This window comes from Tyto alba, unplaced genomic scaffold (genome assembly GCF_018691265.1).
Source record: "Tyto alba isolate M040663 unplaced genomic scaffold, T.alba_DEE_v4.0 Super-Scaffold_45, whole genome shotgun sequence".
Classification (NCBI taxonomy): Eukaryota; Metazoa; Chordata; class Aves; order Strigiformes; family Tytonidae; genus Tyto; species Tyto alba.
The window spans coordinates 1,207,469-1,345,993 of record NW_024881321.1 but is presented as its reverse complement, the minus strand read 5'-3'; the positions used below and the strand labels follow the sequence as shown (position 1 = coordinate 1,345,993).

Here is a 138,525-nt window from a genome sequence, read left to right as displayed (position 1 = left end):
CTGGCTTTGTTTCATTTAAGGTACTTTAATGTAGTTTGTATATTATATATCTCTGTATATCTATAATTTGTTTTATATGGTGTAGGGTGCTTCAGTTTAAATGAAAAATGATTCCTAGGTAATCAGTTCAAAACAATGTCTTCTCTTACCGTATCTTCAGGGAACAACTTTCCTCTTTGGTGTTTAATCTTTTGCATTAAATCTCCATCATCACAATATTCCATCACTATATACAGATGTCCATCAGCTAAATTTTAGGTAATTTAAGAATAATTAGTGATTTCATTAGCAGGGCAAGTATATTATTGCTACTATAAAGGTCTGATTACATGTTATATATTATAATATGCTATAACAAAATATAATAAACAAATTATAATAATATAAAATGTATTACAATAAACATGTGTTTTGTTTATAACATGTACTATAAACAAACACAAAAATTAATCTTGATCACTCAGGAGTATGCAATTTCAAACAAAATAAAGATACTCTAAGTTTTTATATTTACCTTCAAATGACTCTTTATAGGCAACGATATTTGGATGTTTCATTTTAGCCAAAAGAACTGCTTCCTTCCTAGAGTTCTCTACATCAGATGAAGACTGAAAATGTAATTACACTTACATAAATGTCACATTAAAGGATTTTCATATATACCCATGATGCACCCTGCTTTCCAAAAGGAAAATATTTTTAAGAATTGTTCTTCCGCTATTTTAAAAAGTCATTAGAAACTTGAAAACCCCATCATTTTTTAATCTATGGTTTATTACTAGTTGAAGACTTCTTTGGGTTTTGGGGTGGGTTGGTTTGTTGTTTTGTTTTGTATTTTAGAGAATATTGTCCTACTTCAGTTAATGATTTTTTTTTTTTTTTTCTATTTTAACAATGCAGAACTATATAATAAAGCAACACACACCGACTTTGGAACAGCTGACAGTCTACACTGCATGAACTTGGTATAAAGCCAAGTGCCCAGGTATTAAGTGAGCTTCAGCCTCAATGAAGCCAGTGCCTCCCATTTTGTGACTTTTTGGTTAGTTAAGTGCAGAGAAGTTAACCTGAATAACATTATCAGCAATAATATGAGGCTAATTTCCTCATTAGGTATTGCAGATGAAATCTGTCTTCTATTGAAATCAATGGGAATCCAGCCAAGGGCATCAGGAGAACAGGGGTTTCATTCTAAGTGTCTTCCTATGTGCTACTCTTCCCAAAATTTAACCAGGCACTTTCTGAAACAGATCAGATTTTGCTACTTTACTTATTAACAACATTGACTCAGACATAGTTATATAGTAGCCACACCATGCAACTGCCTAATACACGAAAATCTCAGCAAAAGTGTTCAGCATTTCAAAAATACATCCAGAACTAGGTTTTTTTTAAAAATCTTTGTTAAGCAGTGGGTGAGGTAATGTACATGTCACGCTTACCATAGGAAGTCTTATCTCCTTCATTGCATACTTCTGGTCACTGATTCTATGATGAACTAGGAGAGCTCTGCCAAATGATCCCTCTCCTAGTACTCTCAACACTTTGTATTCTTCCATTCTTTGTAAGTCTAGGTCCAACACTTCTCTTCAAACACTGTCTTTCACAGGATGATCTTCTAAACTTTGTCATGACCTCGATTCATTTTTTTTAATTTTTTTGTTAATATAATCTGCATGAGAAAAAAAAAAAAAAAAGCAAAATGGTGAGAATGACTGATAATTGTGGGTACCTACAACTGTCCAGCATTACCACAAATACAATTCCAACCATTGTTACTGTTTGACGAAAATGAGGCCTTCAGAAAGTTCAACCAAAGTATCATACGGTATATCTCTGCATTTTTAAATTTTGACTGCTAAAGCTCTTTAAAAATGTAAATTATACACCTGCAACTTATTAACATCTTTTTGTTACCTGCATTCTGCAAGTGGTTTCATAATGCTCCTAACAAAGCTTCGTAATCTAACTTCGTAACAAAACTCACAGGCACAATAATAAAAACAAGCAGCTTCAAGCTTCCAGTGACAGTTCTCACCTAAAACAGCATGAGCAGCATCAAAATTGAAAAAGTTACTGGTGTTCATGCACAAAAACCTCAACGACTGGCAGATTTAGAACAGAATAGTTCCGTTGGATGGGATGTACAATGATCGTCTAGTCCAACTGCCTGACCACTTCCCAGCTGACCAAAAGTTAAAGCATGTTGTTAAGGGCCTTGTCTAAATGTGTCTTGAAACAGACAGGTGTAGGGCATTGACCACCTCTCTAGGAAGACGGTTTCAGTGTTTAGCCACCCTCTCAGTAAAGAAATACTTCCTAATGTCCAGTCTAAACCAACTCTGATGCAGCTTTGAACCATTCCCACACATCCTATCACTGGATTTACAGACTACGTGCTTTCTTCAAAACGTTGGTACTTCTAAGTTGGTTATCCACGATTCATACAACATTTTATGTGCGCACTGTTCTAATGGGCCGATGAGTTGTTTTCAGAAGGGAACTCGGGGCTTGTCCCTGATAAAACGCCGAATTACTCAGAGGCTGAAAAAGAAACGCGTTGATTAACTGAAAACCGAAGGCACCTAAGTGATGACCGAGGACGGTGTTTTTCAGGGGAACGGGCACACTCGAGGTGCGCTTCACGTTAACAGTAGTCACACCCGGTAGCTGTGTGTCCCTTACCCTGGGGAGGGGACGCTGAAGCCCCTCAGGCCCCGCTTGGGCCCTGACGGCGGAGGCGGTCGGTACTCACCTCAGCGAGCCGCGCAAACCGCCGGGGCCTCCACCCGGCGCCCGAGGAAAGGCCGCGGGCAGGCCCGGCGCTCCCGCCCAGGCGGGCCGGGCTGGGCGGAGGGAGCAGCCCCGGAGGGCGGGCGGGAGCGGGGGGGGCGCTGGTCCCGCCCCGCCCGGGCTCTGAGGGAGCGCTGCGCGCGGCGATGGCGGCCCGACCTTTGGTGGAGCCTTTCCCACTTCTGTTCCTCACACCGCGCTAACGGGGCTTGTACCCGGTATTCATTAACAATAAACAGCTCTCCGCGGCTTGCCCAGCACCTCAGTAGGAGTCCTGTGAGTACGTCAAGGGTCTCTTTAGACTTTACTTTGCACAGAAGGCAGAGTACAAGTCCCTGTTAACAGTTTCACCTTTGGTTGCCCTAGTGTTGCGAGACTCATTTGTGCAGAACTTAAGTTTAGCTGAACTCCAAATGCTCAGGTGAGGTTTAAGTTACAGTTCATGTGAACTCCGCATACTGAGGAGATGGAAACAGCTTCTGATGAAGGTAAAAAAATTTCACAATGTTCTGCTCTGGGAGTTCACTTCCAAGAACAGACTGAAATCATTTTCAGAATCCCAGACTCAAGCCTATAGTCATGTCCTACAAGTAGTTTCCAGCCTAAAACCCATAAATAAAGAACAAATACAACTCAGGTGATTAGTTTAATAAGTATACCATATTACAGACTAATGCAAACCAATATTAGAATACTCACATAGTGTATTAGACTACATAGTAATTAGTATATCAGACCTCACCTTGATCATGAATAATCCCAGCAGCTAAAGGCATTAAACAGATTATTTTGTTGAAATAATCTGTAATAATGGATACAACAGTTTAAACTTAGTGTACACTTTACTAGCTGGTTTCAGTTTTACAAACTAAATGTTGCTGTAGTAAACATTGTCCTATTAGAATGCCTACGTTATTTTCATTTCTTAAAACTAGATTGTTCACTTCTAAAGAATTTATAGGAATCATAACATGAAAGCAGTAGATATTAGCAATATACAATGAAATTGTTACATGAAGTGCTAAACCTAGTCCTTAATTCAATATTTAAGGAATCATATTTAACATGAAGACAACTGATGTTTCTAAGTACTAAAACCAGACCAGATTTACCACAATTTTGAAGAGGCAGGAACTTATAGATTCAAAGTTTAGTGACTCAGGCAGTCAAACCATTTATGCAAGTTTTAAATAGTTCTTCTCTCAAAGCTGCTAAAAACAAACACCCCCCGAACTTAATGGTCCAATCTTTAACCCCCGTGTAGCATTAATGGATAATTTTTACTCTTCTACTTCAGCATTTGTTTCTCTGAGCTCATTGCTCTCCTTGTGGATAAGCGTAGTGTCTTTTGATTCCAACTCTTCCAGCTGTTCAAATGTAGAGACACATGGATTTTGATCTTTAACAGTATCCAACAACTTGCATGTCTTCTCCCGAATACGTTGAGAATATCGCAAAGGGGTTAAAGTTTTCAGGTCTTTAGTACTGGAGTCATTTGCCTCATGGTACATCTTCACACTTAGGAAGAGAAGAAAAATAACTAAACACAGGCATACCGTCATACAAATTACCTCTGTAGCATCTAGCAGAAACAGCAAGTCATGATTCTTGTTCAACTCCTTGATTCCCATAGCTTAAGGAAACAGGCCCTTTCCCATTCATACCATTAAAAGCAGATGTACAACCCTTTTCTTGGGCAAAATATTTTAGTCTGGAGAACCTCCTGAGGAGCTTCCAAAGAAAAATTCCCCCCTATTTTATCAGGGGGAAACTGTTCTTCCTGCTATGAGGGATAGGACAGCTGCCAGTAGTTCAGCTTCATTAGATGCCAAAGCTGAGCACAACTTTCCTATGTCTATCTTAGAAGAAACCTTGTAACAAAAAGAGTTTAAATGTTATCTGTTTTTTTCCTGAGATTACTACCGAGATTTTTGCCTCAAGATACAATTAAGATAGCCTTTAGAACAGTTACATCTCATTCACTTCATGTCCTATGACATACAACCACATCTACATTTGAAAAAGGGAAAGTCTGCAGACACCTACTTTCTCTTTACCTAGCTCAGTGCAGAACTGCCACTGCTATGCAGGCTCTGGGAAGGGATTCTAAATCTGGAATTAATGTCTCTGCCAAAGAGGTTTGATTACTCTGTAGTGAGGCATTCAAAAAGCAAAGCAGTTTGAGTAAATGTAGAAGTGTATTTAAAAACACTTCCTTCTGAAGGAATGGGAAGCAATCCTACAAAACCAAGATCTTGAGAGCTTTTAACTAGGTGTTCATAAGGGCAGTGCCTCCCTGTTTCAACAGGACACCAACATTACCGTTACCCCAGACACTGCAAACTTTCCATTGTTACCTGAAATAATCCTACCTTTCCAAACATGGTGTGGTAGATAGATCGTGTCTCATTAAATAAGAAGTGTCATTCTCCTTCGCAGGAGAATTAACTTCTTGGGCTATATCTTTCACCCCATCCTCATTCTGCTCTGGTGTTTTACGTTTTTTTTTCTTTTTTTTACGTTCCTTAGTCTTCTGGTTTTTGTTCTTTTTTGGCAAGATCTCTTCTCTTGGTTTCAAGTTTAAATCCATTTCTTCTTTTGCGATCAATTCACTGCTAATCTCTGCCTCCTTGTCATCACACTCTGCTTTTTGGTCATCATCAGACCTGAGATCCTCGAGGGCCTCCTGAACCTGCTCTACAGATGGATTTGGTTCCTTGTTGACTTCCACTACGTCACTTAAATGAGCTTCTATCACAGTTGTCCCTAAAATTGAAATATTGAAGAAAGTACAGCTGTAATTAGTTACAACTAAGTTAATGCATTAGAGAGATTTCTGAAATCTTAAAGCTTTACATGGAGAATGGAAGTGAAGTATGTATTGAGTCCAAGCCACAGCAATTTAAGTTACTAGTAAATAATTTTAGTCACCTTCAAGAACCTGCAACTTGAAAACTCAGGCTAAGTACATCCTGAAAAGTCATTCTCCTCCTTCCCAAGTGCAGCAGCTCTGAACAGGTATTTTAGTCAGTTTCTGGGGTCCAACACTTGTCAGGTTACTTTACATTGAACAGGAATGTACATGGCTACCTTGCTTCCAAAATTGGATATTTACCAACTTTAATTGACACTATTCTGTAACACAACTAGGCATCTGCTAGTGAAGGAGTTTGTGTCAGAAGCAACTGATTTTTAGCTCACGAGAATTTATTTACTCTTTGATTATCAGGCTAAAATAGCTGGACAACATTGCTTTCTTAGAGTTTAAGTAGAAAGTTGGAATATGAAAGCATCTCCACTACTCATTTTAACATGCCCACAACTGAAAAGGATTAGTTTAGTCAAGGTTGTTTTCAAAGACAATTGAGTACAAAATGATCACAGAAGTTTCCATGAAATAGAATTCAATATAGGCACAAATAGTTTAAACAGTTAGCTTTGTGTTGCCTGTCAAGTCAGACATTTAACTAGAACAGATTGCTCGGACTTACCATGCCCAGACTTAAAAAGGCTTTCAGTATTTTTCATAATATCTATTAGTGTGTGTCGTAGCTCATCTTTAGGCTGGAAAAAAGTTGTATTGTTTTAGAAAAACAATTCCAAAATTAGTTGTAATTATATAACTAATAATATACAGCTTATTTCATATAAGTTAAAGCAGTACAGATCACATGATGCTTATGCTATAAACCCTTTATTTAATGCTGTTCAGACATAAATCAGAACATAAATGGACCCTGTATTTCTGTATTTGGTGCACTAAGGCTGTATTTGGTGCCCTGAAATACTGTTGCTGTTAAAGCACAGGAATTAAGTCCATCAATAAATGTAAAATTAAGTTCTGTTTTGGGTTTCTAGTCATATTAGAAGTCTCAGTCCTTAATTTCTCCCAGGCAGAACATCATATGCTCTTTTGATGATCCTAAACCTTTTATCTTGAATGTAATAAGTATCTACAGAAGTTACAGAGCAAGCCAAATCCAATGTTTTTATATTCAAGTAGGTCACATGGCTCTCCTTCTACTATAAAGGGACTTATTAAAATCAGAAACATGGTATATAACATACAATTACTTTCATGTCTTTATATTTGTTAATCTCAAACTTCAAGACAAGCTGCTCACCATTGCTCCTGCCAAAACAGCCTCTTCATAGACAGCAATAATCTTTTCAAGAGGGCCCATCTGTTCAAGACGAATACAACAGATCCAATATTTTGCAAGCTTTTTAGCCCCGGGAATGTTCTGTGTCAGGTCTTCCAGCATGGCACGTACTTCATTGCCTCGACATCCCTAAAGTTAACACAAGAACAAAGATTTAAATGCAGTGAACATTTTGAAGTGCTGGTTTTGAACTGGAAAGTAAGCCTGAAAGGTGGAGATGGCAAGTATTTCCATGTCTGAACTATGAACTTGAACAGAACTGTCATTCACCTGTTCTTCCAAATGAAAATTAATTATTTATACAGTATTGTAAGTAGAAGGGATAGTAGAATGCACAGACTTTTTCAGAACTATTTAAACTAGACTTTTTCAGAAGGCCAGGCAAGTTTCTGCAACTACCAAATTGGTTTAGATTAACTACTCCATAGCAACTTTCATTACCTTATAGCTTTTCTACTTTATTATTGTTACCATTATCGCCTAAACTTATTGGGCAGTTTGGCAAGTTAGTGAAGCTTAAGTGAGAACTAATTTCTTCAGGTGTTGACAAAAAGCTATAATATTGTTTAACTTGGGGAGCAATTAATCCCCTGCACCTGCTTCACAGGTCCAGCACACCTGTAGGACTTGCACGTTGTAGGGAGCTATATGATTAGAACTTGGTAGGCAAGGGATTGAGTACCTGTTCTGTTAACTGCAGGCATTCTGTGAGAGTCTTGTTGACCTTTTCGCTATGGAATACATGCTCTGAAGAATCACCAGAAGACAATTCTCTTTCTTCACTTTTAGACTGGGGTCCCAGAAGCACAGATATAGGAGGTCTCTTCATTATTTTTCCTCTAGATGCCCTCCATTCATCCAGGCGAGCTCTGCATTTAAGAATATTATTAGATACCTAGAACAGCTATCACTTCAGCTGTTGGGTCAGGACACTCTAATCTCTCAATTTCCAGCAGCAACAAGAAACTTAGCCTACAGACTTTTTTTTTTTTTTTAAGAGAAGGTTAAAAAAATCCTTAAGATTTATTTGTATGCGTCACCTCTTTCATCATCACATTTCAAATGATAAAACCAGAAACCATCTCTAAAGATACAAAGTATGGAAAGCAGGCCAGAACAACCCTATCACAGCTTTTAAAATCTGAAACTGATGATGCATAAGTGTAATTCAGTCTTCATCTATCTTTCATTTCAACACCATCCCCCCCTTAGACAACCAATTTTTAGGAAATGTGACTTTCTACAAGGAGCTCTACCAAGAATACTAAATAGCTTTTAGATTATGAATCTTCATCCCATCTAAGCTGCATTCACCAAACTGAAAAATACATCATTGACAAGTGATCTCCTTCAGTCCATAAACATGCTCACTTTTATATACACCCTACATCAGTCTTTTTTTTTTTTTAAAGCAGTAGCATGCACATGCAATCCAGTTACAGCATTATCTGTCATGCTTAAGGCTGTCAACACTTACCCTAAAAAGCAGCGAGCTTGAGCAATATACATATTTGATTTATAACCACACCGGACAAGTTGTAAGCATGAAGAGCTGCTGCAATTAGTACTGAGAAAGCAGGGTTCAGAACAAGCCTACAGTTTTAGTCTGCTGCCCTTGGGCATCAAGTGCAAACACCCAGTTCTCTTATTTCTCAGTGCATCTACAGCAAGAAATAGATATTCTTAGAAAGAAAGTCAAAGTACCTCCCAAGATCAAGCTACAACAGTAATTCAGTTACCTTCTCTCTTCTGCCGACACTTTTGTCAGAATAAATTTTCTGTTGCCATTAGTTTTAGAATCCTGTCCTGACTTTACACCAGGAACAACAGAAATTGGTTTTGCTGAAGCTTCTGGTCCTGCATCTTCATAAAAATCTGTGCATTTCTTCACTCTTGGTACTCCCCGGTCAGAATTGTTAGAAGCAGCCTTCAGTGGCTGTGGTCCCCTTCTACCAATCCTCTTTGGGATTACTTGCTTTGGTGCTACAGCAGATGTCAGCTGCCGTTTCTTCAGATGGGACTGTGGGTTAACAGCAGCTTTGTCAGATGGTTTGCTCTGGAATGGGAGAACCTTATCTGGATTTACAGAATCAGCATTGTTTGTGACTTTGATGGTCTTCAGAACTACATTGCAGTTGCTCGCAGATAACGAACTTGCTGCTGGTTTGGTGGCAGAAGGAAGAAGCTTCTTGTCTGGCAAAGAACTATTTTCCCCCTCACTTTTCGGTGCTTTTCGGAAGGAGTTTATCTTGGATTGGATAACTTTTCCACGATATGTACCAAGCACTGGTTTCTTTGGTAGGCCAATACCTGAATTTTGCTTATCTGCAATCAACTGCTTCTCTCTTATGCTTTTTGTTTTCAAGAAGGACCTGCTAATTGACACATGCTGAGATTTTATTTCTGTACCATAATCCTTGGAAGCACAATCTTCAGGATTGTCGTTTGTCCCTGATATGGAATTTGTCAGTGTGATTGTGGCAGAGTTTAAAACAATATTTTTTTCTGAGGTTCTGCTTGATTGATCCCATGACAGTTTATTTTCTTTATTTTCCTGAAATCAAAAATATAGCCACGGAGATGTTAAAAGTACCTTCATGCTGCATGTTACTTGTTTCCAAAGCAGCTTTCACGCATTTACAGGACTAAAGTGATTAACAGTAGTAGATACTTTAAAAGTAAAAGTGGCATTTAAAGTAGTGTATATATACCGAGTAGAATATTTGTCAACTATTATGGCAGAATTCACATTAAACAATCCTTATTTGATTTTTTTTTTTTTAAACTATGTCCTGGAAGTAAGAAGGTCTAACCAGAGGGCTACACTCTTTTTAAGGAAAGAAAACTCTCAAAGCAGCTGCTGGCTCTTCTATGCCAAATCACCTCCGTAGAAGAGTCATAAAGTAGAAACTTGCTTTAGGATATATAGTCAAAAGCAGCAGTATCTCAGTTTGCACACCCCATCACTTAATGGTAGTACCATTCTTTCACTTAGTGCAGATAGCTTACCTACATAAGGTAATAAGTAAAGCCTTTAATTAGGGCACTGGGATACGTTACCAGAAGAGGGAGACTTTTTCTTACTAATGAGCTGTAGAATGCTTTAGTTAAGAATAGACGTGCACATTTTACATGGGCTTACTTCTCCATGAAACTCTCTAGCATATGTTCTCAGCACAATCCTAGCCCAGAGGCCATGAGAAGCAGGACCTAGCCTTTTCCTCCAAAGAAGATGCTCTACAGCAACTAATCCAGCATTGTCCAAGCAGCAGCTTATGGAAGAGTGAAAGATCCAAAGGTGGGGGAAAACAAAACAAAACACAAACCAATAAAAAACCCCACACACCAAAAAAACCAACCAAACATAAATGATACATGGAAGTCTGCAAAAGCTGATACTCTTCTCCTTTATGGAAAATGCCCTTGAACTGTAAGAAAACTACACCACATCTTATTTCCTGGTCTGTCATTCAGGCTTAGAAGTTACAGTTGATCAAGCTGATAACTAGAGCTTCTTAAGTATGAGGGCTGTTTTTTCAGGAAGCTATGTAGTTTAACTCAACTTTAAAAATCACATGATATATTAACACAGACCAAAATATGTCCCTTCAAGAAATTCCTAAAACAACTTTGTTCCCATTTTTGGAATTTTTTTCCGACAACACTCCGTTTTGAAGTTTTAAAGGTTTTACTGTCGTCCTCAAATAACACCAAGTGTCTCAAATCTTTGAGAACTCAAACTCAAAACTATCTACACATGAACACAGGTTTTGTGTCTAATTCCCTGCCTTAGCCCCCATCACTTTTCCCCCAAGAATAGGTCTGGAGAAGAATCTGTATTTTGCAATTTTTAATCAGCACAAAGATGTACACCTTAATTCTGGAAACTGACAGAAAATGATATAGGGAAAACATTCCCTTGAACTCTGATTAGGTATTAGCATCTGTTACTGAGTACATTCAATTTGCCAGCATCACAACTGAAAACCACACTCATTCAGCAGCTACTTTTGTTAGTTTTTTGGGTTTTTTTTTTCCCAAGTAACAGAGTACAATAGAAGAATTATCTACTTGGACAGAAGACCTTGCACACATTGTAAATAACCTTCCTGAAGACTTAAAATATATTCAGAAAGTTCTGAGAGTCTCACAAAAAAAGTTGTTAAAATTTAATCATTATTTCAGCAATAATGATATCCTCTTTAACACCCTCTCTAGTCAGGTACAAACTGAATATTAATATGATGCGTTACATACAGTAATGCGACAGCTCTCCAAAGAGCATAAGATAAACAGTCACTGAATAAAGTTTTAACCAAGTACACCTCTGCACGTATAAATTTTCTCACACTCTGGAAGTCATAACACTTGAATACAGTTTAAGTGAGTGGAATATTGCTGCCACAGAAACAGAGTGTCATTAGTATTTGAATATGAGTCAAAAACTTACCATTTCTGGCTTTGGAGATGTCGAGAGCTGCATTTTGGTTTGCAGATTATTGCTAGTTGCTCTCCTAGTTCTGCTACTGCTTAGAAAAAAAACAAGACATCTTAAATTACCCTGCAACACAACAAAGGAATGTATTTTTAGAGTAAGTTCATATGGTTCAGATGGCAGTCTGCAGGCTGAATTCACACTGAACCATTTCTGTTCAGTTTGCACTCTTCCCCCAGAAAAAATAAATGGCTAAGCGACCGCTAAGCAGAGCCCAGACTGCAAAACGTGCCTTTTCACACCATGAAGAGCTGCCTAACAGAGGGGAAGAGAAGACTTTATTTACTGCAGGTGTGATTTTCATGTCTAAGGATGAGCACCAATCTGTCTGGTCTGATGCATCTACTACAGAAGGTCAAGTTTTTAAATGCTGCAGTGGAGGGGGAAGGAAGAGAAGCACAAGGAGTTGAAGCTCAGCTACTGCAATCAGAGGCCAGGCTGTCTGAGGCGAGTCTGAACAAGGACACATAGTTCCTACCACACTGTCAGGTTCCAAAACCTGTAGTCAGGCATCAGAGCTGGCATCAAACTACCCAGTGAGTAACAAAACCACCAAGACCAGTATTGCCTCCTAGCAACTATGAAAATGTACTGACAGCTCAGAAGGAAAATATCTCAGTTTGAAGTTACAAATCCAAATTCTTCCTCAAATGCTTCCTGATGCGTTATATGAAACATGGCACTATTACACATGGCTGAAAATTAACATTTCAGTTAGCAACTGATATCTTTGCATCAGATGATCTTCTGGAAGCCAGCCAAGTTGAAAATGAAGGTACATTAGTGAAAAGATAATTAGTGACTTTGAAATGCTGCAGAAGGCATCCTGTGTATGCTATCAGCTCCACATCACCTATGTTAGAGAATACATGTTAAGGAAACTGATCAGAAGTTATAGAAACATATAATCATTCAAGCTGAAAAAGACCTTTAAAAATATAGTCCAACCATAAACCTAACACTGCCAAGTCCATCACTAAATCATGTCCCTAAGTGCCACATCCACACTTTTTTTAATTACCTCCAGGAGTGGTGACTAAGTCACATCCCTGAGCAGCCTGTTCCAGTGCTTCATAACCCTTTCAGTGAAGAAATTTTTGCTAATATCCAGTCTAAACCTCCCCTAGCACAACTTGAGGCCATTTCCTCTCATCCTATCACTAGTTACTTAGGTAAAGAGGCAGACACCCAACTCACTAGAACCTCTTTTCATGTGGTCAGTGTGGAACAGAGATAGCTTCACAAAAGGGAAATATCTGCAAAATAAAAGCATTAGTTTTACCCACATAAGTGATGGCTCTAACTGTATTAACTGAAGACTATGAAAAGCCATGGAATTTAATAGCCAGAAAAGAAACTGAAAGCAAGGAAAAGTAAAGTAGATCAAATGCTAAATTAAGAGAATTGCTACAATGAAAGTAGTTGGCATTGATTTTCTAACAAGATAGATTTCTACAACATGAAAGCACTTACCTTTTCCTGCTACACAGAGCACATCTTTGACAGATTATATTTCTCCTTGTCATTTATGTGTGTTTTATATTCAAATGTCATGGTTCAGTTAGACTAGTATTACCAAGTAGTTCCGTGCTATAGAACATGGACCACGCCACGCCACCTCAAATATACAAAATGTCAAGCAAGACTTCCCATTTAGATGGGAACAAGTTTCAGACTGAAATTTACCATTTGTAAAAACATTGCTACACCATGAACTAACATTAGACCCAGGACCTTCTGCACTCCTTCATACCACTGTCTTCTCTAGAGAAACTTCTGTTGCTTATTAGGAGGTCTTACACTAAATCTCCAGACTTTAGACAACAATAGGAAGATTTAAATACAGATCAATAAAAAGAAGCACTACTAATTGGTGATAAGTGCCCACATTCTGTTTACAGAACATTATGCCTACCTGCTGGCCATCACACAGGCTGGGTTTTGCTACAGTATATTTGCTTTTATCAGAAATTAGTGAATTTGTAACTATAAAAACACAATGAAGCTCAATCAGGTGGGATGTGAGCACTTGCATCATTGCCCGATTAGAAAGAGGAAGGAAGAAAGTTGTTTGCAGAAGGAAGGTTAGAGGCAAACAGCAAAGTGGCATCTGAAATAAGAGCTCTGCCACAAAGGTATCCTGTCCTGTCTCAGCCTCTAGAGGAACAAATAACTTACTTCATGAATTGCATCTATTATGCATTTCGTTAAAAACTTTTAGTATTTGGTGACAATAAAAGGACTTCAGGAAATCCATGTGGTTACCAGTCTCGTTGCATGGGCTTGCTTTTTGGTTGAGGTTTTCTGCACGAACTGCTATTTGCATCTTTCCCGCCAACCATAGGCCTTTCTAAAGGACTGTAAGCCATAGCAGAAACATTACCTGATCAATGCCTGGTTTTCTTGAATGGGCACATCAGAAAAAGTCTTTTTTCTTGATAGATATTCTTCAACTTTTTGTCGTCTTTGTTCTAGTGGGTTTAAAAAAAGACATTATATTTTCAGTTAAAATAGTAATGCCAAGTTTTGTCTCTTAAAAAAAAGGAAATACAATTTAAAAAGCATCAAGACATTATGAAACAGACACTGGGGATTAAGAAAGCCATTAGTTTAATATTAATATTTTATAATGTCTTAGACATTCTCTCATTTATTGAGAAAGGCTATATTCAAGGGACAGTTGAATACAATTTCACACCTATACAAGATGGCTGGTTTGATGCATTAGGCTAAAAGAAACACGATTTTGTGATGGGAAGAAGTCAGGTCCACTCTTTTGGGTGCCTGTCCAGTATTTCACACACTTACTGTTGGTTCAGCAAGCACATTTTCCACTTGTGACACTAGTAAGATAAGTATAGCACATGTGAAAAACACCACGCACCTGAACCCAACTGACCATCTGCACTATCATTTACTTTTCTTCTGTTGTCATCTGCACAAGTGTTGAAGCAACGAGTGTGCTACTAACAGCACAAAATGATCCTGAAAAGGTCTTAAGCCAGCTGTCACTGTCTTAATACAGAAAGTCATTCCAGAAGATTATACTATTTCCCATGTTTTCAGTGGTTAGCTGCACACCAGACTTGTGTCCTTCATAGGACAATATTGTTGATCTTTTTCAGAGACCTTTCCTTATTCCTGTAGGGAGCTAGTGACCTTGGCTTGATGGAAGCAGCTGGAATAAGATGGTCCTGCCACACAAAGCAAGCTCAAGCATCCACACAACCAGTCTATACAGTTAAGACTCCAAATCTTACAACTGTTTCATGTGCAGTGGGATGTGAGAGCAAGAAGTTAAAGCACAATTGTTGACTCAGAACGATTCCTCAATGGCATCCAGGAACTCATGGCACTGCACCATCTTCCAGCACAGACAGGCTCATTCAGCAGTGGAAGTCTTCAATGAACTCACATACAAAACCTAACTCCTGCCCCTCCTAGGCAGGCATAAATCCCTTTTTGAATCTCTTTGCACAGGCTCTTTATCTTTCATATTTTGTCTTGCCCATTGTTCTTGAGTCACACTTCAGAAATCTCTGCAAGGTCCATCAACATGTTCCCTCAACGCTGAGGTATTCCTGTATTACTGAAGTCCAGGCTGTAGAAATTGCTAAAACATTACTGCTTTTGAGGACCTGAACGTTAACCCTTAAAAGAATTATGTACTTGATCGCACACACTCCACGGTAAGAAGTAGTCATGCCACAGGACAGGGTGATTACCCACCGAACCACCTCCTAGTATGGGAGAGATGGAAAAGGCAAGTTCTTTCTCGCACACTGGCACACCAAAGCCTGGAACACACAGCCAGCAAAGCAGGTCGAGACTTAGGCTTGCTGCAACACTGCGTTTCATTTAAGATATAGTGCTTTTTTAGCACAGCTGCCCAAGCCCACGCTGAAGGAAGCTTGAGAGGCAGTGTACGTCACCGGCCTCTGAAGGGGTGTGCACCAGCTAGTACGTCGGACATGTACCTGCCAAGAGATGCTGCACAGCAGCAAGCTCAGCATGCACCCTAGAGCTTTCCAGGCGCCTTCTGCTTCAGAAACTCAGGTCTCACCAGCCCCAAACTGCACGGTCCCACGGGAGCAGTTCAGCTCGTTCAACTTTAGAGAGACCAAACCGGTCGGAAAGCAAAAAACAGAGCAGTGCGGGTCTAGATCAGAGTATCTGCTTGTTTCGACAGGATCATCTCGAATTAAGGCGTGCCCTTTATCACGAAGGGAGGCCTTCACTCCGGAAGCCCTGCCCGGGGGTGAGGGGAGAGCGCCGGCCCCAGCCCCGCGAGGGGAGGGCGAACTCCCGCAGGCCGGCTCGCACCGGTCAGAAGCCGCAAGGCCTCGGTAAAGCGCTGCTGCCGAGGCCTGACCGGCCTCCCACCCCGCCTGAGGCTCCTGCCCCTCATCTCCCGCTTCCCGAGGGGAGCGACCAGCCCCCGCGCCCCCGCTCCCTTACCCGCCGCGCCAACGACAGCCAGACCCAACGGCCAGCGCCTCGGGAAGCGATTCAGCCCCTCCGGGCTTTGCCCCTCGGTTGCCCCCGCCGCTGCCTTACCTCGGCACGCCGGCCCGGACCGGCGGCCGGCCGGGAGCTGAACTGAGGGACGCGCCGCCATGGCCGCTCGCGGGGCGGAAACGGGGGGGGGGGGGGGGGGGGGGGCGGGGGCCGTTTGAATCACCCGCCGCACGGCGCCGCCGCGATTGGCCCGGCCGCGCGGCTTGAACTGGCCAATGGCGAGCGGGGGGCGGGGCCGGCTGCGCCCGGTGCACAGGCCGGGCCGGCAGGGGGCGCGCGTTGCGGAGGGACGGGAGGCGGCGGCGGGAAGATGGCGGCCGGTCCTCGGGCCGTCGCTAGGGGGCGCTGCGGCCTGCTCGCCCGGCGGGCCGCGGGTGGGGAGCGGCGGCGGCGGCGGTGAGGGAGGCGGGGAAGAAGGGACGGGGCTGCCCGCCCGCCATGGACCGGTTTGCGTGGACCAGCGGGCTGCTGGAGCTGGGGGAGACGCTGGTGGTCCAGCAGCGCGGCGTGCGCCTCTGCGACGGGGAGGAGAAGGTGACGGGAGCGGCCCTGCGCCGGGGCTGGCGGCGCGGCCGGGCCCGGGGGCCCGGGGCCGGAGCGGGGCCGGGGGAAGGGCCCGTCCGTGGGCCCCGCGGCTGGGGACGTGACTGTGGGCGGTATCGGGCGAGGTGGGCCGAGAGGAGGGTCGTGGAGGGGCCTGGGCTGCGGGCGGAGCGTCGATGTGAGGTGCGGGAGGACGAGCGCGTTTTGCTCCGGCGGGGTTTGGCTGTGCGAGGAGACGGGCAGGGAGGAGGAGGAGGAGGAGATTCAGGCTCCGTGGGGCCGGGAAAGGCCGGGAGCGGCGTGTGCCGCTCGGAGGGAGGGGTGGGATCCCCACGGGGCCCGTGGAGCTGGTGTCACGGTCGTGAAGCTTGCTGTCCGCTGCCTGGGCTGCCGCGGCCTGCACAGCAGCTCTTCGGCTCTGATGCTGTGCGCAGGGCACGCCGTACAGTTCACCCTTGAGTCATCTGGGTAGCTGTGAAATGCTCTTTCGCTCTCGTCCTGAAGGGTGCTCTCGGGCCCTCTCATCTGAGCCTACTCAATTACTGGTTTCCATCACGGCTGGAATAGCTCTTGAGCTCTCCTACTTCCTCCCCACCAGAGTAGGTGCACACCCTAATAAAAAGCTGTAAAAACGTGCCTCCAGTTTTACAAGTAGGAAGCAATTTGCTAACAGAGATCTTTCCAAATACTGATGGCTGTCTGATAAAGAAATTTTCAGCGATAAAATGGACAGAAGTAATAGTTCTATGTGATAGCCTGCAAGAGTTCTGACTGTACGTAGCATCTTCTTATTAGGTTGCTTTGTTTTTTTGCGTAACTTTTAGTTTCTTGTCAGCAAATAGTGTTCCAAAGCCAATAGCTCTGTTTAAAACATATTTAGGGATGCTTGTATATCTTACATAACATATGGAGGGAGGATCCTTCAGGATTTCCTGGAGGAAGGTTTATACAGTTGAAAAAGGAAGTTTGTATATATCCATCTGATCCTTTCATACTAATTTTCTCCATTGTTTCCTAAACTTCGTTTATTGTGTTTTCTGAAAAAGAGAGTGTTCTCAAAATACCGGCTTGTTAAATTTGGTTGCTATGTTGTGGTAATGTGTAATGTTTCCAAGACCAGTACTTATGCAACTTAGTGGTTAAATTTGTGACTGATCTGTTTTATTTTTCCTGTTTAGGTGAAATTTGATAGTGGAGTATTATTTCTTAGCACACACAGACTAATCTGGAGGGATCAGAAGAATCATGTAAGTCCCACTTTGGCCTCTTATATGTCATTCAATTGTAAATTCCATAATAAAAACCAGGTAGCTTGCAGTGAAAAGGCGGCACACAGATTTTTCTTCCCTTTGTATCTGTTTTGTCTTACAAGTTCAGTCCATTTTTTCGCTCACAATGAAAAGAAAATTATGTACAAGTAATGTTTTCTCATCCAAATTCTGCTTTAATAAGTGATCGTGCAGAGATGATGAGGGATGGGAATGAGTTATATAATTTTTCCTCTTCTATGCCACAAAAACAGAGGAGAAAAGAGTCTGGTATCATGCACTAAAAACTGTTGGTTTTGAGACTGAAGTTGAATGTGTGAGGCAAATCATAATGTGAATTCTTCTCTCATGCTCCTTGTCTAGGGAGACCTTTTCTTCCTCATTGTGTTTTCAAGTCCAAGTTCTCCTGTCATCTTCTCCTAGCATATAGTCCCAGACCATGATTTGATCATAGAGTGTGTTTGGTGGCAGTATTATTTCGTACAAACTTCATGTTCTTGTGCTGAACCACCCCTTCAATAAGCCAAAACATTGGTCTGTACTGCTATGGAGAATTAACTCCGAGGCTACGTGGCAGTGTCGGAACCACAGTGTGATACTGCTGCTGAAAGCTTTGTGTCATCAAGCCACAGCCTGAGATTGCAGGCTAGAAATGGGTGGGAAAGACTGCAAAAACATATAAAGCTCTAAGCACAGGCTGTGACAGGGTACACGCTTTCCAGCTGCAAATGGAGGAGAAGTCCTCCTCAGAACCGGCTTGGAATGTGCTCGTTTTGGACACAGTCTTTTAGAAATTTAGCCCTGGAAGCCAAAGTTTACAACATGTTCAGATGACAACTTTTCAAAGGCCTACTGTATTCCACTGGACTAGTTTTGTGCAAAGATAGCTGAAGCACCTCTGGCATCCAAAGGCCATTCCCTACCAAATACCATATCCTTGCTCCAAACCAGGAAGCCACCAAGAGCCTTCTAAGGTCACCAAGGATGGTCTTAATTTGGCAAAGCAATATATTTTTTTCCTTAGGGATTGTTTGCAGGAACAGCAGAACTATTTTTAGTACAAATTTTTCAGAATGTTTTGAGAGCTGGTGCCCAGGATGGAGTTACTGTTAAACAAGTCAGTGGTTGATTGTCCAGACCATGAGCTATTATGTAGAAATTAACTTTTTTTTTGGCACAGTCAGTGTGAGATAATTTATTTATGCTAAAATGTCTGGGTTAATCACTTCTTATTTCTTCATCAGCACCTCTTTTTGAGAGGTTGGCACGTACTGCTCCTTATCTCTCTTGGACTTTTCGCTTGCTTGGAGTAACATTAAGCATTATGGCTTCAGCCAGTCTTACAGCTGTCCATATCCCTATTCTGTCCTTCCCAACAAAAGGGTGACTTTTGTCTCTTTTCCCCAACTTATCCCCTTGCTAGGCCCCGTGGTTTTTTGTACTCTTCCAAGATCACTGAATTTGCTAAATCAGTAGAGAAGAACCTTGGAGAATAAGAAAAATAGTCTTATTTTAACAAATTAATTTAACTCAGCAAAGATTCTGATAAGCTCCAGGCTTGATTAACAGAAGGGACAGAAACATGTGGCCAGGAGATTGGCAAAAATTACCCAGTTCTTATCAGGGGAATATGAATATAAATGACTTTGTTAGTGTGGTAATTAAAGCTGATGTGTTTTCAAGCTCTGAGGACTGAAACATGGGAAGCATGGTGCCCTTTTATTTTCATGGTGAGTTGTTGGCTAAGCTCAGCTGCGATACAACATCAGCCTTACAAAGCTTACCTAGCTTACCTAGAACAAACTTGTAGAGAGAGTCCCCTTTTATCGTGTCAGCAAACTTTAGTAATGAATGGGGCACTTGTCATTAGCAAACCTTTTTACAAAAAGAGGCAGCTGTGTTTTATAGCTGCTGTTGTTACATACCAGCTGCAGTTGAATAGTGCAGAAAATACAGTGATTTCCACAGGAAGAAAAATACGTAATTCTTTTAAGTTTGTTACATAGCTAGGTTTGAACAACATCTTAAATCGTAAAATCATGCATAATGTGAGCACGAGACATTAGAAAAAGATATCCAAATAAACTCACAACATTTTAAACACACGTTTCTTTTCGTATCCCTTCCTATTGCTTCTCTCACCAGGAAGGGGTGATTCTAAGTCCTTGTGTTTACAATAAGTTCATCACTTTCTAGCTGTGAACTAAATGAATCAATCATTTTGACAGTGTGCATATCTATATGTAGTTGGACTCTTGTCATTTTCAAAAAAAATTTTTTAACAGAAGTATCATTTTTCCTGTATTTAAAGTGTCTAGAGCTATGTGGGCGTTTTGTAAACATGAACTGTTCTATGTAACAGCTGTAGAATCTGGAGCCATAGAAGAATCTGGATAGCTTGTAATAAGAATTTTTAGTACAGGAAGTACAACCTGTGTTTTTTCCTAATAAGATGTTTACTCATTGGTTGGAGTTCTGCGTATATACTTCCCTAATCTCCAATTTAATGAGCATTTAATTGTTCCATGCAAAGAGGAAAAATTTTGGTAGTAGAGCTTGAGAGGGCCCAGTAACAGTGTTGGTTGTAACCTGGTGTTAGGCACGCCCTTAGGGCAGCTGGAAGGAAGAGGTCCGAAGAGAAAATGTAACCTGGGTCAGTCACCAAGCTGTTGTGCAGAAGATGGTGTTCGCCAAAGGATGTTCACCGAGACGAGATCAGGCGCCTAATTAGATGCTTTGAATCACTCCCTTGAGCATTTTCTGTCTTAGATGCATAGAGAAAGACTTTAGCCAGGGTAGGTTAGTCTCCCACAGATGGATACAGTCACGTTTCTTGCTCTGCTTTGTTTTGCCTAAAGCACAGACCACTGAACGTATGTTGAGATGCATCCACTGCTGGATTAAGTTCTTGGGTGTGGGATAGATGGAGAAATTCCTGTCTCACTCAGAGGATAGTCTAGTTTTTTAGACATTCAACACTTAAAAGACTGATGCTTTTGGTTGTTGTTTTAGCTCCCAAAGTAACATCACTGCAACAATGTTAAGAACCTATGAGCATTGTGCACCTACAGGGATAAACTGCAGTAGTGTGGAAATTTTAGTATTTAAATTTTGAACTTGGATACTAAAAATTTGCTAAATTCCCGAGTCCTCCTGTAAATCTAGCTTGAAGTGTCTAAAGTTGACATACTGATTAAGTTTGGTTTTTTGATAATCTAGAACTCAGCTTCAACTTTATATTAAATTTTCTATTTATATTTCTCTTTAATAGATTGTTTCAATTGTTACCATCATATTTCATATGGAATTCCTGGGGGAGCACCTGTAGAAATCTGTACTGTTTGTGAAATGGAGAAGGAGAACGCTTGGTTTTAGAGAATGAACAGTCAGGATATGGCTTTAATTTGTGTTTGCATTGATTATTCCAGGAGTGCTGCATTGCTATACCTCTGTCTCAGATCGTCTTTATTGAAGAGCAAGCAGCCGGGATAGGAAAAAGGTAAGGTGATAGTTGTTGTCTTTTTCAAACGGGTGGTTTGCCCGTGCACGTTATGTGAGGTACCCAAGATGAGATATTAATTCATGGTAGGTTCGATTTGCAATCCAAGTTTCCAGACTGACAGCCAGAAGGACCTGCTTTCCTCACTTGAGGTCAAATGCGTAAGAGAATCATGACAAAGCAGGATTTGATGGGATTTATTAAATAACTGTCTTGTTACAAGTGTGTGTTCTAGTTTGCCATTTTCACTCGATTAGTCATAGATTACACCAGTGATTCTGCTAGATCTAAATTTGAAAGCTAATTTTAGTCTTCAGTGCCACAGAACTGGTTGGGGATAGAAACCGTGCCAGATCCCGTATTTATATCTCTTTTCATGACCATATGATTGATTTTGAGCATGGAAATGCTGGCGATGGTTAGAACGAACTCAGGTGTTTCACTCACTTAAGAACAGATTCAGTATGGTATGTGTGTACAGAGGTTTCACAAGAAAAAGAGAAAAAAATACTAAGTGGAGAAATATATAGGTAGTTGACATCTGCTTGCAGCCTGCAGTCAGATGGGTAGAGTAATATGCTGGGGGTATCCAGCAGAAATCTGGTAATTCACTAATGCTTGAGAAATCAAGTAAATAAGGACCCATGAAAAAAGTATCGGTAAAGTGAAAGGGGAATGGCAGACGTAGAGCCATGCTGTGATAGCAGTCTGTTACATTCCTAAAATAATGCTATCTCAAGGCTTGTTTTGGTGGCAGGTGTCATTTTAAACTGTTATTTCCATGCATGTTACCTTTGAATGTTGGTTTTGGCCAGATTGACATGCGGTGTTTGCAAGTGACGTACACAAGTGGGATAGGTTAAACAGAATATTGAGACCTTTTGTTTTCCTGTGACAAAGATGGTGTATTTTGGCAGTAGTTATTGAAAGTCAGAAGCCAAATCAAACGACTGCTTGAATATTCGTTTTTATCTTAATTAGAAGATTTTTCAGAAATTATTGCTTGAAAAGTTAAAGTTTGTTAAGTGTATTTCTTAAGAATTGATGGCGGGTACAGTTTAAATTTGTGAGATGTTACTGTTTTAGATTTTATAGTAGTTTTTATGCAAGATCCACTATAATACTGAGTAGAAAACCTTGAATGGTGATGCACTGCACAAACGTAAAGCATTATTTGATGTACTTTAGCTCTTATGTGAGATAAAGTTAACAGAGGTTTTGATTAAATGGTTAACTTTGGTTGTAGAAATAATGATTTTATATATTACTGAAAGCTGCGTCTTCTTCTCTTTCCTTCAACTTTTTCTTAGTGCCAAAATAGTAGCTCATCTTCATCCTGCTTCTTCAAACAAAGAGCCTGGTCCATTCCAAAGCAGCAAATATTCCTACATCAAGCTTTCTTTCAAAGAGCATGGGCAGATCGAGGTAAGTTCTGTACCACGCAAGCCCAGCACATCAGATCTTTGCACGTGTGTTTCTCCTCCTGCTGCGTTCGTGATAATTTTCCATGATCTTTCCATGTTTACTTTGGAGGTGGAGCTTTTTCAATACATCCTTTCTGAAGACAAACACTGTGAGCTTTCAGGGTTCTATTCTTTGGTTAAATAATGCAAATAGAGTTCCAAAAACGTCAGGAGGCATTATTAGACTTTGTCCTTATTTTAGTAGCTTTAATATATTCTTATACTTCCTCTTTTAATCTTTTAAATAGAATACAGGATTTTCCAAAATGATGTCTCTGAAATCTGTTAAAAGTTTGGCAGAGTAAAAGGCGTTTCTTTGTAGCTAACCTTCTCCTGAACAGGAATCAATCAATTTATTCCTAGTCATCTCTCTGATGTTATTGCCAAACACATTTTGTTGCTTCAGAGCTTTGTTTCTTTTTGTGTTTTACAAATCTTTTTTTTTTTTTTTTTTTTTTACCATTACCGAATCTCAAAGGCTTTGAGCATTCTGAAAAAATGTGATATATTTTTTGAAAGAAGGCTTATCCTAAAAAACAAAGAAATTGCACTCTGTAAAGAGATTTCACAGTGTAAGATCCTCAGTTGAAGAGACGGAGACTTTTAACTTTGAACAATGAAAAAAGCTGAACCTGTTCACTGCAGAAAATCAGATTTTCAACTTGAATTAGTTATAAATGTCTTATCAATGCGTGTGCTTGATCAGACGCGCTTTCATTTCCTTGTGAGCAGTTTTCAGTTTAGGATGAGTGTAGATTTATGCCTAGCTATAATTGCATAGGTGTTTTGCCTAATTGTAACCTCATTTATTTTAATGTTAATGTTCACGTCTGAAAATCAAACTTGCTATGCTTACTGTTTACCTAGCATATCAATTACACTCCAGACATTTTCTCTATGACTCCAGAATGCTTTCCTGTGAACTCTGAACAACCATAAGAATGGAATAGATTTTTCTTTCTGGGTTTGGCCAGTGGGATACACTGCCTGTTAACTAATTAACTAATGCCACTTTCTGGTATTAGCAATAAACAAGTAAGTGTAATTGATCTGCGTGGTTGTCTTTATATTGCTGAATTAACAGATCAATAGTAATTGGATTGTTCAAGTCTCCTTCCTTTTAAAAGCATGCCTTTGAGCAAACCACAACATTTTTAAGTTTACCATGTTTTGGAACATCTTGACTATCTGAAAAAAATATTTTACAGTAGGAGTACTCATGTGAATTTAACTAATAACTACATGGCTCCTCCTCTAATGTGTGTATTTCTGAAGGTTGGACATTAAAAAGTTCCAGATAATCAATGTTGTACTCTGGGTGTGTAGGTGTTACCATGCTTTGTCTTACAGTGAAGTTTATTTCATCTGCCATGAAGATGCTGAGAGTACCCAGCGGTACTCTGCACAGTTTGAAACATCTGTTGTCACTCTTTAATGTTTGCAGTTCTACAGACGGTTATCAGAAGAAATCACACAAAGGAGATGGGAGAACATGCCGACTGGTCAGACCGTGCCAGTTAACAAGGATCCACAGGTACGTGCAGAGAGCTTCTCAGCAGAATCTGGATGTAATCTCTCGTTTCCACTGTTTGCTGCCCCCATATACTGCATCTGGCCTGCCTCTCTACCCAACACTCTGCTTTACTTTGCCTGTTTCTTCACTGGCATTAATTAGTTTCCCCTTTGCAGTTTTCGCCTGATACAGAACACCGGGGCCTCTCTTCCTTGAGTGTGTTTAGACTTGAATAGTTGATAATGGGCTCCATTTTTTTTATGTAGTCAGACACACACATACTCATAATTATGCAAATACTATCTATATATGCATATAATTTTATTCATCAGGAAAGAGTAATGAAGCTGAAAGATTTTTGATCTTAATTGTGATTTCTGTTTTATTTTTTCTGACTGGAAATCAAATATATAATACGTAACTTTATATAACTCTTTGGAACCTAGATATGTTTGATTTAAATGCATATTCTAAATGGACAGTTGTGGAGAATCTCTTTGTCATCTGTTAAGATTGCCTTCTTTATCCGCATGCATACTTCTAGGTAATGCTGGTAAACCTGCACATGTTTCTGTATATGAATACGTTTAATATATCCATATATTGAACGTATAGTAGTATATGAATGAAATAGGATGATTTAAAGATTGTTCAGCATCAGATCATCTATGTCATCTTTTGTAAACGTAGCACCTGTAAACATAGTTGCATTTGGACTAATGGGGAAGTCTGTACCCTGCGTCAAGAATCACGTAATGAAAATGCCTTACCTCGTGTTCTTATTCTTAAGTCATAGCAAATCATTAACACCAGTGCTAAGCTTCACAGTCAGAGATTTGAGGGCTGGCACCGCTGCCGCGTAGGTACCGGCCTTGCTAAAACACATTTGGTGTCAAATGAAAGGATCACCGTCACCTCCATTCTGATATTGCTCAGCAAGGTAAATTAGACTGCACTTAGCACTGTGTTTCTGTGGCTGTGTTTCTTCAGGCTAGATTTCTTGAGGTAATCATGTTTAGATACACTCACACGTTTCCACAGGTCAAGTATAGATGTTCCCAGGGACTCAGGAGACTGTAATTGAGATGAGCTGGAATGCTCAGTCTCAATCAGGCTATTAAGCATCTTCATAATAATAGCTGCAGTAAAATAATTTTATTATCTGTCTACCACAACAAATTCATACATGCTTTACACTTATTGTTTATTTTTTTTTTACACTGATTTAAAATACACTTTCAAAAAGTATATGAAATATTGTATGCGTGATATCAGCTCTTTGGGGGAACATTTCCTGTCTTCTAATATAAGGTTTTTCACAGCGAGGCGGATGAGAAAACGTACCGTTTCCTATTTTGATTCCTTTCATTATTTTCCTTTGCAGGCAGGAAGAATAAGGGCTGTAGGAATTGTGGGGATCGAAAGGAAATTAGAGGAAAAAAGAAAAGAGACTGACAAAAACATTTCTGAGGTAAATACTACCAAAGTTTCAGGGTCAACCACCTGTCTGAGCCATTTACATTCATTCACACTTTCTTTTAGGGGAAGCTGAGACTATTTATTGTTTTAGTTGAGAAATCTGAACTGAGTTCGAGTGTATCATTTACAGTTATTTACTTTGTTTGGCTTTTCCATATATATAAAGGTACTTCCTTTAAACAGTTCCTTTCAAGAAGAATGTTCTTTGAAACTAACAGTGTGTATTTATAAAATGAATTTTGGTAGAATTAGAGATCTGAGTTCAGTGACTTTTCATCAGGGGCAGCAGAACACAAAGGCACCAGCAGAAAGAGACTGTTACAAGTTTGGGGGTTTTTCCCTTTTTTACAGCTAATTTTGGTTTCAATTGAAAACTTAATAGATAAGAAGAATATGCTGATACAAGCATCTACACATAACTGTGGTGAAGTTAGGTTTTCATCTTAAACTCATTTTTTAAATGTTACTTATAGGTTTAGAATTACAGTAAAATGTTCTGCAGTCCAGGTATCGGCAAGATGTTGGAAGTATCTTTGCAAAATGCCTGGGCTGGATGGAGACCATCCTTTTCCCCAGAAACGGCACAATAGTTGAATTACAGATATCAAGACTGATGGACAACAGAGGCAATATATACCTAGGAGCAGTATCCTCAAAAATAGTCTAGTTCTGTCTTGGCAGTAGAGATTAATACAGAAATCCTCATAAACTACATGCAGCGGATTTGTTCTAGTGGCAAAACTTTATGTGATTCAGTGTGCCACAATAAAAAAGGCATTCACTGCTCTGATACATTAAGAAAATTACAGTACCTTTGCAGGCTGCATGATGTTTCAGAGACTGGTAGCATTAAACTTTTTTGTTCATGACAAATGTAATGAATGAAGTTCTGTGTGTAGTTCAAAAGGTATTGTGGTTACATGTGTCTGTATATAGTTCAAAAGGTATTGTCTGGGTATTTTTTCCTTTAGTAGCTTTGTCAGAGAGTAAAAGAAATCCATTTATACATGTTGTATGAACAGAGGAAAGCCATGACTTGTGAAATCCTGCCTTCCTCCGGCTTTAAATGTTATAAATGACTTAATTTAAAAAAATGGTGCCCTGGCTTCCAGGAAAAGGCTTCCTGCATCTGCTGTTCACTGCTGATAAGAATCCCGTTCTTTAGCCTTTTGTTTATCTGAGGAAGTTCCTGTTAGGTGTGTGCACATTCCCCTTTGTTTCCAGGCCTGTCCTCCATGAGTCAGGCAGAGGAGGAGTTACACATAACAGGCTGTTTATTTAGCTAAACCGAGGGTTCTTTTGATGAATGATGTTTTCATGCAGGTTATAGAGATTAGAAATAAGCTGGGAAAAGCCTTGTTAGAAAACTTTTTGTTGATATCATATACAAGTACAGTAGAAGGACTTTGATTTACACTAGAGATTGGGAGATCTATTGTAAATTATCGAATTTGGCCGATTAGGAGGGAAAAATAAATATTCCAAAGAGAAGCTGTTGTTCTGATAGTGGTGGATTTTTGTTAGACGGCGGTATATTTTCTTTTCTCCCCTTGGACCTAGCTTTGTCCCACTTAATTCTGGATAGCTATTTTAGGTACCAAGTGTGAAGAGTGGAGAAACGCTGGCACCGTTAGGAGGGGTTCAGATGAAAAGCAAAGCCTGTTCCTTCCTGAAGGCATCTCTTTCTCTTCTTTGCGTGTTGAACCTCAGACCAGTAAGCTTCTAAGTGAGGCGCCTAAAAGTAGATGGGAGCAATTCCCTCCTTCTGCACAAACTCTGCTAAAATGTGTCTTTCTAGAGGGGGATTACTCAGAAAAAGCTAGGGGTCACATAGAAGCGATGGCGAAAAACTGTAGGCAGGACGTTTCTCTGGTCCTTTGACAGACTCTAACTGAAGCACCTTTACTTGTGGCTGGAGGAGTTGGGTGCTGCTGTCAGGCAAGCTTTAGCTGAAAAGCTTCGGGAATTTTTCTCACACTCACTGTTCAGAAAAGGTTGTGTGAAGAGGTTGGCCCACGTGGACAGGTTGTCAGGTATTTGAGAGAAGCAGGTGAGAAGGCTGAATGTGTGTTGCTGAGGACGGGAGAAACGAGAATTGTGTTTTAATATAGTTGGCAACTTTTTTTTTTTTTACATGATTTTTTTAATGCTATTTGGTTATCATTACTAAAACTTTTGAATTTCGGTATACCCTCAGCTTGTTTAAAAGTATGTTTTATATAAGCCTCAAAATGCCCTTTGTGTGTTGTTGTAGAACTGTATTTGAGAATGTAGTAGTTTACTAAGCTTAATGGACTTGATGTAATTGTGGTCCTATGATGGATGTCCAGTTTATTATATATATTTTTTGTGGAAAAAAAAAAGTTTCTTAGACTAGAAAATAATTGTTTTGTACAAATATTCTTTTCCCTTGCTCTAGCAAGTATTTTGGATTTTAGGTCCAGTGACTAGCGTTTTCAGAGGATGCTTTTTGACTAGCTTGTATCTTAATTTCTTTAAATCTGATAATTTGTCTCATGGACATTATTTCATTCATTTTCTAACTGTTTTTTGTTTATTATGGTAGCACCACTGTTCCTTCATATGCGATACTTAAACGAAGAGATGTTGGCACACAATTTCAGAGTTTTTGTCTGTTCAGTTAAGTATACATGTGAAAGCACGTGCCCTCTTCCTTACTCGTTTGAAATTACTGTTTCTCACTTAGTAACATCTACTGATTGAAGTAAAATTGTCCCGTGAGGAGGAGTACTTCTGTAGCTTTACAGCTGGCTTGATGCTGGCCAGAAACAGTAGATCTCCTTGAGCGAGGGTTGAATGTTGGAAGGAAACCTACCATCACCACCGAGAAACCTTCCCCCAGCTTTTAGGAGAGCATAATAAACTTGGAGAGTTTAGTTTTTTCTGGGCCTCAGCATCTCATTGTTCCTTCCTATCAAACGGACTTCATAAATGCTATTGAACTCGTGTTCACACACCAGAAAAGCCTGTGATTGTTTTCTTCATTCTTTGTTGTTTATGGATTGCATAATCTCGCTTTTAAAACCTGATGCAAAACAGAAATATCAAGCGATTATATATAATATCTCACATTGTAACCTACTAATGAAAAGGGATAGCAGCCCTTACGAATAGCTTGGCCAGGTGGACCAAGGCAGCTCACTGTATCCGGGAGGCTGAATGCTGTAATTTTACTGATGCACAGTATCTGCTTTTGATTGCAGGCTTTTGAGGATCTTAGCAAACTAATGGAGAAGGTATGGCACGTCTCACCTACCCAAGGAGACTTACGCTTGTTTTCCTCAGTTTGAAGCCTGCTTTTCTCTGTTGAGCTGAAAGTTGACTTATCTCTGTGTCTTTCTCAGGCTAAGGAAATGGTGGAGTTATCCAAGTCAATAGCTAATAAGATTAAAGAAAAACAGGGTGACATCACGGAGGATGAGGTAAATTAATTTTGTTTTTAAAGTCAACAGAAATGTTCCTATGCAAAGCAAGAAGCTATCCGTTTAATACATGTCATGTTAATAAAGAACACTTCATGGTTGGGGTTTTTGTGTTTGAATTCTACATAAAGTAAAAGTGACTTGTTTAGTATTAGCTGCTTCTTTTGACCCTTTCTTAAAGCAAAGATTTTACTGCCTTTGCGTAAATTTTTGCATTTTTGACCGCTGCTGGTCAAAAATAAATTGTATTAAGTCTTGCCTTCTCTTTGCTAGTTATTTGACTTTATTGGTAGCAAACTGAATGGGTTTATTCACCAAAACTGTCGTATGGTAATAAAATCAAGAGACTTCTAAAGACCGGAATCACTCATTACCTGCTGGACTTTTGAATTTATTTATTTGTTTGTTTAGACCATTAGGTTCAAGTCCTACCTCCTGAGCATGGGTATAGCTAATCCCGTGACTAGGGAGACATGCGGATCTGGGACGCATTACCACATGCAGCTGGCGAAGCAGCTAGCTGGAATCCTGCAGGCACCGTTAGAGGTACAGTGCCGCATTTTGCACCAGCGTTTCCCGGGCATTGCTGAGTGCTGATGTCAGCATGTTTCGTCTCTAGAGCCGTGCCTCTTGTTAAAGTCTCAGATCTAGCAGCACAGCCTTCAGTGTCGGTGGAGGAAATACACATTCTCTTTCCGAATAAGCAGGGTTAAATATATGTAAGAATTTTTCTGGGGAGTAACGGCATCTCAAATTTCAATTTGGGAAATATTAGTGATATTTAGAAGATCATACTGGCAGGCTTTCTTCTCTTTGGATAGCCCTGTATTCATCCTTTGCTGCAGAATATTACTTTTTTTTAAAGAAAAAGCGAAACATCACTGACTGAAAATCTAAGTAGTCAGTCTTTAAACTGCTTAAAAATTACATATTTTGCAAATATAGCACAAGGTTATTACGTAGGTTACCCTCCTTGGTAATATCTCATATTTGAATTTATCTGAAGCTATTACAGAATTCAGGATTCTCACCGAAAAGTTAGATTTTGTGTTGCAACTCATATATGCTTTCCAGTAGACACGTAGCCTTGGATTACAGTAGTTTTGTGAAGGCTGTGTGCTACCTACTATGGTCAGAACGGAAAACTGTGTGTGTCTGAAAAGAAAAAAATGGTAAATTGCTTGATAAATTTAGTATATTGAAATTCCTTGTTCCTGTGATTTATTCTCTGCTTTAAAATCAAAGTAATTCACAGGCTTTGGATGTGGGATCAGTGTTTTGCATTTTAAAATTGCTAGAGAGAGATCTAATACAGTAACTTCCCGTGCTAGAAACCTGTGGTATTGCCTGGGTAGTTTTTTTCTGTAAAGCCCGTTGTGTAGCTCCTCCGTTTTACCTGTTGAATCAGCCAAATGCAAGCTGAGATACTGTGTTTACTAGGTGAGTGCTGTTTCTCTTACCAGTCTTGTGCTTAACACAGGAGCGAGGAGGGATCATGTCACTTACAGAAGTGTACTGTCTGGTGAATCGCGCACGAGGATTGGAGGTGAGAAAGCAGTTTCATTATATATTTTATAAAGTGTGCTTCAGTGATAAGGTTTCTAAAGAAAAAGGGTAAAAATGTTTCCTATCAATTGCTCACTCTACCTGTCTAACAGCACGAAGTGATCAGCTCTTTATTAAAATCAGGGGGGTTTACCTTTTTCCTTTCTTTTTTTTCCACGTAATGTTTCTGTATCCTCTGTAAGTTGTCATAATGTATCCTGCTTTTCATAATACCATATAAAAGCAAAACTCCATCCTTATATGGAAAGAAAACTGCAAGTATAGAGAATACTGAAGAATGGTGCATGTGTTTTTAAAAAAATACATCAATTCTTTCTGTAAAGAGGGCAAGAAGGTTTATTACAGAACACGTAGTAAGGGAACGGAGAGGAGCACAGAAGTCAGGAAATAGACTGCACAACAGAAAGGAAGAAAATTAACAATAATGTGTAGCTTGGTATATTTTATAGCTGTAGTTACTAAAACTGTTTGTTTTGGTGTTATGCTGTATTCTTGAAATGCAAGCTGTGAGTAAGTATGTTTGACTATTTTAATAGTTGCTGTCACCAGAAGATTTAGTAAATGCTTGTAAGATGCTGGAGTCACTGAAATTACCGCTGAGGTAAGACCTTGCAGATGCATTTATAAAACGTGCCACTCGCGACTCGGGCCGCGGTGCTTGGGTGACTTCACATTTTACCTGCAGTAGATTTTTCTTGGTGTTTAAACAAAGCCGGCCTTTGCTTAAGGGATGTTGCTGTATGCACCAATATCCACTCTACACCAAAATATGACTTTTTAACCATGGTTCACTTTGCTAGGAAGACAATCATCTTTTCGCTTCCAATATAGTTTTTTTTTCAGACTGGGAGAAGTGTTTAACTAAGCCCAGACATATGCCCTGCTCTTTTCAGTCTCTTCAGATCTTGAAGATGCTTTTAATGCTAAGTTAATTTTATAGAGCTTTTTTTTTTTTCCTTTCTCTCCTTTTGTAATGTGGTTATAGGTCTGGATGCATTAGAAATGTGACCATAAGTGATGCGCGCAGGCCTTTTAGTTACTTTGACTCTTTCTTTTGATTTGAGGCTTCGGATATTTGACAGTGGTGTGATGGTGATTGAACTCCAGTCTCATAATGAAGAGGAAATGGTAGCTTCTGCTTTAGAGACAGTAAGTGTACTTCATTTCCTTCAGTGTTCTGACTGTGCTGGGTAAATTTAAACACATTAGGTCTAAAAACTCGAGGTACAGGATTTCCTTTTGAAGTTTTGAAATACAAAATATTCCACTTCCAAATCTTCTAACAGTAATACTTAAATAGCACTTTTCATCTTCAAAGTGCTGTGCGGGCAATAATCTTAGTCATGGCTTTCTCCTTAAGGAATAAATCACTTTTCCATCTCTTTTCAAACTTCATTAACCTTCAACCTTTTTCCAAATATTTTGCACTGTGGGATGAAATTCGTGGCATGTGTTAAACACTTAATTTAACAGAAGAGGACTTCAGACACTGTGCCCAATGTGCTGGAAGGCAGTGGAGGTAGCTCTGCAGTGTTGCTACAGACAGCTGTCTGCCTTGGGTTTATTCCATAAAATAGCACGTTATACGTGTAACGTCTTGTACGGCGTTTGCTGCTGAGCAGAGTGCCCAGCTGGAGCGCAGTGCGGATAGAATTAAGCTAGCTTCATGAGGAAAAAAAACAGTATAAGTTGCCCAGTGTGATAAACTTCTGCGATCTTGCTACCTCTGGACTCTTTAAACTCCTGCCATCCCAGTGTTGGATGCATTCTCCCGTGGCTTTTTTCAGTGGGATGTAATTTTTCGTTTTTCATAAGTAAAGGCTGATTCGGTATATCCAAAGTTAAACATCAGAGTCAAAGAGGACTTCGAGTTGGGCAGTCGAGAAACAGTAGAGCTATTACAGATGACACCTTCTCACTTGATACACGAGGGAGACTTTTCAGTGCGCTTTGCGATTGTTACTGCAGAGCCTTCTCTCACGAAAAAGATTGTTACATGAGAAATGTATATAGCCATCTATAAGGTTCCTTCCTAAATCATCAGAACTGAAATGCTGAAATCTCTCAATATATGTTAATCCTTTCAGTTTATTTTCTTAAAAAAATACATAGTCCGTTTTATTTTTTTTTTCTGATTATTTTTGGTTTCTAATTAATTTGTTGCCTTTGGTAAAAGTGCTTATCTCTTTGAAAGGAAAGGAAAAACTTTTTCTTGATAACAAGTGAGGTCAACTGCAAAAAGCTACAGATGGTGGATTTATTACTGAAGTGCCTTTTGTCTTTTATTTTTGTAATATGAGACTTTGACTCCATAGAAAAATCTAAGGGAGAGACCTTGAATGAGGAAGGCTAGCCCGTAAGGGAAAGGGAAGATGAGATCAGACTTGTGGCCAAAAGCACCCTGTACCTCATGTATGATGTACAGCAACACAAAACTTCTGAGAAGAAGTGAAAGGAAGTCACAGGGTTGCAGACAGGAGAGTGATGTGGTGTTGAACGGCTGGCGAAGACAGGACGCGGCATGAAAGTCAGAGGAACCCAAAGTCAGCCTTGATGGGAAGGAAAGATAATTAATCACCCATATGCAGATTAGATTCTATAGCTGACTTCCCTTACTCAGATTTGATCACTTACCTTCATAAAAATCTCAAATTAGGACTAATTTAGTCTGAATTTCTGTAAAAACACCACTGCTGCGAATGGCACAGAATAGACCCCTCCCCAGCCCGCTGGGTGGGAAGCAGGAAACGGCAGCTACATCTGGGTGTACAAGTTTCCTTAAATCTGAAGCAATGGAGAAATGGAAGAATTATTAAGGCTTAGAGTAGTAAAACATGTTTATCTGGGCAGCTGGGCACAGTGATAAGTCTGGACTTCGTATCTAATATTTTAAGCATCCGTATGTCCAGCCAAAGTGCGAAGGTTTCATTTAGCGTGTATTAACTACCGTGGGTGAGACAACGGGTCCAAAGTTTTGAGTCCCAAGACTGACCTGATCTTTTGTGGCAATTGAACGTGATGGTAGCTTTTACTGAGCCCTCTCCTATGCTGTAATAGTGGGTGGAGTAGGGAGGTTTGGGGATTTTTCTCTAGGCAGTGGGGGTATTTTAAATCCCAGTAAACTCGAATTCGGCACTTCCGTCTGAGATGACTTAAATTTCTAAATTGATGACCTGCCCTGATCAGGGCTCTCATTTCCTCATTTAGGCTTCACTCTTTGCAGAATCACTTCGTATCATTGGGCTGTGTAAATACCGACTGGGACAGCGTACTGCTGCCTGACCTATTTTAACTTTTCAGCTCATTTTGCTCCATGGCATCTTTTAAAAAAACCTGAAGAAAAGGGTACCGTGTGATTTTTTTTTTTTTTTTTTTTTTTAATGGATTTAATGCTTTTCTATGCTCCTTTTTTATACTTGGCAATTTTCCCAGGACACAGAAGAGATATTTTTCAGGGGAGATACTCGTACTTACGTATCATTTTTGAAAATGCAAACAAACTAGTTGTCTTCGCAAGGGATTTGCTACCAATTTATCACTTCACAAGGCTAGACCCGGTTCAGTAGCTGAGAGAACTTCATTATTCTTTTAATGCCATAGTTTGTTTAGTTGTGTATTTGCTTTTTGACAGGTATCTGAAAAGGGTTCTCTCACAGCTGATGAGTTTGCTAAGCTGGTGGGGATGTCTGTTCTCTTAGCCAAAGAAAGGTAAGTAATAATTGCTGCGTTCAATACCTTTGTTACCATGCTGTCCTCAAATGATACAGCACGGCTTCGTTTGCTTCTCCAGGCTGCTTCTTGCTGAAAAGATGGGCCATCTTTGCAGAGATGATTCAGTGGAAGGCTTGAGATTCTACCCAAATTTGTTTATGACGCAAAGCTAATACAGTTCGTGTACGATTTGTTAGGTAACGGCCGAACGAGAGCAGAGGGCAGAACCCTTCCAACAACTGGCTTTAGCATTTGATTCTGTTAGTCAGCTCCAAGAGTGATGAACATTGCAAAGCTTTACAGCTCTCAGGTATTTCAAGTGCTGACTCCTCTGACGTGGAACTGAAGAGAAATAGGAATCACTGAGTCAGAAGCACGTTAATTGTCTCACACCAGCTAGCTCATGTTTCAGGTTTTATTTGATGTGCTCCGCAGCTTCTCATTTCAGGAGAAATCAGATGAAGATTCCACACAAGTGAAAGAGGAGAGAATATCCCTGTAGTCGGCCGTGAGGGTCGGCACCCAGAAGACAGGTTACTGCATGCTCCAATTTCACTTTGTTTATGTCTAGAGCAACAAAGCAGACAGATGCATCCGTAGTGATAAGAAAAAAATTACTTTGGTGTGTACTGAGGTATAAGGAACAAAGCAGTGTAGAATAACCCCTTCTCCCTGAAGTAATGAACAGTTTTCTAAGAGAGGATCTTGGGGTTCTTGTACCCTGAGTCGGGATGAACCCGCTGCAGGAGAGATTAACACGTCACGTGAATCTAGAAAATAATGGTGTTCACTTTGTCATGTCCCACGCTGGTATCGCAGATAGAAGCGTTGTTGGCACAGGCTTCCTCCCTTCTCTCTCCTTGCCATCTCCCTTCCTGTCTCATCACGTTGCGCCGGGTGCCCTTTCCCTGTCCTCGCTTGACGGAGCAGGGTGGAGTAGCCTCCTGTCACCCTTGCAGACTCTCTGCTTTCACGTGCTTCGTCTTCATCTCGTACCGCTACCGAAAAATCATTTGTTCGTTTCAGCAGCCTGTGGGCTGTTTTGGAGAGACAGTCCATTTGCTCGTGTCTCGCGGGCACAAATGAATCGGCTTTCAGTGTTGACGGGAGGAAGAAGACTATCACCCTGTAGTTAACAGCCCCGAGGTATCATATTGTTTGGTATTCTTCACCCTGTGTTCGCACTGAATGCAACTTGATAGTCTCAGTTTTCATAACTCCAGTGGAGTTGTTACGTTACTTGAAGATCTGTTGCCATGGTAATAACGGTAAGTGGATGTTTATGATCCACATCGCTTAAATTTTTGGTGTTTTAAAGTGATCAGTTTTAATAAATAACAAAATCCCTTCAAGGTATGGGCAAGGACAACCTATAGGTAACCGCGCTGTGGTTGTAATGGCCAAATCAACATTACAGAAAAGGAGGAAAAGGCTTTTAAGAGCCTGAAAATGGTTTCAAAACTATTGCAGCGTTACCATAGCTTAGACAAGGATTAAGAGCCTGACAGCAAGGAGCTCCGTGCGGGGATCCCTGCAGTGCTGGTGCTTTTGGTTTATAGGATGCTCACGTAGATCCAGGGAGTTGTGTCCCCTCAGCTCGTCCTGAGCAAACCTTTAGGCAGGGCTTCCTTGAGGGCAGTTTTTCTCTGTTTCACGAAGGTGCTAAAAGTAAGGTATGTGACCCAGCGGAAGGACTGGGTGCCACGCCGTTCCTGCTGGATTAGCCATCTGGTGTCAGCTCGCCGGGAGCCTTGCGGCGCGCTGCTGCTTCTTTCCATCCTCCTCACAGCCCACAGAAGAGCTCCGCGTGAGGTGGGCCGAGCACCGCGCGTCTGGGGGGCGACGGAAAACTGAAAAATTCAGAAGCAAAAAGCTGGTTTGTGACAACTGCTTCTTTTGCCCGATACCCAAACCTGTCAAGGGAGGCCAGTGGTTTATGGGCCTGAACCTCTCCCCACGAGGGGGCCTGTCTTCTGCAGAGAGAACAAAACCAGAGGGGAAATGCCAAGGTGAAATGCTCCAACCCCGAGCGTTTCATGATCTTAATTAAGCAATAACAACACAGCCCATTTAGAATGGTGGCGCCTTCTCAAGTTTTTCTTTCCCGAGATTTTTCCTTTACTTTTTTTTTTGTTGTTGTTTCTACAGGGAAGAAATCCGTAGGGTAAATTGTATAGCTGGTTTGGAATTTAAACGTACATGTGAGAAAATGACTACTAGAAATGAATAATAATTAAAAGATTTTCTTAAATAGACTGTTCTGTTGTGGTTTTTTCTTCCTAAGCGTTTTGGGCAGCTTTAAAATCTTTGCACATGAAAATCTTGCGCTTCCGTGGGGCAGTTTTTTCAAAGCACATCGTGTTTGTGCCGTCCCACTTCGTACCTAAACCGGTACAAGGTGCAGGTTTGCTTTAAAATCAAAAGGCAGAATTAAATGTAATTAGGAGGCCCTGGTTCCGTTGCTGAGCAGCCTGTGGCCCCACCAAAGTCCCCGCAGTGCAGAAGTGTCCCCCAGTGCAGCGCGGGCCAGTGTTTTCCCGGCTGAAGGGCCCCAGAAATCGCGTGTGTGACACCGCGCTGGCGGAGGGGCCGGGCAGCCAGACGCAGCGACACGTTTGTGGGGGCCGGGGGGGGGGGGGGGGGGGGGTTGCACCACCCCCCTCCCAAACCGCCGTTGCCCGGCCCCGTTGCCGCTGGCGCTACCAGCAGAAAAATGCGCCGACGGCGGTGAAGCAGGATTATAGGAGAGAGGAAAATCCAGGAGTTGCCGCTCTCACAGATGGTTCCCGTTTAACACAGAAGGTGCCTGTACGAACCGTTCACGTTCTGACTGTTCCTACACTAATTGTATCGTGGTGCGTGGACATCATCTCATTCCGCCAGCGCTGCCCAGTCACAGTCCTTGGAACAGAGGTTTGTTCAAAAAGTTCTCGGGTTTTATGGAGCACTCTTGACTGATGATTATGCTTTTCACTTGAAAACACGTGCCCTTTTATAGCTGACAGGAAAAGAACGCAGCTCAGGAATCTGTACATCTTTTCCATTTATCCTTTGCCTCTGTTTTCAGGAAAATTACATTCAGCCTGTGGAAACATGGATCTAATCTGAACCATATTTCTGACGTGCAAACGTTATTTTTAATCTGAAAGATACATGTGTGTATATTTGGAAGTCCTCAGAAGTGTATTCGTAACAATCCCTGCTGGCTGCGTATTGATTAGCTGGACTCTGATGCTCAGTTCTTCTAACGGGACTTTCACAGTTGGTCCGAAGAGCCCGGCTCTGCCTCTTGTGAACACAGTGGAGGTATTGCCACCAAATTCGCCGGGACAGTAGTGGGAGGCAGCAGGAGCCTGCTGCTGACAGTAGAAGTTCCTGCTTCCTCAGGCCTGGGAGGCTCCCATTTGCGACCAGACAGTTCTTTAAAAATACACACTGAAAGGGCAGGACTGGCTGATATTTGTGGATTTGAGACCAAATTATTGTTTGGGAGGAACCCCATCTCCAGTGGTTTTTTTTTTTGTTGTTCTGAGCTAAGTTCACAAATCCAACAATTCCGTTGTTTCTCCTGCTCCAGCAGTTCCCTTTTCATCCTAACTCCCGGTGCTTCAGGCATCCACGTGAAACGCAGGACACTCTGCTTCCAGGTCATCTTCTGCTGGGAAGACTTGGACTGTAATTCTGTCCTCCCGAGAATGAGCTGCGACTGCTCGTGCTAAGAGGACATTGTGGGCATGTCTGTTGGCAACTGTCTTCATTTTAAGGAAATACTTAAATACTTTTTGGAGCAGAGGCCCGAATGTCGTACCTGCCAGGTAGCTGTCCTGGCCAGTAGGCTCGAGAGTCATTTTATTTCGTGGTTCAGAATTAACGTATTATTCAAATATTTAAAAAACCACCGAAACACACGAAACTTCAGGAGTGAGGACTCGGAGCGAGCGCCGTAGGCTGCCGGTTGGCACACGCCTGTGAGAGGCAGAGCTGACAGCAACCACCCTGCTCAATAGCCCTGCCCCGGCTCGAAGGACCGGGTAGGATCCCAAGTCTCCTGCTTTCCTGCTGGACTGTGAGTGCCGTGACTTGAAATTCCCGCCGAGGAACGCGCGCGTGGAAGCGCTCTGCCGCGGGCACCCGGCGCTGCACGGCAGCCTCACGGCAGCCGGGGCTGGTGCTGCGGGAACAGCCGCGAGGGACTCTCGTCCTGCTCTGAGCACAAGGCTCAGACCAGACGCTTGGCCTCCTTGTCTTCAGTTCAGAGTGTTTTCTGTACTTGGAGGGTTTGACTTGGCTGGTGATGAATTATTATCAAAATGATCTCAAGGAGTAGGTAAAGGAAGGGACTGACACAACCTAAATGCTGCTTCACTGCATTTTTGAAGTCGACAGTCAGACGAATCGGTGCTCGTGCGTACCCTGCTTCATACGTGCAGAACACCCCCAGAAACTCGAAGACAGGACTTGTTACTTTCTTTGAATCTAAAAATTTCCAGGAGGATACGTGCCATGTGAAGTACTTTCTTTTTGCAAAGAACAATAAAGGCAGCACGGTTGTACAGAATAAGCTTCTGTCTGTTGCTAGTGTGGCATCTGTGCTGCGGCCATTTAATGGCTCACTTCATGTAGACAGAATTCTTTTCAAATGTTGCCTAAATATAACAGTATTTGACACGGTATATGAGAAACGTCTGTTCTTTCAGCCAGACGCAGCAGTTGTGTGTGTGTGTGGGGCAGAATTCCCCCGAGTTTCACTTCACATTGGAGGGAGAATTTGAGGTGTGTCCTTAAATTTGGTTTGATCCACCCATTAAATGAGAATGGCAAAACTCCCACCAACTTCAAATCCAACCTTTGTTACAGTTATCAAACGCTGACTAGTTAGCAGCTCTGAAAATGGGCCTGTTGGGTATGCCTGAATTCTGGCAGCGAGAAGGAAGAGCTTAAAAGATTTTCTGGAACAAGATCACAAAATGTTTCGGTCTCTTCAGTAGAAATGCCGAACTTGGCACAACTGTTGCAAGGTGACTGATTCTGATCTTTCTGCATTCCTGTTGTTTTTTCCACAGTGTTTTGGGGAAGCCCGAGATAAGGATAATTTTTTTTTTTTCCTCTGGGACTCTATTTACAGGTTACAAGGCCAGAGAGACTAGTACAGCCACCTTGCTTGACCTCTTGGGTAACAGAAGCTGTAGGACTTCCCTTCCTTAGTTTGTGTTTGAAGTCAAACTCCACTTTTAGGAACAAAAAGAGATTGTAACTTCTAGGAATTCCCACCACAGCTCTTGACAAATTATTCCAGTGACCATCACTTGGTGTAAAAATGTTTTCAGTGTACACAATCAGAATTTGTTCAGCTTTGGCCGTTAGCCACTGGCCCTTATATTTGATAAGTCCTCTATTCAGAGTTCCCATCGTGCCAGGTGTCTCGCAACGTCACCGCTTCTTAAATAGAGAAATCATTTAAGAATCATTGGAGTCCTTCTGCCCACCACGTTGTCCTATTTTCTGCTCTTCCCAAGGTTTTTCCATAGTTACCTAATAACCCCCTTAAGTTGTGAACGCCAGCACTGGACCACAAAAAGCTACTGCGAAGGTACAACTTGCAGAGGTAATTTGTTTCCCTGGGTTTTACAGTCCCAGTCATCGGGCACAGACTGCGTGTCCATGCTAGCAAACACGTGCTCGACCCTACGTTCATGCTCGGTTCGCTCCCCGTCCACGTGGCTCCGATGGGGATGTGACTGATGTCTGACTTCTGCTGGACTCCCATGCCCGTGGGGATCCCAAGAAAGAGGGAACGTGGGGTTGAAGGGTGGTCTCCTGTAAAACCGCACCGCAGCCTGGTTTCCCGGCGGGTGTCCACAGCTAGGCTTTTCCTAAGCACAGCAGAAAAACGATGAGCCTGCACCGCAGTGGGGTCATTAACCAGCAGCGTAGATGGAAAAGCTCGGGGCTTCACCTGGCGAAGCCTGCCCTGCAGCCTCCCCGGCAGTTTATGGATGCTTTCCTGCAGATCTGCTTCCTCGGGAGCTGCGCCTCACGCTACGGTTGTGTGAGTATTTCTCGCACCAACAGATCAATTTGACTTGCTCGTCTCTTTCGGTACCAGGGGTAACTATCCTCTCCCCACATTTCCTGTGGTTTGCGTTTCCTCATAGCAATTCGATCCAGGTTACATTTCTTGAGCTTGGTCATAATACTTTCAGGTGGGATAGTGGCAGAAGACTCGTAAGGTGACATCTCTGTCTGCTCCAAACCCATGGGCAGCGGCACGAACCAGCCGGGGGGAGAGGGGGAGCTCAGGATTAGCTGGCTCACAGCGTGATCTCCAGATCCTTGCCCAGTAAGGGTTACCCAGGAGGGAGCTGCGTGCCCTGCAATCTCTGTGTTTCTAGGTATGCACATTTATGGGAGCTGCATTAAGATACGTGCTGTTTGCCACAGCCCAGCTCACTCAGAGGTTGCTCAGTGGTAGTGACCTGTCCTGGGGACTGGCCGTTCTCCCAGTTTGGGTGCTATCTGAAAACCTGGACAGCGGCGCTGTTACCTCCTCTTTCACGCCTCTGACAAACGTTTGAAATTGCTAAAGCCTCATTTGTGCTTAAATCTTTAGGTAAATATGTCCTGCATGAAGACGACACATTAAAAGGGCATTTTGAGACTGATTGGTCAACGTTTAATCATTTTAGTGCACGCTGTGCTAATTGTGCAGAAATACCCTTGGCCCAAGTGTCAAGGGTTGCCAAATCAAATCTTCTAAGGAAAAGTAAAGTATTATTACATTATAACCTTGCTACCTTTAATCACCCAACTTGCAACTTTATCTAAAATACATTTTCCACCGGCTCTTGTCAAGTGGCACTGGTGACGGTGCTCTCGGTTTTTATGACCAGCTTTTCCATCCCTGTGTCTGGCATCAGGGCGAGGCTGAGCGCTGGTACCAGCCAGGGCCGCTCCCGCCTCACAAACCAACCAAACCAATAAAGCCCCACACGTGAGTATTCATCCAGGGGGGGGAACCAGCACAGGGTCTCCAGACTAACCGACTGGAAAAATAATATTACAAATTGTTGGAGGCAAGTTTATGCACAACTGCTTATTTTAAGTTGTTTAACTGGAGCTGCTCTTATTTTACCTTCTCAGGCCTGCACTGGAACAGAAAGGATTTTGTTACCATCCTGGAATATGGCTCTAGCATCTGTTTTCTACCCCCCAAACAGAACAGAAATATTTATTGAACATCTGTTTCCCTTGCATTACAATTGACAAGTCAGAATTTTCACACAGCAGTTGATCGGTAGAATAGCTACCATTCTTTTGTTTCAAATATATCTTAAAATCAGGAAAATCTTTCTCACTTGACATCACTGGCTGCAGATATCATCTTCTTTTAAGTTCTTTATCAGTTTTATGCTTCAGAATTCTACCAATTCCTGACAATTTTACCTTTTTTCTACTTACACTTATTAATTTAGATGCCTTCTGTAGTTGAATTATTAGTATTCTTGTCAGTTCTCCAGTCAAGACTATAGTGTTTTCAGCCAGTGCAACTTGGGGGTTTTTTTTTGATAGATTAAAGAATGTTCTTCAACAATGCAGAGATATCATTTCCAAAAGGACACGTGTCAGTTCTTCCCCATTCCTGGCTTTCTGAAGTTTCCCCCTAAACCACCAAATACCTCTGTTACTGTTTTGGCCCCTACCTCGTTCACCCATAACAGATGACTGCCTTGTATCCTGGCCAGCACTACTTTGAGGGTTTCACTATTATTTCTTCTTTGCCAGTGCAGATGCAGGTAAATAGATATTTCTCTTGCTTGCACGCTTCTCTTTCTGAGTCCGGGTATTATTACTGCTCTTGTTGGGAAGCTTGAGGTCATTTTAATACCAGCAAGAGTGGGCTTTTAGCATATTTTGCACAGATAGACATACACACAATGTCACATCTCTCCCCGCTGCGCAGAGCAGAGAGGGAATTCAGGAGCCAGCCATTCTGCTTTCACACCTGGTGGTCTGTAGACAATATGTGCCACTACACGATCTTGGTTTTATGCCAACGGAAAAAAAAAAAAAAAAAAAAAGATGTTTTCTTCCCAACCCAACTGTGCTGGCAGCGGGGAAGAGAGCCACAAACCATCACAGCACCTTCTGCCCACTGAACCCCCCCCCCCAGCCCACGTAGTGGCGGTGTCCTTCATACAAATACCCTTAATTTGGTTTGGGTAAAATCAGGCTGATTGGTTTCGGCTGGTGGCTGGTGCCAAGGTGGCTGCTCTGGCCTGGCCAAGCCGGGGGTGGCTGCCCCCCCGGCCGCGGCCCGTCGCTACACGTGCGGGTGTGTTCTGCACAGCTGCCAGCAGCTGGAAAACGGGCACTGCCATTCCTCCGGGCCAGGATGCTTTTCGCTGCCCGACCTGCCTGCCACAGCTGCCTTTCGTGTTTTCGCCACGCCTGGGGTCTGCACTCAGGTGGGATCCATCTGCTCGCTCCCCGCTTGTTTATCGCCCCGGCAGCTGGCGCTACCCATCAGCAATTAAAGGTCACTCTTTCTTTGTAACCTTGGGTGTCTACATTCATTTTGTTCTCCCTGTGATGGCTGCGGGCTAAACGAGTATTCGTCTGCTCCCCGTTTCTCCTGTCCCTTCTGTTATTAGTGTCTCACTCTCCAGGGAGACCAACTTTAACGGCGAGGAACCCGGCATTTCATCCATCGCTAGCCACACGCCTCAGAGACCAGCTCCGACAAAGTATTTTAATGAAAAAATATGTTCTTGATGAAATCTGGGCGGCACGTTAACGAAGACAGATCTTAGTCCTTAGCATCACAGCAGGTGTGTTATGTGCAAACAGAATCCAGTGTGCTTCAAAAGGTTTAATACGAGCCTGTGTATTTATCCTGTGCTCATCCTCCTGTTATCTGGGGTCTTTACAATTTCTATCATGTAATCATAGGGGCGGCCTGTGGTTTTTAAACGCTATTTTTTGGACTCTGTCCCCTTTTGGAAATGTTGACACAAAGGCAAGATGGGTCTAAAAGAAGGCATGGCGCAGGAGCGCAGTGACCTGAGCTGCAGTCTTGGGTTTGTTTCTGGCTTTACAGTTTGAGCAGAATCTCGGTGAATCAGTTTACTCTGGCAGAAAAATGAAGGCAAAGCCTTTTTTATCAGGAGTAGGAAACAAAAAGACCAAAGACCAGTCGTAACTCATAAAATACTCTAAGATCAAAGGCACTATAATAAGTGCAAAATACTACAATACGAGTAAAACAGCTTGCCACATGTTCCAGACTCTTTCCTGCTGTGTGCGTTTCTTTACCTTCTCCTCTGCATTACGATAGAGGAATGACATTTTTTTTCTTAGTGATCAAATTTTTAAGAAGTTGTTTTCATAGAAGGAAAAAAGCCTGGCAAAACGCTCACCGATACAAGATTTTTCAGATGTTAAATGTAGGCAGCAAGGGAGACTGGCGTTCCAGCCCTGGGACTTCAGCAGACCTCCTGGAGCAGAGAACCGTTCACTGCACACCTCCTCTCCTCTGAGCTCCCCCATCATCTGTAATCCCCCTACAGATTATTCTCTTTATCACCATATGTGATTTATTACCTGTTTCATTCAAACCAAACGCAGTACCAGAGCACATCCACTTGTGTCAGCTGGCATGTGATCATTACGAAAGGAGCTTCTGGCACGACCGTGTACCTGGGCACGTTAGCCCCTCCACCGCCCGGCGCCGAATCCTCACTGCCAGACAAGTCACACTGACCAGGAGTGGGCACGGGAAGCTCCTCAGCATTCAAAGGAATCGTAGAACGGTTTGGGTTGGAAGGGAATTTACAGACCATCTAGTTCTGACCCCCCTGCCCCGGGCAGGGCCCCCTTCCCCCAGCCCAGGGGGCTCCCAGCCCCGTCCAACCTGGCCTTGAACCCTTCCAGGGAGGGGGCACCCACAGCTGCTCTGGGCACCCTGGGCCAGCCCCTCACCCCCCGCACATTAAAGGATTTCTTCCTCATATCTCATCTAAATCTCCCCTCTTTTAGTTTAAAACCATTGCCCCTTGTCCTGTCACTACACGCCCTGGCAAAAAGTCTCTCCCTGTCTTTCCTGTAAGCCCCCTTTATATACTCAAAGGAAGGGTTGAGCTACATCAGGGTGAGACACGGAACTGATCGTGTAGCTGCATCTTCTGCTCTAAGTGTCTGACAGCAAAATGCAGCGAACTTCCCTTATTAGACTGGACGCACATGTGTACCCTTTCTCCTATGAAACATCAAACACCGATCAAAATCACTGATCATTGACAGCCAAGTTAAAAAAACCTGTATACACCTGTATTAAAACAAACCAGGAGATTATTAGGAATTCGGATCGTTCAAATTAAAATGTTAAAAAACAGCCTGGAAAATTCTTATAGCACATGAATACTTCCCCTTTTGCTGTCCGGAATACACTCCAAGTTCCTCAGCAAGCGTTTTATCTTGCCTTCCTGAAGGTTTCTGACAGTACTCCAGATGGCTGTGCGCCCCGTGAAGCGTTCGCCACCGCAGACCCCAGCCAGCACATGGAAAAGGGGTTTAGTGCAGGCTGCTGGGTGCCAAGTGCCGGCGGGAAGGCAGGGGGTGGCGGGGGGCTAGGGAGGGCACCGGCCCTGCCTGCTTGGGCTCAGCACCCGCGTGGGGCGGAGATCCTGGTGGTGTGTGCAAGCTGTGTTTTCTCAGCCCTACAGATGACAAAATTTAACAAGAAGCACGATTTTGGTTTGGTTTTTGCTTTGGACACCAAAGTCGACAATAACTTCCTCGGACCTTTAGGCTGTGCACACGCTTATTGTAGATGAATTGGGGAAAGCAGGAAGAGTCTTTGCACATGACACGATTTCAAACCTCCTTGAAAACTTTTCGTGGCTTTGTGGGCATCCACCGGCCTGGATTTAAATCACGGACTCAATATCAGGGAAATAAATTTAACCGTGGTTTGAGGTAAAAGGATGAGTCTGTTGAGTAAAAACAGAGGGAAAGTGGTTTGTTTTTTTTTTTTTTAAGAAGTCTCTCTGCAAGAGGAGAGTTTTATCCTGTCACAGCAGTGCCTGAATATTACCTGTAAACGCCGACACGACAAATACCCACGCATGCATGACCTTTGGCTGCAGACGGGCACGTCAAGGAGCCGGCGCCGCTCTTCGCCGCCGATGAGACCACTCGAAGCCCCGTCGTCACGGCTGCAAGCGGGCTCAGGAAAGCGGCCTCCCGTCTGCCCGCTGCTCCCTTCGCCTGACAACGACCAACACCGGCGCCCCAGCCCCAACGCGCGGGCCCGTGCCCGGAGGGATGCGCAGCGCCCTGCGCCGGGGGACTGAGTTTTGTGGCGAGGACTCTCCGCTTGACCACAGAGGAAGCTGGCGGGGAGGTGGCGACGGCCACGCAGCTGGGGAGAAACAGCGGCTTTTGGGCAGGTTTTTGGGAGGCCGGCCTGCCTGGTCTCGCACCCGCGACTCCCCGGCTGCTTCGCGCCTGAAGGGCGGCCCGTGACCGCGCAAACCATGAGAGCTGCTGGGCGGCCGGGCTACGGGCAGAGCCCTCACGGCGGGCGGGCGGGCGGGCGGCGGTCAGCGGGGCGCACCCAGCGCACGGTGCCGCCGCGTCGTCCCCGTCCATCACCCCCACCCACCCACCCCACACACACACACACACACCCCACGGGCCCCTTCTCCGCCACACCCCGGCGGCGCGCGTGGGAGGGAGGGAGGGCGTGGGAGGCCGGGCCGGGCCGCGCCTCAGCCTCGCCTCGCCTCGCCGCCAGGGGCGCGGGCTCCCCTCGCACGGCGCCCGCCGCCGCCCCGCGCCCCGCTGACAGCCGCCCTCACAGCCGCGCCGCCATTTAACCCTCCGCCCGCCGCCGGAGGTGAGGGGGTGTTTGTCCGCCCGCCCTCCCGCCGCTGAGGGGGTGTTTGTCCGCCCTCCCGCCCGCCGCTGAGGGGGTGTTTGTCCGCCCGCCCTCCCGCCGCTGAGGGGGTGTTTGTCCGCCCGCCTGCCCGCCGCTGAGGGGGTGTTTGTCCTCCCGCCGCTGAGGGGGTGTTTGTCCTCCCGCCGCTGAGGGGGTGTTTGTCCGCCCGCCCTCCCGCCGCGGAGGGGTGGCTCAGTTTGAGGTTTCCTGCCGGGGAAGGATCACGCTTCAACCCCCCCGTCCCTCCGCTCCTGTCCCGCCGGCGGCCGCTCCGCCCGCGCAGCGCCGCGGGCAGCGGCGTGGAGGTGAGCGCGGTGTGTGCGTGTGTGTGTGTATGCGTGGAACTGGGTTCCCCCCCGGGATCCCGGGCCTCGCCGGGCTGCGGGTGGGTTTGCCCCGTTGCGCCGGCCGCTGTCCCCTCGTCTCGCCGTGGGTCGCCTGGGAGGGGGGTGCTGGCGGGACCGCGCTGCCTTTGCCGTAACGCTCGGGCGTCGGGGGTTTTTTGCGAACAGCCCCGCGGCTGCTGGATTTCCCCCGGGATCGCCTCTCCCCTTGAGGCGGGGACCGTCCCGCCTGGGAGCCCGGGTGTTTGCGTAGCGCTCCCGAAGGGCAGGTAGCACTGACACGGAAAGTAATCGTCGTGGGTTTTTTTTTTTTTTTTGTCGCTCTCGGTCTGGGCTAAATCGGTTTTAGTGGTTTTCGGCATGTTCAGTGATTTATACTTCATATTGGTCGCTAGACGAGACGAAACCGCACGGCTGTACGGCAGAATGAGTGTAAAGCAAAGGAGTCGGCTTCCCAATTCTCATTTTAACGCTGATACTTCATGACATTCCAGACCAGCTTCTCAGGCGTATTTCTAATTATTTAATCTGTGCAATATATACTCCCCATACTACGATCTTTAAGATAAACTCCGCTAAAAGGGGAATTCCCAAACCAGTGAACAATATATATGTATATATTTTTAAAAAATCTGGAGGGGAAAGGAAAGAATGGATGACTGCATTCCGTCCCTTATGCCATAATGGGTGATCTAATGTATTTAATTCTTTGCATTCGTTATTTATTATTGCTTGGACGCCTTCCCAAATCTCCTTAAGCTTAATAAACTTATTTTCACTGTACATTTTCCAAAGTAAATCTCATCCATATATTCAATCTACTGTAGCCCTTAGTTTTCAAAGGACGGATGTTGCTTGCCAGCTAGCTCTCGAATTGCTGAGTTGATATCAAAAGGAGCTGAGAAATCCCAGGATTTTGTGAGATCAGACCCCAAATGTTGACGAAAATAAGCTTTACCAGCTAATTATTGTTTTTGTCTTGCACACAGAGAATCTGATGCTGTCAGTTTCAGCCTAGTGAATTTAGATGCATAATTTTAATAAAGCCATTATCTGATAACAATGTAAAATTGTCTGATGTGTAAATAAGAACGAAAGATGCCTTTGAGGATGTCAGCTCGAGCCTCCTGCTGTGGCAGACATCACATTGATACTTTTCTTGCTAAACTCAGTATCTTCCAAGAAGTGGCATATTTTTGTCCCTGACCACTCTGACTGGTCAGCAATGATTAGATTTTGATAAAATGTGATGCACACCTGAGGTGCTCCCCCTTTAATGTCGAAGGGGGAGGATGATATGGGAAGTTCTGAAAATCCCAGCAGGTGGTAACACTTCAATAGCTGCCTAATCCCTTTGCAATAAGCGAATGCTGGTTGAAAATAATTAATCTCTTTCCTGCCATACAGATAAAATACCTTAAATTTGTGGAAATGTTGCGGGTACACGTTTCTTTTTGCTGTTCGTGCTGCTTGGCATCCCTCAAGTGAGACGTAGGGAAGATTTAAGGACTTCCAGGTTTTTCTGTCTCTAGCCTATTTTGCTGTGAGCCTCTCATGCATAATCAGAATCGTGCAAATTTTGGATTGCAAATATGACTGAAAAATGTTTACTAATGGACAGCTGTTAAGGAAACTGTTTTTCACCTGGGAATTTTTTTTTTTTTTCCCCTTTACATTCTGGCAGCGTTTTGCTTGCTTGAAATTCCAATAACTAACTTTGGTTTTTTTTTTGATGACAGCATCGCTCCAGACCCTGGCTGGTTGCTGAATCTGTCAGGGTGCCGCTGCTCAGGGCGGTGCGTGGGGAGGGGAGAGACAGACGGCCTCCAAGGGGATCAGTCCTCAGCCTGACTCTCCCGTTTACTCCTTCCCTGAGCCCTTCTCCCACCTTGCTCTGGTGTGTGGGGTCCCCGGCTGTGGCTGGGTCCACCTGCGCCTGGAGCTGCAGGGGCTGAGGGACAAGGAGGGAGCAGGGCTGTGCTTGGAGGAGAGGTGAGCGAGGAAGGGCCTCCTCCTGATTCCTGAAGGAGGATGGAGCTGGGGCAGGGGAGGGCTCAGCTCTTGCGGGGGGTTTGCAAAGAGGAGGCAGGGCTGAGGGTACCCGTGGCCGGGGCGAAATACGGGATCCATCTCGTGGCACTCGCCCTCACATGAATGAGGCTCCAGTGCTGTGAGAATCTGTTCTTGTGAAACTCCGTGCTTGGTCATGGAGTAGCCGATCAATTCCTGATGGCCCTTTCTTAACTGCAGGGCTCATTTGCCTCCTGTCTCCCTCGTGAAGGGGGAATAGCTGCTGAGTGCTATGCTGATGACGCTGGTGGCTGGTTAGCTGTGCTCATCAGCAGGTGACAGCACTTGGAAGAGATGGATGGTTTGTCAAATGTCATGTCTGCTCTGTGGCCTTGGATACTGCTGCAAAAAGTACTGGGAGTCATAAATCCAGCTGGCTTGTGGTTTGTTGTTGTTTTGGGGTTTTTTTTATTGTTTGTAAAACCAAAATGAACACGAAATACTTACAATTTTATTGACGCAGAGAAATAGGGAGAGTGTTTGAATAGCTTAATATATGTGACTCTAATAGTATATATAAGCTATTCTGTCACTTCTTTATTTGCAAAAAAATACTGTAAATAAAATTGTACGTTTCATGGTTGTTTCTTACACAGTTCCTGACACTGTGGTGCCTGTAAGCCTTGCAGTTCATGGTGGATTTATTCTTACAATACCCGTACCAGATAGTGAGGGACTGTTTCCAGTGGAGAGCTGTGACACAGGAAAACTAAGTGCTGTGACCAAGATCGCACAGGAAATCTGTTGCAGAACAGGGACTTGAAGTTTTCCTGTGTCATTTGTGTTACTTACAAGCCTCTTGGTCTTCATTTCCAAGGTGCTTTACGGCTTATCCCCTCCTTATATGTCACTTCCAATTCTCTTTGGAGAGGAAGTCTTCTACTTCCAGTCAGTCCATTACACCATCTCTTGGAAGAAGAAAGTACCTTTTCGTGTTGCTGTGCTGCTTCTGTGTCTCACACAATAGGGCCTTAGTCCATGCTTGTCCACAAAAGTAATAAATTAGAAAAGCCAATTATTCAAAGTCTAATAGCCTTCTCTGCTTGATCATTTTTCATCTCATTAAGTTAATGAACTTGAGGTAGAAGATCTGAATAGAGTATAAACCATTTCAGATGTACCGTCTGCCTTGAAAAGCAAAATTTTATGTGAGTATGAAAAGTGGAAAGATAATAGAGTTAGGGGGCAAGAGGCAAAGATGTGGAGAGTTTTGAAGAAGACCTAAAAAAGACTTAGAAAGAAGATGACTTAGGGAAGACTGAGAGGGGAGAAGTCTAAACTGAGCACAGGGGTCAGCGTAGGGCCCGTCCAAAACATCTGAGGTGAAAGGAGGGAAAACTGAAGGAGGGGAGAGGAGGAAACCCGTGGGGAAAGAGGGGAGAAGGAGGGGGGGCAACACTACACCAGAAATGGGCCAGCAATTGTTGCATTCAAAGCTGCTGTCAGAATTCAGCTAGCAGAGGTGCAGAGTCTCGGGGAGGCTTCACGCCTGCACTTGAGTCGGAGCTTTGTGTGAAGGTAGGGCTGTGCTGCAGCCCGGAGCCCGAAGTAGCTGTGTGTGAGGTGGGAGGGCTCCCGCTGCAATGCAGCGGCGGCAGAGCCCCGGGCTAGGCTTCCAGAGGTACCTCATCTCACTAATTGGAAGTTAGTTTTGGTACCGGTTCAAATACTCCGGTTCTAGCCTGGGTGTTGCCCGCGCTGCACGCCGGAGTCTTTTTTTTTCCTTTTTTTTTTTTTTTTCCCCAAGCGAGCCAAGATAACGCTGAGGGAAGGGCTGAGGAGGAAGGAGGTTTTGGTCTGATGAATGATCGGCGTTACCGAAACACCCAAGGGCCCTGGCACTGGGCTCCGTCCCTGGGCTTGGTTAGAAAGAGTCTCTGACCTGGAAAGTCTGTGCTGTGAGGATGGGGCGGATTAATGCTGCAGTTTGCTGACATCGTATGCTGGGCGATGGCAGGAATAGGGACAGAAGTCGGGTCTCCCGTGCCTCCCGCCGGCGCCCTGTCCTGGGAACCACGCTGCTCTTCCCTCAGCCCAGCTGATGTGCAAATTAAGGTGTAAGGCAACTATCTCAAGAGTGCCGTCTCACACAGGCTTTTTTCTTTCTTCCCGAGGATTTGTTCTCCCTCCCATAGCTTCATTTCCTCTCTGCAGTGCGTCACTCATTAGACTGAGATTAGGATTATTTGAATTTCACCTGTCAGTGTGTGTGTCTCTGAAAGAAGCATTTGTAAAAGCCATTTGAAAAATACGCAGCTAGGAAAGCTAGAAATGGGAAGGACACATGAAATCATCCAGAACGATCACAGTTGTGGCCCAGAAGGCATTTCCCCCCCTCTTTATTGCAGAGCAGTTTACATCAGCGCTGTAACTTCAGCTGGTTTTCTTGAGTAGTTAATACTAGAGGTCAAGGAGTCTATCGCAGCATTTTTTTTTTATTTTTTTTTTTTTTTTTAAATGAAACCTGCTTTTTCTTCCTCGGGCCGCTTCAGTTCTTTGTTTTGATTGATCACCAGTAATGACACAGGGAGGGAACGACGTCCCCGACGCGATGCCGTGCCTGCTGCCGGTAGCCGGGGGCGGTTACGGGGCGGCCGGCTGGCTGGCTCTCCACCACCCTCGGCTAGCAGCCCGGCCCTGTCTTGAGGCATAAGGTTTGTCTTCCTGTAATTTACAGCATATCAAGTGAAGTTGTGGGTGGTGGCGGTATCGCTGTCCCTATCTAATTCTTTCTGGAGCCTTGTCAAGTTCACGGGCCGGATGATGGTTATTCCCTTCAGATATGTACAGCTATTATTGTAATAGGCTTTTACTGAGCAAAGCCATGCTGTTAGTCTTTTCTTAGAAATTATTCTCTCCATCCACTTGGCACAGAGAACAGTTTAAAAAGCTTTCAAATAACATGTCTGCTGTCTCTGGGTTCCACACATCTAGCAATGTAATTGTTGAAGTATCTCATTTGTGATTCCTAAAGACGTACCTGATCTTTGTCATACCTGGTTCCCGTGTTTTACCTTTATGCTCCACAGTTTTGTTCGCTCCTAACTTCTGCCTGCTCCAGTGCCAGACTTCCCTCATGAAATAGGGTTATAAACTTTATGGAACAAGAGCTTTCTCACATGTTGATGTGACGGTGAGCAGCGTGAGACTGACTTATTGGCACTCCTATGCAATACAAAAAAAGCAATTCCTGTATTTTGAGAATGGTTCCCTTGAGCTAGATCTTCTCTTTTTAGATTCTCCCCTTCTTCTGTTTCTGAAGTAAACTGTTGGGTTTGCTGCTATCATTGTGCTTCCAGCCTGTTTTATGTGATTGTTACGAGACTCATAAAGACTAGTTCAAACCACATGGACATAAAATCCTGAAGCTTGCCAAAAGGAACTATATTTTTTGTTGGCTTAACCAAGGCTGCAGAGAATGTAAACTTAAATGATGGAGGAAAAAGGGGAAGTTAGCAGCATCTGATCAGTCTGAATGACGCAAAAAGCAGTTACAGATCTCTTACAGATCTAGTAAGACAGCTAAATATATTACTAGATCCGAATAACAGGACATTTTGAGGACCAAAATGGTAGTTTCCTACCGAGTCTCTTTCATGCTTGAAAGCAGTTGACAGTAAGTGATACGAATTCTGTAGCAGCAATAAATCTCCAATATCGATATGTGCTGAGGTCAGAGTTCCATTTTGTATAAAATACTTGTTATTTCACTATCACGAGTCTTGATCTTAATATAAGACATGCACAGCAGCAGTTACTGCAGTGCAAAGGTAAATTGTTGTGACCTGTCTTCGTTGTTCTGGCTCAGGAGCTGACATCTCAGGAGGGAAAATGTATTATGCAGTGATTTGTAGTTGTAGTTATTCAGCTCCACTGATATAGTAATTGTTAAGTAAATGGGAGAGAAGTGTTGATTAATAGTGTATTTTTTTGTTTTACTTACTAGCGCGATGTCTTCCTTCTTGTATTTTAGTAAGCAAAGTCAACACAGCTGTAATTTCTTAACTTTCAGGTGTTCTTGGAAAAAGGTGCCTGCACTTAAGGGCTGAAGAAGGACATGAGGAGTAAAAGGACCTGGGATCTCAGTGGTCAGAATGAAACAGATGTTGAAAGATTTTTCAAACCTTTTGTTAGTAGTGCTCTGTGACTATGGTGAGTATTAGAGCCATCAAGGGAAAACCGTGAGACGTGTGTTTACGAGGTGGTTTTGGATGGTGCTGTTTCCAGGTGATCTGCTGAAATCAGATATTGAAGAAGCCACCGCTGATATGCACGGAATATAGTCCAGATCTTATGCAATATTTAGGTAGAAAATGCAACTTGCATAAACTGCCCATGTAGATCGGAGTGGCAGGAACCTTTCCTGCTGTAAATTTGCTCAGAGAAATAAACAAGATAACTGAACAGATTTCCGTGGGCATCACGGAGGGACTGGCTGTGTTAGAAGCAGTAACTGGAACTCTGCTCTCTCGTAAGACTTGTATTTCATAATATTTAATGAACATCATGGAAAATAGACCTATTTCAGGTATCCGTACCAGGATGGCAGAACTGCACCGTACAACCACCTGTTTCTCTCCATTAACTGTAAAAGAAACCTATGGTGGTTGGCTGAGATATAAACGTCCACAGTCCAGGCAACCTCCTGTGACTGGGTGAACCCCCATCTGATGGAGCTAAGCTGTCACTTAGAGAACTTTTAAGAACAACAGAGGTGTTCTTTCCTCTGACTGTAAGAAGCCAAAGGATGGTATTCATACTCATTCAATTTTATTTATGTAAAATTAGGCAGCTAGTCAGAGACAATCAATCTCATTTGAGTAGTCCAAGCACAAATCAGCACATATTGAAAGCAGCTCCAACCCATCTGCAATCTGAGATGTGTGGAATGAAAAAGCACTCCCTTCTCACCACCAGCTGCCAAGGAGGGAGGTTAGACATCTCAAGTTCAAGTTAGACAACTGTAAGATGTCTGTGAGCTGAGGGGCATCCTATGCATGATGTCTTATATTTTCCAATAATGTACTAAGTAGGAAGTGAAGGGAATTAATTCCTTGTTGCACAGTGAATTAGAAATGTTGAAGATGGGACTCTTAATTCCAAAATAATACGTGTTATTGAAAATTATATTCCTAATTTAAAAGCAGGTGTTGTTCTGACAGCTGCAGTACACTGTCAGACCATGCTAAACGGTTAAGCCATGGACTGCTGAAACATCTAGAGCATGGAAAAATGAAAAAGGGATTCTTTAGTCCCCACTTATGGAATGAACTGTGGTAGCAGGTACTTCACATACCAAATGGCTGAAGATGTCTTACAAGGGAGAGAAGTGGACCAAAAACATATGCAGTTTGCTCTCCTTGTATGAGTGAGAAAAATCTGAATATAGGTGATCACTGAATACTAAATATGCTCAGACACTCACACCTCTGTGCTTGCCCCATCTCTGCTCTAGAACAAGGTATCACTGGAAGGTGTAAAGAACCTAGAATTGCCATCTTTTAGATGAACTTGGTTCCAGTAGAAGTGGAGACACTTGTCTGGCTTTTAGTACCGTTTCTTCTTGTAGTAAGATTAGCCAAGTTAGGAATACTGCACTGAGTGGGTAACACTGTGAAGGTAAGTAGTAAATTCACTTAACCCAAGGAGTGAGGTGAATGATTGTGATATCCACTGGTTCCTGGTGAGCCAGTCCTGTAGGCATTCACGACTAGTTGACTCAGAGGTAAAAACTATTATTCCTGGACTTTATAGAGCGTGGCCCAGTAAGTAATTACAAGGTGCAGTTAAAGAGCTAAATCTCTGCTGCAAACTTTAGGTGCATCATCTTTTGCCTTATTTCCAGTTAGAGGGTAGTCCACAATTCAGAAAACATCTTCCAAACAACTCTGCGTATACACTTCTTTGAGTATCACATGTGTACGTAGTTTTTAGATAACTATTTCACTCATCTATTTCTCTGTTTCAGACCAAGACTATTTTTTAAATGATCCAGTATGCTCTGGAAAACTACTGTAATGCTAAAAAAAAAGCCCTAACATGCATCAAAACAGTATTCTCATTTCTTACCAGTTTTTCTGATGTGTTTGTTCTTCTTAGCTCTGTGCTAGTAGTAGCTGACAAGCCAACAGCACAACCCAAGTTGCCTTAAACACAATTAAAAATAAATAAATATCAGGATAGCGCCGTCAAATAATTCTTCTCGCTCTTCAGTGAGAACAAGGATTTTCCTTTTGATCTTTCTAAGAGCGAGTTCTTGCAAAGGCTCCTCTGGCAGGTTGTTGGTGCCGCAGCCAGACTCCATTCAATGGGAGACCATTGTCATGAAGACCAAAAATATACAAATGCATTGGAAGCTGCCCCTGCCTGGCTGTCCAAACAAGTGGGGCCAAGCTCAGGCACGTGACAGTCATGCACACGTGGTAGGCTGGAGGGCACCTGAAGAAGCTTGCTGTGGAAGCTGGTTACCTCTGACTGGTGCCTTTTGGAGCATCGTAAAAAAATTGCTACGTGGGCTGTCCACGAGCACAGTTTTCTTGTTGTTACTAACCAAAGATGGGGGGGAAGGATGCTGTGGGCTGGGCTGCAGCAGCCGGAGCCGTGCAATGCTGTAACAGTGTCCTCCAGTAACGCTCACTTCCCATCTGCGTTAGGGTTGATGGGAGAGCCCTGACCTCTCTCCAGTCCTCCCACACGCATACACGGTGGTGTTACTTCTTGTCTGAGCCATCCCAAATAAAAAATAGTGCAAGAGAGCCAAGACAGTCGTAAAAGAGAGCAAGGACAGTAGAGGAGTAGGTACAAACGTCAGTGCCTTTCATTACTGTCACTTTACAGTTTTTGCTGTAAGTCTTGAAGTTGAAATTTTTCATGCTGGATTTTTGCCATGACCTGACTTCTTTTTCCCTTATATTATTTCACCTAAGCTGAATCTAGCCAATTCCTTTGTAGAGAAAGGCATCGTTTTGCCCATGTTCAGAGAAACAAAACCCCAGCAATATGCAACTGGGAAACTCTTAACACAGCTGTGGGAACTTTGTATTTGTTTGTGTGCTGATGGTGGCCTGGGACATGCTTTCTGCTGTCCTTATGAAGGTTTGCCCGGAGTTGGCCCAGATCTAAGTGCTTGCAGATGAGTTAGTGATAAAGTTCTCTGAAGGGTTGAGCGTGCCCCAGCTCCCTCTGGCTCCTCTTGCCAGCCCCACGCAATGCTGTGCGTGCTTCAGCCCAGGACAGCAGAGTTCCCCCACATTTGTGATCTTGGGCGCTGGAGTTGCTCGTCCTGTGCTCTCTGCTGTCGTGCTAGCAGTGAGCGAGAAAGGTGGGAACTTGCTGGAGTTAATTGCAGGCCTGAGGAACAGAAGGCAGAAGAGCTGTAAGGCAAAGAGACGAGGGCAGGACTTTGGAGAACCATGGAAATGGTGTTAGGATAGTACCCAAGAGAGCTCGACAGTAGGTGCAGGACTGGAAAATATGGGCAGGCACAGATGACAGAACCTAAAACATGAAGAGTAGGGAAAATGTGTTGCTGGGCAATTCACAGAGCTATTTTTCACGGGCATTCAGAGTCTGTTTCCTACTGTCTTCAGTGTCCGAGCTGAGATCAGGTTCGTTGGGGTGCCATGTGTTCCCCACAGCTGGGATCAACGGGGTCCTGCTTTGGATGTCTGAAGGGCTGTTGTATTTAAAATCAGGTCCTGGGTTTCTTAGAGCATCCACAATTAGTAGATGCTTGACGGTTTTCACCTTTGTGCCTGTGCCTTGGTTCCCAACACACTGAACAAGAATAGTGACATCCTCTCCACTTTTGGGGGTATTGGAAAGATAAACTCATTAATACTTCTAATGCACTAATACACTATGATAAGAGCACAATAGAATAGTCCATGGGGGCAATGAATAATGGTGTGTTTTCAGGATGGGTTTTGGATGGTGTGCCCTCAGTAATACGTGGGACCACCCATGGAAGAATGAGAGCAAAAGAGCCCTTTGGTAATGAGCACCATCCATCTGCCAAATGAAGCAGCATCTTGTGGAAATGCAAATTAAAGACTGAGTTATAGTACATATATGTGAGAGTATATGGAGTATATGCATGATTTGTATGTGTAAAGCATTGCGTGCCACTTTCATTCGGATTTTATGCGTGTGGTTGGAGCTAGTTGTTTTAAGGACAGGTTATAGCTGGTGGAGAGTAATAGGCTCCTCTAGTGCACATAAATGTAAATGTCTGTAGCTGGTCAGATGAATTTCTTCCTGAAAATTTTCCATGCCGACAAGAAAGTGAATCCAAGGTGACTAACTCAAATTGAAGCTTAGAGCGGTAGGCGTCTAATATTATGTGAGATGAGTCCTGCTACTCCTGACTGCTGAGTGCTTGCCTTGGCAGTTGCAGTGTTTTTCCAGCAAAGCTTTCTTTGAGGTAATTTTAAGACATGTGTAACAGATTTAGCAAGTCAAAGTATTGTTATTTGATACTACTTATGAAAGGATTGCTTTAACTGAAGTTTTACACTTCCGTAGGACCTTCCATCCAAGACTTGGAAACCTTTTCCCAGACAATTAATTAAATAAAGACATCTCACAGCACATTCTGTATCTGGAATAGATGTATGCAGTTGCCATTTTTCAGATAACCTTTCTATGTCTGAAATGCTTAAATTTCAAGCAACACAGAAAAGCTAGCTGAGATGGGAATGGAAATGTGATCTTCCCAATCCATTGCTTTAGATACCATCTATCCCCACTAGTTACAGCACGTCTCAGGATAATTTGGCAACTTGCACAAACATGGTCATGCAAGAAGTGCATTTAAAAAGACTGCGCCATTTATAATGAAATGATGTCATTTAGACATGTTGCACCACATCTGAGACAAGAAAAGTGCTGCAGTCACCATCACTGTTATTTTCAGCTCTTTCAGTCAAGTGTCTCTGCAATGCAAATGAGCAAAATGAAAGATTCATAAGACAGAGCAAGGGAAGAGGCTTCAAAAAGCATCATGCAGACTTCCTATTTTATTTAATTTATTTATTTAATTTATTTTAATTTAATTTTCATGTTTCTTTATTAAGAAACCACTGTCCTTTTTTGTTAAATTATAGCTAAAGTAAGTGGAACAACAGCTTGCCACTGTGAAGTGGACTTTAAGAATCTGTAAGTGGAAGAAGTTGAGAAGTCTGAGAATCTATCCTAATAGATTAAGTTTTCTGTGAATCTTTAGGGTTGTGGGTTTTTTTTTAAAAAAAAAAAAAACAAACCACCCTTGCTTTTAGCCTCCCTGAACGTGTTGCTGCAGTGGACTTTGGGCTGCTATAAACCACATCCCTGTACAAAAGAGAGGTGGTGAGCTTTAATTGCTATAGCTAGGACCTTTTCTTTTTCTTTTTTTTTTTTTTTGGTGAACTGTTTTAATTTAAAAAGTTTGAGAACCACTTCTTAAATATCCACTTTATAAGTCTTTGGTTTCTTCTGGAAGGTCCGTAAACAGTCAGTTGTCTCATTGTTTCTTAATACTGTTGTAAAACTGTTTTCCTTTCAGTTCTCGGCGAAGCGGAGTATCTCCTGTTGGAGCGCCCAGGTCATGTAGCCTTCAGCAACGACACAGTGTCTGTGGAGTATCAGTACTACAGTGGTGGTAATGTGACAGCAGAGCATCTGTCCATCCTGCTGCTGGATGCCAGCACCAACGCGATAATTGCAAAAAAACAGCTTCCAGCAAATCAGTCCCAGGGGAGGGTAGAGTTTGAGTGTTTCCATTTCAGGAGTGCTGGGGACTTCTTGTTCAGAATGGTCTCTGCCAGCGATAACAGCAGTGCTGTCCAGTGGAGCAGAAGCGGCGTGCCCCCCCTCCGTGTGGAGTGGCCTGTATTTCACATTGATTTGAACAAGAGTTCGGAGGTGCTTGGGAGCTCCCTCCAGGTTGGCCTTTTTACAAATGAGCAGTTGTGTGCCGTGAATGAGACAGTGGTTTCACTGGATGTGATATTCACCACCACCCTTTATGACTTTGGAAGAGTGAGCTCTGATGAGACTCTGGGCGTTAGAACTAGCAAAGGAATCCCGCTGTCTAGGTCCCAGTGGGTGGAGTTTGATTGCCCACCCGTTGGTCAAGAAACATACATCACTGTGTTACTGAAATCATTAGAAACACATTCCATCATTGCCTCCATAGGACCCATAGATCTCCTCCACAAATTTGGATACAGACTGGTTGTGGCACCAGAAGCAACGTGCAAAACTTTGGTTCAGGTCTTCGTAGTCTCTCCGCCGTGCGCTTCTATCAGCGGAAAAATTGTTGTCTATAAAGAGGCTCTCAAGCATCCTAGTCAAAGAACAACTTGGCTGTATGAAACCACCGTTCACCCAGGAGACAACAGGACAGAATTTAACTGCACTTTATTTGATGTGGGAAAGAACAAATACTGCTTTGACCTCTTTAATTTCTCAAGCCGAAGCCATTTCCCAACAAGAGTTAAGGCGTGTATGATGATCCAACGGAATATGGGTTTGTACTGGTGTTTGTCCTCTTTTAGCCCAAATCAGCACTCTTCCCAGCCAACATGGGTAATGATAAATAGGTTTGATGGTGTTGTCTCCTACTGAGTAGCTACTTTTTGGGTCTCCTACACCAGACAAAATAGTTGTAATGTCATATGCAGATAGGAACAAGATGGAGTAGAGTGTTACACAGAAGCATACACGAGGACATTTGGTAACAAAATGCCACTCTGGTGGCTTAAAACCGCACTAAGTTAACACTAAGTACCAACCAAAACCATCTGGGGCATTCTGAATGATGTATCTATCTAGTCTGGGTAAAACTGAAATTTTCCCTCTCGGTGAGGTAAGAAGCTACTGCAGTAGCCGGGGCCCACTGGAGACACTAAAGGTGGGAGTAGTCTTACCTACATCCGAGTACCTAAAAGCCAAAGGCCCAACATTAAGTAGTGTAGTTTTTTAGCTGAGAGAGACAGGCATCTCACAAGGTGATTCATGGGTTTAGAAGATTCATCCTCACCTAGGTGTCTTTTTTTTTTCTCTAGCCAATTTGCTGTAGGAGTTCAGAGTCCTACCTGTGAGATACACAAATTTTGGTGAAATGAATCAGGATTTGGCTGTAGGGAAAGACACTGTCGTGTCACTAGGACAGCTTGCAGGTTTTTCAAGCAGCCTTTCAAGACATGTCTCTGCTGCTTAAAACACCAGGGTGCATTTTCTGACCCATGAGGCCACCTGACAGATCACGGGTCACATTTATACAGTTAAACTTTTGCTCTCAGGAAAGACTAGAATCATGCAAACTGCCAACCAGGGACGGTTTGTGCTCTGTGTAGTCCTTTGAGCCATGACCAGACGTGATCTGGGAGAGTGCTGGTTGGCAGAAGCCAAAACCGTGTCCAGGAGTATGAATGGTCATGGTTAACAAGTGCTCATAGTTAAGTATGATCACAAGACAGAGCTCGAGCATATTCCTCAGCCCTCTTTGAGGAAAATTTATACATTCTATTTATATATCTTATGCAGCTGTAGCTTCAGAGGTGGCAATCCATGTTTTGGCAGCCTACGAATCACAGTAGCATGGCAGAGGAAGGACATGAGCCACACGTCCTTCTCATCCCTCATTTGTTGAAGACAACCAGAGTGAGGGATGGGCTGTATGGGCACCAGGGGATTGGGGTTGGGTCGGGTTGGGTCAGGTTGTGTTGCCTTACACCCCGGAACGGTAAAGTAAATCTCGCTTGGGACAGGCTCGTATCCATAGGTAAGGAATTAGGCTTTCCCATCCCCATGCCTCGAAGGGTTTGGGTTGGAGGGTTTGAGATGCACGCCGTTTTGTGCACCTCCCCACCCTGGTCTCCCTGAAAAGGACGTGCAGGAACTGAAGCCAAAAAGGGGTTGTTGGGCTTCATGGGCAGGCATCTGAGGGGGATCATCAGGAGTGTGGGACACGCTCCATAGCATGCAGTCCAGACACAGCCCACCTTAATCAGGTTCCTGGTATCCTGTGGTGTTACTTTGTACTATCATAAATTCTAGAACTGTTAGCTGTTTAATTAACACTCTGTACTAAAGATGACCTCTATTTTCACCACATGCCAAACTCTGTAAGTAGTTCTCTTCATCTTAACTTCCCATCTGCGTTCTCTGTTGGCACTCTCTCTTCCTTTGGCATAAGAAAGTCTATCTAAAAATGAAAGCATAGTATTTTCATAATGGAGGTAATTCTCAAGGAAAAAGGAAGAGAGAATTCTAATTCTTTCTCTGCGCTTGGGTGGTAGGTTACACTGATAGGATCTAGATAATTACCCTGACAGATGAATACCTAGGATATGACATAGAAATGTTTCTGTGCTCAATATTTGACTGTTTTAATTGATGAGATCCACCTTAGGCAATGGCTCCCTGCAATCTGCTTTGTTTCCTTGGGATCCCCAGTAGCACCGTGCTTACAGCTGCGGTCAAAAGAATCAGGCTGTGCCTGTGAAGAACGGAGTTAAGTCAATAGCTGCCAGGTTAGAAGCGTCAAACCTACAAAGCTGATGAAAGCGAAACCACACCGCGTAGCCATAAATAAAATGTCAGCCTGAAATTAATTAGACTGCAGCGCATCTGACTCCGCGCCCGTGTCTGCGAGACTTCAAAGCCCGCAGGCAGCGTTTGGAAGGAGGGGGGTGTGCTGGCAGGGGTGCAGCCAGGCCGGGCAGAGCGAAGCCGCGCTGGCCACCCGCCTCCCGCCTGCTCCGGGAAGCCCTCAGCCCGCTGCGGGGCACCTGAGGCAGCCTGCCCGGCCCCAGACCCCGGAGAGCTGCCCCTGCGAAACGTGCGCCTGCTGCGCAACGGCCCCTTATTTTCTGCTCTGGACTTCTTGAGCCCCCGCGGTTTCGTACAAGGAGAGGGGATAAATCCTCTAGCCTGGGCTCCTGTGCAGCGTGGGCCCATCGCTTTTCATCCTGGCGTTGAATCCCACGGCTGCTCTTGGGATTTGACTGAGGCTTAATCCTACGGAGGGTTATCCAGTCTTTTGGTGAAGGCACCACGAAACAGAGATCTTTCTGGTAATTTCTCTTAATTTTTTTTGGTTTTTGAAAGGGAAGCTCTGTGTTTCATGACTAAAGCTCATCTAGCTTCATCCCTTAGTGACTGGCTCTTAGCTCTGCTGCTCTCTGCTAGAGGAGACAGCTGTTTCCTATCCACGGTCTTCCCCCGCAAAGGCGTTTGTACATCCAGATCGTCTCAGTCCTTCCAGATTATCTCAGTGTTCTTTTTAATAAACTGAAAAGATTGAGTCTTTAATTGGAAAGGATTTTCTTCAGGATTTGATTAATTTTCTGGCTCTCTTTGGTTCCATTTCCATTATTTTAAACATTCCTTTTTATTTGCCAACAGAGGTACCAGCTTTGGGTGCTGTGTTCAGACATCTTCCTCACCGGTGCTGCTTCAGCAGTGGCACTCTCCTTACTTATCCCTACCTCTGCTTTCATGCCACGGATTTCATTAGCTACTTTTGCCATAATTTTACACTCAAAGCTCCCCTTGAGATGTTTTTGTGTATGACCTTTCAGTATGTAGTCTGCCATCCTGCAGGTACAATTTGTATTCCCCCTTCCTACGTTTTGCATTTTGCTTATTTATGATCTACTTTGCTCGAGTTATCCTAACATAACAAGTATTCTGTGTTGCTCCATACAACTGCACTATCTACTTATGTCATCACGAGTGACATATTTTCTCAGTAATGATTTTATATTTATTTTTGTGTCAACTAGGCAAGCATTGTAAAGCAGTGAGCGTTATACTAATCCTTTTGGAATATCTCCAAATGCATTCCCACCCGGTGATGGTTTTCTGCTGACAGTTGCATATCAAATCTGTCACTCAGCCAGTTCTTGCTTCATTTAGCATATGCTCTATTATTGTGAAGCAGAGATATTGTCTTGTAAAAGATCAAAGCTCCTAAATCATTAAAATTAGTTTCATCCAAACCACAGAGGATGAGATAAAAGATTATTTTGCCACACCCATTTTCCATAGATCAGACATCAGTTATATTACTGACCCTTTGTCAGTCCTGCTCTTTACTTCTCTTTCCAGCCAGGTTTAGTGCAGCCTGTGGAATAGGAATCTGGCTGGTGTCTGGAGTAGGAAGGAGAAGGCTCTCAGTGGCCCTGAGTGGGCCAGGGCAGCAGCTCTTTCAGCCCAGGCCATCATAGAATGGTTTGGGTTGGAAGGGACCTTAAAGAGCATCCAGTCCCACTGCCATGCCCCGGGCAGGGCCCCCTTCCCCCAGCCCAGGGGGCTCCCAGCCCCGTCCAACCTGGCCTTGAACCCTTCCAGGGAGGGGGCACCCACAGCTGCTCTGGGCACCCTGGGCCAGCGCCTCACCCCCTGCACATTAAAGGATTTCTTCCTCATATCTGATCTAAATCTCCCCTCTTTCAGTTTAAAACTGTTACCCCTCACCCTGTCACTGCACCCCCTGATCCAGAGTCCCTCCCCCCCTCTCCTGCCCCCCCTTTAAGCCCTGGGAGGCCGCTCGAAGGTCCCCCCGGAGCCTTCTCTTCTCCAGGCTGACCCCCCCCAACTCTCTCAGCCCGGCCTCCCACGGGAGCTGCTCCAGCCCCCCCAGCATCTCCGTGGCCTCCTCTGGCCCCACTTGAGCAGGTCCATGTCTTTCTCATACCGGAGGCCCCAGAGCTGGATGCAGCACTCCAGAACATCAGCTTCGGAATGAGCGTCACAAAAAAGCATGCGCTATCTAAGACTGTGTAGATATCTATTAAAAGTGGAGAGTATGTGTATTAAATGTGAGCCAGGACTTGTGCAGCTTTCTGTAGACTCCAACTGGAGAACCTGTGAAAAAACAACAGCGGGATGTGAGTCACTCCATTCATCTCAGTGGGGTGTTAACTGTTTCACACAGGTGACTTAGGGTCACGCAGCTAATTTTTTCCCTGTGTTTTGACAGGATTATTTGAATGTCTAAGGTATGAAACGCTGTTGGGTCATCTTGCCCAACAACAGACGCTTTTCAGGCTCGTTCTTTTCAATGCTTTTTCCTGTGCTTTGCTTATCTGGGATTTAAGTGTGCCCAGCTGTGAGACTTCTGCATTCCTTAGAAGGATGGTCCATGCCCTAGCCTGTTTCCCACTTGAAACATTCAGGATGAGACTGATAAAATCAATCAGTAATGCTACAGCGTAGAAAGGGGCATATTTTCTTCATATTGCTAGTGTTAATTAACTTTTACAGTTCTTAGTTAGACTCCAGAGACCGTTTTCAACTTTGGTGTGACTCCCAGTGAAGTCTTTTGCACTTGACAACAGCAGAGATTAATGTTGTTCATCTGACTTTTGCTAACTGTCAAAAAAAGCTATTGGGAGGTCAGCAGGGCACAAGGAGCCCTTTTTCAGCACAGGGAAAGAGGAAGATAGAGGAAGAGGAAGACCTTCTGCAGGGAAAAGTGGTTAGTAAGGGAGGAGAGGAGTAAGTGGGGTATCTGTGGGTCTGGCAGGGATATATACAACTTGCATCAAATTCCTGCTCCCTGAATAAGACTGTATGAGTCAGACCTGCCTGTCTCTAGGAAAATCTGGGAACCGATTAGCTCTAATGCCTGAATCTGTACCTGGCTTGCATTTATTTAGAAACGGGCAGATGCAGGGGGATCCAGCTATGGCAGGGCTGGTTTGTACCCCATCCGCGTCTCCTGTGTCAGTGAATGTGTCATCTCCACACCCCCAGCATTTTAGGAGTAAGTTGGGTGCTGTGGACTCATGGGGATAGCTCTTAGCTTCTCAAAAAAATTTTTTAGGCTGTGCCTCCGCAGTTCTTAAAGATGCCTGTTTGTGGGGAAGAAACTGTAATTTGCCCAGGTGAAGTCTAGGCTTTCTTCCTTTAAAGAGATCCTTGTCCTTTTGTTGTCCGAATTAGGAACCTGTTGGAGCATGCCACCATTTCAGTGCACCCAGGCTTCATTTCCATGGAAATAGAGAAATACAGAATGGGTGAGAAGGATGTTTTCCTAGGTCTTATCCAAACACCACTACAATGTGTGTACACCCAGCTTTGGGACCTAAAAACTGATCCCAGCTCCCACAGATACCCTGCAATGCCCTGGGCTGTCATAGGCGTTTACATAAGCCTGTAAATAATTATTGATTTAGTCCCATATCACTGGTCTCGTTGAAGTGCTTAGGACTACCACGTGGGTCAGGCTGGAAGGATGATGCTGAGCATCCCTTGCTGACTGTGCCGTTGGATAGCACTGCATGCTCAAAGTCTTCTGAACAGAGAAGTTTGAGGGGGGATATTTATGCAGAGCAACAATTAACACAGTTAATTGCATTTATCTTTCATGTTGGCAGATCTGCCAACTGTCAGCTATTTCAAACTAACTCATCAGTTAGATGTCTTCATGTTGATAATTGATTCCTCAATTGTATGTGAAAAAATTCACACTTATTAGAGCTAGTTCGCAGTGCGTCCCTTCTGGTTTTTCCCCTGGCGCTTTGGATCCATTTGTCTTAAATGGAGGTTAATCATTTCATTTCCTTGGGGGAGAAAAAACTATGCTTCATTTTCTTTTGCATTCTGGTAATTGCAGGAGGTTGCAGAGCAAGCTGCAGCAGTTTAGATCTCCCATCTTTCATGGGAGCTGGAGCGTTTCCCGCTCTCTTGCTGCTTAAGGTGCATATTCTTGGCCCTAAAGCTATGGGTGCCAGATGTTTTTGCTAAGGAACTTTGTGGCCTCAGCTGAAGCTGAAGTCAGTGAAAAGTGCCCCAGAGCAACGGGCACATCATAGGTTTGTTGTCAAAGTCAGAAAATTACTCATCCTAAACGTTCTTGTATGTTGGAGCCCACGGGCATCAATGCGGAGGCTGCTGAGCACCCTCCAGTATCACCAGTATTAGCACAGGAGGCAACCAGAACCTTTCTGGATCTGTCTGTATATCTGACTGTGATTAATACAGTTAAATGAGCGGGAAATGAGGATGGAGGGAAATGAGCTAGCTCACACACTGAAAATTATGGCAGGGACTCACCAAGCTTCTCACATGAGGTAGTCTACAAGGAGGTAGGTGCTTCTCCGGCTAGCCTGCCTCCCTCTGCCAGTGGTGAGGGATGCTGCTGGGGTCTTTCATGACACTGATACCAAGAAGAGTGTCAGGAGATGCTCAAATACTGTGATATTATTAAGTCTTTTGGAGGAGGGATCAGTGAGCCCTTGACTGACTGTTGATTGTGGCCATTTCTGATTGCCGCCCTCACCAATAGCTCTGCTCACTTGCTGATTTGATTTAGTAGCTATCCAGTGTCTGTACCTTTGAAGGACTCGTATCCCAGCAGACTTCCTCAGCCGCCCCTCCTTGGCATCCTCGGACTCCCTTTCCCCCTGACACCACACATCATCCAGTCTGGCTCTGTTTCACGCTTCACTGGCGCAGCTGCAAATGGGAAGAAGAGTGCGGAAGCTCAGCCTGCCTCTGAGCTCCTCTCCCCTGCTATAGCAGCTCTCCAGCTCCGGAGACGCGAGAGCAGAAAGGTGCCCAAAGTCAAAGAGAGCCCCGGGATCGTGGATATCGCAATATTGCGGCAGAATCAGTGGCAGGTACCCAGGGAGGTCACTTGGTGGTGTGTGGGCTTCAAACCGCAGCGCGGCCGGGGTGTTCCGCCGTGCCCGTCCCCGCTCCGCGCTGGGCGAGGCAGACGTGCTCCAGCACGCCCGCACACAGACGTGAGTGGGTGTGTGCCCACACACGCCTGACGGGCCTTGGCCGACAGCACCAGCGTAAAGCTTAAAACCTCCGGGCCCCAGCCTGCAGCGCAAGTGGGTGCCTGCACCCGGGAGAGCAGCCCCGCTGGCTCTGTTAGGCTGCTCGCATTAACGTGATTCATACTGGCGCGTTCACAGAAATTTGTAGGACAGGGCCCAAAGCAGTTGAAATTTCATGTTTATTCAAACGCAGCTGTATTTATTTTTGTCCGAGACTTTTAAAAAGAATAACTCGCTCTGACAATACGGCAACCAATATAACATGAAATCATAAAGGCATTTCCAGCTGTGCAGCGCCGTCTGGTCCTTTGACATTGTAACTCGGCCACTGATGAGGAGCTCAGGGGCACGCTAGCAGCAAAACAAATGTGTAATAAAATCAAAGATCATGACCTATGTTGGCAGTAGCAACACCATCAATTATTTAAAAGAGCAAATTTTAACAAACCTAATCAGCTTTTTTTTTTTTTTTTTGTTATAACTGATTTTCCACCTTATCTGTGAGCAGTGAAATGGAGTTAAGTGGTCTACTGGTTTTCTTTCTGGCAGATTTCAAAACCAGGCCACCAAATCAACTGACCCACAGGAGGGTCCCCAGGGTTTTTGTCCTCTAAGATTGCACCTGGGCTCATGCATTAGTTTGGAATTTAAAGTTGTGGTCCTGCTTCAGTGTCACAGCTGTCAGATACGGGCAGGAACAGTCCCTTTCTCTCTCTGGGTTCTCGCTGCCGTTGAGTTTGAGTGTAGGATGTTGTCTAAGCAAAGGAGGGATTTCATTACACGTTAAAAAATGATAATGTTTGAGGTAACATTAGAACCTGAGTCTGCCTCCACTTAAAATAAATAAATGAACCTGCAAAATTTCATCTTGAGTTAATTGCCTAACCATAAGCAGTAAAACAACAGGGACCTGTAAGCTGTCAAATGTATGATTCAATAACATGTTTGTGTGCTGAGAAGATAATAAAGGGAAAAAACAATATTACCGTTTCATTAGGCCTTGTAGGCTTATCCTCCTTTCACAGTCATATAAATCAGGAGTAACCACACTTAAGTCAATGAAGTTATCCTGCTGTAAAAGCACAATTTGTCAGTCAGGAATTGGATGACTATATAAATTACTAACCCATTCCAAAGATTTGTGGATTAATTTTCATTTGCTGTTGTTCCAGGCAGAACCTGCCTGCCAACTGACTGACCACTGTGTTTCTGGCTGGCACTGGAATGAAAAAAGGAAAACAAAAAGTGGGAGCTTTGCCCCAGCCTCTGATGGGAACAGGAGCACGTCCCTCGATGCTGCTTGCTCCTCTTTTGGTGTTGCCGTTTGCATTGTTTAGCTATTTATTGCTGTTTTTTCTTAAAGAAAAGAAGGCAAATAGCTGTGCCTTTAAAGGCAGGGTGGCGGACACATTCCTCAGTGCTGTGAGCTTGTGTATTTGCAGAAACGTGGAGCCCGTGGCAGCCCTGGAGCCCCTGCAGCGTCACCTGTGGGGATGGTGTCCGGGAGCGCTTCCGAGAGTGCCTCGCCTCCTCGCCGGCAAAACCAGGCTGCGCTGGATCCCCGAGGGAGACTTCCTTGTGCTCGCTGGAGGAGTGTGTGGGTGGGTAGCTCTGCTGTCCTCTTCCCTGCTGTTGCGTGTCTGCCCTGGCAAAAGCAAAGGGTCCGTTATTAGAAGGGCTCTGTAAAATGGAAGCAGCCGATCTCTCCTTCAGACATGCTGATTCGGGGGGGACGTCACACTCCCGCGGTTGATGGAGGAGGGAGGGAGCCTACGTGCACTCGAGGGACAGCTGGAGATAGGGCTCCAAGGCATAAGGAGATTTCTGAATGCTGTGGGTGGCGTGGAAGGGTTTGAAAATCTCCAGCATGTCCAGGGAGAGGAGAAGGGCTGAAGGAGAGATCTTGGGGCTAGCAGAACATGTTCAGCAGAGAAGGCCAAAAGCTCCAGGCAGTGGAAACCTGTTAAAAAGTGAAAACCTATTAAAACAGGTGTGGCTCCAGCTGGCACCTGTGGTGTGAGGTTCCCGTTCTGGGGGTTTTTTGAGGTGGCAGTGCCGGGTCTCCCCCTGCTCCAGTCTGCTGTTGGCCAGTGACAGGGCAGGCTGGCTGGTGCAGACGGGTGGCAAGTGGGTGCGGATGCAGGAGGCTTGAGCCTCCTGTAAGGTGCGAGGGGGTTACAGCAGCCACGTGGCCCCCAGTGAGACTGGATGAGGCTGTGCCAGCACCATAGTTCGGGGGCTTGCAGCCAGCATGAGGGGCAGGAGAAGTGGCCTCTTCCAGTGGGGTGCGGGTGCTCAGTCCATGCAAAACCTTTGCTTTTTGCAAACTCCGGTGCTGATGCCAAGGGGCCCCGAAGGTCCGTCTTCTCAGAAACTGGCTGATCTGCAAGCTCCCGTGCCTTTGTGTCCCACAGGTGCCCCGGCGGGCAGGGATGGAAAAGGGAAGGTGCCCAGGGACTGTGCGGGCTTCTAGGCTCTCAGACTGTAATTTAACAGGTATTTGAAACGGTTGCAAAGTGAGCACTGCCTTACCCCTTGCTTTGGCTGCTTCCCTGCACTTCCTTGCGCTGGCCAAAGTGCGGTGTGGGGAACTGGAATGGAGCCAGCTGAAAGATGGACCATTTAAGGATGTGGGGAAGTTGTTTGTCACATGGCCACTGCAATGCTTGTGCCACCGAGAAGGGAAGGACAGGAGAGGGGGAGAATGTGTAGCTGGGGCAGGAAGAAGGCAGGACTGCTTTTCTGATGGAGGTGTTGGCTTGAACCAGCTTCAGGGTGTGTGTTGAGTGAAGGCCTCAGAAGTATGCAGGCAGGACTAAAATGCATTGTGGGGCACTGTAAGAAATGGGTTGTGTTGAACAAATAAAGGGTCAGGTGAAGGGAAAATTAAAAAAACTGTAGTCTGTCAAACCAGGTGTTGCATTTTGTCAGTGTTCATACAGCACTTGGGATGTTTTAACAGTTTGTTGGTAAAGCGTCTGATGTTTTTAATGACTGGAAAATGTTGGCCATGTGGGTTTGCTTATTTTGTAAAGCTGCAAGCACAAGCAGAGAGGAGCAGCTCGGATGTTTAGGGCCCCAGCTTAAAGCTAATGCCCCGTTCTAGGACTGGTTGCCTTCTCTGTGCCAAACTCTGCCAGGTTGCTGCGGGCAATAACGCCACCAGCGAGACACAGTGGGGTTGTTGGTGTTTTTCTAAAGCTGCTGCTGGCCTGTGATATTCCGGGCCCCCTGTGACCTGCTGGAAGGATATGTCTGTAAGTATGGTATTTATCTTGGCTCCTCACCTGCCAGCTTCACCCCACTCCTCTGGAGCTTAGAGAGCAGTGCCAGTGCACAGAGCTCCCCGGAGCAGGATCCGTGCACGCGGAGCACGTGCTGGACACGTGAGTTGTGCATGTGCCTTGCTTTACGTGCACAGAAGGGACAGGCCTCTCTGGTGCTTCTCGGAGCTGTCGCTCTTCCCATGCAGGTGGGCAGCTGTGTAAGGCATGTGATGGTTTCTGGGGAGGTCAGCCGTCCCCTGCACACAGAATGCAACGTGCCTGGGGCAGTCTGCTTGGAGTTACTGCCTGACAGCACGCAGCAGCTCTGGACAATCCTCAAATCCCAGCGAGGTCTCTAGGTTCATCAAGAAGGTTCGTATAGAGAAAACACAGATGGACAGGAGGATTGCGTCTGCACCCATTGCCGTGGGATCATCTGGAGGAATTCCCTCACTTCTCTCTTGCCCATGGTTTCTGATCTTCCCGCTCCCACATCAGGCAGCTGCCTTTACAGAATCACCTACATGGTTTCATCTTGTTGAATCTTAGGTTGCTCGAGAAGTGACTTGACACTGACCTTACGGTGTTCACCTGCTGCTTGATCTCCAGCTGGGAGCGTCACCCTTCCCACCCCTGGCTGTCTGCACCTTTCTGAAGCAGGCAAGCTTTTTTTTCAGCATAACGATGTTTGCAGTCATTAGTCCAGCAGGTGGAGCAAATGGCTGAATAAATGAAACCAGCACCCAGCCCAGGGGCAGAGGTAGATGCGGTGGAGGGAGAAGCAAACCTAAGTGATTAAGTCCTGTTTTGAACCTCTCTGTTTGCTGACTATTAGCTTTCAGCTCCAAACAATACAGCACAGTGTGCGTTACAGATAGAAAGCAGAGTCTTTAGAAAATAACTGTGAGCAAACAGGACTGAGAGAAGGATGAGCAATGAGTGAATTGCTCTGCTGCCGTGGTACTGAGCAGAGCAAATGCTGGTCCTGCCTTCTTCCCTGAGGCCCGTGTGTTCACTCCTGCTCGGGCCCCAGCGTGGCAGTGCTCTGTGCTCTGCCGCGGCGGCACTGGGCTGAATGCAATGCTAGAGATCCTCCAGAAACGTTTCAGCAGGCAGCAGCCTTGTTCTTTAGGCTGCTGTCGAACTCTGAGAGTGACGTGGAGATCAAAGTTCATCTGATGGTGGGATTTTTCAAAGGGCTTGGGGCTGTCAGGTCGGCCTGGGTCAAAGAGTTGGATCTCCTGCCCATCCCAGCACCCTGCGTGTCTGTTACTGCAGCGGCCTGAGACCTTCTGGCCTGTGTTCCTCAGTGCATTTGTGCATCCTGCACACTTAATACCAAGTGCTACCAGCTTGCTGTTGAATGAGGGCTCTTCTGGATTATGGGAAGTACATGGCATCTGCTTCTCATTATTCTGCAGACATATATCTTATGCCTGGACGGTCACTGTGGTGCAGGCAGGAGCACCTGCCAAGTTTTACATCGGGCTGTCTGTCACTCTGATGGAAGCCTTTGGGTTCTGGATAAAACGAGAGACTGGGGCAGGGTTGTTAAGTGGTTCTGTTTGAGCTCGTAGCTTCATGGCCAGCTCTTATCAGCTACAACTGAGCAGCCTTGTTCTCTGGCAGCATTTTTAAGGCCTTACAGGGCTGATGTTTGGCCACAAGAAACTGGCCAGTGCTAACGCACACTAAAGTTAGCTTGCTGGACTAATTCATCCGCTTTCAGCCATCATGTATTCTGCTCAGGGCTGCCCCTGAAATGCTGGGGACCTTGTCCAGAAAATATAATTATTAATCTCTCATTGGCTCAGCCGTCTGTAATGTGGTGCAGTGGGCAGGTGGGAGGTTTAAATAGGGCTGTGGAAAGCTCGGGGATGTTCACATCACAGGTTAGAGTAATAGAATATCTCTAGCTGGAAGGATCACAAGGACCGTAAGGAGCAGGGAGTCTGACTCAGTACTCCTCACAGGACTACCTAAAAATAAACCATATGATTAAGAGCATCATCCAAACACTCCTTGAGCTCTGACAGATTTGGTGCCGTGACCGCTTCCCTGGGGAGCCCGTTCCAGGGACTGAGCACCCTCTCAGTGAAGAAGTGTTTGCGGAGTGTTCTTCCCTTGTTTGAAGGCCCATTTCCAGTCCACAGCAGAAGAGTGTCCATACTAGAATTCCAGGGGCACCAGAGCCATGACCTTCTCGCTCGGGAGCTTGCTGTGGCGGGAGAAGGTTTCGGCCTCTGGGGCTGTGGCACCAGGCAGTGGTGGGAGAAGCAGCCTCAGAGGACCCCTCGGAAAAGTTAAGCTGCCCCTGCTAGTGCTGCCTCTCTGCTCTTCAAACTCACTGCAATTCTCACACCCACTTAAGCGATCCTAAAAATAATTTTGAAGTGATACCTGAAGTACTAGCCCGGGCTGGGTTATTTTTACCCCTTCTATGTACTTAATTACTTAATGTACTTCATAAAGGAGGGCAAATAGTGTTATGTCATTTGACATGTATTTAGGAATGCCTTATGGAAATGGCAGAACAGGCAAAAGTAATGATTACATTTAAAAGGTCCGTGGGAGCCTTGGTTTAAGAAGATCTATGCCTACCAGTTTGAAGTCATCAGTAGTAAGTCATCTACAATGAGCAAATTTTAATGACAGACGATTTCCTGTACTGTGTTAATTGGTTATTTTTCCTTTGTAGTGAAGTATCCATCCTAAAATACCAAACTGCTGATGACAGTGCAACTCTGACAGACACGTGTGCTCTTTGTTACAGCTATCAAGCCTCCCACCCCACCTTCTGTCCAGCCAGGGGAGGACCAGAAAGCAAATAATATCGTCACCATCACAGGTATCTCCCTATGCTTGTTCATCATCTTTGCCACCGTTCTCATCACCCTCTGGAGGAAGCTCTGCAGAGCTCAGAAGTGCAGCACCGCCGTCCGCCGAAACTCTGTCCACTCCCCCGGCTTCCGGAAGAACTCTGATGAGGAGAACATTTGCCAAGGCAACAAGCAGCGGGACAGCTTCGCCGAAGGAGGGGATGCCCCTGTTAACATTCCTCTGACCTACAGGCGAAGCCTCCAGTTTGCCCAAGAAGATGATGCCTCTGGAAGTGAGAACTTTCAGCCAAACGCCCAAAAAATAATCCCTCCGATTTTCAGCTACCGCCTGGCACAGCAGCAGCTGAAAGAGATGAAGAAGAAGGGCCTGACTGAGACCACCAAGGTGTACCACGTCTCTCAGAATCCCCTCACGGACACGGTGGTTGGTGCTACCACGATGCTTCCCCTGAGCGCAGAAAACCAAGAGGAGGCAGCAGCAAACAAATTTAGGATCAAATCTCCATTTCTGGACCCGCCAGCCAGTCAGCCCAAATTTCTGGGGGAGAGCTCTCACCCTAGGCTGGACTTTCCGTTCTCGCAGGCCAATCCTGCAATGAGCCCTACCCAGACCTTGGTAAGAAGGTCTCATCTCAAGCACCAGGATAACAGAGGGGACCTGTCCGAGAGGGGCTGCCACAGAAACCCACAGTTTAGAAGAACAGCCAGCTTCCACGAAACTAAAAAGGCCAGGCCTTTCAGAGAGAGAAGCATGTCCACCCTTACCCCCCGACAGACCCCTCTCTACAGCTCCAGGACCAGAACGTGGGACCAGGGCTTGGAGGACAGGACGCGGCCAAAACCGAGGAACGTGAATCCAGCTTGTGAAAAGCCGGATCAGCCCCACAGCGCCGTGCCGGGGTGTGAACCTCAGGGCCATGGCACCAAGGGCCACCACAGGGCAGGTCCCCCGGCCAGGAAGCTGGACCTGGCCACTGACCGCCAGCCCCCCGGCCAGGAGAAGGCGGCTGAGAAGCCTGAGCCCGGCCGAAGCAAGAGGGGCCCTTCACCCAACCCCAGAGGCGCGTGGCGGAAGGAAACGGGCTCAGCTGGCAAAGATAATTCCCAGAGAGGCCTAAGTGTGAGCCCTGCCCAGTACCGGAGGGACAAGTGCCAGAGCTTCCCCTTGGACCCTGAGTTTGCGTTTTACGATAATACTACTTTTGGCTTAACGGAGGCAGAGCAGCAGATGGTCGACCTCCCAGGGTATTTTGGCTCAAACGAAGAGGATGAAACAAGTACTTTAAGCATTGAGAAGCTGGTGATCTGAGCGACGCGCTGCGGCCCTGGAGGAGGGGCGTGCGCCGGAGAGGATCTGCCAGGACCTGTCGGCTTCTGGGGGAAGGAGCAGCAGGAATCGTGTCACCTCCGCACAGAGCAGGAGGGAGTAACGCCCCAGGTCTGGCTTGTGGGAACACATGCCTTTCTAATTACCGGAAAGTGCTTCCATATCATTATTTTTTGTATGCATGTGTGTATAACACACACCAAATACCCCGGGAAAGCACGGGCTAGTGAAGGCGTGATGCTGGAATAGCCAATATTTTGCTGCAGAAAGCAGTGGCGTTTCGGGCATCGTAGGTGATGAATGGCACTGATCTAGCCTTTCTCACCTTGCAGACCGCGTACGAGTAGATTACGATGTCCTAAAGCATCCGTTGTCCAGTATCCTCACCCATCTGTCTCAACTAGTGAATCATCTCCGGTTTAGAAAGCAGAGACCTCGAGTTGTGAGCCGTTTTCATCGTTTTTCTGGTAGTCGTTATTGAACTGTGTTGATTTGTTGTAGTTGCTCGAATAAGTCCTATGGTGGTGCTTCTTTCAGCTGGGTGCATGAAAGTGCAAACAACTGATGCTGAATATTTGGAGTGAATTTAAAACTGAGGGGGTATTTTTCATCATTCAAGACTTTGATGTTTTCTTTCTGCCAATATTTATACCAAGAGAACAGTAATGTACAAATGTTTGCAGGAAATGAGTAGAAAAGGGCAAAGGGAGGACAAAGAAAAGGGATGCTCAAATTTTAGTCCTCACAGAAATGTTACTGCAGTATTTAAGCACTTATAAAAAGCAGTGAGAGAACTATCGGATCACCCATCATTTCCATAATCATATTTGCTTTTATTGAATTTTTTTTAATGTAAACAAATTGACAATATTACTACTACAGCAAGCTCAAAATAAATTATGAACAAAACCAGTGAACAACGAATTTATTTGATGAATACTTTCTTCGCAAGCAAAAAGAAAACATAAAACGGCTTGACAACACCTGGTGATCCCCAGAAAATCTTATGGTGAAGCACGAAAGTTACGCTGGGTTTTTCGGTTGTGCTTTAAAACCAGAGATCAAAAATTGGCAGTTACGCACTGCTGCAAGTATTCAGAGCTGGGTTGAAGCCCCAGATAACTACAGAGGCAGAGCTTGGGCCAGCGAGAGTGACTCAGAGACTTTCCTTGCCGTTTTTTCCGGATAAGCGTCTCTTCGGGGAGTTTGCGAAGAGCAGGGCAATGCTATTGGGCAACAGCAGGAGCAGAGGAGGTGCTGCCCGCGGAGGATGGAGTGGGAGAAGGTAGGTTCAGGCAGAGGACTGTCGGCCTTAAAACAACTCTCCCAGAAGGGGCCGAACCCTCTGTGCCCTTTAACCGGCCTGGTGCGTGCGGAGGAGAAATCCGCATGTGCTCAGTTCTCTGGGAGCAGGCTGCTCTCTTTCTCAAAGCCGGCTCTCCGAGCGGAAAGAGAGATTTTCCCAACCCCAGGCGGGTTTTTTTTTTTTTGTGTTTTTGGTTTTTTTTTCCTCTCCCCCCTCCTCCAAACCAACGGCAGTTTTAAAGGGGGAGCAGCGTCGCTGTGCCGTAGCCGCTGCCGTGCCGGGCACGCGGTGGGGAGGGGGCTTTGCTGCGGCGGCCCAGGAGGAGCCAGGCGCGCTCTGCCTTCGCCCGCCGGACTCCGGACCCTCCCCGTTTGGTGGGTACCGGGTGGCAGCCGGTGCCGGAGCGCCGGGGCAATCCTGCTGGCAGGGCGATGGGAGCTCCCTCTTCCCGGGAGCTGCGCCGGCACCGCCGCCTTGTCGACCCGCGTTCAGCCCTTCGGCCCGGCGCCGCGCTTGCACCGGACACGCCTGCCCGTGCCCTCTCAGCTTGAGGAGCTGGTTAAAATGTTGGGAAACATCTCCGCACTGGAGGGCTGGGCCACAGCTAATCAAATGTAACGAGTCTTTAAATTGACTGAAGTGAGCTGGAAACAAGACCTCTGAAGCAGTTGCTGCTCAGGTTACTTACCACCCCTGTGCTGGGGTAAACTCTGCTGTGGGAAGCGCGTTTGCCCTGGAGCAGCGATCTGTCAGCACTGGAAGTACAGGGCTGCGATCTCTCTTTGCAGCTTTGGTGAGCCTCTCAGCACGGGAGACCCCGGGGAAACAGGAGACCGAATGTGCAGCACAGCCACGTTCGGCAGGCATTCCCCTAACCTTGGGTGGGAGTGATTTGAGCAGGGCGGCGGGCCCTCGGGTCGAATAAGTACTCAGCTGGTGGCATTTTACCCACTTACTAAGATCAAGAGGGTTCTGAAAGACTTCCTAGGGTTTGCTGTGGGAGTTGCAGGGTCCTGCGCAGAGCCCTGTGCCCCCCGCGTCTCCCAGGGGGTTCCCGTGTCGCGGGAGGGCTGAGGAGGGGGAGCCTGGCTCTCACCCAGATGTTGCTTCCTCCGACCTTGTCTCAGTGTTGGGCTGCGTCCAGAACAGCGACTGTAACGCTTCAGATGGACTTAGGTACATCTTACCTCTAAGACAGCAAGGCAGACCCCTTCTCTCCCAGCTTTTCAGATCTTGGTCCCTTTTTCTCTCTCTGAGAGACGTTAAAAACCCCACAGTTAACACATCGGGGCTGGCTGAAGGCAGTCCAGCTACAGTGCCTGCCTCTCCGCGTTGACACAGGCTCCGTACCCCGGGCTTCGCATCGCCCGCTGCTCACTCCCAGGGGAACTGGACTGGGTAGCAGTTGTCTAAGCCCTGTTGATTTTGTGTCCGGCTTGATACTCAATTACCAGACGGGTTACAGGCTGCACAACGAACTGTCAAACCACTAGTGGTGTCTCTTTGGTGCGGTAGTTGATTTCCAGCATGCAGAGCTGAGTATCACCAGTCTGTAATTCTCACCCTGCTTCCCTAGCCCTCTGCTGAATACTGGGATGGCGTGTTGTCTGCCAGAAGGCATTAACTTACTCCACTCACGTTTCTCTGTGCCTTCTGCCCAGACAGAAATCGTCCTTGCTGCCCTCAGCACTGCATCAGCAGCCGCATGGTTATAACAAGTGCAGAGGGGTTCCCTACGTTCCCAACACGCAGTTACAACTTTGCACTAAGCTTTTACCCTAGCAAAATACAGAAGTAGGGATCAGGAAGGAAACAGCAAGTTCTGGCTGTTTGCAGCCATTTCTTCACAAGGGCAACCTCGGATCAGAGCTGTAGGTGCAAGTTTTGTTCCACGTGGGTAGGTGGCAGTGCTCGGGAGGAGGCCAGCGGTGCGGCCGTGCCGGGGCAGAGGCTTTAGGAGCACGGCTCCCTGGAGTGCTGGCCCATCGCGCTCCGGTGTTCACACCTGCAGTGGCCGGGGTGGCTAGGAAGAAGTGAGAGCAGGGTTTACCTCTTGACTAAAGCAGAGGAACCATACCAAGTTTTACACTGAATCTTCACATGTCTCTGCATTGTCTCTGGGACAGCTTGAGCCGTGGAAATTAAACTTGCCTTGCAGACCCTCTCAACTACCCAGGACAGCAGGCGCCAACACCAAAAGAATGCATTTCTTGGATTATGAGCTTTCTCAAGATTTTAATCCCAATTTCTGTTCAAGTTCCTGCTGTTGAAAACCAGGTACAAAGTGTTAAGTCCTACTTGGATGGTTTTATTTCACCCTTTATGGATATATAATACAAATTACAATATGCATGGATCTAAAAGCAAGTAAATGGAAAAGAACTACCAGTTTAAAAAATGACTGTAATTCAGAAAAAAAATAGGCTCGTTCTACAACATGGTAGTTAAATGATTTGCATCAAGCTGATATTACCGTTCACTTTTAACTGTTGTTATTAACAACTTGTGGAAAATAAATTTTCAGTATTCCATTTCTTTCAGTCACTTGTGTTGCTCTTGCGTTTCACTCCAATGAGCCAGTGAAAGCAGTGTGCCTTACGGCGCAGCTATTTTCCACTTTTCTTGTTCCCCTTCGCTAACTCAAAGTCATCTGGGAAATTACACGAGGACATACGAACGAACCGTGACCGCATTTTGCGAACTCGTGAGAATATCTGCGCTCGAGTTCAGTAAAATCTGCCTGATTTCAGCCCGGGGCGTGCGTCTGGCCAGCAGCAGCGTTGTCTCCGGCTGCGTTCGTGTGTCGCGGCGTGCCCGCAGCGCGAAGCTCTTGGCGACGAAACCCAGTGTCCACAGTGTCCACGCTGCGGGGGTTCACCCTGAAGGAGCCTGGTCTGGGTGCCTGTGCGCAGCTGGGGAACGGCCGGCCGCCGATGCGGCGTCACGCGCTGCGGGAGCATCCTGCGGCTGACGTGTGGCAGCTGGGGACCACGGGGAGGGATGCTTTAAAGTGTCCTCCTGATCCAGAGCAAAGCACTGACGAAGGCACACCGGGGGACGTCCCATTCCCCATCGCCTTGTTGTTTCTATTCCTGTGTTCTCTTAACTGAAGCACTGACGCGTAAAATCAAGATGAGGAAGATTCAGCCCTTGAAGAGTACAGGGAGGCTAAAGGAACATGCTTGGTCATTCAAGCTCCAGAGAGCTTTATGATTCATAAACGCTCTCCAGTGAAGTCCTGAAAATTGCAGAGGAAGAAAACTGGTTATTCCATGACTGACATCCATATGTTTTCCATTAAATTGTTGGCTGGCTGCGCTCAAACAACTTATCACATTAGCTTCAGCTAGTAGAAACAGGTGCAACTCCAATTATCGCAGTGCAGGATTGGCGATTGGCAGCAGCAGGGGGCTGGCTGTTAACTTACACAATTCTCTTCAGCCTGTGCTTTTTTCTTTCCGAAGCAGCAGGTTTCAGCTGCCCTAACTGTTCTCACCGTCTCCGCTTTCGCTGTCAACAAAGAATGGAGCCCTGATTTTCATGGCCGAGTATTTTAGCGAGTACCACATCCCGTGCCATGTAGACCAAACTATGCCACTGTCGTGGGATCCATTGTACCTTCCTGTTCTGTAGTATTGTCCGTTGAGGTTAACGGCATGGCACCTTGTAACCATGTAGGGGAGGGAGAAAGGGAGATCAGGTTTAGCATGGGGATTGCACCATTACAGTGAAGTTCAATTTCCACACAACACACATTTAGAAATACTGGGGCGGGATTCACTGACAAATTCAGACACCTAGATCTACCTGCCTGTGCTGGTTATCTGAAGTCCTACAATAGCCTATGGAGAGCTGGCTAATGCCTTTAGTGGAACCCAGAGGAGCATGTCGGTCGTCCGAAAGTAGACACCTACACCGGTCAGATAATTCAACCTGTTGACTCCTTCAAGTGTATTAACTAGGGACATGATTCAGCTGCTAAACAGAGGCGCAGGGGTGGGGAGTGTAGGGCCATTTGGTAGGCTCTAGCTCAAGTGTGGGCAGCTTCCTACCGACACCTAAAAATGCAGATGTCTTAATCCAGGTAAATCCCACTACTGGTGTACATTTTTGTAGCTCCACCGATTTCAGTTTGCACGGGACGAGGGCCTGGTCAAAGAAGAGGCTTATCCTGCACTAAAGCGAGAAAAACTGAGAGCCGCGTGTCTCCGCTCCCAGGACCGGTGACCCTGAGTCCCTGTCCGTTGGCCCAACCAGCTAACATACTGTCAGGACTCTTAAGGGGTAGCTCATCCCCTGGACGTGCTCCACAGCAGGGAAGTGGCCTTTGCACACGCTGCACCTTCCAGTGGCCACAGTTGTTTTCTTTCCTGGGATATAACCCAAAGCACTTTAAGGGATTTTGACTGGGGTCTTTTCCTTCCAGGTTACTCCCCTCTCTGCATTTATTCTGGCCCATTTTCTTCAAATGAATGCAACTTACCTGCTTTGCTTCGTAACGAAAGAAGCAGATTGCTTTCCTTTGAGGATCTGTAGGTGTGGACGTCTTCGGTTTGGCTGTGTGAGATGGCAAGCGCACACAGCAACCTCCAGCTGCCGTAAGGCAGGCAAGTCCTCTGGGCTGTATAGCCACCCACACCCTGGGCCCCTGAGAGGAATCAGCTCTTTTCCATACCTGTTAAACCACCAGCCGCCCTTGTTCTCTGATGCACAGTTGCCTGCCAGGAATCGATCGTGATCCTTATCAGATGTGGTGAACTGCATCCCTCTGTGAGAGGCTGACCACTGATCTTCAAAACTGCTCCCACCAGACAGAGCGTCGCCAGCGTTGCCAGAATAGGTGCCAAACCATAACCTGTAATTTTCCTGCAAGAATATGCAAAACATGTCTTTGATACCAGCTCTTTCTGCCCTTTCTCCCATTTTTAAAATCAAATTTGCTCTGGCCATTGTACCCACTGCCAAAGGCATGACTGTTGAAGTCAAGGGTGACTTTTGGCCCCATACTTTAATGGTCCCAGATCAGTACGGGATATAAACTTCCAGAAGGGATTGCTAATTACTGCTGCTGCTACAAGGGGCTTCAGGCTTTATTGTCTTTCAATAACCATTTGATACGCTGTACAACAAGTTGGAAGACTCTTCCTAGCTCATCAAGAACAATTTGGCAGGACACTGTGCCAAGCGGTGTCCAAGTAGGTAAATTTGCAGATCTGTAATCACAACCCTGATAGATACTAAAGTCTGATGCTGCACATTGGTGACATGGGCAGTGGGATCGATGCACCCTCAGCAAGAGTGCCGACGACCCCGAGCTGTGTGGTGGACACGCCGAGGGCAGGGGTGGCATCCAGGGGGGCCTGGGCAGGCGGGAGAGGGGGGCCCGTGCGAACCTCATGGAGTTCAGCAAGGCCAAGGGCAAGGTCCTGCCTGGGGGTCGGGGCAATCCCCAGCACAAACCCAGGCTGGGAGGAGAGTGGGCAGAGAGCAGCCCTGCAGAGGAGGACTTGGGGGCATTAGTGGATGGAAAAACGAGTATGAGCCAGCAATGTGTGTTTGCAGCACAGAAGGCCAGTGGTATCCTGGGCTGCACCAAGAGAAGCGTGGCCAGCAGGTCAAGGGAGGGGATTCTCCCCCTCTGCTCTTGTGAGACCCTGTCTGGAGTGCTGCATCCAGCTCTGGGGCCTCCGGTATGAGAAAGACATGGACCTGCTCAAGTGGGGCCAGAGGAGGCCACGGAGATGCTGGGGGGGCTGGAGCAGCTCCCCTGGGGGGCCGGGCTGAGAGAGTTGGGGGGGTTCAGCCTGGAGAAGAGAAGGCTCCGGGGAGACCTTCGAGCGGCCTCCCAGGGCTTAAAGGGGGGACAGGGAAGGGGGGGGAGGGACTCTGGGTCAGGGGGTGCAGTGACAGGGTGAGGGGTGGTGGTTTTAAACTGAAAGAGGGGAGATTTAGATCAGATATGAGGAAGAAATCCTTTAATGTGCGGGGGGGGAGGCGCTGGCCCAGGGTGCCCAGAGCAGCTGTGGGTGCCCCCTCCCTGGAAGGGTTCAAGGCCAGGTTGGACGGGGCTGGGAGCCCCCTGGGCTGGGGGAAGGGGGCCCTGCCCGGGGCAGGGGGGTGGAACTAGATGGTCTGTAAGGTCCCTTCCAACCCAAACCGTTCTATCATTCTAGGATATGCAGATACCTCACCCTCACAGAAAAAAAAAAAAAAACAAGCAAATTGTCACTCTCTCAATTTTTTACCTGCTCATTTGCAAGCTGGAAGTTTTCATAGATTGCATAACGTCTTTCCCCATGCCAGTCCATCAGGTCAATCTTTAGTGAGCTCTCTCCTAAACACAAAGTGCTGTCCTGTTAGATGAACTATTGCATGCAAATTGGAAAGAAATCTGTGGAGGGAAAATACTTGCACCTCTAGCGAGCAGGTCATAGATGTGGTCATTGCCCAGCCAGTATTCATCATTCTTGCCCTGGAATTTTCCAAATCCCAGTTTGTAATCATCCCATTTCCTGCAGTGAGACACAAATGGCCATTTCAGTGTGTGAGGGAATTAGACAGTTTGTGACATTTGACTGTGGTAACAAGTCAAACTTCATCTTTATCTCTAGACCCTGTTTTCTGAAAGTACCTGATTCATCCCAAGCTCAGCTGAGATTTGTCAGTCTGTGTTAGAAGTAAATACAAACCGTGGCTTTCTTCTCCTGCTAGACCCAGGCACCCACATGTACTGGGATCAAACCTTCAAACTGCCAGATGCGGTGCTCGCAGAATGAGGTTGTCAGTTTGATGGGAAGGAAAAGCAGCAGCTGTCGTATTGGTGTTCAGCACAGCATCTGATACTGTTCTTCTGCAAGTCGTAACTCAAATGCACTCCTGGCTGGAAATGAATGTTGCAGTCTAAAATACGCTGCAAGCCTGGATGGATGATGTGGCATGGTCAAGAATCAGAAACTGAATAGAGGCTGCAAACAAAAGCTTCCAGATGAAGTTAAAAGGAAAACATCTGGCTTTGCTTTGTGCTCATCTGCTTTCGATTCATCAACCACTCTCACCTCTGCTTTTTTGCAGGATCACTGTTTGGATGTGGCAGCTTGTTCTTCAGAGATATATACTTACTTTTCATCAGAATTCTCTGGCTTCATCTTTCTAAGAGAAATCTCCTGCTGTTACTTTCTTCTCATCATTTCATTCTCTTAAAATCTCCTCCGTTATTTATGTATTATCTTTGATATTCACATATACTTCCTCTGTATAATAATTTCCAGTTTTACTAACCCCGCATTTATTCCCTTCCTCATGCTGTTATTAGGGATATTATTCTGCTTGACCTACGTGTCAGTCAGTGCTTCTCCTCAGGATGCTTTTCACTCACCTGTGCTGAGAGTGGAACTAGCCTGGCTGGATAGCTACCACGCTCTGGGCGAGCCAGCTTAGAGCCAGGTGAGGCAGCTTTGCAAGGGACTGCACTCTCTGGAAAAACCACCAGACATGCCCTGAAACTGTGTGTGCTCCCACGGTGAATTAAGCTCCACAGAGACGTTTCTTCCTCACCGTGCTACCAGAGCGCATCTCCTCTTGGAGATTTCTAGGTGAAAGTGGCCTCTCTGGGGTTTTCATAGAGAAAGGACAATCCGGACCAGTGGTTTGGCATCTTTTCGAATAACAAAATCAACGCGACACCATGCTGAACGGAACTGCTGGTACGAGAGCAGATCATACGCTCAGCAGGTCTCAGCCTACGCGCTGGCAGCCCACACCCGCCAACCGAGAGCCTCTGTTAGCCTCCAATAATGATAAAAATAACACGCGCGCGCGCTTATCCAAACGCGGAGGAGCCACGGGCAAGGCGTTTACGTCCGTCTGGAAGATAGCCTCCTGCCAGCAATACGTGTCCCAGCGGGAGGAGTTACGGCCGCTGAAGCGAGCTGCTGCGCACCGCGCATCTCGGGCGCGGGGTTCTGCCGGGCGGCGGGGCCGGGGCTGTGGAGCTGGAGGCCCGACGGCAAAGCCCGGCCGGTGCCACCGTGCCTGCACCCACCTGTTGAAATTCTCCCTGCCGTGACTCCGCCGCTGAATGACGGTCCACCCGCCGCCGTCAGACATGTCACAGTACGCCAGGAAGGGCTCACGGTCTGCCCGGGGCCTGATCCGGTAGTAGCCGGGTTGGGTCTTCTTCCGATTATACACTGCGGAGCAGTCTAGGCAGAATGGTTTCAGTCTGTTAAATGGGGCTGGGGGCAGGGGAAAGCAAAGGGTTGTGCGGAGCCGGGAGAAGACCCCGCCGGGAGATCTGCGTGGGACCGGGACACTTGGCCAGGCTGCGTACGGCTCTGCAAGCCCTGCGAGGGCAAAGCAAATGGGTCGGGGGGGGGGGGGGGGTAGCGCTGCTGGATTGCAAACTTCTGGGGCTGGCAAAGAGCGGCAGGGCTTGAGAGCTCTTACAGCCGAGCCTCCGGAGGGACTCGGTCTCAGACGTGTGGTGAGACACGGGATGGCTGCAGGTCAGGCTGGGGCTGTAGCACGGCAGCGAGGCAGGCCCGGGATCGGCTGTCAGCGGGATCATCTGCAGGGAGGGTAACTTCCACGTGGGAAGCAACCTCAGCTATACTTCCGATTGGATTGGGGCCCAAAATTTCTAAAATAAGAGGCTAAGGCCCTGCGACCAGCTCTACCGGGGCTGTATCAGAAGAGTGCCTTTCAGGACCTCAGTTCTCCCCACTTTCAGCGTAATGCCCAGGAAAGATAAAGTCTTGGCCACAGGCCACAATCCCAGTTATGACGGTGCTCCCAGAGCGACAGCAGGGAGCAGAGTGTGCATGCCTGCTGCTGCACGGCAGAAGTGATGGAGGAGCTGAAGAACAGGGGGGCTGGACTCCTCCAAACAGGCTCCAGTGCCTGCAGCCGAGCCAGGCGCCCCGGGCTCCTCTCAGTCGCTCAGGAGAAACGGGCTCTTCAAGAGCAAGACCCGTCTCTGACCAAAGCAGATGTCTCCAGTAGGTCTGATGGAAAACACTGGAGAGGTGCTTGTGCCTCTCTGCACCGGAGTGCCAGGCGAGGAGCCCAGCTGCAGGTATCTGTGTGGTACCTGGGTGGCAGCTGCCTAAAGCTGGGCCGGAGGGATTTCTGCTGGCACCAGGGCCACCAGTCTGCCCTTCCCCTTCCCACGTATCTAACTGCATTTTAAAGCACAATCCACTTTAAAAATTGTAAAACTTGTACCAGAAATAAAATATGGCACACGGGACGCTGCAGGGAAAAAAAAAAAAAAAAAACAAAACATTGTGGCAAGCTGAAATTTCTGCAAACACTGCTGCAAACTGTACCTTGGTCATAGACTATCAAATTTCCACTGGTTGTGGGCAAGAGGGTCTCATGCTGCACACTCCTGTTGCCTGAGAACAGCCCACTTTTTGTTCTGTGGTAAGTGTTCTCCAGGATGTCCTTCAGCTGCAGTTCATATAAGTAAAGCAAGTCTTGGAGATGTTTTAACCTTTGTCTTAATTTATTGTTGTCTAGGAGGCAGATATCTTTTTCCTGTGGAGAAAATAAAACAAACCCCCCCCCCATGCTTCAGTCAGTGGTCAGCACAGAGAGGCAGAGAGAGAAGGAGTATCTGTCTCCTCTTGACCCTACCACGCCACACTGCCTCTCTGGATCAGGGCAATTCGATGGTGGTCTCTTCTTAAGATATACAAACCTTGCACAACATGGGCTGTTAAGTTGAACCCCGTGGAAAAGGGTTTTCTGCAGTGACCTTGCCACTGCCCGGAGTACCCCAGAATACGATCAGATGCGCAAAAAATTACTTTGGACACAAATAATTTGTCTCGAGTCCCCTTTAATGAGGTCAAGGGGAGTGTTTGCAGACTAGGGAACTGCTCAGGGTAGTAAGAGGGGGAAAACTCAGCTCTTGCACTGCAGCCAGGCCAAATCAGTGAGGTTCTAGAAACATCTTGTAAAACTGGAAGAAAAAAGAGCTGATATTTGGCACAAATCAGCAGAAAGCAGTGAGTGGTATAACTTCAGAGCTGCGTTATCGTAACCAAGACCAGCATCTGACCCCCACTGGCTTGGATAAGTATTTTCAGCAACAATCTAGTCTGTGGCTGGTGTTATTCCATTAAAAACATAACAAAACAGAGTAAAATCTCTCCCAAGACACCCACGCAAACCTGTGCAATAAGAATCACTTTCGCTCTGAGCAAGCTGGCTTGGGTGATACCCGGTCAGGGCCAGTTCTAAGCACAAGCAAACCAAGCAGCGGCCCATGACAGCAGGCTGCCGAGCGTGCTCAAGTGTGGCCTCCCAGGTGCCTCTTCCTTCTCCTGTGCCTGCTGGTTTTCCTCCCCAGAGGAGGATTTCTAGGCTGGAGGCCCACGGGGACCTGCTGCAGACAGCCCCCGTGCTCACCAAACGCCCCTTGCCGAGCTCTGTACCCTGCTGGGATGGCCCACGAGAAGCGCGCTCCTCAGAAGAGCACGGACTGCCTCACTCTACGCCCTCCTCCTCTTCCCCTTCCCGCTTTTTAAATCACAGTGAATAAATGAAGGCAGCTCTCCCGGAGGGAAAGGAGTGGAGTATTTCTTCACTGGCCATACAATTACTTTTTTTTTTTTTTTAAAAAAAAAAGGCTTTTGTTGTTGTTCTTGTTTTTAATTCTTGGCAATGTCAGTCCAGCCACCCAGAGAGCTGCACAGCCCCTAATGCCATGAAAAACCTACATTACCAGAACAGTAAGAGCCACCTTCCTTTATCTGCAGGCAGATGCCTTTTTACTCTGCTCTTGCAGGTCTCCATCCCTCTTGTGGGGGAACGCCTGTCTCTACAAGGCTGGGAATAGTAAACCCTTGAGAAGTTGAACAGACGCTAGCTAAAAGATACACACCGAAAACCTGGGTGCAGGAGAGCCAAAGCTGATCAGGAGAAGTAGCAGCAGAAACCAGGTCATCATCACACTCATTCCTTATCACCTGAAATGAAGCATCGACAGGCAGCACTGGAGGTTTCTTTAGTTCCTCTCACAGCTTAATCCTCTCTCACAATCATGTTTAATTCCCCGGAAAACGCTGCAGGGTTTGCTAAGGAGGTTGCTTGAAACTACAGGCAGGGAAAAGCTGAGGAAAAGATGCAAGTTCGGGAGAAGCTGAAGCACCGGTGGAGTGTGCTGAGAGGGAGGTCGAGGCTTAGCTCCAAGCTCTTGCTTCCCTGGAGAAATAAATACCCAGTGTGACTTGCCAGCAGCCTCTGTCCTTCCTCCCGAGTGCCCATGCGGATGGGGGGTTACTCAGCAATAACGCCCCCTCGGAGCACTCCTCGCCACCCTGGTCGGCTGTAATTGCACAGTCCTTATTCAGTCCAAACTCCCCAAAGTTTCAGGGGAATTTTGCCTCCTGGTTGCGTGAGTGTAGGCATTGCCCTTCCTCAGTGCATGGAGTGGCCTGTCGGGGGGGGATTACCCTGGAGGCTGAGGGCAGGGGTCACGCGTGGGACAGGGTGGGCTTGGGATAGTTTTCGCCTGGATTTCAGTGGAAGAGATCTCCGCTGCTGACCTGCCTCCGCGCACAGGTGGGGCTTCGGTCAGAATGTCTCAGCTAGAAAAATGCTGAGCAGCTGCCTCTGGAAACACGCAGTTGAATGCAAGCGAACAGTACGAATGGTTCGCAGTGTGCTTTAAAAAAAAAAAAAAAAAAAAAAAAAAAAGATCAGAATGAATTAAAAAGATCTGAAAAATGGGCTAAAACCGGCTCCCCCCGCTTCACATCTGGAAGTGCTGCGGCAGCTTGGCCGTGCACGCTGACCGACACGCTCTGTGTCGGCTCCGGCGGGAGCCGGGGCTGCTCCCGGGGCCAGCAGCACCGCTGCGACGGGGAGCTGCCTGCCGGGGGGCAGCCAGGGCCCGGAGCAAGCTGAGGGGAGCGGTGCCCCGGGAGAGGCCCCCAGGAAAGACGCCGTGCGGGCGGGTGCTCCAGCCCGTGGCTTTATTTCAGCTGGCGGAGAGGAGAGGTCGGTATTACGGCAGGGGAACCCCCCCCCCCCCCGGCCCGTGACCGCTGGTCGTTACACCCCGCAGCCGTTCCCGGCGGTGTGCCGCAGCACCGGCGTCGAGGTCGGGACCGCGCGGAGCCTGTGGCTGGAAGCAAAAAGCTGACGGGAAGGATGATGGGTTTAAGCAACAGCTGCTGAAAACCGGGCGGTGCAGACCGGAGGGCAAGAAAGCGACTCCTAAACGCACATACCTGCAACTCGCCTTTCCTTCAGGCCTCCTCCTGGTGAGATGATCTCCCTTGAAAGTCAACTGCAAAAGAAAGTGATCGTAAACCTGGCTGCATTTCTAGAGGCTGATGAGATTTTCCTTTCCAGATGGCCCACATCAAGGACGCAGACGGAGAATGTTTCGCAGCACCAGGCAGTGCCACAGAAAAGACACGCGCAATTCCTCATGTGAAAGAGTTACCCAAACCTCGGGTTACCCGTTGCTACCCAGGACTCATCCTGCTGCTTCCCAGTGAGGGTAAGTGACAGTTAGGCTTCTATCAGCAGTGCTCTCCAAAGGAGAGGGGCTCTGCTGGTTGTGTACCATTACCCACCTTATTCGCCTAGGAAGCTCGACCAAGACCGATTTCTTTGTTTATATGAATCACTCGGACTAACGCTCCCCGTGGGAGCTTTATCTCATGTTTCGTAAAGCCAGGCTCGTTTCAGTAAGTCCTGCAAGGTGGAAATAACAGAGTGCTTCCATTCTGCATTCCTTTTTGCTGCTTAATCTGGTTTATCTGTAAAATCACAGCCCAGCTGTGTCCTTCACCAAAGGAGCTGCAAATCTGAAGCAAGGAGCGGACACGGGGGTATTAGGCAAGATTTGCTATTCCGCTGAAATCTCCAGGGGTTTGCAGTTGTGTAACTCTCCTCCGAGCTGGATGATTAGATTTGCTAGTTAACACAAACAAGGACATTTGTGGAAGAGAGAAAAAAAAAAAAAAAAACAAACCCAAACAAACAGATGGGTGCCTCCCTTTGTGTTATGGCCAAGGAATTACAGATTATTTTAAAGAAAACAGCAGGAGTAGTCCATTTTAGAGAGCTGTGTTCAGAGGAGAGACCGTGGGGACAAGAGACGAGGAGTACAAGCCCATAGTAAACTTCTGTGTTACTCTCCAAGGAAGCAGGACTGTCCAGCCATTATCAAGTACAGCGATGCTGTTTATTTCATAAAAACTGCATTCCTCTTCTCCCGCAAGAACCGCTGACCCATTTCACTGCCAAAGGATTATGTAAACAGCGCTTCCCTTCCCACTTGTTCCCTACCCCCCGTTTGAGGCTGGTTTGGGCAACTGGGGAATTACATGAGTGAAACGTCTCCTCTCCTTTCCAGCCCTTTCTTTTCTCAGCCTTTCTGAGCCCTTCCTTCTGTCCCTTTGGCCAGCGGCTGCAGCTGACAGCTCGGGTGCCTCGCCTGTGAGAGCAGGGGGGGCTGCTCGCCATCCCCTGGGGCTTCCACCCGCACCTCCTGCTCGGTTGAGGCCGGTCAGCCAACGCTTGAGATGCCGCACTCCAATTTACGCTCTTGCCCAGACGGCAAAACATCCCCCCCCCCCCCCCCCGGCCGTGTAGGAGGGGGCGGCGGAGCTGCGGTCCCGGTGGGACTCGTCTGTATGCTGTTATGTGGCTGCAGCTTTGCAGGAACAGGACTCCCAACTCCAACCCTCCTTGAGGGACACCCCCCCCCCCAAACATCCAGGACGTCTGGAGCTCTCTCGCTCGCTCTCCAGGACTCCACCAGCACGAGCCTCACCAGCGTCTGCCTGTGAGAAGCCCAGTCAGCTGGAACGTGTCTCCTGCGTACCCGCTTCGCGATGAACTTACCTTCCCCAGGCTGGATGAAGCTTCAGGAATATCTGAAGCGCCGGAGAGGGGCTGCCAGGTGGTGGAGTTCACGTGAAGTAGGTCTAGCAGGAGGGTGTGTTCATGTACTGCTCCGCTGGCCCGGAGCTAAAATAATCGAGTCGTCACAGAGAATGTGGACACTGTGTGGTCACTGATGTTTTTTCTCACAGATGTTGAAATCCCTAGGAAATGCAACTGCAAATGCTCTTTTTTTTTTTTTTTTTTTTTTTTTTTTTCCCTGGAATACACATATTCACACTTATTCTGCAGTGCAAATTCCTGTTTAGTTACTTGGAAGGAGATCAAATTCCCTCTTCCTGAGATACTCACTGATCTTGTCAGCAAATAATAACAGTTTCGTTAACTGAAAACCTCCCCACCCTGCTCTCCTCCACCCTCCTTCCAGCAAAAGTACATAGGTGCTGAATAACAGTCATAAAAAAACGATTATTCACAGATTAAACGCACAGCCAGCAGAGGAAGAATGCAAACCGGTGGATAAACAGGAATGAAGAGAGTGACTCCGGGGCAGCTCTTGCTGTTCCTCCAGTCATGGGGCACGGGGCTGCCCCCAGGAAGAACGGCTTGGGGGTGGCTTGGGCTGAAGAGATGAAGATGATGCCCGATGGACATTCACTCCCCCGGAGCCCAACAGAACGTCACTGCAGCTGGAAGGCAGTGGTGGCACCTCAAAACTCTTCCAAGACCAGTTCCTTCTCGTTTCTTTGTTCTTAAAGGGGGAAAGGAAGAAATGAGGTGGGCTCCAGAGGAGGTGCAGAGACCTGAGGTTTTCACAGCAAGAGTCTGACTGCTTTCCCGTGCCCTAGGAAAATTCAGAGTAGTCGGGAGCCAACTCCAACCAAAACAGCTCTTTTGCACTGAAACCAGGCGCTTTATGAATTTGCCATTATTTTCATACTTCCCTATCAGATCCCACCTTCCATGAATGCCCCGCTCACTGGGAGAAGCCGGGGACCAGGCTCCTGTGCAGGCACTGCAGGTGTGGAGGTACCCGGAGCCTGCAGGCTCCTGATGTGTGAGCTGCTCTACATCTTCTGGAGGAATCTGGGCTGCCAGGTCTTTTAAAACTAAGTTAATATATGAGATCTGAAACTTTTTTTTTTTTTTTTTAATCTAGCAATAAAGGGTTTCATCAAAAGTAAGATAAATTTAAAAGATCGGGATGACATCAGCCACATAGTTTCTATCTACGAAATAACCGAAACCATCATATGTGCATTAAAAGCCTGTGGTTTGTTAGCAAGGAATAACCACAGAAATCTGTGTACAAAGAAGGAGTAATGGTGGCAAACCATGAAACATGCTAGATCTGAATATTTTGATAACGTTCAAAGAGCAAAGACATAATTCAGTCTAACGAACGAGTCTGCATGCAGCCTATGAGTATCTGATAGGTTGACACAACAAACATAATTAGTTTATAAGTTCCCGAAGGCAAGCACAGATCCGAGTGATCTCACTTACATCAGGAGTAGTTGTACCAAAGGGAATTAGTCACAAGGCCAGAGGGAATATGTGGGTTATCTGCGTGATCTTCTACCTACCTCAGGTCAGAGAACTCCCCTGACCTCATTCAATCCCATTTGAACGGGAGCATCTCTTTTGAGGAAGAGACATTTTGGTGTAAAATATTCAGTGCTGGTGAACCAGCCACAGAACTTAGCGTGCTCTTCCACCACTTACTAACCCGCACTGTTAATTATTGCAGCTTTTCGCCCCGGGTCTGACTCTGCCGAACCTCATCCTGCAGCCTTTTCATCTCACGATGCCTGACTCTGTGATGGGGAAGGGCCCTCTGCTGCCGAATGTATTTTGCCCTTCTCAAGGCCGGGTCCGGGTACGTACAAGCCGTGTGCCTGCCTCTGGCTGGACCCCCAAACCCCCCGTTACCTCCTGCGGCTGCGGGCGTAGGTGCTGGGGGAAAGCCAGGAGGGTCCTGGAGCCAGGGGTGGCACAGGGCTTGTGCTGGGGGGAGGCTGGGCACCGTGGCACGGGCACGTCCCGAGGGAAGCGCGCTGCGGGGCACGGCACTGGGCTGGCCTGGGGAGGGAGGAAGGGCAGGAAGAAGTTTGCTGCCGGGGTGGTTTCGTGTGCTGGGGGTGGTCTCGCTCGGCTTTTGTTGAGGGGCTCTAGGGACTGCGGAACGCCTCGGCCCGGATTCAGGGTCCTGATCGGCCCCGGGCAGGGGCAAGCAGCAGAGATACGTGGCCAGGACAGTCCAGGGCACGCACAGGAGCAGAACGGAAGGTTCCGGGGGGGATCCCTGCCACCCAACGGAGAGGTGCCCTATCAATTCAATTGCCTCTAGGGTTAGGCAGTTGCCGAACCTTTCTAGATCTAAATTTTGAAACTTTAAGTCTTCTTACACCCCTTTTTGGGCACCTAGACCTTTTTCCAGATCCAGCCCTGGCCAACTGCGATTCAGTCACTTGTCTTTCCTTTCAGAAGATGGGCAGCTTTGAGCTCCGTGACCCCGGTGGGATGAGGGCACTTCACAGCCTTTTGCTCACGTCAGGGCCCTTCCCTCCTCCTTCTGGAGTTGTGGTTATCGAGACTGGAGACCTGAGAGCACACGGGAGCCAAGTAAAGGGCTCAAGCAAGACGTCCAGCCCAACAGCCTTCCTGTTTGTGGATCCTTGTTGTACCTTTTGCCAACAGAGCTACGGTCACCTGTGGCTGGTCACTCCCTATGCCTACCCCAGGATTTTTCAGTTACCCGTTTTCATAATGCAGTCACTGATGCTCCAAGTCTGACCCGCCACGGCGTTACTCCCTGCAGGCAGGATTCACAACACACGAAATTCATGTGATTCACAACACACGAAATTCATGTGATTCACAACACACGAAAAGTTAGTCCAGAGATGCTGGCAAGCTTTTTGACACGTACACACGCGGGCCATGCAGGTGGCAGGTGTCTTGCAGTGACAGCTAGTGGGACTGTAAGCGGACCAAGGATTTTTTTAAAAAAGTTGTTGCATGGTCCTTCAGGTACCGAGGGCTGAAAAGCACTACCCCGAGGCCCGTTGTTCCGATACTGGCAGCGGGTGTCTGGAAAAGCACGCGGCTCGCTCGGCTGAACTTACCAGGTGCCACAGTTTGCTCGGTGCTAGCCAGCCGTTCTCCTCCTGTCCGACCACTTTTCCAACCGCCGCGTCAGCTGCGAACTTCGTCCCTCGGGATCTTACCAGGGGCATGGCTTAAACATGGTTGAAAACAAAACAACACATCAAGCGGTTTAAGGCAGCACCCAATGCCTGCAGAACCCTTCTTGAAAGGAATTGCTCAAGGATGGTTCCCCTTTTAGTTATTTTAAGATAAGTGTGCTGGACTTTTCCCAATGCGAACCAGATTGGGTTCACATTCTTCTACCTTTTTAATCAAAGTGATTTTCTAGCCAGACAGTCACTTACAGAAGCAACAAAATACTTTTATTTTATCAGTAAAACCTGTGATCTTCTTTTAGAAATATAAATTAGTTCGACAGGAATCACTTTTCCTAATCACATGTTGATTGGTATTTATTATTATTATTATCATCATCATCATCATCACTAGGCTTCTTTAATACTTTATTAGTCGAAACCTCTATCTACTCTGCTCTCATTCCATCTGGGAGCAAAGCCAAACTGACAGATCTATCATCATCAGGTCGTCTGATCTACCTGCTTCTAAAATTGGCAGAGAACTGATATTTTTTTTTCCCCCAATTATCTCCGTATTTCTGCTATCCCAAGACTTACTAAAATTATTTTTCTTGGCCGTCTCTCTTAAGAGTATCAGATATAAATGAGCCATACCTACCGATATTAAAATCTGTCAAGTTAAGAGATTCTGTTTACCACCCTCTCTGTTATTTTTGGAATGCAAAGTATGTCATCACCCCTCTGAGATATGCATACTCCATCCTGTGCTCTGCCTAGTATGTAGCTGGATTATTTACTGAACATTTCAATCTTTTCTGCATTTTGTTGAGAGTTCCGCCCTTTTACACTGATGAATAATTGTTAAGGGATCAGACCTGGATTCGGAGGGGTTTTTAAATGTCAGTATAATGAGTTAACCAGCAAAATACAATGAAAATTATTTACAAGTCTTGAATTAAAAAAACGGAATATTTTCAATGCTTCTTTTTTATTTTTAGCTTTATTAACCTTGGATCTTGTTCCTACGCTTTTTTCCACCAGCGGAGAGCTAGAAATTTGATTTTATTAATAAAAAAAGGTGGCGTTTTTATTTGAGCCATCCGAGTCCAGAAGCTAGGGTTTTAAGAAAATATATCAGCCACCAGGCAACTCACGATGACGCATGAGAGCTGGCAAATCTTCTACAGCATCACCAGTGCGGTAAGATTAGCAACACAGAAGGGAACAGTTACCGGTGTTATCACTGGCAATGCAGTGTGTACGTATTTGGTGAAACACGGGAAGACCCGTTTTTCCTTTTTCAGTTCATCTCCAGCCTCTAGCAAGCTGGCTCATTTGCAGCCCTGGCTTTCAGTCCGAGCGCCAACGCGGGAGCCTCCCGCCTCCAGCCTGTCCTTTGCTTGTTACGGGTTGTTCTGCGAAAAAAGTCCACTTTAATACCCAAACCGCCTTCACACCTTGGTGCCTTCAGACCCCAGGACGGGCAAAACCAGACTTCTCTGTTTCTACCCTCTTCTCCCGTGCGGCCCCCTCCCCAGGAGGTGCTGCACAGGCACACGCACCTGGTGAGAGCAACTCCCACGATACTCGCATGGGCCACAGGATCAAGCCTGTACTAAATAACCTGCACATGTAAGCTTTTTTTCTTTTTTTTTTTCCCCAGAACTAAGAGCAAATTAATTGAATGTTTCTTCTATCATCCAGCTTAGTTTCTACCCATCTTTAGCTGTTCCTCGACTGCGGAATTATCTGAATACACCAAAGATAGCTCATTACTCGCTACCCCTCTCTGTACATATATTTACATATATGACATGTTTGAAAGGGAAACTTTTCATTTAGTCTGCTGCCCAGAAAAGCTCCCTAGTCTTGGCATTCCACTTAAAGATTTTCTTTCTCTTGGGTGAGAGGCGTCGGGAAAGGCTCCTGCCACCGGTTAACGCCGAGCTCCGGCAGCCCCGGGAGCAGCCCCCCAAGAGCAGCTCGCTTTGAGCTCCCTCTGCTGCCGGCCGCCCCGCAGAACAGCCCCCCCCCCCGCCGCAGAACCCCCCCCCCCGCAGAACCCACCCCCCCCCCGCAGAACACACCCCCCCCCGCAGAACCCACCCCCCCCCGCAGAACCACCCCCCCCCCGCAGAACACACCCCACCCCGCAGAACATCCCCCCACCCCGCAGAACCCCCCCCGCAGAACCCCCCCCCGCATACACACACACCCCCCCCCGCAGAACACACATCCCCCCCCGCAGAACACCCCCCTCCCGCAGACACACCCCCCCCCCCGCAGAACACACACCCTCCTCGCAGAACCCCCCCCCGCATACACACACACCCCCCCCCCGCAGACTCCCCCCCCCCGCAGACTCCCCCCCCCCGCGGCCCCGGCCCCGGCCCCGGCCCCGGCCCCGCTCCGCCGTGCGGGGCTGCTGCTCCGGGCCGCGTCACGCGCCGTTTCCAGCCCTGCGGGATTCCGATTCTGCAAAAACATCCGGCGCCCGGTAAAACCTGAGCGCTCCGTGCCGCGCTTCTGGGCCCCGGGGGGCGGGCAGCCGCCGTGCCCCACAGCCCCCCCGCGGACCAACCCCGGCCCCACCGCAGCCCCCGGCAGCCGCCGTGCCACGGGAGATGCGCTGAAGGGCACCGAAAGCGCGGCGGGAGCGGAGGGGACCAGCCCCGAACGGCCGGAGCTCCGGCGGAGGGCGGCGGGCCCGGCCGGGGCCGGTGTGAGCGGGGGGGGCCGGGCGGGGGCGGCCCCGGTGAGGCGCCGCCGGGCCATTTAACCGCGGCCCGCGGTGGGTTTGTGCCTCGGTGCGGTTTGGGCGGGTGAGCGAGCGGGGCTCTGCGGCCGGGGGGGGAGTGGGGAGTGGGGAGTGGGGAGTGGGGAGTGGGGAGTGGGGAGTGGGGAGTGGGGAGTGGGGAGTGGGTGGGTGGGTGGGTGGGTGGGTGGGTGTGGGGGGGGGGTGGGTGTGTGTGTGTGGGGGTGTGTGTGTGTGTGTGTGTGTGTGGGTGTGTGTGGGGAGGGGGTGTGTGTGCGGGGAGGGGGTGCGTGTGCCTGTGCGTGTGTGCCTGTGCGTGTGTGTCTGTGCCTGTGCGTGTGTGTCTGTGCCTGTGCGTGTGCCTGTCTGTGCGTGTGCCTGTCTGTGCGTGTGTCTGTCTGTCTGTGTGTCTGTGTGTGTGCGGGGGGGTGTCGGTTAGAACAGCCCTCAGGGAGCCGAACGCACCTTTCCGCCGAGCCTGCGGGGGGCGGGTGCCTGGGGCTCGGCTTCGAGCGTGGCGGGCGGCCGCGCTGAGGTGAGGGGCGGGGGGGGGGGGGGGGGGGGGGGGGGGGGCACCGCGGGCCCTGTGCCGCGCTCCCCGGGGCCGCGTGTGGGGGGGCCGCGTGTGGGGGGGCCGCCGGGCGCCGGGGCTGAGGGACCCGCGGCGGGAAGGGGTCCCGGCGGCTTGGCGCCTCCCCGGGGCAGCGGCGAGGCTGCTGGCGGGGCCGCGCCGGCCGCGGAGGGAGCCGGTTCCCCCGCCCGGGGCGGTGAGGCCGCGCTGGGGGAGCGGAGGCGCGGGCCTCCCCGCCGAGGAGCCGACGGGCGCCGGCAGCTCCCCGCGGGTCCCCGCGGCCCCTCCTGCGCTTCGCCGTGAGGTAAAGGTGCCGCTTTATTGCTGCGGTGGCGTATTGGATATAGTAAAAAAAACCCGCCGTGCTGCGGGGCGTGCTGGCTCTCACGAGCCTTATAAAGACTGTCCTCTGTCAGCTGTGGAGGGGCAGAGGGAGGTAACAGAGAATTAAGCAGAAGCTTGTCCGCTGGTAACATAAGTCTGAGGCTGCTCGAGGATGCTGGTATTCACTAGTGTGTTTTTCTTTTCTTTTTTTTTTTTTTTTTGGTACTCATATCTCATTAATTAGATGTGCTTCTCTTAAGATCAGCAGAGCAACACTGGGCAAAATGACAACTGTGAGGTATGAACAAGGGGCTGAGCTGACAGAATCATCCAGGTGAGTGAAATGAACTGCGCCGTTGCATGGGTTTGGGATTGAAATATGCTGCGTGTGGTCCCCGGTGTAGAGTTTCTTAGTGCTTTAAATATAACAAGGAGAGTAATGATAGAGCGCTTGAAGCCTGTATAGCATATAGACTTTGTATTTCTCCCTTAAAATGCTGTTGTCTGAGAGGAGTGGTATCTTTGAGAGCAATATGCTGTCTTGATTGACTTCTTGCAAGCAGTTAAGAACTAATTAAGAAGTATAGAGCACCCAGCTCTGGTATAATAAGCTCATGGCAGTAAATCCTGCTTTCTTTTAGCATCCAGAAACACTGGCAAGGTCTCTTGTTGAGCAAGATGCTCTTGCTCCGTTCTCCTTAAAAGCCTCAATTCTGAAGTTCCCTTTAGCTGTGAGCAGTCAGAAAAGTTTATGCTCTGTGTGGAGAGTGTGTGTGGGGAGGAAATAAGTTCTTCTAGTATATTCTCATTTTCTTCTTTTCCATTTCAGTAGTCAAAGACTAGATGTGGTAGCTTGTGACTGAGAGTTTGTTCCAGCTTGGACAACAAGTAGATGTAGAGTGCTCAGCAAAACAAACTCCCTCTGAGGAAAGCATTATCTAGAACTGAATTTTTGTGTGAGAGCACAGTGGAAACAGTGTACTCAGGCTTGGCTTCTGTTTTCTTTTTGTGTTGAAGATTGGCTTCCTAACCCAAAACACTGCTGTTGCTCGTTCTTATTTTGGCTTATTTTAATCACAGTAGAGGATAAGAAGGTGGCATTTGGTGCACTTCATGTGTCTACAAGTATAAGCAAGTGACCTGCAGCAAAATTGCTGTGGCAGCAGCAACCTGTTTTAATGAGTGAAGCATTTCAGCTGTACATTAAGTGGAAACTCCTAAGTGAATATACCGTAAGAATAGCTGGGCAGTAAAGTTGAGTGGCCATACACCGACAGAGCTTCGCTTCAGTTCTGGGAACAAAATTAAGATACTGGAGCTGGAAAATTAGCCTTAAATGCCACAGTTGTTGGTGGGGTGTGGAATCATTCCTCTCTTCAGGCTGGTACTGAGTGCAGGTGGCGAGCCATCCGTATTGGTTGCTGAAACCGTAGGAAACGTATCATTAAATGTTTTGCTTAAAAAGGGGTTTAGCCGGCAGTGCTGGTGCATGGGTCCATTGTGGAGGATGAAGAATACATGGGTCCTCTGTTACACTAATACTTCAGGCATGCTCTATTGCCTCAGAACAGCATGGAAACATCAATATTGAATATTTGTATGTCGTTGCTCCTGCCCAAGAAGCAATGATGCCAGAGGCAGAGCCACAGCAAACACTGTGGTTGTGCTCTTACGCAGCACAGTATTTCTGTGGAGCAGGCTTAATTAGAAACTCCTGGATTTGGGTATTACACTTTTTCTCTGAAGTCGTCACGTGGCCTTCAGAGCTTCTCAGGTGGCTGAAAAAAAACTTGATCTAAAGAGACCCTTTTAAGGAAGTGATGGCAGGCAGCCACTACCCCCAAAATATGCTGTTCCAGCACTAGCTCAGCTGCTGCTGCTCTGGTCTTCCAGTTTCCGGTCTGGTATCCTGCTCTGCACAAAAACATCTCTGTGCTATGGCTTTTCCTGGTGGAAACATTCGTTCTCTGAACAAGTAGTTTACTGTAATAGCGTTAATGTCATTTGCACTCTCTGAGGCAATTTTGCATACATATGTTTCCAGCACTTCCAGAGTCTGGACTGGACTGTTAAGTCCTCAGTGGACTCTTGGATGCCCTACTTCAAAGCCTTTTGTCCTGTTGCTGAACGCATCTGTTCCCTTCCTCCCCCCAAAAAAACTTTTGAGAGGTGGATTGCTGACAGGAGCTAGGTCAGCACAAGCCAAGGGGTTCTGCTGCGCCGATGTATGGGAAGTCTTTCCTCCCCTGGTACTGTGCCTGTGCTCTGGCCCAGGCTGCTGTTCACTGCTCGGCTGATAGGTAATGTTATTTTCTCTGGAACAACAAAGGGTAGCAATGTATAAAGTTGACATCTGTATCAGTATGTGACTTACCTTGTCCCATTGCCAGCTCTCCAGCAGCAGAAGAGCCCACAGTAAAGATTGATGATGGTCGTGATGAGGATATTGAACCGGACAGCTGTTCCAAGTAAGCTAATGATATATTAAAGCCTTGCTTACCCCCAGAAGTGGAAAATGTTGAGACAAAATAAGAAGGCAGATGGCTTGCTGAAGTAGAGATAAGCCCAGTAAATCACTTGATATTGACATTTGTTCTAGTACATAATAAAGACAAGTAAGTTCAGGGAGCTTCTTCGTGCCTCTAGAGGTGAAAGCCCAATCCAAGAACTAGCTACAAGTCCATCATATTATGGAGAATGAGTAGTCCAAACTGTGTTGATTAAACTTTCCCAAAGGAGTGAGTTTGGGAGAGCACAGAAGAGCAAATGCTGGTGAGAAAATTAGGAGAAATGAGGTATCTGGGGTAAATGATAAGCATCATGCCCTCATTGGGAATAACCTGTCTGAACTTGCTAGTGATTAACTCTGTTCTTGAAGTGGTTGTTTTCTAACAGTGCTTAACTCCTGTCATCAGATTACTAACTCTTCTAGCATATTCAGTCAAGTCAGTGACAAGTGAGTAGACTTGTTTCTCTGTTCCTGCAGCTCAAGAACAGTAAGATTAAGCCTGTTATCTCAGTTCTCCTATGTGACAACACGTCTTTCTAGAATTCAGAAGTTGGAATTTACAGATGCATTTCACAGAGGCTTTAAGCCGAGTATGTGAGCAAATGTGCCGTGTTCTTGTCAACTGATTCAAGGTCTTGGCAGGCCGAATCGGAGTGGTGTGCATATATTTCAGTCTGTAGTGCACTTAATAAAGGTACTTGTCCTTAGACTGTGGAAGCTGAAGTCTCGGTGTACCTGCTACGTTTGCACTGTAGGATTGACTGGGCAGAGGCATAGACCAACAAACTGCTAGTGTAATTATTGCAGTACCTTCTTAGATATTAGACATTGATAAATGCGAGGGCAGCCTCCCCTATGCTAGGCTGCCTTTAAGAACAGACCTGTTACTACATCCTTGACTTCTGTGGGAAAAGTGGGTACCACGACCTGAGTATCCCCTTCCTGCTTGAGGGTGCAGACGTTTGCTGGTTAGACCTTGCTTTTTAGTTTAAAGTATGAACCTAATAATGAGAAGTGTGAGTTAATTCAGTAAGCCCAACAAGATGCTTCCTCAGCACTTCAAAGACATCTAGCCTTGTCTTAAACGGAGTTATTGAGGTGTTAAGGATATGCACAAAGTGAAATGCAGTGCTCAAGTTATCCTAGAGGAAACAAGTAGCTCAGGATCACTGGGGGTGCAATATGCATTGCTGAGCTGACAAAGACTTCCCGTAACAGTGGTATCTCTAATGGTGGTGAGGAGGGGAAGTGTAGTAACTGTATACAACAGGAAAGATAGGGTAGGTATGTGAACAATACAAAAGGAATCTACCAGTACTGTTTGCTAGTATGTCAGAACTTTTGGTAGGTCCTACTGTTAGTGAGGTATTTGGAGAAGGTGTTTTCTTTTAAGTGTCTAAGAAAAGTCTCTGTGCTCACAGTAGTTAAATAATCCCAAGATTGAAAAACAAATTGCCAGTCTGTTAAGTAAACTGTCAGAATTTGAGATTTGCATGTAATTGCTTCTACCTTTGTTCTTTGTGTAGCCTAAAGAGGCTTTAAGCTAGTGAGATAGTTGCACAAAGGCCTAGCTTTAAACTAGAAGGCTTAAAGCACTCCAGATAATCTTCTGTAACCGAAAACAGGAGATGGAACACTTCTAAGGCTGGAGATAACTCTCACGATTGAAAGAGCTTGGCTCCAGCAACTAAGTTTCTTAAAACACACTTGAGTCTTCAATCTGAAAGCCAAACCAGTATTTCCTTTTAAAGGTAGAAGAGAGATTTGTCATCTTTTATTCCAAGAGTTATTAACAAGTGCAGCTTTTTCCAGGTCTGGGGGGGGGGGGAAAAAAAAAATATCCTCTGATACAAGAAGCTAATATCTTGAACAATATACCTTAAGAGATGTTTATCCTTTAATAGTCGTCTTGACCAGTAGCTATTACATAAGCCCACTTTGTAAAGTTTGTCAGTGGGTATTAAGCCAGACTTCTAGTGTCACTGGAATTGTGACACTGACTAGTGTTATGCATAAGTACTTGCTGCTGTACTTCTCGGGTCTGTAGCTGGTGAATACTTTTTCTCACAAGTGGTCAAAGCATTGCTTCGAGTACTGTCTTAACCTATATACTTTGTGAATGCAACTGAATAATCTCTTCTTAAATAAATCACGACTATACAGAATTCTAAACCCAAAAGAATGTAACAGTGCTCTTGTGTCTCATGCCAGTAGCAAAATGTCACTTGTCTTGATGCCAATTCTCTTCTTTTGCAGTGCAATTAGGAGAAAAATTTCCCCATTTGTGATGTCATTTGGATTCAGGTAAAAGATCATGCTTGTAATGATACGGGCAGGGTAGAAATAGTCTTGATTTCTGGTGTAAGAGCTTGGAATGTTCCTTGAACAACAGTGACTTCAGCCTGGTCTGTCTGGAAAGTACTGCATCCTTTACCACCCCGAGAAAGGGTGACTTGAGAAAAATGCTTTCATTGGGAAAGAAGTATTAAACAGCTATGACTACATTCTCCAGGGAGAGCTGAAAGTCAGAACTGTAAACTTGGAGAAAAGCTCTTTAATGGCTTATTCCAGGCTGTGGCAGCCTTTGAGCAACCAGTTGGTCAGCTGTATGTAGTCTAAGTGCTGAAACAAGGTAAGCCGTTAAAGACGGTTATTTTTCAGGGACTACAGTAAGTCACAGGTGGGAGGGAAGGTGAGTAAGCTGAAAGACAGCACTGACACTCATCTGCCTTAAAGCATTTAGGTTTGCACTGCCTCTAGGTAGCTGTGGGATTATAGGTTAATAACTACAGCTGAGTCCGAGGTAAATCTACAATTCCACATGGATGATGCGCTCTGTGTGGATCACTTTAATGCAGTTTGAATCCTTCAGCTGCTTATGCAAGCAGATCTCAACCTGTGTATAAGAGAACACACTCTTGCTGGAACAGCTTAACCAAAAATCTGGGCTTATGCTCTTCAGTCAATAAATGTCAGCAATTCGTTCCTACCTCTCAAGGTGACTTGTATTTTTCTTTTTGCAGAGTATTTGGAGTTGTACTTATCTTTGTGGACATTATAGTTGTTATTGTGGATCTGGCCATCAGTGAGAAGAGGAGCGTTAGAGATATTCTTGAAGGTGTTTCCCTGGCAATAGCACTCTTCTTTCTCATCGATGTTCTTCTGAGGGTGTTTGTTCAAGGGTAAGACATGGGCACAGATTAAGTCAGTGTGGCAAGTCCTCCAGCTAGTAAGGAAGCAATACGTCAAGCTTGGACTATGAACGTGGATGCCCTGTGGGCTAATTTTCTGATCACAGACAACGGCCCCATCTTTTCTTGGCTATGTACGTTGGCTGTTACTCTTCTGTAGAATAATCCGTAGAGTGCTTTTGGTATAAGTGTACACTTGGAAACTGCACCAGCTTGGCTGTGACTTGTGTGTAGACCAGGTGTAATATTATTTACTTAGTGAGTCTTCAGGGCTTGTTGTTAAGGACTCCTTCAGGAGAGTTTGTCTCTAGCAGTAGCTCCGTTATAGGTGATTCTCTTCCTGAAAGATGTATTTCAATCTTTGCTACCCATATGGGCATCTGTCTAAAACTCTCCTCTGTTTCAGCTTCCAGAACTATTTCCAGTCCAAACTGAATATTTTGGATGCATTAATAGTGGTGGGCACTCTGTTAATTGGCATGACGTATTCCTTCTCTGACCTTGCTACAGCAGATCAGATACCAAGGTAAGAATGGTATGGCAGCTGTTAAATGTGAGCTTTCTTTCCTTTGATAATCTTCTAAGAATTTTCTTGGCCCCCTCTAAGCTAGGTACTAGATCATACCAGTATCTACCAGTGCATACCAGATCACGAGTATGCTGCGATTGTATTTCGTGGTACGCACTAATGAAGGACAGAGGCACCTAACATTGGCCTACAGTTATACTGTAGACTATCTCCGTCTTGAAGGCAGAGATGACCTAAACCCATCAGTTGGGGTAACTAAAAGTGAATAGTGAGGCCATCAAACACTGTGACTCAAAGCATTTTTTTGGGGGGAAGGTGTGCAGCAGCCCTGGTAGAGAGGAGACTGAAGGTCAGCAAGAGGGGTTGGATTATAATAACAAATGGAACAGACAACTGAGAGAGGATCTCCATCTAATGGATCTTGAAATAGAAAGAGTTGTCACACTGTCTTGTTCCCTCCACCTTGCTTTCCCAAGAGCCCCAGGGTAACATATGTTGGAATTTTCAGCCATGCCATGGGGAGGGGAAACACGTGGTTTATGTGCATAAGTCAATTCAAGTCATATTTCCATCTGATTTCTATAGCTTGATCAGATAAACTAATCTTAGAATTGTAGTTCTGGAATGGATTCCTCTCACCGGTTATGTGTCCTGGGTTTGAATTGGTGAAACTCACTTGTATCAGCCAGGGAGAGAAGTTGAGCTCTTGATTTTTTTTTTTTTTTTTTTTTTTAAAAAAGATCACCAGCCCCCCAGTTCGACTGGCTACTGGGCACAAGGACGGAAACATTCTTCTAGGAGAAGCCAACTCAAGGTCTAGTTATTGAAGAATCCAGAGCTGGACAAACATCTGGAAGTTCTAGTAGTCTTTTCAAATGCTGGCTAAACTCACTTTTCAGAAAGTAGAACTGTTGAAGGAATAGCTTTTGCAGCCTCAGAATCATAAAAGGCTCTTTCCCTCTAGGTCTTTTTACACATTAATCTGAGTTTAATGATTACTTCCCATCTCTATGGCCACATTTTTCTAAAGCAGCTTTTATCTTATGACAGCATCCAGTAGGAGAAATAGCACTGTGACAAGGTAATCTGCACTGCTGTCTCTACTAGGCTATCTTAGTGGTAGGCCTGATCCTACACTTGACCCATCCGGTTGTAGATTTGGTGGGTGCAATTTTCTCGTATTCTGATTTGCTGATTGGGAATGTGGAATAGGCTTTTGGGTAACATAAAAAGGAGTTCACACTGATGCTCTTGAAGATACTCAGCTGGGGCCTACCAGCTCACCCATGCAATTCTTGAGGCCCTCTGTGTGGCTTCTTTTTTTAAGGGCTCTTCAGGTCTGTTATGACCAAAGTGTTACTACCTGACACCAGATGATACCTCGGACTGGGCCAAATCCCAGATCTTGAAATGAGATGGTCTTCCCACCTAATGCTCCAGTAGCGTCCACACAATCCAGCTAATTCCCAGCAGCCTACCTGGGGTTTATCACTTCTCTTTCCTCATAGGCCTTCCTCAGGAAGCAAACAACAGTCTTAAAGCGCCTGATGCATCTCAGAATAATTACAATCTGAGCAGTTTTTATGTGGATGAGAGCAGATATGTGACAGGTGACACTTCAGTGGCAGTCAGTAGAGATGACATGCCCTGAGGGAGGTGTATGGTCTCTATTTCTAGTCTGGTTTAGCTGGGTGTGCATTGGGACGGGTTACGTGTTTCTTCAAAGTCTGACCTATAAAAGGACACTGAGGAATGAGAGCTGGGTATCGGTCTGGGAGCTAATGCTTAACTGGTTAACTTCCTGAAGGGAAGAATGCAAACTGCTTATATCTTGAAGAGCTACTGCTCACATTTGTGGTTCAGGCTGGGGAGAGGGCCTATGGTGTCTTCACTCCAGTGTTGGTTCATCTCCTCGGCTGTTAGCTCCAAGGGAACTCTTGAAAACAGGGTGATCCTGGACTAGGAAGGAGCTGGGGGAGAAGCTGAAGCTTTCCTCCAGTTGTCCAGGACAACCTTGTCTTTCTGACTTTAAGCTCCACATCAGTGGAGAGCAGACTGTCTTCAACTGGAGGTGATGGGATAATATTTCCATAACATTTGTCCCCCTTACTGTAGGTATTCACCAGGATTCTTACCGAAGTGTATCAGGATCTGAAGTCTGTGCGTGTGTTCCTTAACAGTGTATGCTCACATACCTCCTTAAGGAATGAAAGTTAGTTTGCCCTAGTCCCTAACGGTATGCAAAGGCAGCCACCCCCTGTCAGTTGTTTCTGCAGAACCATTCACATAAGCATCTTGCCTGCTTCAAAGTTCAACAGCAGTTCAAAGTTCCTCAAACCAAATCATCTGCTTAGGTTGCTGAATGATTAAACACAGGGTTTGTACTGATCTGTTCTCAGGTTTCTTAAGTCATGTCCAGCTTCTCTTTTCAGCTGTTTTTCAGGTGGCTACTTACACCTCAATGTATACTTCAGAACAAGCTTCAAGGAACAAAAAATGGGGGTAATAACATAGGTAGTGTTAAAGGAATCGTTGCTTACTGGGCAGAGGTGCCTGTGAAAATCTGTTCAACCAAATAGGGGGTTTCCTACTTCTGTTAGCTGTTCAGAACATGTACTTCCAAAAAAAAAAAAAAAAAAACCCCACCTCAATAAAACAATGGTATTCTTCAAGCATAGTCCTGAGAAGTATACGAAACAAAGCTTTAAACTGTCTCTGAAACATCTTTTAAATAGTTTTAAGATTTGCATCTAAGTTTAATTGTGTTCATTTTCCTTCATGGTGAATCTGACTCTCATCTAGAATGGTTACTCTCTTCCGAGTTCTGAGAATTGTCATCTTAATAAGAATATTTCGCCTGGCTTCACAAAAGAAGCAACTTGAAGTGGTGACCAGGAGAATGGTAAGTTGGCCTCTTAATACCTCTAGGCTACTGTCACTGTTTCCAACTCCTATCTGTTTCTTCAGGCAGTTGTCAGTGGTGAGTAGCCCGACTGCCCACAGCCTATTGGCCTGCAACTGATCATATTGCCCCAGCAGCATGTCTGTTCAGTGCCCCTGGCAAGGTACCGGAGCTCTGCCTCCAAATTCTCTATAGCTAATAATTCTTAACTGTGTTCAAGTAAGCAGCATCTTGACCTGGAATGAATGCCAGCGTGTCAAAATGATTGCAACACCACCATGTGTCTCAATCGATGATTTCTAGTTTGTGTTATACATAGGTGGTTGTCCCTCATGTAGGGGAGGATGGGAATTTTAATGCTTCTCCTGCATATTCCAGGCAGAACCAAAACAACCTAGCTGTTGAAGCCCTGTCCATTGTAGTTGCCTATTAATTTCATCAGGGGCACTAAAGTGGTACTTGAAGCTTTAGGTATGTCCTCTTGCTCGGGAATAACAGTCTTGGTTATGCTGCCCCTAACTCTTTCCTTCCTTCCCTCGGCCCCCAAACACTCAAATAGCCATGAGAGACTCATGCTGCGGTCTGCAAAGAATCTGCAGTGTTCTTTCCACTAGAACAAGCTTTGATACCTCAGGGTAAAAATTTTGTATGGAGCCTCTACCTAAGAGCTAATACTATAAATGTTGTTCTTAGCTAATGCTGTGAACTTTGCTGTAACGAAGGGAGGCTCTGCTGCTCATGACTTAACTTCAGAGTCTAGATGGTGTTTTTTTTCCTAGTAACAGGCAACACTTGTTGATTTTTGGCATTCCTTTGGAAGACTAACCCTGCTCTTTTGACAGGTCTCTGAAAACAAAAGGCGTTATATGAAAGATGGCTTTGACCTGGATCTCACTTACATTACTGGTTTGTAGAAGCAAATGACACTTTGCAACATGTTATATCCTGCTAACACTAGTTATTCAGTTAAGTGCTTGACATGGAATACAGGCAATGTTTTAGACTAATGAAACTTAAATATGAAGTCAAACCAGACCTAATCCTTTTCTGTGAGATTGTGAAATATGGATTCCTGACTCTGACACTGTTCCCAGGGATTAGCCTTCTGGGAGAGAGGTTGTACATGCTGTATGTAATGATAGAAATTCTCCTGAGGCCTAGGGAACCAGAGCTGAGAAACCATTGACTAACTCAGTATGCTTGCCTGTGAGCCTGTGGAGACTGACACTTAAGGGTAGCCGATGCTTCAGGAAGCATTATTTTCCTGCTCTAGCTATACTAAACGAAGAAGAAAACCTGTCAGAAATGGGTAGGTGGTTCTTATGATTAGGGCAAAAATAAGCTGTTTCGTAATGATGTTGCTCTCAATCATGTAGTTCCTACACGTGGGAAGCGTTTCCCCTGTTACTTCTGATTGCTGTCTCTTCCACAGATCGCATTATTGCAATGTCATTTCCATCTTCTGGGAAGCAGTCTTTCTACAGGAACCCTATAAAGGTAAAAACCTCTCATCTACCAAGTTCAATATTTCTGAATGCTGTTTCACTTCTAGGTTCCTGCTAATTTGCATGTAGACTATATTGTCAAGTCAATCCTAGTCCTGCTCTTGTGGCTGGTTGGAATGATTAAATGGTGGTCTCCACTGTGCTGCACTGCTCGTGTTCTAGTCTTCTAGTTAAGCCTAGTGGGATGTATCTTGCAGTGTGCACACTGGTGCTCTGATGCCGCTGTTCCTTGGAAATGCTTCAGAGAATCAAGTCAGTTCTGTCCCAGGCCAGAAATAGTATGAGTGATGAGAACTGTATACTCATCTAAATAAAGCTTTAAAGGGTCTGTGTTAGTGCCCTTAGAGCTATGTTGCCTGGTATTGTGGAAACATAAATGTGTAGGGCAGGCAAGACAGTTGCAGTAATACTTTTATTCCAGACAAGAACTTGAGCCATTGGGCTGGAAAGGCCTGCTGTCCAAGGGGGGGTTGTGAATGCAGTTCCTGACTCTGCTTGGGGAATGGGGGGATGTGGTGGCAGTGGAAATAAATAGGAGAGCGCTATCTACTCTGAACTTGGATCTTGTTATTGCTTTAGGAAGTTGCAAGATTTTTGGACACCAAACATGCAAACCACTATAAAGTCTACAATCTCTGCAGTAAGTATGTTTAGCTATCGAAATACTGCTAAACAGAAAAGTATTTCTTAGAGGTAGGATGCTGGCAATACCAGATCTCCAAGAATTTCAGGTCTGTCAAAAGTACACAGCTGTCTCTGACTACATTCTGTCCTAAATGTGGCTATTGACTTTGAGTATTTAATATATTGTACTGAAGCTTGCAAAGGAGATGCTGGATGCCTTGCAGTTTAGACTTTCTTATTCACGCTGAACAATTGCTTCTATGTTCCAAAACTCTTAAAGTGGAAAACTAAACCTGGGCTCAAACTTGGTGTGATGTTGGTGGGTTTTTCTGATGAAAGCCTAGAAGAATGAGGTGAGTGAATAGCTAAAACCTCTTGTATTTAGAGGTGGCTCAACCAATGAAAAATACTTCAGGAATAACTATCCTGTGGTTTCTGCTTTCATAGTAGAGCATCAGAGCTGGAAGCAGACAAGGTGTGATATAGAAGCATCAGTACTGAAGTCCTGACAAAGTAACTGTCCCTTAGCAAGCAGAGGGATGGAAGAGGGGTCACAGAGGAGGAGTGTGGTGTTAGCAGCGCTTTACCACTCTGTAGGTGGCCATTGCTGTGGTTGACCCTGACAGTAAACCAGAACTTTAACTTTCAGATCCCTAAATAACCCATATGGAAAGGAACGGCCGTCTGGGCCTGGAGATGAATTTTCACTCAAGTGAGAGGTGTGAAACTAGAAGCTAAGCAAGCACGGCTTTAGCCAAATTACTTCAGTTTTTCCACTTTGATCTGTCTGTTTTTACTACTGTACTTTAAACACTAATCTATGCTCAGACTAGCAGTTGTAGGTCATGAGCCACTTCTTTGTTGCAGTCCTCCTCCCCTTCCTGGCATAACTTCAGATCTTCTTTTGTAGGCGAAAAAGGCTATGACCCCAAGTATTTCCACTACAGGGTAGAAAGGATCTTTATTGATGACCACAATGTCCCAGCGCTACAGTGAGTCTTGTCAAGAAAAGCCTACATCATGGTAGTTCTATGTGGGCATTTGCTTTGATCCACTAATTCTCCTCTTATCAAGGGACATGCTGAAATTCACTGCCAGTGTCCGTGAATGGATGAGTCAAGATGAAAAGAACATTGTAGCAATTCACTGTAAAGGAGGCAAAGGTATGACCTCTCGTGTGTAATCTGGGTATGGTACAAATTACACATGGTTCTTGTCACGGCTTCTCTGATGGCAGTACAGCCTTAAGCTGTAGCGTGAGATGGGTTTAGAGTGTAACTCGACAGATCCTGCAGACACTGTGATGACTAGAAACAGTAGTGCTGTGTGTTTAGTATTACACAGCCCCATTTCTAGGTAGCCTGAATTGGTGGTTAATCTAAGCTGGCATCCGATCTCTTAAAGTGATCTTCAGTAACTCCCTGCTGCCCTGGTTGCTGGAACAGCAGTCTACCAGGAGAGGCTGGGGACAGTGAGCTACTGACACTGCGACTATCAAAAGTGTTAAGCTGCTGCTCTGGTTCCCTGGCAGCCAGCCACCCACACTGAATATCCTGCACTGTAATATACCTTAAGCTTTTTAATTTCTTGCAGTGAAGGAGTGGAATGTTGTAGGATCTTATCTTCATTTAAGATCCAGTAGTTACACAAGTTATTATGTGATAGTGCAATGTAGTCTCCTGGGGACAGGCTAGTCTAAGCTACTGCATGTGAGCTGATCTGTGGGTGCTTTCTGCAACCTGTAGTAGCGTGGGGGCTGCTGAAGTGCATTGATAGCTGTGCAAATAAACCAGACTTCCCTGCAAACATCTGTCACATTTGTAGCTGCCTGCTGTTCCTACTGCATTAAACCAGGCTTGGCTTAAACCAGGTGATTACTTAACATAGAGAAGATTCTTCCCCCCACTTGAAACCACAGTTTAAAAGGTTTTTGTAAAACTGAACACTGAAACTACCTGCTGGCAAAACCCAGCTTGAACAACAAGTGTAGGGAGGGGTGACTTGACCTCTAAGAATCTAAATTCAGAACTGAGACTATATTGGGGTCTTTGCCAGCAGTCTTGATGCTGCCTTAGTAGAGTTAGGGGAAAAAAAAGTTGGAGCAGAGAAGCAACTCTTGAGGCTTAGAGCATTGGCAAGTGCCAGTCTATAACCTAATCTAGTAGTGTGCACTTGACTGTCCCCTGCTAAATGGAGTATGCAGATACTGCCCAGCTTCCCAGGTATCACTAGGAATGCCTCAAAGACATGTGGGGACTGCTTTCAAGGAACAAGCTAACAAACAGCAGTATATTGTCTTTAACTCATTCTTCCTAGAAATATAGGCACCTGACTGCTCTAGTGTCACTCATCTCCTGTTATCTCTTCTATTTCAAAAGTTACAACTTCATCTTCACAAAAATAATCCCAAATACCTTTGAACTTCTGTAGTTCAACCTGTCTCTTCTAATACAGGCAGGACTGGAACAATGGTCTGTACCTGGCTCATAGACAGTGACCAGTTTGAGAGTGCAAAGGTAAAAACTGGTGTTTGTTTTTGATTCTTCTAGTAGTCAAAATATCCCTTTAGTACTTACTTAATTGGTGAAATGTACTAATACTCAGCAAAAAGTCTATACTGGAAAAAGGATACTGTGAACAATTTGTTTTACAAGAAACTTCTTGCAAATCTTGCTACTACGTAAAATCCTTTCTGGTGAAGACTGTTCTTGATAAGGAAGAACTGGGAAAGTAGCATTTAACAGGATAGCAATTTTAAAGCGCTTTTTTTGGAGGCATAATAGACTCACAATCTGGAGGTACAATTTTCTTAAACTGTAGATGGCTTCTGAGCATGCTCCACTAAAGATAGTGTCACTGATTTTAAGCGCAATTTTTTCCCCGACCTCCCTTTAAGTAATGTGAGGCATCAAAAATTGTCTTGCCTTGACTGCCAGCGTTCCAGCAAGAAGCCCTTGTGGGGAGAGGGAGAAAGATCACCAAGTCCCAGCCAGGACAGATGCGTGTGCTGCTTTAGTATCCCAGGTCTGGTGTATGAATCTGGGGACCTGGCTTGCAGAAGGCCTGGGTCACTGAAAGGAGTCTGGCCAGAATGTGTCTCCATTTAATCACTTGTTTTTCTCCAAGTTTGGTTTGTGAGGATCTGGACTAGTGCCCAGCTCAGTTTGCCACAGACCGCCTGAGATGTCTAGATGGTTCTAAAGCAATTGCTTGAAAAGGATGTTGCTCTCCTCGTTCAGTGAGCTTTTTAGCACTCTTTCATGGATGGACAGACTTAATGGATCTGACTTCCTAATTAGTACTTTCTTATTGTAGTTAAAAGCCTCCTTTTAGAAGGTACCAAAATGACTGCTGCACATTTTCACTTGTATTCCCTTACTGGAATTGGCTAGTGTTATTCCAGTTTACTGTCCCCTCCTCAGGAAGGGAAGTGGTGGTGGGATGAGTATCTTAACCCTTTAAATTATCTTCCTATGTAGGAAAGTTTGGACTACTTTGGGGAGAGGAGAACTGATAGAAGCACAAGCACCAAGTTTCAAGGAGTTGAAACTCCATCCCAGGTAAGTGTGAGCAGGTCTGGGAACAGCAGCCAAACCAACACGAGCTTTGTGAGCGCTTCTGCTACCCAACCTTGCCCGCCTCGTCTCAGATATGTAGTTCCTACTGATGCTTAACTCCTGAACTTTCTGTACTCTTTCTCAAAGGGTTGGAAGACTATCAGCTGGTGGGGTTGCACTGTATCTTCCCTTGCTCCCGTTTGTCCAAGCACATTCCTTATGCCTCTCTCTGTACTATCATCAAGTCTGAACTATAGTATCTAAGACAATAGAATTGTTGAGAGTAGGAGAGCTTTCGGTCCAACCCCCCTGTTCAAGCAGGGTGAGCTAGAGCAGGTTGCCTAGGGCTGTGCCCAGTCAGGTCTGGGATATCCCCACACGTGGAGACTCCACGACCTGTCTGGGCAGTCTGTTGGGGGGTTTGCCCACCCTCGCAGGAGCATGACCTTGTAAGACAGTCGGGCTGTTTATCAAGGGTGCCCCGAAGCCTGCAGCCTGGCCTGGGGAGGGCCATGGCACTGCCACGGCTGGGTGGAGGAGTGGATCCTCTGCAGACTGCGTTCACGAGGAAATACTAAAGCTATTGCCTCGGACCACAGTCTGGGGCTTTGCTCGTTTTGAATCCCTGTGTAGTGTGAGATGAAGCTGGTGACAGAGGTACTTCAGTTGCTGGCATAAAATAGAATGGAAGTACACCTGTCCTTCAGAATGTGCTTCTGTAAAATGAAAGTATCTTGTACATTTAAACATTCTGCCCTTTAAAGCGACAATATAAAAGCTCCTCACTTCTTGCTGAACTTGAAGTACAGAATTCCTCTTAAAACATGAAGTTTAAATAATTCTTGAAAATGTAGATGTTGAATTTGTGTAGAGGATTGTTTGAACTGGGGAGGGGAAGGAGAACAAATGGCTGCTTTCTTCTTGGATTTGGACTTAGAGCTAAGAACTTTGCATAGAAGATCTTTTTAATCCTACTTCTTGCCTAGAATTAGTCTGTATGGAGTACAGAAACTGCATAATGTATCTGGGTTTTTTGCATTACAGAGTAGGTATGTTGGGTATTATGAGATCCTGAAAAACAAGTATAACTTGAAACTCCCACCAGAGAGACAACTCAAAATAAAAAACCTCAAAATCTACTCTATACATGGTAAGAACTCTTGAATTTGGGCACTCCTCTATCTGGTAATGGTTTCCTAGTATGGGCAGCTGATCTCTACTGTCTGTCTTGCTAAGCCCATGGTACAAATATAGACTTAATGGGCTTTGAGAATTAAAATGGCACAGTTCAAATGAAATGAAGAGCGTTTTGGAGTGCAATTGCCCCGTGTATTCTGTCACTTTCTGGGTGTCTGGTCAAATGGTGGCTCACGTACAGCCCGCTCTTGGGATTTCCCTTGGGAGAGGAATCACTCTTCAAGCGAGATTGACTTCACGTCTGGAACTGGATTCACTAATGTTTCTCAGCTTGATAACCATACCTGTTTCTGTATGTATGCACTGGCCATTTTGATAAAGGGCTGGAGGTTCAGCACTGCTTGTTCATCTGGACTTCAAACCGCTGTTCTTAATCAGTGGAACTCGCCTCTACGTTATTCTGTTCGTGCTCCACTAGTGGGATTCACTGCTACTTCAAAATACAGTTGTCAACCACTGAATCTTGAGCTACCTTTAGGATTTGAGTTCTCTAAAGTCTGTAGCAAGGCATTCTGGAGAGAAGGCACTCTTGAGTATGATTGCACTTGGTTTCATGACCGCTTACGTTTCCAGGTAATGTGTGTTCTATCGCATAATGCAGTCTTTTCTTCCTAGGAGTTGGGAAAGGCAACGGAACTGATATGAAGGTGCAGATAATAGTGGCGAAGCAAGTTGTACTACAATGTGTATGTGCCAGTCAAGAAAACTGCAAGGTGAGAGTACTATGAAATAGTGTCACTTGAGTCACAGGAGCTGAAAGCTGACTTACCAGTCAAAAATATCTTCCTGTAAAAGTTGAATACTGGATATAAAACTGTCTAAATAAGTGGATGCTGTAAATTCTGAGAGGATGAAAAAGCTAGGCTTTGCTAAATCACAGGCAAATTAGTGGCAAGATAGTGAAAGATTTCCCTAGAAGTCAAATAAATGCAGTAACCCACTCTGTTCTGAGTAGTCTAAATTGTTAGCTATTACTCTAGCACTGCTGTTATATTTTATACCAGGGATGAGTAGGAATTGTCATGAATTGGTCCCTTGTCTCTGCAGTAACTTTTCATAAATGTAATACTCTGTTATCCAGCTCTTCTTCGATTCTGAAAGTGACTCTGTAGTTATTGGCTTGGAAGACAGCCCTGTTATCGGTGGTGATGTGAAAGTCAGATTTGAGTCGTGTTCCGTAAGTATAACAGCACGGGGACCTTCGCTCGAGTGTGAGGAGGGGCTGCAGTGCAAGGGGCAGCTGGGCTGGCTGTGCTGCCTGGGGCAGAACCCCTGTTCCTCCCCACTCCTGCTGCGGGGGGTGGCCCCTCTGTGCAGGGAGGGGTGCAGCAAAGGTTGTGACAGCAGCCTGTGCGGGCAGGGGAGGCGTCTGGCTGTTCGTACAGTACAACCAAGACATCTTAGCTGAGTGCCTGCTGCTTCTAACATGGTGTTGTGGTTTAGGCCTGGTTGGCAGCCAACCACAATGCAGCAGCTCTCTCTCCCTTCCCCTCCGGCAATGAGAAGGGACAGAGAGCCAGGCTTGGGGTTCAAGATAGGACTGGGATGGGGGAAAATCCCCCTTTTATGATCACGAGCAAGAGGCAGACTTGTTAGGGGAAGGAAAAAAAACCATACATTTATTACAGACACTAACAACACATAACAGAGTAGGACAGTGAGAAGCATTGCCACATCTTGAGAACACCTTCCCCCACCCCTCCCTTCTTCCCGGGCTCAGCTCTGCTCCCAATATCTCTACCTCCTCCCCCAGGGGCGCAGGGGCAGGGAATGGGGGGTGCAGTCAGCGCTGCCACTTCCTTCATCTTCGGTGAGGGGAGTGTCCAAAACTTGTTCCCCCCTGCTCCATCGTGGTCCCCCTCTCACAGGAGACAGTCCTCCACAAACTTTCTCGGACTTGAATTCCTCCCACGGGCCACAGCGTTCCCCACACTGCTCCGTCATGGGTCACTAACTTCCTCCGACTGGATTCCCTCCCACGGCTGCAGCCCTTCCCGAGCTGCTCCGGCGTGGGACCCCCCGCATGCTGCAATCCCCCCAGTGCTGAATTACAGCAGTGGGGCTGCCTTTTCCCATGAGACCCCGGCCTTCTTCGGGCACAGAACCTTGATTTTCTGAGCAGGAGCAACAGGCCATAAATCAACGTCTGCTCCACCGTAGATCTCCATGGGTGGCAGGGGGGGGCCGCCCTGCCATCTCCCCACAGGATACAGGGGGGTCTCTGCTCCGGCACACCTCCCCCCTCCTTTCTTCCTCCGTTCCCCCACTGACCTTGGTGTTCATGCAGCTGCCCCAACTCCTCCTCACAAGTCCCACTGCCCGTCACCACGTCCCTTCTTAAATATGTTATCGCAGAGGCGCAGCCGATGGGCTCAATTTCCCAAACAGAAGTGGAGCTGACGTGGAGCTGGGGGAGCTTCGAGAAGCTTCTCACAGGGGGCCGCCCCGATAGCCCCCTCCCCTGCCACCAAAAAACTCCACCACTCACTCAACCCAGGACACATGGGTCTCCCTTCATTGCATTAAGTTTCAGTAATGTAGTCCTAAAACAACTTCAATGAAAACAGTGACTTGGGTGTGATACTTGGCTTCTTCGAGTGTACTGACTCTGGCACTAGCTTTGTAAACCAAACCACTGAGGCGGGTAGGTACTCCTGCTCTGCAAAAATTGAGTCACGGAGTCCTTAAACAAGGCCTTTCCTTTTAGGATCTCCCAAAAGGCTATGACAATTGTCCGTTCTTCTTCTGGTTCAACACTTCCTTTATTGAAAATAACAGGTAAGTGATCACAGTGACTACCTTCAGATCCTAACTGCTGGTGTCTGAACGGAGGCGCAAGCTCATAAGCGTTGTACTGAAGGTTGAGGTAGCTGGCTGCTCCAGCCTGCCTTAGCTTCTGCGTGGGCACCAGTCTGGCTCTCAGCTGTGACGGGGGAGCAGGCAGCTGGTGCACACTCGCTTGCACTGTGCCAAGTGTTTTAAACATATGTGAGCTGCTCTTTATCTTCCATTACCTGAATCCACTGGACTCTTTCCTCTGCACTCTAAGCATTGTTAATGAACTTGACTTCAAAAAGGTAATGCTGCCTATTCAATCCAAGGGCAACTCTGCCATCCTTTATAGCATGGCTGCCTGAGAGGCTGGAACTCATTCGGCGGCTTAGCAGGCAAACGTATTAAGACCTGAGTTGGAGGGAGTGATGCTTGGGATCCCAAACAAAGGCTCTTTTACTGCTTCTCGTGCTTTTGTTGAAGTCAGAAATTACTGTGGCTTTTCTTGTTGAAGCTAGAACTCCTGGGGAAGCTCCAGCCACTGAAACTTGGGCTTGTCTGTCTTGCATGGGGAGTGATGTAGAAATGCAGAGGCAGGAGATCCTTCTCTTCTGTTTACCAGACTTGACAGATTTAGACAGAGGAGCAGTGAACTTAACATGTGAGGTAATTATTGTGTTCTCCGTGACTGGAGTATGAAGGAAATTATTTTTATTTAACTGATCCCAGCAGAGCATGAGGAGGGATAGTTATGAACATAGACTCATAGCTCTAAGCTTCGTTTGCTGAGCCAGCAATGCACCTGCAGTCTAGGTGCAGACATCTAGCTAGACCAAAACAGTGCTGGCAGAAATGGATGCCTGCTGCCTGACAGTCCTGCAACAGTGCCATCTCAAAAGTTTCATCCAAGGGCTTGTTTCCTCCAAGGCTAGGGAAGATAGCCCACCAGACCTTCTCTTAAACGGAATTCAGTCCCTTTCTGCCTAGAGAATTCTGGTAGATCTGAGGTGGACTAGATCTGATCAGACATGAAACTACTGTTAGGGCTCTGTACCTGTAATTCAGCCACAGCTGATGTGTAAGTGCTATTAAGTGATAACTAGATGTGAATTTGGCAAGCATTAAAAGTGGAAAACATGCCTGATGAGCTTGACTGATTACTGGATCAAATGCTTGCTGTTGGGAAGGTCAGTTGTTAAATTCTTCCCACTTGCATCCCGTCAGGAGGCCTTGAGCAGAACGTAACACTAGTTTTACTCTAACAATCTTGCACTGTGGAGCTCTGCAAACAACCCCAACAAAACAAAACAAAAAACCAACAACCTACAAACCCATCAGATTGACTATGTTTCTGAGACGACTTCAGATCCAAAGCCCTGTGCAGGCATGGCTGATGTCTGAACTCAAGATCTGGGGCTGTATTTAATATTTCAGGGCTGAGCTTGAATTTCTCTTGGCTGACTGAAAGGAGAAGCATGTCTTTCAGCCTAAAGTATGCTACTGAATTTTGTCTTTCAGACTCCACCTTCCCAGGAACGAGCTGGATAACCCTCACAAGTCTAAAACATGGAAAGTCTATAGCGAGACGTTTGCTGTGGAGGTGAACTTTGTTGAACCGTAAGGGAAAGTCAAAAGAAGGGAGACATGTAAAATTAATCTCTTCCTGGAGAATGCCTTGCTGCTTCAGTATAAAAGGAAGCAGTCTCCTTTTGATGTACTTAATGTATTTCTGTGTAGATACAACTTCTCAAATAAACTTACATGGAGTTCTGTTGTGCAGAGCAATAATACTCTGAAGAGTTACTTGGTATCAGCTGGCTGTCATGCTAATGAGCTGTTGGATCCTTTGGAGTTTAGATGTCTCTACATCCAGGTAATCCCTATTTTATTAATCCAAGACAATTGTCTGTCTTTAAGCAAGAGCATTAACCTGATGGTGGGTGGAGACCAGCAGTCTGCAGGAGACTGCTGGAAAAAATCCGACACCTTCCCCTGGTATCAGGGGTTTCCACGGGTCGGTAGAAAACTCGCTCCTTTGAGCTAATGCTGCACATGCTCCCTGACACCTCCTGAGCTGTACAAAGACCTGTCATGCCCACACTGCCAGGATGCTCATTCTACTTCCAGCTGTTCTCAGCAGCGCAGCTCTTCTGTGGAGACTGTTCATGTCTTCCTTGATGTGAAATGTGTGGAGGTTAGCTGCTTGGTTCTGTGGCTTTCTTAGTCTTTTTGCTGTTGGGAACCAAGAGTGGAAGGGCAGCGACACAGCGAGGTACTGGCTGTGGAAAGCTAATGAAGTGAGCAGAGAGGTCCCGTGCCATACCGCTGCTCACTTGGGAGTAGTGGTGTACTGCGAAGTCAGGCGTGGACTCAACTTTTGCTACTGCTGTGTAAACCATTTGGTATTTAGGAGCTGGGCTGTTGGCGACTCCCACTGTTGGAAGCTGCTTCTGTCAGCACTGTACTTCGAGTATGGAGGCCGAAACCTGTCTTGAATGACCAAGTGTTCCACAGCAGGGTGCAGGTGCAGGGTGGAGTGAGCCTGGTCACACGTAGTCCAAGCTCCTGTGCAAACCAGGCCCAGCTAGAGCAGGCACTCACCCTAGTGCAGTTCCGTGCATCTCCAAGGCTTTTACCCAAGCCTTAATCTTGTAACCACTTTTCCTTCCTCGTTGGAATTCTCCTTGTTCCAGGTTGTAGCTGTTGTATCTTGTCCAGCCCCTGTATGCCTCTGGGAGGATCCTGGCCCTACCCCCTCCCATGACTGAGGTAACTGCAGCCAGCAGTAAAATTTCTCAGCTTTCTATTATGGGTGAACAAACTGTTCTCTCCACCATGCGTCCTCCTTACCCTCTCCTTGACTTGCTCTACTATTTTCACCGTGGAATGTGAAATTGGAGGTGGTATTCCCCATCTACCCCAGGCGGCCAGAACTGCCCCCTTTGCTGGCTCCAGAGCCTGCTCTTGGGGCCAGGGTGTGCTGGCTCGTGTTCAGCTTCCGCAAGGCTGTTCCCCAAGCCCAGGTGTTGCTTCAGAGGCTCCAGGTGTTATTGCACATAAACTGCCCCTCAAGGGCAAAGGAAGAAATACCCCCTTACAGGGGAGCGAGACCAAAGCTGGGTTGCTGAGGGCAGTGGACCAAGGCAGACAAGGCCCCTGCCTGCACTGGAGGTGCTCGGAGCTGGAGAGAGGGCAAGAGTTAGATTTTTCTACCTGAAGGGGCTGTATGCTCAACTTCTGGCAGGAAATTCACTGTTATGGTATGTATGTATGTCTCATGGCAATGAACGAGCTAGATGCTTAGTTCTAATAGTCACTTAACTCTGTGAGTACCAAAGCAACCAGCCGAAGGCCGAACAGGGCTTTATTTTCTGTAGTAGATGATGTAAAATCTGCAGCTGTTTCACAGCACCTTGTCACAGCTAGCACTCCCCCTTCAGCTGAGGGCTTTATTACATTCATTGATTGCAAAAAAGCCTTTTTGTTCATTCTGGAGGGCCAGTGACCCTGACTTTACCCTCTCTTTGTTCCTCAGCTGGACAAGCTTAAGTGTTGTCGCATAAACAAGTCAGACTCAGTTAATCAAATCAAACTTTATTCTCATTATTTCCTGTACCAACATTATGATGTTCTTAGCTGAACAACCAATACATGTATACAGCTTAAGCAGCTGCAAATGGAAAAACTACTGCTTCCATCACCTTCAAGAGAGAAACACATTTGGAGAGTTTATTTCAGCCACCAGTTTCTTGCTGTAGGTTCAGTTCAAAATACCATGCTTCTCCTGAAGCTTCAACTTTTATATTAAAAACTGCAACCCTGAGCTTTAAAAAATGAAAGCAAAGACAAATCTAAGAAATAGATTGAAGTATTCCACTGACATGGAATCAGTCCTCACCTTTTCCTAACTCTTAGAAACATGTACAAATATACTATTTGTGACGTACACCCGGCTCCACTGCAAGGAGCAGGAGGTAGTGAGCTGCTTTCATCCCTGCCTAAAGCTTTTTCCTGTTTCTGGGACCTGAAAGGGAAGCTGTAACATGCAAAACTGAGCTCTTCCAGCTGCGGGTGTTGTCAGTCCTTGCTGTGACAAGCTCCTAATCCAGGATTGTGATGGGTCGCAGAGCTCTGCCCGCATACCCTGCAGGGGCAGGCTGCCACTCCTAGCCGGCAGACACCAGCCCCCCGTCCAACTCCAGGCCTGAAGTGTGGTGCTGAGACCTGCTCTGGTTCTCCCAGGATAGGTAGCAGCTGCCTCTTACAGGGCAGAACAGGCTTGTACAAAGAACATCCTACTTAAAGAAGGAAAGTAGCATCTAGAAATAGGTGTTATTGCGTTATTTTGGGTGACACTGACTAACTGCGTAGTTAATCAAGTAACGTGACCGAGCAGGCACGGCCTCCAGGCCTGGAGAGGATAAAAACCATCCACTCAGAGGAGCTTTTCCACAGGAGCTTTTTCCACTCAGCTGAAGACACAGCAAATGGCAGAACTCCAGCCCAAGTAATTACGAGCTAGGCCAGGGAGACCAAGGTGTCAGTTGTCTCTAAGACCTCAGTTCTGGCTTTTTGCTCCTCTTCAGCTTCCTGTCCTTCCAGCACACGGTCTCATTCCTGTCAAGGTGACCCAAACAAGAGCCTGCACAAAGCTACAATGCTGTGCTTAGAGCCAGCAGCTATTTCCAGCAGTCTCCCTTATATTAAGTGTTTAATTCAAGGGTGCTTAGCAGACTCCAGCACTACTTGAAAGGATTTGTAAATGAATAAAATGCTGCACAGACTCCTTAAACCCAGTAACTACATCGTTTTATCTCAAATTCAGGCATCTCTCGGGCTCCAAGTCATACAAGTCCAAGGTAAGGAGTGAACACTTCCTATTTTTATAAGCCCATTCCCTGGGACAGAGTACATGAGTCAGACACCAACTGCCATGACCTTGGAAAAATCAGAGCAGAAGGGAGCTGGAGAAGGGCAGGGGCATGTAGAAGCCAGGCACGCTCGGCAAGATTAGCCAGCACTGCTGTTAGTTTGTGTCAGACACTTGCCCTTACCAACTGGGCAAGCTCAGCACCACAGCGCAGATTTTAGAACAGTGCCGCCTCTTAAAGAAAACACAGCTTACTGCTGCATGTTACATTAAACCCAACAGGTCAACATTAAGTCTTTCTAACTATTACAGGTCAGGAAAATACATTTAGGACACGCAGTGCACCTAGTGCAGAATCTGCAAGATGGAGATTGTTCTGCTGGTTCAATTCGAGCAGCATGTACACGTCTCTCTAAAATCACCTGAATTTAAAAGATTACAAATTCTAAACTGGAGTTGAGTTGGGCCCTGCTCAGACCACGATGTGATCTACAGGGGTTTGGATCGTTTCTTTAAGTGATCCTTAAACAACCATTTGCACTCCATCTGCGAGAAGGTATCAGTAAGAATCTATTTGTTTCATCATCAGCTTCCGGCTGTACTCGTAGGCGAGGAACAGTGCCCCGTTGGCCAGGAATGCACGGATCATAGTTGGCTTTAGTCCAGAATACAAGGCAAGTACCCCTGGAAATTAAATCAGAGCCAGTTTAGCCATTTATTGAGTTGCTCATCTGCAGCAACCCCTGTGCTTTTTCTACCTGTGAAGGACACTGAAACAATGCTGCTGCTTCGAGGGGCACGCAGAGCGCTGAGCTCCCTGGTTGTAGCTCCTACCTGCAGTGTTGCTGGATGTTGCTCGAGGAGCAGCACCTGGAGGTGTACAGGAGTTCAGCCCTAAGCGCTCAGCGATAGAAGCTTATTGCGGGTCTGACAAGGCCTTCAGAGGGGCCACCCCCACCTTGCTCACCCGAGGACACAGTTCACAGCAGCTGTACCACAGCTGGCAAGGGGACCGAAGGACAACGGGGCCGCGTTGGAGCCGTGCCCCAAGTCAGACCCCTGCTCTGACGAGTGTCTCCCCGGGGAAGGGGGCCAGGACTCCTACCTGCTGCCATCTACATTCTCACACCATCTTCTGAAGTGCCTGGCGCAGGCCAGCTCCACCCAGGAGACAGGGGCAGATGCCCCAGGTTGCCAGGCTAGATAGGATTGATTTAGCAAATAGCCCTCAGCCAGCCCTATATTGGCTTCTAGAGGCAAAGAAAAATTCTGTACTGAGCTTAACCGGTTCCTTCAATTTTCACGTGTATGTTTTGGAGCTTCCATTCCTTTATCTGCTTTTAATGGATGCTGAGCTGTTATCGGCTTTAAGTTCATTGTCTCCCAAACCAAGAGGCAAGGCAGATACAGGAGGTCTCGATTTCTAGATTCTAAGCTTTCCAGGCTACATGAAACATCAGTATTTCTGTTTGTGAGAAACAGCTCCTGTCTGTCTCTAACACATTAGCAGTGGACTAGATTTCTTGAGCAGTTTTTGTATTGGAGGGTGGAGATTTCAGCCTGCAGCCCTACAGATTCAGCTGATACACTGCGTACTCACCTTCAGTTCTCACAACAGTTGCAAATGTTCCCATAAAGCCTGTTTGTTTTCCAGCCATTGAAAGAACCTGAATTCTAGATTTGACACAGTCCACAGGATACACAGCAATCCACAGACAACTGCCTCCAAAACCTCCACTTAGTAGCAAAGGAATGGGACCTAAAGTTAAGAAACAAGCTTTTATACACACCACAAAATATCCGCAGCAAGTGTCACAAGATCTCACATACAGAAGTCAAAGAGAACACAGAGGAACCTGCTTATGACAAAAGAACAGCTCCAGCGCAAACCTTTAGGTTAATTTTAAGCCACTGGTAAGTTGCAAGTCTAACCAGAAGCTCAAAGGTTACAAGGACTGCCTCTCAGATTTCTGGCCAGGATAAAAAAGCATAACGTGGAATTCTGTTTTGACTGTATTAAGTAAATTAACTCCATTCCTTCCACACTTGCAATCACTTTCCCAGGCTATCTGTGAAACACTTTAAAGTAACATCAGGGCCACTAATCACAGATACCTGCTTGGTTCTGCAAAGTTACTTTGTGATCAGTCATTTTCCATGATGCAACCTCATTTCACATTAGATGTTGATAAACATTTTGCAACAACAGGGACCAGAATGCATGTAGGGGAAATCCAAACTCCCAGCAAGACAAAGTATTGCTGTTCAGCCTTTCAAGAGGAGACAAGCAATCTTTAGTCTGGCATCTCCTCATCTTTTCAGGTCTAATTTTCCATCTCAGTGTTCTCTTACTATCACTGTGATTACATCTAACGGTCGGCACACGTTTCAGCATACGCGTGAACACACGGTTCAAAAGAATACAGCTAAGGCTAGAATGCTTCAAAAAACAACAAAATCACTCTAAACAGCTGCTGAAGTGAAATAGTTCAGAACTGTGTTACACCATAGGGTCAGATATTTTAGTAGTTTTGTAGTATCACTGTTAGCTCACTGTATTTATTCTACGTTTATAATACATCCTGCTCCTTTGGAAAGCGGTCACTTCAAGAATTCAGTACTATATATACACAAAATGCAGACTGCCATATTTTGTGTGCCCACTTTCCTTCATTTTACAACTGCTGTGCATCATCAGTGTATTTTCAGGGAACATATGCCCAACCACCCTTATGACCCCCGTAACAGCATGCTAAAATCCACCAGGCAAAAGAGACACCATACCTAATTCATCTTTTGATCTCCCAGAAGCAAAGAATGTCCGGCTCAGTTCGTACCCTCCAAAGAAGAAGAAATAGCCTGGGACTTCCCGCAGCAAAGTGCTTGACAGGCCACGGTAAAATCCGAGGGGACCATCCTTCTGAATAACACCCTTCACTACTGACCAAACTGTACTGATGGAGAGGTTGATCCAGTTAGTGATGCCTAACAGCCAGCTAACGAGAAGGCTGCAGAACAACAGGCAGCTGCAGCAACAATGAAGGGTTAGACCCATTGTTTAAACGGAACCCAAGTGAGACTTGGAACAAGATCCTGCTGGGAGCCCTGAGCTGGCAGCCAGCTTTACAAGCACCTGAAGGATCTGCAGGCTGCAAACCCCACCCCCCCCCCGCCACAACTCCCCTCCGGTTAACAGCGCACGGCCAACGTGACACCGAGCCAATACAGGATTGAAAATAAAACAGTACACACAAGAGGGTTTCAGAGACGCTGGGCAGGGGGTATACTTACTTGTGTCCCTGGATTATTTTTCCTGACAGCTGCATTTCATGCATGGCCTGCAGCCGACACTTCACCAGCTCTGTGGGGCAGAGGACAAGGGTGGCGAAGGCAGAGGCGAAGGAGCCTGCAGCAGCGTTCTGCAGATCACTGCAAGAGAGAAACTGCAGAAGGTATCTGGGCACTGACCTTCAGTGTGGTGGAGCCACTGCACCACCAGCCTGCTTCCTGGACCTGTACTCTAAATATCATCAAGAAAAACTGATGCACAGTCTTGGGGGGAAAACAACTCTCAAGAGAAAAGGGCACTTACCTGAGCTAGGGAGATGAGAAACCTGGCTCATCCCATCTTCATACACAGCTCGGATGCATCCTTCAGACACCCAAGAAGATTGACTGCAACCTCTACCTTTTTTGCTGTACTTTAGTGATTGTAACACTAAATATAACTAAATATAGAATAAACACTATCAAATCTTCCCCTCCGTGGCTTTTATAAGCATTTCCATTGAGTTGTTGCACTGGGCAACTTTTGGGTACTAGTCACTTCCTCGAAGAGAAGAGGAGCAATTATCACCTCCTATAGGTGCTGGTGTTTTCAAAGTCACCTTAGCAGCATTAATACAGGTTTTCAGGGGAAGATGCCAGAAATCCCAAAGCAAGGCACAATCACAGTGGACTGCTACCATCTTCCTATGGACGTGCTGCCATGAATGGGACCATGCGAACCAGGCAGTGGAGAGAAACAAAGCACACCACTGAGCAAAGACCGCCCTGTAATCTGCACTGACTCACAACATTCCAAAATCGGGGCTTTCTTTGCGGTGACTTCACACACATCAAAGCCTGGGCTGTTCATCTGCCAGGACTCAGGCGGCTGGTACTCCAGGATCATATTCTCTCCGACACGCTTTAAAGGGGCTCCTACAGACACGGGTGTGTTGGACAGAAGCTGCACAACAGCACAGAACAAGCGAAGCTTCTCTCTTCTCTCAGAACCTGGGGAGGCAGCGCAGCTGGGACTGCCCTTACTGCTGCACAGAAATTCTTTCCGTAGGCAGGAGGTGCCTGCCCCGTGGCCAGGAGTTTTATACACCTGTCGTATCAGAGAGTACAGCTACAGCTTTTCACCTCGCAGAGCATCACGGAACTAAAAGCTGCGACACGAAGCAAAGCTCCTGACATTCCGATACAGCAGTGACAAGATGTCCTGGGTTGAGTGAGTGGTGGAGTTTTTTGGTGGCAGGGGAGGGGGCTATCGGGGCGGCCCCCTGTGAGAAGCTTCTCGAAGCTCCCCCAGCTCCAAGCCAGCTCCACTTCTGTTTGGGAAATTGAGCCAATCAGCTGCACCTCTGCGATAACGTATTTAAGAAGGGACGTGGTGACGGGCAGTGGGACTGGTGAGGAGGAGTTGTGGCAGCTGCATGAACACCAAGGTCAGTGGGGGAACGGAGGAAGAAAGGAGGGGGGAGGTGTGCCGGAGCAGAGACCCCCCTGTATCCTGTGGGGAGACGGCAGGGCGGCCCCCCCTGCCACCCATGGAGATCTACGGTGGAGCAGACATTGATTTACAGCCTGTTGTTCCTGCTCAGATGATCAAGGTGCTGTGCCCGAAGAAGGCCGGGGTCTCATGGGAAAAGGCAGCCCCACTGCTGTAATTCAGTGCTGGGAGGATTGCAGCATGCGGGGGAGTCCCACGCCGGAGCAGCTCGAGAAGGGCTGCAGCCATGGGAGGGAATCCAGTCGGAGGAAGTTAGTGACCCACGATGGAGCAGTGTGGGGAACACTGCGGCCCGTGGGAGGAATTCAAGTCAGAGAAAGTTTGTGGAGGACTGTCTGCTGTGAGAGGGGGACCACGATGGAGCAGGGGGGAACAAGTTTTGGACACTCCCCTCACCGAAGCTGAAGGAAGTGGCAGCACTGCCTGCACCCCCCATTCCCTGCCCCTGCGCCACTGGGGGAGGAGGTAGAGATATCGGGAGCAGAGCTGAGCCCGGGAAGAAGGGAGGGGTGGGGGGAAGGTGTTCTCAAGATGTGGCAATGCTTCTCACTGTCCTACTCTGTTAGGTGTTGTTAGTGTCTGTAATAAATGTATGGTTTTTTTTCCTTCCCCTAACAAGTCTGCCTCTTGCTCGTGATCATAAAAGGGGGATTTTCCCCCATCCCAGTCCTGTCTTGAACCCCAAGCCTGGCTCTCTGTCCCTTCTCATTGCCGGAGGGGAAGGGAGAGAGAGCTGCTGCATTGTGGTTGGCTGCCAACCAGGCCCAAACCACGACACAAGAACCATCAAAGAAATCAGGAACTGCCCGGAGAGCAGTGACCAAATAATACGCAGTCAATGAGGCCTGGCAACACGGAGTGTGCAACCCTCTTGCAGCACACAAAGCTTGGCATAACAGGGATCTGAAATGCAACCCACTAAAGCTGAAGACAGAGCAAGGCAGAGTTGAAAGTATAGAATGGGGCTGAGCCCTACAGTTATTAAGCTGTGAGCTAGAGCAAGGCAATAAGGTTATACACTGAAGAATTAGGATAAGAAAATAGGGAAGAGGTGCCTTCTAACGGGTGCATAGGATCCTCCCTCCTTCAGGAGAGAAAGAAAAACCGATGCTATCAGACAAAAAGAATTCTGACAGATGTAAAGGACTAGATTTAGCCATAATTCAGGTATTTTCTACTTTTACCTGCTGATATTGAAGTTTGTATGCAAAATTAAACTATACCCACTGTTTAGGCTTTGGTCTTTAATATAGTGAACCTCACCACAGGAGTGGTAAGTCTTGAATGCTCTTCAGGCTGCCTGTCAACTCAAAATGCCTAATTCAATACTTTTCCTGGATGGGAGAGTTTTGATCACACATCACAGGAGCAAGAATCCTCTACTCTTACACTGCTGCTTCTTCTGTAAAAGGCATTTATCTTGTTTTTTCAAAGAAAATAACCTGCTGAAGATGACTAGTCACGTACTGAGGAAGGCAAACTGAGGTGAACAAGGATAATAGCTCTCTCTGTTTAGACTTTGAAATCAGTTTGGTTGGACTAAATGGATATTAAGAGATAAATGGAATTCAGCACTTCTCTCTCCACTTGTTTTCTGACTCATGCATCAGTGGCATGTACTCCTTTAACTGGAAAAACTGTTGTTTTGTAACTGCCCTTGTAACTGTTTTGCAAGGCTTCACTCACTGACCAGGGTATCTCTAAAAACAGGCAGGCTAAGGCAAGCTTATTTCCAAGCCATTTAAAGGTGTGACTGAAAAAGTAACTTAAAGCAAAGCCCAACTATTATAGCTCGTTTTGAGAAATCTCAAACATTATAAAATAATGAAGAAGTGAGAAGCAATTGCTTATATATGGGTAAGAAAAATGGTCAGATTCACCTCAGCAGGTGACTTGAAATACGTTCTTCAGGCTAAGACAGTCTGACAGGTTTTTAAACAGCAGAGGCAACTAGGGCAATTATAGTTCTTCGCTTGTCATGCCTGGAGGTGAGCCACCTCATCAGGGTTTCTCCCCTCCCCTACAGCACACTACAAAGGCTTCTTGGCTCTTCTACAATGAGAATGGGTGGGGATGTCCTGGACAGACCACACGGACCCAGGGCACCACCACAGACCTCGTCAAGGCAGTTCTCTCATACATGCACCTTGTCAGACGCCCCCACGATGACCCAGATGAAGAGATCAAGGGAGCAGCACCAAGGGAGAAAGCTTTCAAGTAAACTTAAATCCTTTATTGTTTTATCCTAGCACAGCCATGCAGTCAGACCATTTGCTCTTTAATTAACCATGTCTTAAACAGCCATCCTGGATCTGAGAAGCACTATTACCTGACCAAGGAAAGAAGGGTCAGGTGTCAGAGGCAATTGCTATTGCTACAAATTCAAATTCTATTCCCGTTCTGTATGCTAGTCCAAAAGGTAGGGAACAGCACACCTATGTATACTGTTTGAAAATTTCCCATTCTACCTCCCCTACGCACACACCATAAACACACTGTCTCCGTTACTTGAAGAGATGATCCTAGGACCTCTGCAAGTCTGTGGTCTACCTCCCAGGAGGATCACAAAAGATGGTTAAGCAGCAAAGCATACCATTGGTAGGCCCACCTCCTACATTTCAGTGGGTAGGAAGAGATAGGGGGGTCTAAGCTGAGAAAGCAGAAACCTCCTGATTTAAGAAAGCGATGAAGGTGGAAACAGTTCTGTCAGCTGAGGCATCTCAACTGACAAAAAACAGTGAAAGAGAATGCAGGGAGAAAGCAATTAATATCATTTGTCTCTTCATCGCCTCATGTTCCCTCATATCGGGCCTCAGGCTTCAGATACCTCATCCTAACATGTGACAGGAGAACATCTCACTTACTGCCACTTTGAGATTCTTGTCTTGCACTTCGGTAGCTACCCATGTCACGACAGATCTCAAATGCAGAATCACGGCCTCCCCAGCTACTGCCATTTGAAGAGAGACATGAGAGGAAGAACAAAGCTATGAACAAAGTGATTAATAAAAAGCTGAACATGGTTAACCTTGCATCAATCTTTGGAGTTAGGACAGTATGAGGAATCTTTTACATACTGTGGGGCAGCACAAGGATGGAGAAGGTGCAGCTACTTTCAGTGATGCACAGAAGACATACCTTGAGAAATGTGTAACAGTAAGGCTCACGGAGACTGCTGGACCACTGACAGCTCTAAAGTGATGCAACACCTGGAGAAAAGCCATCCTCGCTAGAAAGAGATTACGATCATTATGCCAGTGCATAAATCCATGACTCGGTCACACCCCGAATACTCTGCACAGCTCTGGTCTCCTAAGCTGAAAACCCTGACACATTAGGATTACAAGAGTTTGAGAAAGACAGCGAGGACAGCTAAAGGAACAGCTTCGGAGCGCTCACTGACCAGGAGGGCTGGAATCCTTCCATCTAGGAACAGATTCGGGTGGGCAAGAGGGGCATGGAGCAATGGATAGAGTTCTACAAAATCCCAGGTAGCATGGAAACAGTGGCTAAGCATCAACTGCCTCTTCCAGTTACAGAATTAATGACTATCACCTGCAGAACTCCCTGCCAAAGTGCACTGCAGATGCAAGGAACTTAGAATTCAAGAGGAGACTGGACAAGTGCTTCGAAAGAGATCCAAAGTCACTGACTGGATCATACCAGGACCAAGAAATCCTCTGAACTAAGAATGTAGCCTGGCAGAGGACTCAGAGTAAGTATTCAACACTTCCTTCTCTTACTTCTCATTCTTTAGGCAGCCACTTATTGCCAGTGCAGTAGACAACACACTGTGCAAAATTAGACTTTTGGTCTAACCACCATTACATTCAAGCTTTTGAGACTTAAATAAATGTTTAAAAGTTAGGCAATATTAGAAAAGTGTCTTTTCCCCTTAGTATGCCTCCCTGTAAGAACCACCACTACCTCCCCCGCGAAAAACAGAACCACCTAGGGATCAAGGGACACCAACTCCCAGGTGTTGCAATGCTCAGTCCCTTTGGTAAAAACATTCCGGGTCTTGACTATTCCAGTTAAACGGTGATTATTGAAACCAGCCAGCTGCAGTGACAAGTAGATGGCTCTGCTGTAGTTAGACACCATAACCTAGCACAAAGGTCTACACTCCAAAACTTACTACACTGCACACTGGCAGAGGGGGGGCCTGAGACATTAGTTGCACCCTAACAGCACAGTATTTCCAAGCAGCAGTTGCATGATTTTTTACTTATTTATTTATTTAAAATTATGAAACGGATTTCTATTACTAACCTGAGCTTTGTTTTCCTGTCTACTCCAACAATTCTTCTCACAATTTGTTGGCAAAATCCATAGCACATGAACAGAACGGAGTTCTCCGCAATGTTGGCTACAAGTGCTGGTGTAGTTCCCTTGTAGAAGCCTCGAAGCCCCACTTGCTTATAGGTTTTCACAAAGCAGTCCACAATTCCTTTGTACATGTCGGGGAACGTCTGCATCTTCACCTTTGCAGTATCAAAGGGCTGGCCAGTCACCACACATGCTGTCCCACCTAAACAAGCAGTGGAAGTTAAGAGGGTGGCTGAAGGTTATCACAACTGAAACACCTACACAGAGTCAGCACTATTAGGAAAATCACACAGAAAGCCGAGATCAATTAATTCTCCACAGGAAAAGACAAGTGCACTGATTTTAGCACAATGTCATCAATTGTCAGTGGTGAATTTATTTACCTGAAATAAAAATAAAAAAAATCAGGCATAAGAGCAGTAAGAGCTTGAGTCTCATTAAACGTTTCTTTACCTTACTAAAAGAAAGCATCTAAACAAAATGGTTCACTTCTATAAATGGTACTGAATTACAGGTCTTGTTCTACACTCAAGTCACTTGTGCTAACGAGTTAAGCAGCGTGTTCCCTCATTAATGCAGTGGTTCAGAAGCCATCTGATTTTACATTCCAGTAACAAAAAAAATGAAAGATTTGTAATCGAGTGAGACAAAGATTACTCTAGGACAAGAGGAACGCTCCCAAGAGTGCTAAAACTAATGAAACATTATAAATTAATAACCAACAACTCAAGCCCTTTACTTCATAACTCCAGATGATTCTTATGTGCATTTATTCCCACATACTAGGAGGAAGTGTCCAATATAAGCTGGAAAAGGGTGAAAGAGCAACGTTTCTCAATGTGTTATCTTCTCCAACCTGAACTGCAAGGTCAATACCCTGAAAACTTGTGAGATATTGCCAGCAACGTCACCAATAACCACTCTGCCCACAGTGCAGCGTTATTCCACGAGATCTAACTCAATTCAGTAGTCTGCAGAAAGAGCTAATGTTATACTTCTTCAGTACGAAATACCAGTATATGCTGACAGCAATCTATTAGAAGCCAATATCTAAGAGGAAGCACACGACAGGTGCACCTTATACAGGCTTCACAGTTTTGCCTTTTTAGCGAGAGAGGAATCATCCTAAAACAGAAGCTGATCGTTAACCAAAGCACAGCTGACACGCATACACCATAAAGAGAACAAGTTAACAAGATGTTTTTTCATCTACGAAATAGAAGTAATTATCTGTAAACACAGATAAGGTAAAGAAACTGAAATATAAACACATGTGTGAATCTAGTTAAGATTAGGGTTTGTTTTTTTTTTTCTTCTAAGTGGGGAGAAGAATAAACAAGTGTTTTTCAATTGATAAGTGTTTTTCAATGGATTTTACTCATGTTACATTGTTGCTCCTCCGCAAAGAGGTACTTCAGGCCTTTAAGAAAAACTGAAGGTCTAGATGCCATAAAACCTCAATTGTATGGATCATTAAAAACTTCAGAGCAAATCACACAAGGAAGCATGAAGAGCTTCTTGCTCTGGGAGCAATAACCAAGGAGAGAAGTAGCTCGCTCCCACTAGTAACATCCGTGTAAACCTCAGATGAAAAACAGAGTTGGAAAGGCTCAGTCAATGGTACCTGCAGGCAAGACAGTCAGATATTAATCTGCAGGACAAATGCTATGTTCCTGTGTAAAGGTAGACCTAAAACATCTACATGTAGTAAAATAATGGCTGTTGGAAGAAGCCCAAGAAAACCAGGAACGGTCTTGGGAATGCAGAGCTGAAAAGCTGGGAGGTGACTATGAACAGCTATCCCAGAAAGAGAAAGGGCTCTCCTTACACTGTCACTGGAGGTGGCACAAGAAGCCCAGTAAACTACAGCAATGAACTTTGTAAGCCTCAAGTTAAAGACCAAGAGTCACTGTTAATATCTAAAACGTTAAAGAAAAAAGTGATTCTTCCAGCCAGCAGTAAATAGTCTAACACAAAGAACAAAACCAAACCAGAAAAACACAAAAGTCAATCCTGCTTGAATGGCTTAGATGTATGTGGTCCTAATAATAACATGGGAACGGTGGAGAGAAGAGTCCTACTTAATCAGAGAAGTGATTAGAGGTTGCTCAGATCCTAGGCAAAGGACTACGACCCACAGGCAGCTAAACGACTTATTTACTCTTGTTCAGCATTTACTTGCCCCAACGTCATTACTTATCAGCTAGTCAAGACTATCTGGAGAGGAAGGGAAAACCAGGTTATGCATTTGCTGGAGGAACTAGCAGTTTGAATAAATACACTTTCTAAAGAGTACTGAGACATATGCAATACAGAAATGAGTACTACCAGTGAACATAGGCAATACAAAGCAAGTGTGTGAAAAGAACATGGAAAATAAATGCTAGAGAAACAGTACGGTATCTATTACAACAGAAGTAGCAATGAAAAAACAATGATTTAGGATTACTGAAGTCATGTTGAAAAAGGTCTCACTGCCTTCATCTTACCTGAAGAAAGAAGAACCATACCAGAGAAGAAAATGGCATAATTAGCTCTAAGCTCTACTGCCAAAATCCAGGCCAACCTCAAGTACATGCCTTGTTAGCCTGAATGTGGGCATGGGACAGTCAAGCAATGGATTTCTAAGCTAATGATAGTTTCCAGCCCTTGTAGTAGCCAAGAGCTTCAGCTCAGAAAGACAACTTCCTAAGCCAGAGCGCTCCACTGCCCTGGGTGTTGACAGCAGCGTTCCTGAGCTGAGGTACAGAGAAAGAAAGCAATCACACCTCCCATTTAAGCACCTGGAAACACCTGCAAAAGGATTAAGAACTGCACAGGTATTAAGCTACTCCTTTGGGAAACAGCAGATATAATAGCTATTCTTTACTGAGGACTCAAAAAACCAAGGAGAATGAACGGACTAACAGAAATGTATTTTGTTCTAAGGCAATGAAACAATAACAGAAACACTTCTCTTTCCTTGCAGGGAAAGAGGGTGTTGTCTAATCAATTAACATCTTTTGGAAAGGCTAACAAAGCAGGTACTCACTGAGCAAAATGTGGAGGCAGATGAAATGCTTTATGAAGGTGCTACATTGGACTCATGTTATCTGTCACCTCTCGCTTCCTCACTGCACTGATGTTAACTCCACTCTGACAAATGACCTCAAATAACTACCCTTGAATGCACTTCGCAGCATGAATACCGTCATATTCACAACATTAACACCATCAGTAAAAGGACTGAGTGCAATAGCTATTGTCTTGGAAAAATACGAAATTGTTTACACTGCTTACAACAGTACATTAGACAAATCTCTCATTTTCTGTATAAACAGCGTCAGCTCAGAAATGTCAAAAAGACCCCCTTTCCCTGGAAGAGTTAAAAAGATTCGTCCCTCAGCCACAGACATTGCCAACACAGTAACGTCAGTGAGACAATGCAACTCTTTCCACATTTGTGACTGTCACAACTGGTCCAGCAAAACTTCATAGCACAGACTATATTGAAGTGGAAGTTACTGAAGTGAATTCACCATCGTCAGTCCTACGACTGAGCTTCCCAGCTTTTAAAGATTCACATTGGGATGTTGTCCGAGCTAATAACCCTCCAGACAGCCTCTTGCCTATTTCAATTAGAGAGGGTTCCTGTGACAAAAGCAGGACCTCAGTCGCATACATTGAGTTAATTCCAAAATTACTTGTGACTGATTCTTAAACTCATATAAGCATGAGAACTAATTCTGAAACTTAAATCTCCTTCTGGAAAATTATTAGTCTGAAATAAGGGCTACACCTTCACTGCATGGCAGGGGTTTCCCCAGGGAGGAGTGATAGTGATGCAGTTACAACACTAGCTGAGGTCAGCCGCTTCACCTTCATGTCCTTGAAATACAGAAGGCTTTCTATAGCAACGGGAAACTGCTTTTACATCTGTTAAAGGTATTAAAACTGTCCCTCAGAAGTTCTGTGCAATTAAGTTGTATCCAGCATTACCTGCAGCTCCTGCTGTGAGGTCAATAGCAGCCTGAATAGCAGAGTTGATCCTCATGCTTCACACCTGTTTATCAGTTACTTCAGACTGAAGTCTCCCCTTTCCTGGCAGGTGTCAAGAGACTTGTCTCCTAAGGGAAGAGAAAGATGAAGCATACATGATTTACAACAACTGACAGGCAAAAGCATCTCGTGATTGCTTTCACTTCCACTCTTCCATGTAGCTTGTTCTACACCAGAACAGAAAATGCCTGTCCCCAAGACCGAGATGTAACCTATTTGTATTTTGGCTGACTGGTTTTGCTGCATCAGGCAAGTCCTCTGGAGTATCAGTGCCTAGCTTCATACTGGTTGGGCTTTCCAGCTTCTTGTCTCACCAGATCTCTCAAATGAAAGCAAAGAGTACCTCCAGGGAAAAGCGTTGTTACCTTTTTATTGGTTATAGAAGCATAGCGTCCATAGGTGTCTAAGGCTAGCTGGCAGGAACGTGTCCCCCCGACTCAGCTCCCCACCTATAAAGCAAAACAGAGAATTGCTGTCCTCATGGCAAACAGCAGCTAAGAAAACTGCACTCATTATGGCAAAGGTACATTAGGTATTCCTATGCAGCTCTCAGAAGCTATCAGTAGAAAGGGAATGAACACGAACACCTAGAATTGCGTCTGGCTGTCATGTTCCCAGTGCAAGCTCCCCCCACACCAGATTATTATAAATAAGAATTACACCCCTCATCTCTCAGGAAGGGAGCTGGGAAGCAGAAACACAAAGGCGACGCTTTCAAATAAAGCATTCAAATTAAGTCAGTTCTCAAGTGTGCAGTAAGGTATTTTCACTAGGTGAGCAGTTAAAACAAGCTTGCTTATCTGGAATAAAATCACTGAGCCAAAGAGCTCCCACTGTTTCAGAGCCATGTTGCTGAGTGAGACACTTGGCTGACAGTGCTGTCAAAAAAGTTGCACGAGTCTTAAAAAACAATGAATACACTCATGAATCAGCCTCTCACTGACTTCTAAGCCTGGCTTCCAGCACAGTGTATCAGTAAACAGAACGCTCTTCACTCTTCTACCTACTGTAATATGTCTTCTGAAGCCTGTTGCCTCCCAAAATAGATTTTAGAATAACATCAATGGGAACAAAATTTCCAGTAGGCTACATTGAAAGAATAATTAAAAAACCAAATTGTGTGAACCACGTCCCTTGTACAACTTTTACATTAGAAGCACAGACACTTGCATATAAGCAAGGCTTTAAGAAAGCCTGTCTCTAAGCAGATTTATTATTCTCGAAGCTTAAAAAAAAACCCAGTAGGTCAAACGCTGTCACTCAGTAACTTCACGTGTCCAATCTGCTTAAGATGTGTTGCATGAATCTGAATGTAATGGGTTTTAAAAAAAAAATTAAATCCCTACTCTTGTAATAAATGGCATTAATACATGCTGTTTCCGAGTTGTGGTTATGGATTTGAACTGTTTCACTACCAACAGCATGGCATGCTAGGTGTTATTTCACAACAGAGGCTCCAACAGCAAGTCACACTTCATTATCCTATAGATCTCGTTAGTGTTCACACAGCACTCCGCAGTTTTGCTTCTGACTTAGGAGGAAGAAAACAACAGATCAGAGAGACGGCCTCTGAATGAGGGGAATTACTAGAGAGCAACAATTGCCTGCATTCAGTAAAACCTGCACTGCTTGCATCACGCTGAGATCTTATCAACTTGTGCCAGTCCCCAGTGGGAGCACATGCCAAATCACCCACAGATATCCACTGAAAGGCTGGCAGCAGATGGAAAACCAGAAATGCCTATAAAAATATGGAAGTTTTAGGAGCCAAGGAAGTTTAGCTTCCTGATCCATCAGAGCACACTGCCGCTTTCAGAAGGTTTAAGGCATAGTCAACGCTCCGGTATTCTCTATGCACATACCTTTCCTCCTATTTCTTTTTTTCCCCATTTGTAATAGCACTAGCAGATTAAAAACTGCTTGTAGATACAACGAGGCAACAGCCGCTCTTACTCCAGAGCAAACCCCAGCCTCACACCTGGAAACAGCAGCACTGGCCTAACAGGTCCCGCAGCCCCCCCCCCCCCCCCCGTTATTCTCCGCCGATGCCGCCCCCACCACGCGGAGCCCCCACACCCCCCAGGCAGCACGGCTCCCGCCGGCAGCCGCCCAAGGGCAGGCCGCGGCCCCGCGCCCCAGGCCCGCGCCGGGCCGGGCACCGCGCCCGCGGCCTCGGCACGGAGCGGCTCCCTTTCTTCCGCCGGCGACCCCCGCGGGGCGGCTCTCCCGAGGAGAAGCCCCCCGTTAACCCCACACCCACCCCGTTTGGGGCCCGGAAAAGCCCCGGCCTGCCTTCGGCGGGGCGGCGAGGGGAGATGGCCGCCGCTTCCCCGCGCGCCGCTCAGCCCGCCGCCGCCTCCCGCCTCAGGCCCCGGACCGCTCCGGAGCCAGCACTCACCACGGCCCGGCCCGGCCCGGCCCGGTACGGTACGGTACGGCCCGGCACGGCACGGCCCGGCCCGGTACGGTACGGTACGGTACGGTACGGCCCGGTACGGTACGGTACGGTACGGCCCGGCACACCGCCCGCCCGGGCGGGCAGCCCCGCCGCCGCCCCTATATAGGCGGCCGAGGGAGGCGGCGCGGCCGCGGGGAATACGCGGGGGCCGGGGAGGCGGTGGGCGGGCGGTGGGGCCTGGCTGAGGCCGCGGCCTGAGGGGGTGCCGGGCGGCCTGAGGGGTCCCCACAAATGCCGGCCCCCCGGTAGCTGTCTGTTTCTAGAGAGGGTTTTATTTAGGAGTTAAATAGCCTGAAATAACAACAGTTTGTGCCCGCGGGCGAACCGCCGCAGAGCTGCCGTACCTCCCGAGGCGGGTCCAGCCGCCACAGTCGGGCTGGAGCGGGATTTTTGCCTCCTGCGAGTTTGCAGTATTCGACAGTTTTTTAAAATGTCATTCAAGCAATGGAGGAGAAGGAAAATTAACCCGGGGCCACTTTTTTTTTTTTTTTTTTTTCCTAGAATATAACTGAATAATAGTTATGTAAAACAAAAGTGACTATTCTCCTTTTCCCAAAATACAAAAATTCCCACTGAGTTTAGCATACGTGTTAGAGCAGTAAGCCGTACAAGTTTGGAGCTATCTTGTACTTCAAGATACAGCAGTCTACAATCATCTGTCTAAAGTTATAAAGATATACCTGACATCTTGGATGATGACTAAAAGAAAAAAATTTTCTTCTGCCTCTTTAGTTGAATTGAATAGTCAAATAATTTTGGACATACAAATAAAAAAAGTACTCCTGTTCTGCCATATGCTAAACCCTCTAGCTTTACTAATGCATACACAACAGTGACCTGTAGCACGTTAAACTGGACATGGACAGACATTCGCAAGCAGTTTGCTGCAAATCAACAAGTGACTTCTAAATTTAGGGAGATTCTCTCTCAGTTTAGGAGGTCACTTGTTAATCTCTGTAATCCTAGCTTTTGGGGAATATGAAGTGGTATATAGTGGTTTAAACCACTGTGATGAGGTTTTGTTTTGTTTTGTTTTGTTTTGTTTTGTTTTTCTTTTGATTAGCAATTAACTGAAGTGCTTGTAATAACGTTCATCAGAAGCAGTGCCCAGTTAGTTGAAAGCAGTAGGACACTGTACAGCCTGTGGGAATGTAAAGGAGCAGTAGCTATAATGTGTATCAGTGACCAGTAATACTAGAGATACTCTGCCAGACCAGGCAGCGTCTCTGGGCAGTGCTGTACGCCTGCAAACACTGCTGAGCTGCACATGTGTTTGTGAGGATCTGAACATGCAGACCTACATATTTGAGTGTAGATCCACGGTGTTTTCCCCCAAATAGAACTGACGGCTCCTACTTTCAAAGCTCACACCAAGGAAAAAGCATTATAAATATCAGAAAATTAGATGTACATTTTTTCCTGTCACTTTTAATTAATTGTAGGGTTCAGATATGATTTCTCTATATGGTTATTTTCTTGAAACATTCCTTTTAAATGGCTTGGGGCTACTCTTCAAATTATGGCAATTGTCAAGGAAGAGCAAACTAGGTTATAAATGGTTTTAGAAATAATACATTGAATTGTAAATGACTTTATTGCTTTAATTTAGAAATATTTGCTGAGTCTGTGGTAACCAGTTAGTGATTGTGAGTTAGTTGTGCATCTCAGATGACCTGAAATACTTAGAGATTACTGTTTAGTAGCAAAGAATTTTGACCTGCGTGCTGACTTCTTTTTTAGCAGACTGCAGCGCTGTTGGAAGATCCAGTTGGTGGAGAACACCTAACCCCTAACGCGGTGAAGCTGGAGACTAGTGTTAAACTGCATGCTGCCTGTGGTTGCCATTTGCCAGCTGAAACATCAGGCCTTGAGTGTTTCAGGATGCTTCTTCACAACCATGTTCCTCGGGCAGACTACCAGGCCTGATCTGCTCTTCTTTGGACCCCGTGCAAAAGATGGAGATGGTGAGAGGACTTGAAATGTTGCCTGGGAGATTTTATAGCTGTGAAATGCAGCACTACAGTGAGTATATTGCCACCCCATGGCTATTTCTGCTACCTGCACCCATGTTTACTAAGCTGAACTGTACTTTTTGTGCCTGCACCGTGCTGGTGTGGAGGTCCTAATGGACAGTTTGTTTGCAGCTTAACTTCAAGCTTCCCCTCAAAGGATTCAGTCAGGACAGAAGTGGGACACGTGTGCCGAGAGCTTGGCTTGCAAGTGCTTTGCAGGAACATGGAAGTGCTTTCTGGGACTGAAGGGATCCGGCCTGGGGGATGGGTGATTGGCTCGGGGACATGGTGGCCCTCTGTGTGACAGAAGGGGCACAGCCCCTCTGGAGCAGAGTGTTTCGGCACTGGAGGGATGGGTAACTTCTGGGAGCTGAAAAGCTGGTAGGGGGACGCCATGGAATCTTGTCTGACACAGGAGAGGAAAGGGTTTCCTTGCAACGTGCATTCCTTTCCATCCTGCAGGATACCGGCAGTCCAAGCCTGTCTCCTGGGCCCATCATTTCCAGCCAACTACAGGCAAACAGCTTGCTCCCTGAAAGCCAGCTTGCCTTTCCTACTTCTTAGAGAAATCCTCACTGCCCAGGAGAATGAACGTCAGTTCTTCACAGCTATCGTCCCAGAATAGCAGCCAGAGCTGCAGAAAGGAGACCATGAAAACTCACCCAGCACCTCGCAGTGGATGTTGTCCAGACTGTTTGGAGAGGTGGGCCAAGCAGTACAGCACCACATGGAGGTTGTACACGGAGGAAAATTAAGATGGCTTCTGCATGTAAAGCCTTACGCAGGTGATAGTGATTTGGGTACTGATGTACTGCTGTCAACTGCAAATGGTAGGACAGCGTAGGCTGCACTCAGTTGAAGTGAAGGTTCAGGTGACAGCTTTGAACTATATGTTTCAGAAGGATGTTTGGCCCTAACCTAATGCAAAATAGACTCCCCAGGTCAGAGGTGAGGACCCTCAGCACTAGACATTTCAGTCTGCTGGTCTGTTTCTGTTGCACCAAATTAATTACTAGTGTAGACAGTCCCACCACCTTGAGAATTCTCAAACTTCCTGGACTGTGGCATCTTCCTGGTAAGCATGGACATTGAAGACCTTACTACAAATCCATCCGGAAGCACAGCAATGAGGGACAGTGCAAGTCTGAGGGAAAAAAAGAAAAAGCTCATGTTCTTGCTATAGGAATCATTCTGAGAGAGAGAAGAGACTACCTGCAGCTGCTATT

The 138,525-nt window shown here is 46.0% G+C and overlaps 7 protein-coding genes across 27 annotated transcripts in view; 3 read left to right on the top strand and 4 right to left on the bottom strand.

The window, feature by feature from the left end:
* The window catches only part of NEK3 (NIMA related kinase 3), a 13,805-nt gene extending 10,924 nt beyond the window's left edge, over positions 1-2,881 (bottom strand). Inside the window, exons 1-4 of the mRNA XM_042806002.1 lie at positions 2,756-2,881; positions 1,443-1,672; positions 515-608; positions 150-247 (exon numbers count right to left, since the gene is read on the bottom strand). Coding sequence (XP_042661936.1) covers positions 150-247; positions 515-608; positions 1,443-1,559 — 309 coding nt within the window. The 5' untranslated portion in view covers positions 1,560-1,672; positions 2,756-2,881. The remainder of the gene's footprint in view (positions 1-149; positions 248-514; positions 609-1,442; positions 1,673-2,755) is intronic.
* A 545-nt stretch (positions 2,882-3,426) lies between these two features.
* Positions 3,427-16,087, bottom strand: CKAP2 (cytoskeleton associated protein 2). 3 transcript variants are annotated; one of them, XM_042806258.1, is made up of 10 exons: positions 16,009-16,078; positions 15,429-15,560; positions 13,835-13,922; positions 11,407-11,482; positions 8,696-9,510; positions 7,639-7,825; positions 6,918-7,085; positions 6,285-6,357; positions 5,166-5,559; positions 3,427-4,311 (listed from the first exon to the last, which is right to left on the bottom strand). In XM_042806258.1, the coding sequence occupies exons 4-10, from the start codon at positions 11,437-11,439 to the stop codon at positions 4,074-4,076; spliced, it is 1,908 nt and encodes a 635-aa protein (XP_042662192.1). In that variant the 5' UTR covers positions 11,440-11,482; positions 13,835-13,922; positions 15,429-15,560; positions 16,009-16,078; the 3' UTR covers positions 3,427-4,073. The 3 variants fall into 3 exon arrangements, with proteins under 3 accessions (XP_042662192.1, XP_042662190.1, XP_042662191.1); XM_042806256.1 differs by lacking the exon at positions 15,429-15,560 and having other exon boundaries at positions 11,407-11,485; positions 16,009-16,087; XM_042806257.1 differs by lacking the exon at positions 15,429-15,560 and having other exon boundaries at positions 16,009-16,087.
* Positions 16,088-16,341: 254 nt separating this feature from the next.
* VPS36 (vacuolar protein sorting 36 homolog) lies at positions 16,342-36,709 on the top strand. 3 transcript variants are annotated; one of them, XM_042806065.1, is made up of 14 exons: positions 16,342-16,503; positions 17,691-17,759; positions 21,209-21,279; positions 22,590-22,704; positions 24,187-24,276; positions 25,640-25,726; positions 28,959-28,991; positions 29,100-29,177; positions 29,589-29,723; positions 30,658-30,723; positions 31,280-31,344; positions 31,808-31,892; positions 34,375-34,451; positions 34,534-36,709. In XM_042806065.1, exons 1-14 carry the CDS (start codon positions 16,408-16,410, stop codon positions 34,625-34,627), a joined length of 1,161 nt encoding a protein of 386 aa, XP_042661999.1. In that variant the 5' UTR covers positions 16,342-16,407; the 3' UTR covers positions 34,628-36,709. The 3 variants fall into 3 exon arrangements, with proteins under 3 accessions (XP_042661999.1, XP_042662000.1, XP_042662001.1); XM_042806066.1 differs by lacking the exon at positions 28,959-28,991; XM_042806067.1 differs by lacking the exon at positions 29,589-29,723.
* Positions 36,710-46,539: 9,830 nt separating this feature from the next.
* LOC104356948 (thrombospondin type-1 domain-containing protein 1) lies at positions 46,540-74,818 on the top strand. Of its 2 annotated transcripts, XM_033000230.2 has the most exons (5): positions 46,540-46,697; positions 52,819-52,958; positions 58,348-59,313; positions 68,026-68,184; positions 72,623-74,818. In XM_033000230.2, the coding sequence occupies exons 2-5, from the start codon at positions 52,901-52,903 to the stop codon at positions 73,996-73,998; spliced, it is 2,559 nt and encodes an 852-aa protein (XP_032856121.2). In that variant the 5' UTR covers positions 46,540-46,697; positions 52,819-52,900; the 3' UTR covers positions 73,999-74,818. The 2 variants fall into 2 exon arrangements, with proteins under 2 accessions (XP_032856121.2, XP_032856122.2); XM_033000231.2 differs by lacking the exon at positions 68,026-68,184.
* A 3,578-nt stretch (positions 74,819-78,396) lies between these two features.
* LOC116963466 (fibrinogen-like protein 1) lies at positions 78,397-94,412 on the bottom strand. Of its 7 annotated transcripts, none has more exons than XR_006166790.1 (10): positions 87,913-88,027; positions 87,562-87,620; positions 86,211-86,295; positions 84,649-84,859; positions 83,364-83,523; positions 81,737-81,834; positions 81,568-81,656; positions 79,998-80,188; positions 78,750-78,985; positions 78,397-78,560 (listed from the first exon to the last, which is right to left on the bottom strand). XR_006166790.1 is itself a non-coding variant. In XM_042806087.1 (10 exons), exons 4-10 carry the CDS (start codon positions 86,283-86,285, stop codon positions 78,805-78,807), a joined length of 1,005 nt encoding a protein of 334 aa, XP_042662021.1. In that variant the 5' UTR covers positions 86,286-86,295; positions 87,562-87,620; positions 87,913-90,032; positions 92,317-94,412; the 3' UTR covers positions 78,397-78,804. The 7 variants fall into 7 exon arrangements, 6 of the variants coding, with proteins under 6 accessions (XP_042662021.1, XP_042662019.1, XP_042662023.1 ...); XM_042806087.1 differs by adding an exon at positions 92,317-94,412 and having other exon boundaries at positions 78,397-78,985; positions 87,913-90,032; XM_042806085.1 differs by adding an exon at positions 92,317-94,412 and having other exon boundaries at positions 78,397-78,985; positions 87,913-89,939.
* Positions 94,413-94,767: 355 nt separating this feature from the next.
* LOC122152396 (phosphatidylinositol 3,4,5-trisphosphate 3-phosphatase TPTE2-like) lies at positions 94,768-116,597 on the top strand. Of its 9 annotated transcripts, none has more exons than XM_042806185.1 (19): positions 94,768-95,080; positions 96,271-96,360; positions 98,417-98,494; positions 100,792-100,839; positions 101,559-101,717; positions 102,133-102,252; positions 105,058-105,157; positions 106,000-106,063; positions 106,590-106,654; positions 107,242-107,302; positions 108,197-108,278; positions 108,361-108,449; positions 109,741-109,802; positions 110,766-110,846; positions 111,888-111,993; positions 112,656-112,753; positions 113,122-113,217; positions 114,748-114,818; positions 116,331-116,597. In XM_042806185.1, exons 2-19 carry the CDS (start codon positions 96,311-96,313, stop codon positions 116,431-116,433), a joined length of 1,533 nt encoding a protein of 510 aa, XP_042662119.1. In that variant the 5' UTR covers positions 94,768-95,080; positions 96,271-96,310; the 3' UTR covers positions 116,434-116,597. The 9 variants fall into 9 exon arrangements, with proteins under 9 accessions (XP_042662119.1, XP_042662125.1, XP_042662120.1 ...); XM_042806191.1 differs by having other exon boundaries at positions 94,768-95,096; positions 96,287-96,360; XM_042806186.1 differs by having other exon boundaries at positions 94,768-95,098.
* Positions 116,598-118,390: 1,793 nt separating this feature from the next.
* LOC104355555 (mitochondrial ornithine transporter 1) lies at positions 118,391-135,648 on the bottom strand. 2 transcript variants are annotated; one of them, XM_042806096.1, is made up of 8 exons: positions 135,632-135,648; positions 133,195-133,278; positions 132,770-132,897; positions 128,735-128,993; positions 122,974-123,111; positions 122,467-122,636; positions 121,283-121,441; positions 118,391-120,366 (listed from the first exon to the last, which is right to left on the bottom strand). In XM_042806096.1, exons 3-8 carry the CDS (start codon positions 132,822-132,824, stop codon positions 120,242-120,244), a joined length of 906 nt encoding a protein of 301 aa, XP_042662030.1. In that variant the 5' UTR covers positions 132,825-132,897; positions 133,195-133,278; positions 135,632-135,648; the 3' UTR covers positions 118,391-120,241. The 2 variants fall into 2 exon arrangements, with proteins under 2 accessions (XP_042662030.1, XP_032856117.1); XM_033000226.2 differs by lacking the exon at positions 135,632-135,648 and adding an exon at positions 135,228-135,260.
* Positions 135,649-138,525: the final 2,877 nt, after the last annotated feature.

Excerpts from the sequence above, each read along its gene's own strand:
- CKAP2 (XM_042806256.1), bottom strand. The coding sequence starts at position 16,069 with ATGGCGGCGCGTCCCTCAGTTCAGCTCCCGGCCGGCCGCCGGTCCGGG. Across the intron at positions 13,923-16,008 it reads GTCCGGGCCGGCGTGCCGAG|AACAAAGACGACAAAAAGTT; the intron begins GTAAGGCAGCGG and ends TAAACCCACTAG. Across the intron at positions 5,560-6,284 it reads CCTTTTTAAGTCTGGGCATG|GGACAACTGTGATAGAAGCT; the intron begins GTAAGTCCGAGC and ends TTTCAATTTTAG.
- VPS36 (XM_042806065.1), top strand. The coding sequence starts at position 16,408 with ATGGACCGGTTTGCGTGGACCAGCGGGCTGCTGGAGCTGGGGGAGACG. Across the intron at positions 17,760-21,208 it reads GGAGGGATCAGAAGAATCAT|GAGTGCTGCATTGCTATACC; the intron begins GTAAGTCCCACT and ends TGATTATTCCAG. Across the intron at positions 21,280-22,589 it reads GCAGCCGGGATAGGAAAAAG|TGCCAAAATAGTAGCTCATC; the intron begins GTAAGGTGATAG and ends ACTTTTTCTTAG.
- LOC104356948 (XM_033000230.2), top strand. The coding sequence starts at position 52,901 with ATGAAACAGATGTTGAAAGATTTTTCAAACCTTTTGTTAGTAGTGCTC. Across the intron at positions 52,959-58,347 it reads AGTAGTGCTCTGTGACTATG|TTCTCGGCGAAGCGGAGTAT; the intron begins GTGAGTATTAGA and ends TTTTCCTTTCAG. Across the intron at positions 68,185-72,622 it reads CTCGCTGGAGGAGTGTGTGG|CTATCAAGCCTCCCACCCCA; the intron begins GTGGGTAGCTCT and ends TCTTTGTTACAG.
- LOC116963466 (XM_042806087.1), bottom strand. The coding sequence starts at position 86,285 with ATGAGTGTGATGATGACCTGGTTTCTGCTGCTACTTCTCCTGATCAGC. Across the intron at positions 84,860-86,210 it reads CTCCTGCACCCAGGTTTTCG|GAAAAAGATATCTGCCTCCT; the intron begins GTGTGTATCTTT and ends TTTTCTCCACAG. Across the intron at positions 81,657-81,736 it reads CTATGACCTGCTCGCTAGAG|GAGAGAGCTCACTAAAGATT; the intron begins GTGCAAGTATTT and ends CTTTGTGTTTAG.
- LOC122152396 (XM_042806185.1), top strand. The coding sequence starts at position 96,311 with ATGACAACTGTGAGGTATGAACAAGGGGCTGAGCTGACAGAATCATCC. Across the intron at positions 111,994-112,655 it reads CAAAATCTACTCTATACATG|GAGTTGGGAAAGGCAACGGA; the intron begins GTAAGAACTCTT and ends TTTTCTTCCTAG. Across the intron at positions 114,819-116,330 it reads TCCTTTATTGAAAATAACAG|ACTCCACCTTCCCAGGAACG; the intron begins GTAAGTGATCAC and ends TTTGTCTTTCAG.
- LOC104355555 (XM_042806096.1), bottom strand. The coding sequence starts at position 132,824 with ATGAGGATCAACTCTGCTATTCAGGCTGCTATTGACCTCACAGCAGGA. Across the intron at positions 128,994-132,769 it reads CCTCACAGCAGGAGCTGCAG|GTGGGACAGCATGTGTGGTG; the intron begins GTAATGCTGGAT and ends CTGCTTGTTTAG. Across the intron at positions 121,442-122,466 it reads GAGATCAAAAGATGAATTAG|GTCCCATTCCTTTGCTACTA; the intron begins GTATGGTGTCTC and ends TCTTAACTTTAG.